The sequence below is a fragment of the Petromyzon marinus genome, chromosome 42 (assembly GCF_048934315.1).
Source record: "Petromyzon marinus isolate PM22_M1 ecotype Great Lakes invasive population chromosome 42, UKy_Petmar_22M1.pri1.0, whole genome shotgun sequence".
NCBI classification, from domain to species: domain Eukaryota; kingdom Metazoa; phylum Chordata; class Hyperoartia; order Petromyzontiformes; family Petromyzontidae; genus Petromyzon; species Petromyzon marinus.
The window spans coordinates 3734580-3846744 of NC_133708.1; the positions used below are offsets into that span (position 1 = coordinate 3734580).

At 47.5% G+C, this 112165-nt stretch overlaps 2 protein-coding genes across 4 annotated transcripts; both read right to left on the reverse strand.

The window, feature by feature from the left end:
* Positions 1-6292: 6292 nt before the first annotated feature.
* On the reverse strand, positions 6293-69206 carry LOC116951142 (protein-arginine deiminase type-2-like). Of its 3 annotated transcripts, none has more exons than XM_076073433.1 (17): positions 69050-69206; positions 60527-60651; positions 48540-48711; positions 47315-47387; positions 43870-43931; positions 41094-41211; positions 39234-39353; positions 37796-37977; positions 26450-26553; positions 25854-25956; positions 25302-25406; positions 23232-23386; positions 21281-21428; positions 19003-19108; positions 18013-18095; positions 9395-9520; positions 6293-8682 (listed from the first exon to the last, which is right to left on the reverse strand). In XM_076073433.1, exons 2-17 carry the CDS (start codon positions 60616-60618, stop codon positions 8443-8445), a joined length of 1989 nt encoding a protein of 662 aa, XP_075929548.1. In that variant the 5' UTR covers positions 60619-60651; positions 69050-69206; the 3' UTR covers positions 6293-8442. The 3 variants fall into 3 exon arrangements, with proteins under 3 accessions (XP_075929548.1, XP_075929547.1, XP_032825490.1); XM_076073432.1 differs by lacking the exon at positions 69050-69206 and adding an exon at positions 60842-60919; XM_032969599.2 differs by lacking the exon at positions 69050-69206 and having other exon boundaries at positions 60527-60831.
* Positions 69207-80077: 10871 nt separating this feature from the next.
* LOC116951143 (tRNA (adenine(58)-N(1))-methyltransferase, mitochondrial) lies at positions 80078-96511 on the reverse strand. Its single transcript, XM_032969600.2, has 9 exons — positions 95687-96511; positions 92329-92839; positions 89754-89923; positions 87287-87389; positions 84904-85097; positions 84253-84344; positions 83135-83310; positions 82646-82720; positions 80078-80233 (listed from the first exon to the last, which is right to left on the reverse strand). The coding sequence occupies exons 1-9, from the start codon at positions 95996-95998 to the stop codon at positions 80196-80198; spliced, it is 1671 nt and encodes a 556-aa protein (XP_032825491.1). The 5' UTR covers positions 95999-96511; the 3' UTR covers positions 80078-80195.
* Positions 96512-112165: the final 15654 nt, after the last annotated feature.

Below are 112165 nucleotides of genomic sequence, written 5' to 3' on the forward strand. Positions count from 1 at the left end.
TCCAGATAAATCAGACACTGTTTCCACTGCAAGCCCCGCATCACCAACTCCATCAACCACTGGAACGTCACAGGTGCGTTAGTGAGTCCGAACGGAAGCACGCGGAACTCGAACAGTCCCATCGAGGTGGTAAATGCAGTCTTCGACCGATCCTCCTCCGCCATATCCACCTGCCTGTACCCGGATGCCAGATCTAGGGTGGAGAAATAGCGTGCCCCCACGAGGCTGTCAAAGGTGTCATCGATGCAGGGGATGGGGAAGGCGTCACTGAGGGTAACCGTTCAGCTTCCGATAATCAACACAAAACCGTGTCGACCCACCTTTTTTTGTCACCAGCACAACCGGGGTAGACCAGGGGCTCGATGAGGGCTGGATTATGTTATTGCGGAGCATATCCGCGACCACCTCCTTGATCTGGGTCGTTCGAGTGTGCCCACTCAGTAGGCAGGGAGTTTAATGGGTCGGGCTGCACCTGTGCCAATTTGGTGCTCGACGAGGTCCGCCCGACCAACATCCAAATCGTGCTCACTAAACACGTCGGCATACTCCCGTAGTAATCCCCGCAGCTGATCGGCCTCCACCTCGGTTCAATCTGCCCAGGGTACCCGTAGCGCGTCAAGCAGGGGGACGACCTCAGCTCAGGGGTTGGGCCAACCCGCCACGCCATATCCTGGTTGTCCTCGGGGCGGTGGGGATCCTCAGCCCAGAGGGCAAACACCGAGCTGCTAGAGTGGTGTGCGTGCAGGGCCTGCACTGTGGCCACTGGGGTGTGCCGTCGCAGCTTTGCTGGGGTACTGTGGGGGTTAAAAACGCGCAGAAACAGCCGGCCCCCGTCCGCGTTTACCAACGCAGCCGACCCTACAACCCTGTACCTTGCCGCCAACTCCAGGTGAGAGGACAACATTACCTCACCCGATGGTCAGTGAGAGGGGTCGGCAACCGGCAATAGCATCTCTGCGAGGGGGCCAATGGTGACGGCCCACGCCAGGATAGCGGCCACAGGCTCAGAGCGGGGGCGATCCGGCTCCTGTCCCAAGAACAGAATCTGCTCCCTGCTGCCCTCCAAGGTGGCACATCGCTGGCGGGTCTGCACTTTGAGCCACAACTTTTCCAGAAGGTACCTGCAATACACTCGTGGCATAACACGCTCGATACATAGAACTCCTGGTTGCACACCTGGTGTCCGAGGCAGACCTTAAGGGTGACCCTCCCCCAGCAAGCCCATCCCAACTCCACTCGCAGTGTGCAGCAACCGGTCCGGGGCCTGTAGGCAGCCCACGTCAACCCCGACCAAGCTGCAGTGTGTTGCGCTCACGAGTGAGGCTACCGGCCCCGTGTCCAGCAGATTCCGGGTACGCCGACCGTTCACCTGCTCTTCCACCAGTGATGTGGCCCCCGTGATTCCTGCCACTAGGTCCCGCAGCCAGTCGCCTGCATTCGCCGTGTTCTTGGGTGTTATCGGCATCTGCTTGGGGGTCACTTGCTCACCATTATCATTATAGTCTATTTGTGTTGGTACCTCGTCGATTGCACCCCTAATTGGTCCACTCTCTAGGGGGCGTTGGCGTTTAACCCTGGCGCTTGTCCAGTGCGGGTGATCTATGGACAGTCTCTCACGAGATGCCCCCATTGGTCACATAGATAGCACGCACGGGGAAGGGTGGTGGTTCTGTAGGAGGCCACTTGCCCACATCCCCTTCCCCTCCCGATGCGCATTTGTTTGAGCTCTACCTCTAATTGAGACTCTCGCCCGTTAAGCCCCCCTACCGTGGAGCGTAGCCTCTCACCTCGGACTGGACTACAAACCACTGTGGACTGCAGCTTGTTCACATTCCCTGCAATATCTCCTATACTGGTCTGTATCCCTGCCACCCATCCTGGGGTTGCCTGACTGGGTCGCAGAGGCTCCCTCGTCCTCCTCCTCATCATCCTGGTGAGCTCCTCCTCCTCATCTGGAAGGAGGCTTGCGATGGTGCGCTCTCGTCCCAGCCCTCAGACCTGCACACGCTCATGAGCAAATCTCTCACACATGCGCGCGCACCCCACAAGGGTGTTAAATGGGGGATGCAGGCAATTCGCATCTGGCTGCCACCATGCCGTGCTAGTCAGATACCGCTGGACTTTTCGGCGGCGAGGTCATCAATGATCTCGGCATCGTACCCCGGGCATGCGCTCTGCGTTAGCGAGTGCACATCCTTGGCATAGCTGTGGAGGTCCTCGCCGGGCTGGCGGCGTCATGCATTTAATGCTGCTTTTGCCTCCTCCCGGTCGCATGCGCAGAAGCGTTGGCCGAGTCGGTGCATTAGCTCTCCCCATTGCGCTTGCGCGCTTATGGGGAGTGCTTCCACAAAATCGGATGCCCGCCCATCCAAATGCATGTTTAGCTGCTGTAGCGCTTGCGCGTCTGTCCAGCCATTAATGTCTCTCGCATACGTGAGGTGCTGGGCAAACGATTTCCATGACGGTATCCCTTGCCCAGTGAACACGTACCTTACTGTTGCTTGTGGTGGGGCGCCTCTCTCCCTTGGAGGCATGGGGAGTTGTACCAAGTCTGACACCAATCTATGGGGCCCCACTTCCACTAGGCAGGTGGGGTGCGACGTCCCGCCCTACTGCTGCCAAAGTCCCCAGATACTCAAACGCCCTACCACGTACCTCGTAGCTGTACTCACGGCGTCGCACGGATGCTGTGAGAGTCGGAGGGAGGAGGACGAAAAAAACTTTGCCTATCACTGCCTTGTGGCGACACTCGCTGGCATGACACAGATACTGCGAGTGGCTCAAGAAGGCAGGACGGCAGGGAGTGGGTCTTGGTAGCCAAGAGGTTGAAGAAATATCTATTTTGAACGGCCCCAGGCTCCCCCGGGGTCACGTTGTACCGCGTGGTCAATCATGCGCCTACCTGTGATTACCGCCCGTTTTTTTGTTCTTACATGGAGCATTGCCGCTGGTGGTTTTGCGACCCATTGTCTGTTCGTCCGTACTCATTAATTTATGACTCACCCTTGTTAATCCGGAATGACGCCCGACTGGTGGATGCACACCCTGAAAGTGTGTATTCGGTATGGGGGTCGGGGGAGGTCGGCCGCTGCGATCCCCTGATCTCATTGTCTACCCTTCTCGCTTAATATTTCACCCCAGCCCCCCCCCCCATGTCGTGAATGACTCATTGCGGCTGGCCCAGTGAACCTTTTTGCGCCCATACAATATTAAGCCAACTCAGGGGCACCGCAATGTGACCTGTCCTGCGAGGGTTAGCCAATCTCCTGAACCCGTGGGACTTTCCTCCTACGGACCCTTCGGATTAAAACCCGGTGTGCCAGGCAATCCCCCCCATGACACGACGTGTGTGCGCTGCGTGTGTGTACTCAGTGTGGGGGCCAGGGGGGGGGGTTGCGGCGCTTGCAGAGTTGCTTCGAGGTCGTGGCACTAGAAATGCACATTACCCCGTCCTATGGATTTATCAAATCACCAATAAAACATTGTAATTGTAACACCTGAATTTATTCATTATAATGTGCAATATAACCATTTTAATTTTGACTTAAAGCTTTCGTGACTGCAGGAATTCATATTCTTGGGTCTTTCGGTAAAGTCACGTACATAGGTTCAAAGAAAATATCAAAAAATAACAAAAAACTACGACGTTTCGATCGCAACACAAGCGGTCGTCTTCAGGAAAAGGGGGGTTAGCTTCCAAGGCAAACTGTTTGTAAGGGTTTGAAATGGGCGTAGCCCAAATGTCAGCAGCCAATGATAATGTAAGTGGTGGGCAGCCAACCCGACGATGGTTGGTGGAAAACCATGCGAGGGAGTTAACATTTCGTCACTGTGGCACAGATCAAGAGGGAGGTGTCAGGTTGTATTTCCCCTGCAGAAACCGAGCCATGTCACTGTCACCACACGCAATAATTAATGCGAGGCGTACGTAGATGACACGGTGACACTGTGTCCTCACAGTGTGTCTGACTGACGTCAGGCCCACTGTGAGGACCGTGGCGTACGATGCACCGTCATTGCGTACACCCCATAGGCGGGTGTAGTACCAGCCCTAGCGGGGCTTGGTGAGAGCTGGGATAGCATGGGCACCACGCATAGTGTGTAGTGCGAGCTCCCACCAGGGGGAGTGGGAGAGTGTCAGCCCAGGGGCAGGGTTGCCCCAGGCCATGGCACTCTGGTTGACCTAGTAGACACGTGATCTGGAGTGTCCACAGAGAAGGCCCCAGGTGGGGGGGGGGGGGCTAGGGGGTGATCACGTATCCAGGGAGAGCTCTCGAGGGGGATCAAGAGGAAGCTAGAATGCTCGAGAAGGCGGGTGGGGCCAAGGGTGGAGCGGCCCTGACCCGGGAGAATATAAGGTGGGTTCCTGAGAGCGACCGGGGTCGCTGCATTCGACAAGCTGAAGATCTACATCCTGGTGGGGGACCCGAGTGAGGGTCGGACCCTTCGTAGCTGTAACTCCTACGTATAGAGTAGTTAACTAGGTGGTCACCACCCTAGGCTGTCTCTGGTGAAGGGGCAGTTACCCCTTTGTGTTAGCGGGTTGATGTTACAATAAATGTGTTGCCTCTAAAAAACGTCTGCGACTCAGTTGGACTCACTACAAATGCATCATTAGCCCTACCCATGGCCCTGCTTGGCCCCCCGAGCCAAATCCAGATGTTTTATGAAGCTGGTGTATTGCGGTTTGGTTCTGGTTCAGAATGGTAAATAGGTAATGGAAAACCACCCTTACTGTGAAGGACTCATGCTGGCTTAGCTTGGACATGCCAGTGGAGGTATCAGTGCGTTTAACACGTAGTAGAGCTTCCACGACCAATATCCATGAGAGGTTTTTTTGTTGGGTTAGATTGCGTAAATATACATGTCGTTAAACCCGCCACCACCCGACACAGCCAATTAGTAAGGTTTGTCACGCAAACAAAACATGCCAATTGGTTACTAGTTCAGCACACCGATGTGTTGGAGAGTAAACTCACATTTATAATCTTCTTTGGTTCTTTCGGTAAAGTCACGTAGAATGAGAATAAAATAATACATTAATAAAATAAAATAACACAATAAAATTCTCACGACGTTTCGGCCACAACACAAGCGGCCTTCATCAAGTGAAGGTACGAGACTGTCTGGAGGACAGCGCTGGAGCGAACACAGCCAAGCTCAGACCGCGACCTTTAAGCTGTGTGAGAAGAAACAGAGCGTCTTGACAAAGGAATTAGCATAAAAATTAGCATTTAATTGGCGGACTTAGCATGATGCAGTCACGAAAGCTTTAAATCGAAATTTCACATTTATCATTCGAGTACTAAAACTTACATCCTATGGTTGTGGCTTAAGCCAGGAAAAAATACATACATTTGTGATATTGCTATTGATTTAATGATCAACTTATATTTAACATATGCAATTGAAGATATCAGTGTGACAAAAAATAACCTAATGATAACATATCTAATGAATGTAAAACACTAAAATCCCTCTTGCACCCTCAAATGCGGAATGCGCACCGTTATAACGCGGAATGCTCCCGTTATAAAGCGGAAAACTCCCATTATCACGCGGAATGAGCGGCGTTATAACGCTGAATGCTCCCATTATAACACGGCATGAGCGCCGTTATAACGTGGAATGAGCGCCGTTATAACATGGAATGAGTGCCGTTATAACGCGGTTTTCTGAGCAGTCGACGTCGAACTACTTTGAGCTGCATGGCTGAATGGTGTGATACAGTACGCGGAATGATACAGTAACACGGTGGTGTAGCCTCATTTATCCCGCCACGTTACTCCCCGTGTGCACATCATATCTCGCCAAACTATGTTGTTTACATTTTGTGGGGAAATAGTTTTTCGCTTAAAACGAGTTTTTAGTTTGAAGCAGCACTTTTCAGGAACGCATCTACCGCCTTAAACGAGGACTTACTGTGATGATATATTTTATGATTTTTATTAAACAAGAGCCCAGTATACGGCACGAGCGACAGAAATTATATTTTTGTTAAACGGACAGTGCGATTATCGTGGATATGACATCGTACTTTATATCGTAGCATCCCCATAAGGGGTGACCCGAATGAGCTGTGTGTGCCCATCTGGTGGAGAGGCGATGATGATGATGATGGCGAAGCCACTGCCAGCGCATTTCAGTTTCAAATTAGCGAACTATTCTAAACTAAACAAAAAAAATATGTTACCAGGTAAAGGCCCACTGAGCAATGGTATATAGCTCTTTTTTAGAAGCGACCTGGCCGCAGATGATAGCTCAACCAACACAGAAAGTCAAGAACAAAGAGCACGTTTAAACAATTTATTGAAAACAGTGCAACATCAATCAAACACCAATATTTTAACCACATCAATTTGCAGTGGCGATTAATAAAATATAAAAGAGAAGTGCACCTGGAAATGAGGCACTTCTCATAAATGTACTACTGATTTTGGTCCATGGAAGGTACATTAAAAAGCAAAGCGAATCACATGACTTGGTGGCCTGTGGTCGAACCTGGCGCCGACGTCTTTTCGATGCCGAGACACGTAGAAGAGAAGCATTTTGAAGCAATGTCTCCTGTAAACTGGAGTACATTCGCAGTCAGATATTGTCAAGAAATTCTGCGCATTTAATTTAAGCTAAATTCCCAATTCTGAAAGTTTGAGGCTCATGCAATGAACATTAAGTCTCATGTGCCAGAGCGGGTGAGAAAATTCCTCCCTCTGACACGTGGAGCCAGAGGTCACTTCCACCTGTCTCAGAGGTAGCGCTGCTATATCCTCTTCAGTGAGCCATACCATAACACAAGGGGGGGTTGGTTGCACTGCTGAATGAGACATCCCAATGGATACTTCGTCTCAGACATGATGCAAACAGGGAAATTATGATAAAATTGTGTAAAGTTTAAAAGCCATAAAAAACTATTCTTCACATTAATCTAAATCATTGTTGCCACGGCCAATTCGAGTGACGCACACTCGTTACATGTTTTTCTAATTTAAACTTTTCTTAACCAATGAAAAACTGGATGCCAGAGTTAAGTTGATCCTTGGGGCTCTAGTTATCCTTCGATCTCAAAGGATTCGCAAGTAAATTGGGGGATGAATAGGCCTGAATAGGCACGAACATCATACCAGCCACAGTTTTCTTAAATGCCTTTCCCTACACAATGTTTGCAATGATTAGGCAAAAGTCTGCTGGAAGAGTTACTTGGCTTAGATAACGCCCTTCGACAAGCCTACTATTTATTTTAATTCCTTAAGAGCTGGCACGAGTTACTTGCCTGAAATAATCAAATCACCATACATGATTACAGCCTGGATTAATACTCACAAGGCAGTTGTCTGAATTGAGCCCAGAATCTCATGCTTCTTTCCACTGCAACCAGCTGAGCAAGCTTTGCCAGGGCTGTGCCGAGCCAACCCTGGTGTGACTCGAGAGGCGCTAGGTTGTTTTTCCACTGCAACCAGCCGAGCCATGCCAGGGTTGTACCGAGCCAGCCCTGGCGTGACTCGGGAGGTGCTGGGTTGTTTTTCCACTGCACCATCCAAGACATGCCACCGAGCCAGCCCTGGCGTGACTCGGGAGGTACTGGGTTGTTTTTCCAGTGCACCAGCCAAGTCATGCCAGGGCTGTACCGAGCCAGCCCTGGTGGCACACGGGAGGTTGCTGGGTTGCTTTTCCACTGCAACCAGCCGAGCCATGCCACCGGCATCAAACATAAAGACAATGTGGTGACGCCGTGTCCTCACCACGGTGAGCCGACTAGCGTCGCAAGCGATGAATGAATCATTAGCCCTGTTTAACACGTAGTAGTAGGCTAGACTACGTGTTAAATATAAATGTGTCATTCACCCTGCCACCACCCGACACAACCAATTGGCGAGGTTTGTCACGTCAACAAAACATGCCAATTAGTTGCTGCTTCAGCACATTGATGTGGCGAAGAGTAAAAATAGTAAATTTTGTGGGTTTACTCTCCCAACACACAACCGGTGTGCTGTAGTAGTAACAAATTGACACGTTTTGTTTACGTTACCATCTGGATGGAACTCATTTCTTTAGAACTGCTTTTTGTGTTTCGTTTATTGTCCTTCCCTGACACCTCCGATAAGCACGGTTGGCTACATATGGTGCGAAAGAAGTTCAACATAAAATCTTTGCAAATTGGCTGCTTTGGATGATGGCGGGTTAATCAACGCATTTATATTTGTGCAACCTAACCCAAGCAAAACCCTTTGTGAATCATTGACCCTGGCCCTGCTTGGCCCCGAGCTAGATTCAGATACTTTGTTAGCCCAGGAAATTATGCTTTGGTTGTGGCTCAGCACAGCGGGAAACCCAACCACCTGTACCGTGCGGGCCTCGCACTGGCTTGGCTCGGACGATCCAGCGGAGGACGGGCCATCGGCATGACGTGGGTTGTCGTCTTCACGCCCAGGGGCTTGACGGGTCTCACAGGGGGCCCACGTCCCACCAGCGGACGCCGGCGAAGGGTGAGCGGCGAGTGTTGGAGCCGCAGTGCACCTCGCCCTGATTGAGGTGGTAGGTCTTCAGGTCGTCGATGAAGTGGCAAGCGAGGCCCAGGGGCTCGAGCAGGGAGCGCACGCGTCTCTCCAGTGGGCACTGCCCGTCCACGTGCGGCCAGAATGGCTTTGGGATGCCCAGTTGCTTGTTGAGCACCACCATGTTCACCTGGGCCACGGAATGGCACGGGAGAAATTAATAAGCCTGCATTTTAACGATGATATAAGGAATAATATACTATTTTGCAGAGGTACTCAGCAGTCAGTTGTAGAGCATTCCAAGCTGATCATTGAGAAGGAGTGGGGCAGTTTAGGGTACAGTATACAAAGTATGCATGTACGGCGAACTTCTTTCGCACCGTATGTAGCCAACAGTGCTAATGGGAGGTGCGGAGTAAAGACAACAAAGTAAACACAACAACAAGCAGTTCTAAGGAAATGAGTTTCCAGTGGCTGAAGTCACGATACAGCGCAAGCACAACGTGATGGCAGTGGTGGATGCTGCATATTTACAACTGAGACTGCAACTAGTGTGACCACTTGGCAGCATCCTGAAACAAACAGATCTAAGAGAAGGGCACGGCAAGATGCCGGATGGCTATCGTAAACAAAATTCGGATATTGCCATTTCTAACAGATGCCGGTTTAATGGAGCATTCCGGATGGTAAAGTGCCGAATTGCAGAGCTTTTCCTGTATATACTATTAAAAATAATTGAAAAATTAAGCTTCTAATTTCAATGGTCCTCAAACTATTTGTGATGGACAGGTCACTTCTGAAAAAGAGCTATATAGATCAGGGTGGCCTTACCTGTTAAGATAAAAAAAAAATAGTTAAACAGTTAAAGAGTGGAGCTTTGGTAACAGAGCATCCACACGCACCACGTCGGGGAAGTAGGCCTCGGCCTTGCTCTTGTTGAGGAAGAAGAGCACGGGGAGGTCGATAATGTCCGTCTCCTCCAGGCCCAGCTCCCTCTTGAGCACGTCACGATTCCAGTCAACGCAGCGCTGCCACCACAGTCATTGCCATTAATACGCACGTGTGCGTGTGTGTGCGCGCGCGTGTGTGTGCATTTCTTCACAGGTGCTCGCTAACAGCACTTGCCCCAAAAGGCTGTTAAGGCTATATGGGGGATCTTTGTCTTTGTGCCTTACAAAATTGGCGCATGATTTTTGGCGATTTAAGTGTCGATTTTTTTTCTCTCACTAACTTTTACGACAATTATTTTTTATATGTATGTAGTATTAATAATAACGAACAATAAAAAAGTAGCATTCAAAGCCATCAATTGGGGCTGCCTTTGGCCTTAAGGAAACAATGGGCTTTTGTATTCTTTGGTTCTTTTGGTAAAGTCACGTAGGTAATAATAAAATAAAATAAAACAAAAATAAAAACAACTAAATTAAATCACAACGTTTCGGGCGCAACACAAGCGCCCATCATCAGGTGGAACACAACAGTTAGAAACAACTGCTGAACTGGGCAAGAAATCTGCAGTGAAACAAGACGCTATATAAATAAGAGAGGGGTGGGAGGAGCCAAGGAGGAGATACAGAGTGGGGGGGGTGGGGGGTGCGTGGGGCGGGGGGTAGGGCGTAGGAAGATCAAAGCGAGGAAAGGGAAGACACTAACATGCTGATCATGCTGCAATGGACAACATGACACTAAACATGCTGAGCCCTCAAAGGCTTAGGACACATCCAGACGTTGCTGGAGCTGAAATTGCTATCCTCAAAAATTCTAAGAAACCCATTAGAAACATTAGCAAAAACGACCGCTCTGAACTCGCAAATTTGAAAAGAGGGATGCCAGTCATCCTCTCGGCCGACAAGGGCAATGCCACTGTCATCATGGATAAAACCACATACAACAACAAAATCCAGGGCCTACTCAATGATGGCAGATACTTCAAAATCAATAGAGATCCGACTAACAGCCGAACTACTAAAACCAAGAAGAAACTCTCGCTACGAGAGTTTCTTCTCGCTACGAGAGTTTCTTCTCGCTACGAGAGTTTCTTCTGCGAGGGAACACTCTCGCACACAAGCGGAACGCGCCATGCAACAACGCTGGCAGCTCCCCATTATAACGCGGACCACGTCCCGTTATAACGTGGACCACGCCCCGTTATAACGTGATTCCTGAGCGGTCGACGACGAACTACTTTCTTGAGTCGCGTGACTAAGCGGTATGATACAGTGACGTGGAACAATACAGTAACGTGACGGCGTGCCCTCATATCAGTTGTATGTCCTACCATCGGATTAGTTAATTATGCAAACGTGATTCAGTCGGTTAATTCCTCGCTTAATGCATTTACACTGAACGCAGCACTTTTCAGGAACGCATCTACCGTGTAAACGAGAAATTCCTGAACACGAATGAATCCCACCCCCTGCACGAGGCAGGTGTTTGGAGGACACCCTAAAATCGTGTGTGTGCGGTTATCTCTGGGTATCAGTGTGTGTGTGTGGTTATCTCTGGGTACCAGTGTGTGTGTGTGGTTATCTCTGGGTATCAGTGTGTGTGTGTGTGGTTATCTCTGGGGATCAGTGTGTGTGTGTGGTTATCTCTGGGTATCAGTGTGTGTGCTTATCTCTGGGTATCAGTGTGTGTGTGTGTGCTTATCTCTGGGTAAAACAACCCCCTACCTCCTCGCGGTGCCGGACGGGCAACTCTGTCGTGGACAGCGCTGTGGGGGGAGATCCAATTTTGATTGGCTCCTCCCCTCATGGCATATGTGTCCACCACAGGGGCTAAACGGGGGCTCTGGACGGGTGCGAGGGGCTGGTAACCCCTCCACCTTCAATTAATTACCACGAAACCACGAATTAAACTGAAATATGTAACAACTAAGCTTGTGCCGGAGGCCCCGGGGGGCCAGGCGTCTATGACGTCTCCTGGCCAAACCCCAATTGGCGGAGCCAGGAGATTGAATACCTACCCTCGAGGCTACTCCAGAAATAACGAAAAGCCACTACGGGTGGCCACGTGGAATGTTCGAACGCTCACTGCAGAGGAGAGGCTGCCACTCCTCTGTCGGGAGCTGGACCGGTACCGCCTGGATCTATGCGGCATTCAGGAGGTCCGGTGGACCGGCTCTGGCTCCTGCCACCATGAGGGGTGGACAGTCCTCTACTCGGGGCAGCAGACTGCCAAACAACAGGGTGTGGGTCTTCTTTTGAACAAAAGAATGAAGGGGGTGTGGGAGCGTGGCGGTGAGGTGTGGGAAGCTGTAAGCCCCAGGCTACTTTGGGCTCGCCTTCCCATCAACCGGAGGCGAGGAATGGTGGTCGTGGTTACTTATGCCCCCACCGAAGATGAACATCTGTGGAGGGATGCAGGCAAAGCCGATGAGTCAGATGCCTTCTATGACCTCCTGTCACAGGTGCTGGCTAAAGTGGCCCCTCGGGATAGAGTCATCATGTTGGGTGACTTCAATGCCCGAGTTGGTCATGATACTGGCACCAGGTCTGGAGTGATTGGAGGGCATGGGCCAGATCAGCTCAATAACAACGGTAGGAGGCTGCTAGATTTTTGTGCAGCCCATGGGCTTGTAATTACCAACACGCTGTTCCGGCATCGGCGCATCCACACAACATCATGGATGCATGCCGGGTCCAAGCAAGAACATCTGCTGGACTACATAGTGACGGACCAGCGAATGCGAGGCCATGTCCTTGACACCAGGACCTACCGTGGAGCTGATCTGCCCTCTGACCATCGACTAGTCATCTGTAAGATGCGCCTGCCATTCTTCCACTCTGGTGGTGGGTGTACACCCAGGACCCCATTCCAACATAAAGTGGCCTGGTCTCAGTTATCTGATGAAAGTTGCAAGCGAGAATTTCATCATCGCTTGCGGCTGGGATTGGCATCGTCCCCGACTCCTCCTGATGTCGAGGGTAAATGGGCGAGGTTTAGGACTGTGACTCATGCAGCTGCAATGGCTGCTTTGGGTACGCGGTCCAGACCTCCCCAGACACCCTGGATGACAGAGGAGTTGTTCAGGATGGTTGAGAAAAAGCGACAGGCCCACTGTCATCGGCTACAGAATTCCACGTCAGAGAATGAGGAGGCTTACCGCAGCCTTCGCTCGGAGGTTCGGAGAGCCGTGAGGCGCTGCAAGGATGGGTGGTGGTCGCGGGTTGCTGAGGAGATGGAGTCTGCCTCAGTGGCCCGTGATCACAAATCTCTATTTAACTCCATCAAAAAAGTAACCTGCAGCGCCACACCTATTACCATCATTAGGGGAAAAACGGTGATCCAATTTCCGACCCCCAGGAACAGGTTCACAGATTTGCTGAGCATTTCTGTGAGGTCCTGGGGGAGGGAAAATCCCTCAGCCAGGAAAACATCGTGGCACAAAGTGAGGATGACCCTGCTGAGGCTGCGGTGCCTCAAATATTGGATGAAGTCACCCCCTGTGAGTGGCTGGCTGAGGTGCCATCTGCTGAGGAAGTATTGAAGGCGATCCGGAGTCTGAGACCAGGAAAGGCAGTGGGCAGAGATGATCTCCCAAGCGAAATGCTGAGGGAGGGTGGCGTTTGTGCACAGACTGCCCTATATGACATCATAACAACAGTCTGGACCACTGGACGGGTTCCGCAGGATTGGAAGGATGCCCTGGTGGTCCCCCTTTTTAAGAAGGGGGACCGCACAGACTGTAACAACTACAGGGGCATCTCACTCCTCAGTGTGCCGGGAAAGGTCCTGGCAAGGATTATTCAGCATCGCCTTGCCAGGCACGCTGCGGAGAGGCTTGCGGAGCCCCAATGTGGTTTCAGGAAAGGGCGGTCCTGCACAGATGCTATATTTTCTGTCCGTCTGCTACAGCAGAGGTGTAGGGAATTCCAACAAGACCTACATCTCTGCTTTATTGACCTGGTCAAGGCCTATGATACCATCAGTAGGCCTGGGCTCTGGGTCGTTCTTCGTGCTTTTGGAGTACCTGACCCTCTGCTCACGATCATTAAGGACCTTCATGATGGTGAGCGGGCCCGGGTAAAACTACGTGGCCGGGAGTCAGAGCCATTCCCTGTACACCTTGGGGTGCGACAGGGATGTCCTCTGGCTCCCACATTATTTAACATCTATTTTGACCACGTAGTTCGTGAAGCCTTCAATAGCTGTACCGGGGGAATCTCCATATGGTACAGATATAATGGGAGGCTAATCGATGCCCGGGTGCGGTCAAGGGATGGCTCCCTATTGCTCAACCACGTTATGTATGCTGATCATTTGGTAATAGCTGCTCAGTCAGAGGAGGAGTTGGAGACGCTGCTGCTGAGACTGGAGCGTGCCACTAAGAGGTGGGGCCTTACCATCAGCCCCACCAAAACTAAGCACCTGCCTGGGTATTTTGTACCATCGGACACTCCACCCCCACAACTCCCAATCGGTGATGGGGCAGTTGTGGAGAGAGTGGAGAGTTTCCCATACCTGGGCAGTGTGCTTATGACTGGCTCCAGTTTAACAGCAGAGGTCTCACTCCGAATCAGTCGAGCGGCAATATCTTTTCATCGGTTGCGTAACGTTGTGTGGAAGCTACCTGGTCTGTCGCTCCGCACTAAGCTTCAGGTCTTCTCGGCCACGGTCATTCCCTCCCTTCTCTACGCTTGCGAAACGTGGACACCCCTAATGGAACATCTTCGCCGGTTAGAAACATTTAGGCTGGCCTGCCTACGATCCATCCTGGGTTTAACCAGACTGGATTGTGTGAGGAGCTCACAAATCCTTGAAAGATCTGGGCAGGGTCCCATCGGTGAGCTCCTCCGGCAGGCAAGGCTGCGATGGCTGGGTCATGTAGCCCGCATGCCCAGCCACCGCATGCCGAAACAGCTTTTGTTTGGCCAGATTGAGGGGGCTAAGCGGGCGCGGCACGGGCTAGAGAAGAGATGGAGTGATGTGGTACAGGAGGACGTGGAGCTGAGTGGACTTGCCGATGACTGGTACCAGCGGTGTCAAGATCGGCCTCTGTGGAGGAGGCTCGTGAAGGATGCTACTGGGCAGTTGGAGGCAGTCGCCCTCCAACAACAACGGAGGGCGGAGGAGCGACGCTCACAACAGCGAGCGGAGCGCCGGGTGTCTAAAGCACAGCAGGTTGGCACAGTAGGGGGCACAGGTGGTGCATCAGCCAGTCATCTCAGTCAGTCGACCCGTGGCACCTGGGTCTGCCCCGTGACCTCCTGCCAGCGGGCGTTCGACACTTCACGTGGCCTCAGGGTGCACATAGCCTGGCACAAGCGTCGTGGTGACGTCACCGCCACTTAGTGGCGAATGGCGGTTGTTGTTGTTATCTCTGGGTATCAGTGTGTGTGTGTGGTTATCTCTGGGTATCAGTGTGTGTGTGTGTGGTTATCTCTGGGTATCAGTGTGTGTGTGTGTGGTTATCTCTGGGTATCAGTGTGTGTGTGGTTATCTCTGGGTACCAGTGTGTGTGTGGTTATCTCTGGGTACCAGTGTGTGTGTGGTTATCTCTGGGTACCGGTGTGTGTGTGTGTGGTTATCTCTGGGTATCAGTGTGTGTGTGGTTATCTCTGGCTATCGGTGTGTGTATGTGGTTATCTATGGGTATCAGTGTGTGTGTGGTTATCTCTGGGTACCAGTGTGTGTGTGTGGTTATCTCTGGGTCTCAGTGTGTGTGTGTGGTTATCTCTGGGTACCAGTGTGTGTGTGTGGTCATCTCTGGGTATCAGTGTGTGTGTGTGTGGTTATCTCTGGGTACCAGTGTGTGTGTGTGTGGTTATCTCTGGGTGTCAGTATGTGTGTGTGGTTATTTATGGGTATCAGTGTGTGGTTATCTCTGGGTATCAGTGTGTGTGTGGTTATCTCTGGATATCAGTGTGTGTGTGTGTGGTTATCTCTGGCTATCAGTGTGTGTGTGGTTATCTCTGGGTATCAGTGTGTGTGTGTGGTTATCTCTGGGTATCAGTGTGTGTGTGTGTGGTTATCTCTGGGTATCAGTGAGTGTGTGTGTGGTTATCTCTGGGTATCAGTGTGTGTGTGTGGTTATCTCTGGGTATCAGTGTGTGTGTGTGGTTATCTCTGAGTATAAGTGTGTGTGTGTGGTTATCTCTGGCTATCAGTGTGTGTGTTTGGTTATCTCTAGCTATCAGTGTGTGTGTGTGGTTATGTCTGGGTATCAGTGTGTGTGTGGTTATCTCTGGCTATCAGTGTGTGTGTGGTTATCTCTGGGTATCAGTGTGTGTGGTTATCTCTGGGTATCAGTGTGTGTGTGTGGTTATCTCTGGGTATCAGTGTGTGTGTGTGGTTCTCTGGGTACCAGTGTGTGTGTGTGGTTATCTCTGGGTACCAGTGTGTGTGTGGTTATCTCTGGATATCAGTGTGTGTGTGTGGTTATCTCTGGGTATCAGTATGTGTGTGTGGTTATTTATGGGTATCAGTGTGTGGTTGTCTCTGGCTATCAGTGTGTGTGTGGTTATCTCTGGCTATCAGTGTGTGTGTGTGGTTATCTCTGGCTATCAGTGTGTGTGTGGTTATCTCTGGGTATCAGTATGTGTGTCTGGTTATTTATGGGTATCAGTGTGTGGTTATCTCTGGGTATCAGTGTGTGTGTGGTTATCTCTGGGTACCAGTGTGTGTGTGTGGTTATCTCTGGGTACCGTGTGTGTGTGTGGTTATCTCTGGGTATCAGTGTGTGTGTGGTTATCTCTGGGTATCAGTGTGTGTGTGTGGTTATTTCTGGCTATCAGTGTGTGTGTGGTTATCTCTGGCTATCAGTGTGTGTGGTTATCTCTGGGTATCAGTGTGTGTGTGTGTGGTTATCTCTGGGTATCAGTGTGTGTGTGTGGTTATCTCTGGGTATCAGTGTGTGTGTGGTTATCTCTGGGTATCAGTGTGTGTGTGTGGTTATCTCTGGGTATCAGTGTGTGTGTGTGGTTATCTCTGAGTATAAGTGTGTGTTTGTGGTTATCTCTGGCTATCAGTTTGTGTGTGTGGTTATCTCTGGGTATCAGTGTGTGTGTGGTTATCTCTGGCTATCAGTGTGTGTGTGGTTATCTCTGGCTATCAGTGTGTGTGTGGTTATCTCTGGATATCAGTGTGTGTGTGTGGTTATCTCTGGGTATCAGTGTGTGTGTGTGGTTATCTCTGGGTATCAGTGTGTGTGTGTGGTTATCTCTGGGTATCAGTGTGTGTGTGTGGTTATCTCTGGGTATCAGTGTGTGTGTGTGTGGTTATCTCTGGGTATCAGTGTGTGTGTGTGGCTATCTCTCGGTATCAGTGTGTGTGTGTGGTTATCTCTGGGTACCAGTGTGTGTGTGTGGTTATCTCTGGGTACCAGTGTATGTGTGTGGTTATCTCTGGGTATCAGTGTGTGTGTGTGTGTGGTTATCTCTGGGTACCGGTGTGTGTGTGGTTATCTCTGGGTATCAGTATGTGTGTGTGGTTATTTATGGGTATCAGTGTGTGGTTATCTCTGGCTATCAGTGTGTGTGTGGTTATCTCTGGCTATCAGTGTGTGTGTGGTTATCTCTGGATATCAGTGTGTGTGTGTGTGGTTATCTCTGGGTATCAGTGTATGTGTGTGGTTATCTCTGGGTATCAGTGTGTGTGTGTGGTTATCTCTGGGTACCAGTGTGTGTGTGGTTATCTCTGGGTATCAGTATGTGTGTGTGGTTATTTATGGGTATCGGTGTGTGGTTATCTCTGGCTATCAGTGTGTGTGTGGTTATCTCTGGCTATCAGTGTGTGTGTGGTTATCTCTGGCTATCAGTGTGTGTGTGGTTATCTCTGGGTATCAGTGTGTGTTTGTGGTTATCTCTGGGTATCAGTGTGTGTGTGTGTGTGGTTATCTCTGGGTATCAGTGTGTGTGTGTGGTTATCTCTGGGTATCAGTGTGTGTGTGTGGTTATCTCTGGGTATCAGTGTGTGTGTGTGTGGTTATCTCTGGGTATCAGTGTATGTGTGTGGTTATCTCTGGGTATCAGTGTGTGTGTGTGGTTATCTCTGGGTACCAGTGTGTGTGTGGTTATCTCTGGGTATCAGTATGTGTGTGTGGTTATTTATGGGTATCGGTGTGTGGTTATCTCTGGCTATCAGTGTGTGTGTGGTTATCTCTGGCTATCAGTGTGTGTGGGGTTATCTCTGGGTATAAGTGTGTGTGTGGTTATCTCTGGCTATCAGTGTGTGTGTTTGGTTATCTCTAGCTATCAGTGTGTGTGTGTGTGGTTATCTCTGGGTATCAGTGTGTGTGTGTGGTTATCTCTGGGTATCAGTGTGTGTGTGTGGTTATCTCTGGGTATCAGTGTGTGTGTGTGTGTGGTTATCTCTGGGTATCAGTATGTGTGTCTGGTTATTTATGGGTATCAGTGTGTGGTTATCTCTGGCTATCACTGTGTGTGTGGTTATCTCTGGGTATCAGTGTGTGTGTGTGTGGTTATCTCTGGGTATCAGTGTGTGGTTATCTCTGGGTATCAGTGTGTGGTTATCTCTGGGTATCGGTGAGAACAGATCCATCTCTGGGTGAGTACTGTACCTGCACATATGAGTTTTCAGTCGTGATGTTCATGTCATCGAGGATGTCCTGAATCTTCATCTTGCGCTTCAAGGATGAGACAACTGTGGGGGGATCATAGATGGGAAGAGGGCGATCGCGATAGAGGAGATAGGGGAGGTCAGAGGTTCGGTTTTATTGCTTACAGCATTGACTGCAACTAGCATTACTGCCTGTTGTAATTGCAACTAGCAGTAACTACAACTAGCAGTAGTTACTCTCCGCCTGATGATGCTAGTTGTAATTACTGGTGAAACGTCGTACTCAGATTGTAAATGTTGTGGTTTTACTCTCCAACACACCAGTGTGCTGTGCTAGTAACAAATTGACATGTTCTGTTTACGTGACAAACCTCAATAATTGGCTACGTCGGGTGGTGGCGGTTTTAACGATATATTTATATTTACGCGATCGAACCCAAAAAATCCGTATCATGGATTCTGTTCAATGCAAAACCGGTACCAGTTCTCGGTGCAAATCAATCGCTGCCACCCAAAGAGAGATGCCAATTTCCTGATTGTCCAACTGAAACCCAAGACATGTGGCAGCCCTGACTTTATAATGCCATCCAATGTTTGGTGCTTTACAGTTATATTTTTTGGAAAGGCAAGGATATTTTCCCAAAACTTCTTTTTCCTTTCTTTGCAACTCATCAGATGGAAGTCTTTACAAAAGGGTCGGTGCCTCATTTTTCTCTTCTAGTCAATCATGACCCAGAACTTTTATCAGTATTAGAATACAGCCTAGGAAAGGCCTATGGCCCAATCCACCACGTTTCCATTTTGCCTATTTTCAGATGCCCTCAACCAGCAGAAGACGAATATGTACCTGCACATTAAAGCTGAACACATACGTAGTCGTCCAGTGTGCGGGACACCGCTTCGTTTAATACCTAGGATCTTGCGCTGCCAACTGCAGCTTCAGTGTCGATGTTTATAAATCTGCAACCTGTACATTTAGTGACGAGCTCACCGTCTGGGCAGCTCTCAAAGAGGCGCCTCTGGCCGTGGCCCTGCTGGTGCAGCTCCTTGAGGAGACGGAGACACGCGTTGGGGCTCGCGAGCAGCAGCCGGAACCCCTGTGTGTCGCACGACACCACAAGCACATCGCACACAACAACAACAACACAAACACGTAGAACACAACGACAACAACAACACAACACACAACAACACAAACAGACAAAGATCGTTAGCAGCCCCGCCGTTGGGCAGGGGCCTCCCACCCGCGTCTTCCACTCTTCACGATCTCTTTGCCACCTCCATCTCGGGCATTCCTCCAAACTGCATCTCATCCCACAATCTCATTTTCCATCTTTATTTTTCCTTCCAATCTTCAGCCTTAGTTCCTTTGGTAATGTTTCCCCATCTCTCATCCGATGTGCGAGCAACATCAGCACCCCACTGGAAGCCCTGCGGCCACCTTGCACCACTGATGACGCCGTCACTCGTTGTCACCGAGGTCGTCACTCTGGACATCTTTGTGAAAAAGAGCTTCATAGCTTATCGGATTCTTCCAATACAAATAATTGAGATTCTGATTCTGAGTGTCGCGCGTCTTGAAGGCCGGATGCCTGACAGCTGCCATTGGAAAATGCATGCCGCTAAAATGATTATTTAAAAAAAAAATCTATCTTCTAATTGATTATTCTAAATCTCACACAAACCCTCCTATTATCTCCTTTTTAAAGATCTTATTCTCTTGTTCAAGTAACAAAAAAGATCAATGGTCATCTATTTGCATATTCTCCAGATTATCGGAGACAGTTTTTTCTCCCCGGTACTTTAAAACAACATTTCGAGGTGCATCTTATTATTCAGTTTGCGTGTGTGTGACCAATATAAGTTTATTGACACTGGGTACATGTTTAGAGTGCATCGGACCTTGCGAGTCTTTTATAATGATGAGACTATGGTACACCTTCAATAGTGCTGTTTGTTTGCTCACCCCTTGGCATTTTGGGCCTGTGCTTAGCAACCACAATAATAACAACAAAATAAACAACGCATGTATATAGACACTGTGCATGCACGTGCGCTCGCATATACTGGGTGCTTAAAAAATGTTTAACACTTCTGAGAATTTGCAACAATACCACAAGAAATGTGCCTCCAGGCTCTGGAGACCACCTGGAGATGATTCCAGGCATGTGTTGACAATGATTGTGAACAAGTGGAGACTCTTTCACATTTTTAAGCTATTAACATTACATTTTGGTATCATGTAACAGAACCTTATCCGTTATTTTTCCATTAAAAACGATAGTCCCATGTAACTTTTTTTTTTAAGCGCCCCGTACTCGAGGCCAGCAGTACTCCACGCCAGCGGTTCCCAACCCTCTTTCTCAACCTCCAAATATTTAGCGGAACACCACACGCTGCAACCACTAGTTATTTGAAATTGTGCATTTCCTCGGTGAGGATGTTATTATTTATCTTTTTTTCCACGGGACCCCCACCCCACCATAGTAGCCTCGCGGACCACAGGTTGGGAACCACTGCTCGAGTTTAAAAATCCATGCATGGTCCTGCCCCACCCTCGTCTTGCTTCTCTCGTCTCTTACTCCTCTGTTACATCCTATCCTCTATGCTCCCAGCCTCTGCGGTCCCTCTCCGTGCCGCCCTCGCCATCCTGCGCCCAGTCTCGCTCTCTTCTTCCTTGTCCCTTCTCGCTCCCCTTCACTGGGAACAAACTCCCACTGCACGCAGAACAATCATCGTTGCCAGAACAACCAGCTGCCGCTCCTCCCTTAAATCCCATCTCTTCTCCCGAGTCCAATCTACTACTGCTGCTGCTACTAAACTAACCTGACATTAAATTAAACCATTATTTTACCAGGTGAGGCCCACAGAGCGATGTAGCGCTTTTTCATAAGTGGCTAATCACATGGGCATTTATTGCAGCCAAATGCTTTAAAAGCATATTGATTCTAAACGTGAAGGACCCGGAGACAAATCCTCACGACCACAAGAAGAACATGCAAACTCCAAATATACAGCAGGCGTCAGGGTCAATATCAAATCCACGACCTCCTGTACACCAGGTAAGGTAGTTAAAATCTTGCCACCGTGGCGCCTCCCTGCCCCCCACCCCCCAGCTACTACCAGACCTACCCCAACCCCCCTCCCCCCCTTTAACCTTTCCCACCTGTCCTCTTAACCGTCACCTAAACTACACTACCACTTTCTAAATCGCAACAACCACCATCATCTCCCGTGTAATCGGAGGACAGTTCGCCGTCACGCCAAACCTTGCGGTCGGGCGCCGGCACGAAGCTCATGAACTCGTCGACGTGGCCCACGCTGAGCCAGTCGCTGTAGAGCTCAACGGGCGCCTGCACCTGCTGCGCAAACAGGAACTCGCGCACGGCGCGGGCCATGTTGCGCCCCGCGCGCTCTCTGCAAGGACGGGACCACATACGAGGCAAGCGGGGCGGGGCAGGTCAGGGCGGGTCGGGATGTCACACCTGGGCGACAACGGCGGGCGACGGGGTCGGGCGGATAAGGGGACAGGAGGTGGAGAGGGAGTGCGATGAATGGGACGATCCTGTGAACGAGGGACCCATTTGAGCTCGAGGTGGGGCGGGGCACGTGCCTGCAGTCCCACCACTCTTTGAGCGATTGGTGCAGCGGCGGCGTGGTTGGCTTGGGCCCTGGTGCAAATAATTAATTGGGCCCCCCCATCCCTCCATCTTCAATTTCCCCCCACTTTGTTTCGTAAATCGTTACATCTCAATTATCAAGAAGTTTCATGACCGTTCCCCTCTCGTCTGTGTCTGTGTGTGTGTGTGCGAGTTGCTTAATGAGCTCATTCTTAACGTTTTCTGGCTTTCTGCCGAGTTCGGTAATGATTCTGAATTATACTATACAGTGTCTTTATGTTAAGGTTTGGTATTGAGCGGTATGCCACGTTCATTTAAAACATATCGCACGATATGCTGCTAGGTGTGTACAAGTTATTCGTATGCTGGTGGTCACATGGCTATATATTTTTTTGCTATCAGGAAGCCACTAGAGCTATGCCCTTTTAAATCGAAATTGAAAACTCATTCTTTAAAACTGATTTTTGTACTTAGTTGATGCTGCAATCTGAAATGTAAATGATCCATAAACCTGAAATGTTTACATCTGAACTTCAATCTTTGATTAGTTTGTTGTCCTTCCCCCACACCTCCGATTAGCATGGCTGGCTAACGTACGGTGCGAAAGAAATTCAACGTACACACATACATACAACACCTGGACTCCTCTGGCTTATCGGCAGTGCCTTCCCTGTGACGGCACCAGAGAAGGTGTCGGTCCAGCGATGTTGGTAAATTGTCACGATTCAGCATCGTGACCAAACTCGCCCGTTTTTTGTGTAGATGATACCTCGTTTGTATTCTTTCTCGTTTATTTCTCTGTCTTATTTGATGCAGTTTTTTCTTGACGATGGGTGTTCGAGGAATCGCCGATTCCAATACAATTGTTGCATTCAACGGCGAGCGCACGTCCAAATGTGCTTTCATGTGAATTCCAGTCTTGCGCAAGAGCAATTTTCGACGTCCGCTCGCCACGACGAGAGTGCTTCGGGAGGAGGCAGCTTTGCCATTGTCTCCCATTGAAGAGGGCGAGGGCTACAGTGGTCCACTATATACTTGAACTGATTAAGGCTAGTGCAAAGGAGAAAGCTATTTTTACAAGTGGGCTAACGGGGCGGGGGGGGGGGGTGAAGATAACTGTACAAATGAGACAGAATAAACGTGAAAAAAACTTAAGCTCAAAAGAAGTGGAAGGGGAGGGGGGTGGAGCTGGGGTGAGGAGGTGCATTGCGCGATGAACCAGCCGACCCGAGTTCGAATCCCGGCCAAGTTCAACATCGGTAAGAGAGCGTTAACCTGAACCGGGCCTGGCCCATTCCCACTCACCAAACGTGAAGGATGGTGGAAACAACCCCCTGTGATTGACATTGGTGTGGAGTGGCCTTAATGCAGAAGATTTTTTTTTTTAATGCAGCAAGGCAGTCGATTTCTTCCTTACTTTCTGAAAACATGACGAAAAGTAATGACTGCAGAAGAATCGGCTATTGAATCAAATCGCGACCGCCAACTGTGAATATTCATCGAGTTATTGAAGAGGTTCGGGGGGAGAGGGGGGGAGGTAAATCGTTCCACGCGGCGACCCCCAGAATGAGAGAGAGAGTGAGAGACCCAGCAGACTCACCCGGGGAAGGCGCTGCCGATGATGATGCGCCCGAGCGGATATTTCTTGCCCCTCACGATGACGGGGGGCGACACCTCAAGGTTTCCGAACGAGTCCAGGCTGTTCACCTCCTCGCCTCTCCGTGGCGTCCGCGTCACATAGCCAAAGTCCTTGCCCTGAGACGCCGGCCAGGGCGGAGAAACACCATGGTGGTGAGATATTAACTACCTCGCCTGGTATGCTGGAGGTCGTGGGATCGATCCCGATCCTGATGCTTGTTGTATATTTGGAATTTGCATTTACTCTGTCTCCATGGTCTTGTGGATTTTTCTCCGGGTCCTCCGGTTTTCCCCTGCACATTAGGAAACGTGCAAATTTTGATTTAAAGCTTTCGTGACTGCAGGGATTCATATTCTTGGTTCTTTCGGTAAAGTCACATAGAAGGGAAACAATAAAAAAATAAAACAATATAATTTTATTGTTTCATATTTTTATTATTTTATCGTTTCCCTTCTACGTGACTTTACCGAAAGAACCAAGAATAGGAAACATGCAGTTCAGAGTATTTGGCTGCTACAAATCTCCACGTGATAAGCCACTTCGTTGAGCTATAATTTGTGGCTAGGTCGCTTCCGAAAAAGAGTTATATAGCTCAGTGGGCCTTACCTGGTAAAATAAAATTAAAATGTTGGTTTTAGTTTTAAACATAAAAGGCTCAAATACTGAAGGGCTATACTCTGTTGGAATTTTACACGTAGAAACAGACTATGGTTCATTTACATTATTACCCACAACTAGTGACATAGGTGCATAATAAATTGAGTACAGTCTCAGAAAAGTTCACGATTTGAAAAAGAGCTATAATTGCTCAGTGAGTCTCACAATAAAAAAGGTTAAGTTTTTAGGAACGCAGTGAACATGACTCTTGCCATGTTCCAAATGCCTCCACGGACTCATCCCTGCATGCCCTGTCTCACTCCATCCTCTCTCATCATCCCCTCGGTTCCCCTCCATGCCCCCTCCTGCTGCTCCCCTCTCATCTCACTCTACTCTCCTCCGCACGACCTTCCCATTGCTCCCTTTCTTTCTGTCCTCACCATACTCCCCCCTGTGTATAGGAGGAGACGATGCATTTCGTGGGTAACAAGCAATTCCTGTGAATGGGTCACTGGATGATGTATACAGTAGTCCCTCGTTAACACTGACATCGTTTAATCATACTTATCAACCCGTTATCAGTGCCTACCTTATTTCAGACCAATTCAGACCTTATTGGTCACCCCGTGCCCTATAAAGAGCGAAACACAAACAAATAGAAACGAAATTTTGCCTGCATGGAAACGGCTGTACGCCATATGGACCTGAAAACTTAATTTCCCTGTACAAGAATACGGGTAAACCGTATGGGTTGACAGGTATGTTTAATGTTTTTTATTGGTTCACGTTTCACCTCCTATAGGACCCCTATGGTTCCGACTGACGTTAACATGTTGATTGATGGTAATGTTTACGTTCTGCACCCCGCGTGCAGAACGTAAATATTCACTGACTGGTACCGTCTTCTGGTTTCAGGAGAAACCAATTTTCTGATATACCATGATAAGTCCGCCTGTTCGCCCAACTTAACGCCATTCGATTTTTTTTTATCTCTGCGATTTTTGAAATAAAGTCTACAACCAGCAAACCAAGGGACGTTGAAGAGCTTAAACATGTTACTATTGTTGATGTTGCTGTGTCATCATCCATCCCCTACAGCTGTGTTGGAAAATGTTTTCTCAGGGTTTGAACACTAAATTACATTGATTATAGTGAATTATTGATCACAGTAAATGATGGACGACGTGGACGTTTATTAATAATCTGATAATATCTAATCAATACCATAACATTTTAAATAAACTAAAAACTCCTAAGCTATATTACATGAATTTCAGTACCTCGAATAACAATAAAACTACTCAACATTCTTTTTGGTCTATTATTTTTAGGACACCCTGTATGCTTTTTAATCGGCGATTCGCGAGGCAATGTGCATCGCTTTCTGCCATGGAAACGTAGCCAGCAAGGGCTGGGTGGGGTCGACGCGGTTACCGTTAGAAGGATCGGCACGGCCTTTAGTCCGCGGTCCCGCGGGGAGTCGAACACGACCGGTATGACCTTGGTGGGAGACTCGCAGTAGCCAAACTCCATCTCGTCCTGCGCGTGAACAAAGAGAAACGTCAATTACCCCACCCCCACGAAACCTCGCTGAGTGAATGGAGCAGCGTTGGTAGCGAGTGAATCCACCGGCGGATTAAGGCCTCCCAACGTCGCACTAAGACGTTTGGTTTGTTTGACCATACTTCACCGTACATGTGGAGTGCAGGCTGAAGGGTGGGCCCTATGGACCAGTTCGCATATCACTCGCCACTGATGTTAGCTGTCATCAGGAAATTGAACTTGGGTCGCCGGGTTCATAACCCAGTGCTCTCACCACTGCACCACTGCTCCATCCGAACTGCAGCATTATGAGATGCTAATCGTCTTCGACAGATGAGCTCACCCTGTGTGCTTACCACTATGAGTGGGAATTGAACTCAGGTCACTGGGTTAGTAGCGGCTCCCCACACACCTCAGTACTCCCTCTTACACACTGGCACTCACCTGCATCCACACGTCCATCGTGTTCTGTATTTCAAATGGCGTGCACCCGGCCAAGCGAGTGAGGGTGGTCATCTGCTTTATGAACACCGCATTCGTGTCGACCCTGGGGTGACAAAGATCCCCCATGTAGCCTTAACAGACTGTAGGGGCAAGTGATATTAGTGAGCACCGATGAAGGCCGGCACTGCACACGAGTGGGTAGGTGGCCAGCACTACACCAACACACACTCTTCCACATCTTTGTCTCCCTAGTGGTGACGTTTACACATCGCACCAGCTACTCCTTTGAGGCTAAGTCGACCTAGGGGAGGTCCAGGACCGGTAAAAATATTCGCTATCACTGGTGTTGGCTGTTAACGGGAATCGAACCTGGGTTGCCGGGTTTGTAGCACAGCGCACTAAACTGCTACACTTCCACTCCCTACTAACCCTGGGGTGAGCACACAACCACACAACCACGCAACCACAGAACCATGCAACTGCTCACCATGCAGAGAGGATACACCACGCATCACACGCCACCGCATCTAGGCCCGGTTTAATTTATTTTTGGGATTAACATAAAAATCGGGAACGTATCCCTACTCCCCAGATACCTTGACATGAAGATCTCCAGCGCCGGCTGGGTATTTGGAGTCATGATCCACGGAGCCACACGGAAAACCACGCTGTCGGTGAAAATCGGTGTGCTCTGTGTGCCCTGGCAAAAGCGAGAAAATAATAATACTATAGCGTCACAAAACAACCTAACCCATAATTTTCATAATGATGGTTTTGGGTTAGATAACGTAACAATAAATGTGTCGTAACCCTCCACCACCCGACACAGCCAATTGGTAAGGGATGTGTCATGTAAACAAACGCCAATTAGTTCCAACTTCAGGCCACCGGTGTGTTGGAGAGTAAATCCACAACATTTACAATTTGATTTCGATTTAAAGCTTTCGTGACTGCAATGATTCATCTTCTTTGGTTCTTTCGGTAAAGTCACGTAGAATGAGAATAAAATAATAAATTGATAAAATAAAATAACACAATAATATTCTCACGACGTTTCGGCCACAACACAAGCGGCCTTCATCAGGTGAAGGGACGAGACTGTCTGGTAGGACAGCGCTGGAGTGAAAGAGCCACGTTCAGATCACGGCCTTTAAGCTGTGTGAGAGGAACAAAGCGCCTTGACAAAGGAATTAGCATATAATTTAGCATTGAAATGGCTGAATGATTAGCTTGTGACTGGTCACAGAAATAGTTATGTTAAAAGCTAAAGCATACACATCCGCAGAAGCACCCCTTGACAATGGAATTAGCAATGCTAAATTATCCTGTTTGATTTGTACTTAGTGCCTCGGTAAATGTGTATGGTCTGACTTTAACGTAGCTATTTCTGTGAGCAGTTACAAGCTAATCACTCAGCTATTTCAAGATTATATGGCCTTCCAAAGATACACAAAGAAGATACACCCCTTCGTCCCATCGTCTCTACTATCAGCTCCCCCACCTACAAACTGGCACGTTTTCTTGCTAATATACTGCGACCTTTCACTGGAAAAACCACCTCTGCGGTACTAAATTCTACTCACCTGGTATCGACTATCAAAGGCATTTCCCTGTCCCCAAACGACCTGCTTGTCAGTTTTGATGTGGTGTCCTTGTTCACCAAAGTCCCGGTACCTGACACCATCGCTATCATTGAAGACCTGGTTCATCAAGGACTGCATACTGATGTACCCCCCCTGGTGAGACATTGCTTAACCAACACATACTTCACCTGGAATGGAACTTTCTACAAACAAACTGAGGGCACCCCAATGGGCTCCCCCCTATCTCCGGTTGTAGCCAACGTATTCATAGAAAAATTTGAAACTGACGCCATCCAGACTGCCACTCTACGCCCGGCCTTATGGAAGAGGTACGTTGATGACACCTTTGTCATCTGGCCACATGGCCAGCCTGCTCTAGACCAATTCCGCGACCACATCAATTCCGTACACCCAGCCATCAGATTTACCATGGAGGTCGAAAAAGATGGCAAACTACCCTTTTTGGATGTCTTAATTAAAAGGAGACATGATGGTTCAATGAGCCACTCTGTCTACAGGAAAGCTACCTATACAGATGCTTACTTGAAACCGGATTCCCACCACCATCCATCCCAGAAGAACTCCCTCATCAAGACTCTATACCATAGAGCCCAATGCATTTCCGACCAGGAACACATTACCAGTGAACTCAAGCACGTACACCAGGCTCTCAGGGCTAATGGCTACTCCGACTACACAATCCGCAAAGCCATCACTCCAGTCATGAAGAAGGATCCTCTTGTGGAGCCACTCAAAACCATCACCTTACCCTACATTGCAGGGGTCACTAAAAAGATCTCCAAAAATCCTGAATAAACACAAGATCCAGGTCCGATTCAACACAGTACATAAAATCCGTGATTTAGTTCCATCTGTAAAAGATGCTGTTCCAGACATACAGTACCCGGGCGTTTACAAACTAAAGTGCCTCTGTGGTAGTAGCTACATTGGAGAAACCAAAAGACATATCTCGGACCGCATCCGCGAACATAAAGCAGACTTGAAACACGGTAGGACGAACTCCTCTGCCGTGGCAGATCACTGTTATAATTCAGTGGGCTCACATGACATTGACTTCTCCAAGACGGAGGTTCTTTGCAAACCAACCGGCTACCATGAGAGATTCGTTCATGAGGCCATTCACATATACAAGCACAGAGACAATTTCAACCGAGAAGATGGATTCTGGCTTAGTAACCACTGGAAAGATTTTGATTTAAAGCTTTCGTGACTGCAGTAATTCATATTCTTAGTTTTTTCGGTAAAGTCACGTTGAAGAGAAACAACAGAATAACAAAATATATATAAAACAATAAAAAAATTCTCACGACGTTTCGACCATAACTCAAACGGTCATCATCAGGTGTGTCGGTTTGCATAAATTTATTTTAAAACGGCATATTTATTTATTTATAAAAAAAATAACGTTTGCGTCACGCGCAGCGATTGGCAGTTTGCCCAGGACTAGTCCATCTATTTTTTGAAAAGAGGAGGGGGGAGACGAAATTTGTTTTTATGTATGCTGTCTGAAAGCCACTGTAAGCGTGAACAATCAATCAAGAACTGAAATGATTTATCAAATCTTTCCAATGATTGCTAAGATAGAATCCATCTTCTCGGTTGAAATTGTCTCTGTGCTTGTATACGTGGATAGCCTCATGAACGAATCTCTCATGGAAGCCAGATGGCTTACAAAGAACCTCCGTCTTGGAAAAGTCAATGGCATGTGAGCCTACTGAATTAGAACAATGATCTGCTACGGCCGAGGTGTTGGTCCTACCGTGTTTAAGGTCTGCTTTATGTTCACGAATGCGGTCCGAGATATGGCGTTTGGTTTCTCCAATGTAACTACTACCACAGAGGCAACTTAGTTTGTAGACACCAGGGTATTGTATGTCCGGAATCACATCTTTTACAGACGGAACCAGATCACGGATTTTATGTAATGTGTTGAAACGGACCTGGATCTTGTGTTTATTCAAGATTTTGGAGATCTTTTTTGTGATCCCAGCAATGTAGGGTAAAGTGATGGTTTTGAAAGGCTCCTCAAGAGGGTTCTTCTTCATGGTTTGAGTGATAGCTTTGCGGATTGTATAGTCGGAGTAACCATTAGCCCTAAGAGCTTGGTGTACGTGCTTGAGTTCACTGCTTATGTGTTCCTGGTCGGATATGCATTGGGCTCTATGATACAGAGTCTTGATGAGAGAATTCTTCTGTGATGGATGGTGGTGGGAATCCGGTTTCAGATAAGCATCCGTATGGGTAGCTTTCCTGTAGACAGAGTGGCTCATTGAACCATCAGGTCTCTTTTTAATTAGGACATCCAAAAAAGGTATCTTGCCATCTATTTCGACTTCCATGGTAAATCTGATGGCTGGGTGTATGGAATTGATGTGGTCGAAGAATTGGTCTAGAGCAGGCCGGCCATGTGGCCAGATGACAAAAGTGTCATCCACGTACCTCTTCCATAAGGTTGGGCGCAGAGTGGCAGTCTGGATGGCGTCAGTCTCAAATTTCTCCATGAAAATGTTAGCTATAACTGGAGAAAGGGGGGAGCCCATTGGGGTGCCCTCAGTTTGTTTGTAGAAAGTTCCATTCCAAGTGAAGTATGTATTGGTTAAACAGTGTCTCACCAGGGGGGGTACCTCAGTGTTTAGTCCTTGATGAACCAAGTCTTCAATGATTGCAATGGTGTCAGGTACAGGAACCTTGGTGAATAAGGAAACTACATCAAAACTGACAAGCAGGTCGTCTGGGGACAGGGAAATACCCTTGATTGTTGATACCAGGTGAGTAGAATTTTGTACCGCAGAGGTGGTCTTTCCAGTGAAAGGACGCAGGATTTCAGACAAAAAACGAGCTAGTTTGTAGGTGGGGGAGCTGATAGTAGAGACTATGGGACGAAGAGGTGTATCAACTTTATGTATTTTTGGTAAGCCGTATAATCTTGGTGGCCTGGCAGCAGAAGGTTTCAACGAAAACTGTTTAGATTGATCAATTAATGCGGTTGAATCAGAAATTATTTTGTTGGTTTGTGTGACGAGGCTGTTGGTGGGATCTCTTTTTATTTTTGTATAACTACCATCGTCGAGTAATTCTTTAATTTTGTTGTTGTATTCTATTTTATCCATGATGACAGTAGCATTGCCTTTGTCAGCTGAGAGAACTACAATATCATTCCTCTTTTTTAATTTATATAATTCAAAACGCTCATCTTTGCTGAGGTTGCTAGCTGGTATCTTAGCGTTTTTGAGGGTTGCAGTGATTTCAGATCTTGCTACGTCTGCAGCGATGTGACCCAGGCCCCTGAGAGCAACGTCTACTTGGGCAATTATATCATTAACTGGTATGTGTTTAGGTGTGACTGCAAAGTTTAGACCTTTAGCTAAAACGGATTTCAGACCATCGGAAATAGAACTGTTACTGCGATTAATTACGACTTTATTAACGTCTACCTTTTTGGTGTGTGGGTCCGGTCTTTCGTTGAAGAGGAGGTTAAATTTGGAAATCAGGTTTTCCTTACATTTGGTCGACATAGTAGCAGCTGAAGAGGCAGTCATATTGTCTACATGTTCCCAATCCGATGTGGACATTATTGCCGTCAATGATAAGTGTGATTTGTAGAGTGTCTTGTCTAACTGATCTAGTTGTGTGCGTATAAGTCTGATTTTTTCTGAGATAAGAGCTAAGCTAGTTTTGAAAAGAATTCGTTTCGCATTAGAAGAAGTTACAGCAGCAGAGGTCAGTGCAAATGCGATTGGTATTACCCCAGAGTCGCGGCATCTCTTCAGGAAGGTGAGAGACTCGATCAGCTGAGCTTTCTTATCCCGGAGTTTGTTGAAGGATCTTAAAGTTATGTGAAAACCCTCCCCGTAGAGGCGATTAAATTTAGATTTAAAGCTTTCGTGACTGCAGTAATTCATATTCTTAGTTTTTTCGGTAAAGTCACGTTGAAGAGAAACAACAGAATAACAAAATATATATAAAACAATAAAAAAATTCTCACGACGTTTCGACCATAACTCAAACGGTCATCATCAGGTGTGTCGGTTTGCATAAATTTATTTTAAAACGGCATATTTATTTATTTATAAAAAAAAATAACGTTTGCGTCACGCGCAGCGATTGGCAGTTTGCCCAGGACTAGTCCATCTATTTTTTGAAAAGAGGAGGGGGGAGACGAAATTTGTTTTTATGTATGCTGTCTGAAAGCCACTGTAAGCGTGAACAATCAATCAAGAACTGAAATGATTTATCAAATCTTTCCAATGATTGCTAAGATAGAATCCATCTTCTCGGTTGAAATTGTCTCTGTGCTTGTATATGTGGATAGCCTCATGAACGAATCTCTCATGGAAGCCAGATGGCTTACAAAGAACCTCCGTCTTGGAAAAGTCAATGGCATGTGAGCCTACTGAATTAGAACAATGATCTGCTACGGCCGAGGTGTTGGTCCTACCGTGTTTAAGGTCTGCTTTATGTTCACGAATGCGGTCCGAGATATGGCGTTTGGTTTCTCCAATGTAACTACTACCACAGAGGCAACTTAGTTTGTAGACAACAAAATAATTTCTGATTCAACCGCATTAATTGATCAATCTAAACAGTTTTCGTTGAAACCTTCTGCTGCCAGGCCACCAAGATTATACGGCTTACCAAAAATACATAAAGTTGATACACCTCTTCGTCCCATAGTCTCTACTATCAGCTCCCCCACCTACAAACTAGCTCGTTTTTTGTCTGAAATCCTGCGTCCTTTCACTGGAAAGACCACCTCTGCGGTACAAAATTCTACTCACCTGGTATCAACAATCAAGAGTATTTCCCTGTCCCCAGACGACCTGCTTGTCAGTTTTGATGTAGTTTCCTTATTCACCAAGGTTCCTGTACCTGACACCATTGCAATCATTGAAGACTTGGTTCATCAAGGACTAAACACTGAGGTACCCCCCCTGGTGAGACACTGTTTAACCAATACATACTTCACTTGGAATGGAACTTTCTACAAACAAACTGAGGGCACCCCAATGGGCTCCCCCCTTTCTCCAGTTATAGCTAACATTTTCATGGAGAAATTTGAGACTGACGCCATCCAGACTGCCACTCTGCGCCCAACCTTATGGAAGAGGTACGTGGATGACACTTTTGTCATCTGGCCACATGGCCGGCCTGCTCTAGACCAATTCTTCGACCACATCAATTCCATACACCCAGCCATCAGATTTACCATGGAAGTCGAAATAGATGGCAAGATACCTTTTTTGGATGTCCTAATTAAAAAGAGACCTGATGGTTCAATGAGCCACTCTGTCTACAGGAAAGCTACCCATACGGATGCTTATCTGAAACCGGATTCCCACCACCATCCATCACAGAAGAATTCTCTCATCAAGACTCTGTATCATAGAGCCCAATGCATATCCGACCAGGAACACATAAGCAGTGAACTCAAGCACGTACACCAAGCTCTTAGGGCTAATGGTTACTCCGACTATACAATCCGCAAAGCTATCACTCAAACCATGAAGAAGAACCCTCTTGAGGAGCCTTTCAAAACCATCACTTTACCCTACATTGCTGGGATCACAAAAAAGATCTCCAAAATCTTGAATAAACACAAGATCCAGGTCCGTTTCAACACATTACATAAAATCCGTGATCTGGTTCCGTCTGTAAAAGATGTGATTCCGGACATACAATACCCTGGTGTCTACAAACTAAGTTGCCTCTGTGGTAGTAGTTACATTGGAGAAACCAAACGCCATATCTCGGACCGCATTCGTGAACATAAAGCAGACCTTAAACACGGTAGGACCAACACCTCGGCCGTAGCAGATCATTGTTCTAATTCAGTAGGCTCACATGCCATTGACTTTTCCAAGACGGAGGTTCTTTGTAAGCCATCTGGCTTCCATGAGAGATTCGTTCATGAGGCTATCCACATATACAAGCACAGAGACAATTTCAACCGAGAAGATGGATTCTATCTTAGCAATCATTGGAAAGATTTGATAAATCATTTCAGTTCTTGATTGATTGTTCACGCTTACAGTGGCTTTCAGACAGCATACATAAAAACAAATTTCATCTCCCCCCTCCTCTTTTCAAAAAATAGATGGACTAGTCCTGGGCAAACTGCCAATCGCTGCGCGTGACGCAAACGTTATTTTTTTTCATAAATAAATAAATATGCCGTTTTAAAATAAATTTATGCAAACCGACACACCTGATGATGACCGTTTGAGTTATGGTCGAAACGTCGTGAGAATTTTTTACTGTTTTATATATATTTTGTTATTCTGTTGTTTCTCTTCAACGTGACTTTACCGAAAAAACTAAGAATATGAATTACTGCAGTCACGAAAGCTTTAAATCAAAATTTAATCGCCTCTACGGAGAGGGTTTTCACATAACTTTAAGATCCTTCAACAAACTCCGGGATAAGAAAGCTCAGCTGATCGAGTCTCTCACCTTCCTGAAGAGATGCCGCGACTCTGGGGTAATACCAATCGCATTTGCACTGACCTCTGCTGCTGTAACTTCTTCTAATGCGAAACGAATTCTTTTCAAAACTAGCTTAGCTCTTATCTCAGAAAAAATCAGACTTATACGCACACAACTAGATCAGTTAAACAAGACACTCTACAAATCACACTTATCATTGACGGCAATAATGTCCACATCGGATTGGGAACATGTAGACAATATGACTGCCTCTTCAGCTGCTACTATGTCGACCAAATGTAAGGAAAACCTGATTTCCAAATTTAACCTCCTCTTCAACAAAAGACCGGACCCACACACCAAAAAGGTAGACGTTAATAAAGTCGTAATTAATCGCAGTAACAGTTCTATTTCCGATGGTCTGAAATCCGTTTTAGCTAAAGGTCTAAACTTTGCAGTCACACCTAAACACATACCAGTTAATGATATAATTGCCCAAGTAGACGTTGCTCTCAGGGGCCTGGGTCACATCGCTGCAGACGTAGCAAGATCTGAAATCGCTGCAACCCTCAAAAACGCTAAGATACCAGCTAGCAACCTCAGCAAAGATGAGCGTTTTGAATTATATAAATTAAAAAAGAGGAATGATATTGTAGTTCTCTCAGCTGACAAAGGCAATGCTACTGTCATCATGGATAAAATAGAATACAACAACAAAATTAAAGAATTACTCGACGATGGTAGTTATACAAAAATAAAAAGAGATCCCACCAACAGCCTCGTCACACAAACCAACAAAATAATTTCTGATTCAACCGCATTAATTGATCAATCTAAACAGTTTTCGTTGAAACCTTCTGCTGCCAGGCCACCAAGATTATACGGCTTACCAAAAATACATAAAGTTGATACACCTCTTCGTCCCATAGTCTCTACTATCAGCTCCCCCACCTACAAACTAGCTCGTTTTTTGTCTGAAATCCTGCGTCCTTTCACTGGAAAGACCACCTCTGCGGTACAAAATTCTACTCACCTGGTATCAACAATCAAGGGTATTTCCCTGTCCCCAGACGACCTGCTTGTCAGTTTTGATGTAGTTTCCTTATTCACCAAGGTTCCTGTACCTGACACCATTGCAATCATTGAAGACTTGGTTCATCAAGGACTAAACACTGAGGTACCCCCCCTGGTGAGACACTGTTTAACCAATACATACTTCACTTGGAATGGAACTTTCTACAAACAAACTGAGGGCACCCCAATGGGCTCCCCCCTTTCTCCAGTTATAGCTAACATTTTCATGGAGAAATTTGAGACTGATGCCATCCAGACTGCCACTCTGCGCCCAACCTTATGGAAGAGGTACGTGGATGACACTTTTGTCATCTGGCCACATGGCCGGCCTGCTCTAGACCAATTCTTCGACCACATCAATTCCATACACCCAGCCATCAGATTTACCATGGAAGTCGAAATAGATGGCAAGATACCTTTTTTGGATGTCCTAATTAAAAAGAGACCTGATGGTTCAATGAGCCACTCTGTCTACAGGAAAGCTACCCATACGGATGCTTATCTGAAACCGGATTCCCACCACCATCCATCACAGAAGAATTCTCTCATCAAGACTCTGTATCATAGAGCCCAATGCATATCCGACCAGGAACACATAAGCAGTGAACTCAAGCACGTACACCAAGCTCTTAGGGCTAATGGTTACTCCGACTATACAATCCGCAAAGCTATCACTCAAACCATGAAGAAGAACCCTCTTGAGGAGCCTTTCAAAACCATCACTTTACCCTACATTGCTGGGATCACAAAAAAGATCTCCAAAATCTTGAATAAACACAAGATCCAGGTCCGTTTCAACACATTACATAAAATCCGTGATCTGGTTCCGTCTGTAAAAGATGTGATTCCGGACATACAATACCCTGGTGTCTACAAACTAAGTTGCCTCTGTGGTAGTAGTTACATTGGAGAAACCAAACGCCATATCTCGGACCGCATTCGTGAACATAAAGCAGACGTTAAACACGGTAGGACCAACACTTCGGCCGTAGCAGATCATTGTTCTAATTCAGTAGGCTCACATGCCATTGACTTTTCCAAGACGGAGGTTCTTTGTAAGCCATCTGGCTTCCATGAGAGATTCGTTCATGAGGCTATCCACGTATACAAGCACAGAGACAATTTCAACCGAGAAGATGGATTCTATCTTAGCAATCATTGGAAAGATTTGATAAATCATTTCAGTTCTTGATTGATTGTTCACGCTTACAGTGGCTTTCAGACAGCATACATAAAAACAAATTTCGTCTCCCCCCTCCTCTTTTCAAAAAATAGATGGACTAGTCCTGGGCAAACTGCCAATCGCTGCGCGTGACGCAAACGTTATTTTTTTTATAAATAAATAAATATGACGTTTTAAAATAAATTTATGCAAACCGACACACCTGATGATGACCGTTTGAGTTATGGTCGAAACGTCGTGAGAATTTTTTATTGTTTTATATATATTTTGTTATTCTGTTGTTTCTCTTCAACGTGACTTTACCGAAAAAACTAAGAATATGAATCACTGGAAAGATGTTTTAAATCATTTCTGTTCTTAATTAATTGTAGTTTTACGATGACCTTCAGACCGCAGCTCTTTTGCCAGCATTGCCTCTTAATACCTCTCACACCACGGTTAATGGTATGGTTTTACAACATGGAGTATACTAGGGCCTCGCAGCTGTCTCTCTCCCCCTCCTCTGTTCCGACCATGGACGAACTCGTCCGTCTGAACGGGGCCCGTAGCTATCCGTGGTGCTAAAGTTGAGGGTAAGAATCCACCCATTTTTTTGCCATATAGCATTGATATATAACGACTTACTGTTGGTAGCTTAGCTGATTGGAGAATATAGAGTTTATTGATAACATTAAGGTAATTTATATTTTAGTTTTTATTGGTTCACTATATAGTACTGTGAATAGCTCAGATGTGTAGGCCTTGACTTCAACATAGTCATTTCTGTGACCAGTCACTAGCTAATCACTCAGTTATTTCAATGCTAAATTCGCCTAGTTATTTCAATGCTAAATTCTCCTGTTTGATTTGTACTAAGTGCCTCGGTGAATGTGTATGGTCTGAATTTAACGTAGCTATTTCTGTGAGCAGTTACAAGCTAATCACTCAGCTATTTCAATGCTAAATTCTATGCTAATTCCATTGTCAAGGAGTGCCTCTGTGGATGTGTATGCTTTAACTTAGCTATTTCAATGCTAAATTGTATGCTAATTCCATTGTCAAGGGGTGCCTCTGCGGATGTGTATGCTTTAACTTTTAACATAACTATTTCTGTGACCAGTCACAAGCTAATCATTCAGCCATTTCAATGCTAAATTATATGCTAATTCCTTTGTCAAGGCGCTTTGTTCCTCTCACACAGCTTAAAGGCCGTGATCTGAACGTGGCTCTTTCACTCCAGCGCTGTCCTGCCAGACAGTCTCGTCCCTTCACCTGATGAAGGCCGCTTGTGTTGTGGCCGAAACGTCGTGAGAATATTATTGTGTTATTTTATTTTATCAATTTATTATTTTATTCTCATTCTACGTGACTTTACCGAAAGAACCAAAGAAGATTTACAATTTGATTACGATGTTTCACTGGTAATTACATCCAGCATCATGCGCCATTTGCCAGAATAGCCTATCCCACTTCACTTCCCGTAGATGGATCACTGACATCAAGATGTGTCCAGACAGCTGGATAAAAAATAAATCGCAACGTTCGATGGCCAGCCAAAAAGCCGACTGCTGCGAGGATGACCGGAGTCTGCGCGATGGTTTATGCTCCTCGACAAGAAAGATGGATGCACGGGGATAGTTGCTGCCCGGTTGCTGCTGCTGGTTCTGATGCCCACTCACCGGTAGGATGCTCTGCAGGAGGCTGAGGTGGAAGTGAACGAATCCGTTGAAGTCGCCGTCCGGGAAGCTTAGCCCCTCCACGAAGAGGTTAACCTCTCCGCCACGACCCGGGTACTCGAACAAGTAGCTCGACTTGCCAGGCCCCAGCGAATGGCTCTCCGTGCCTATCACCTTGCTCAGATCTCAACACCACCGAGGCACCGACAACGCGTCAACCAGCGAGTGTCCTTCACTTGACATGTCCCCCGTCACGTTTACAAGCTTGTGATGGTCGTCCGATCTCAGAATCAAGAGCAGGATTCAGACTGGAGAGTACAGTAAAACCCTTTCTATCTGCGAGGATTACGTTCTTGAAAATGCTCGCGAATGCAGAAAAACCTTTGCTCCAGTGGGGGAAAAGTGGGGTGAAGTTCCTGGAACGAGTGAACATAGGGAGGAAATGGTAAGTGTTTAATAACTATGACTACAATAAATAAATAACATTCAGAAGTACGACGTGTTTGTTTTAAATTTCCTTTGATGATGATGATGATGATTTGACGACGATAGAGGTGGTGGTGATCTCCTCGAGAGATGCAGGCGTTTGATAACAACGCAGTACAGCTGTTATCAGTTCAGCACTGGGGAGCACGAGCCGCAACACTCTCCCTGATTGCATTCGCGTTCTTTTTAATGGACCGGACAGTCGACTCGTTTATACATTTGGTATAAGTACGTATATGAAGTAAAAAAATCCACAAGAGTGAGTTTAGAGCGGGATTACTGCAAGACGTGAGGACTACGTGGGCAGCCGAGGGGGCATGCCTGATCTTTGCAGACAGTTTCAAATGTAGTAACATTCTGTGCTCACCTCCCTAGTGCCGATGGTCTATAGGCACTACGCACACTCGCGAATACTGGAGTCCGGCGGGTCGCGAAGAGGGAAAAATGGATACATTTAGAAACTCGCGAATATGTGAAACTTGCAAATCCAGAACTCGCGCTTAGTGAGGATTTCTTGTATTTGGATTGATGACTGCCTCAGGATACCAGCTACCATAGGCTTGAGATGCCAGGTAACCAGGAGATAGCAACGCAGCTACACAGAATGTATGAAGTGAAGTCGTGAGTCGTAAGGAATGAACTGGCGGACCGTATCTCTCTTTAAACACACCTTGATGCTAAATGTGGAGGGAAGAAAAACAGAGGACCCGGAGAAAAATCCAGAGAGACACGCAAACTCCAAATATAGAGACGTCAGGGTTGGGATCGAACCCACGACCTCCTGTATACCCGGCGAGGTTGTTAACATCTCCTAGCCACCGTGTAAGGTGATTATAGACAGGCGTCAGGGTTGGGTCTGAGCCCACGTCCTCCTGTATCCTGTATACCAGGTGAAGTAGTTAACATCTCTTAGCCACTGTGGCGCAGTGCACCGTTGGGTCGATGAGCCTCTCACCGGGTATGTGGAAAACGCCAGCGTGCTGCGACTCGAGGCTGTGCAGCTGGAGGCTGTAGCCGGGCGGCAGCTTGGCGGGGCCTCGGGTACGAACCAGCATGGGCGACATGTCCTGCAGGTCTGTCGGGGGACGGTCACATGTGGCGGCATGGCGATCATCACCCATCAGCTCATTAGTGACACAGTGATCGTCACCCATCAGCTCATTAGTGACACGGTGATCATCACCCGTCAGCTCATTAGTGACACGGTGATCATAACCCATCAACTCAATAGTGACACAGTGATCATCACCCGTCAGCTCATTAGTAACACGGCGATCATAACCCGTCAGCTCATTAGCGACTATGAGGCTCAACATATTTATGCCAAGGTTCTCTTTCTGAAGCCAGCGTCGCAGCTTCACTCGATCTCAATCCCTCTTCTCGTTCCTCTCTTTCTCCACTGCGTCTACCCAACCTCGTTCCTGGTCTTCCCTCCTCCCAGTTTCCCTCCACTTTTGTGGGCACCGCAACATGGCTCCCGCGACGCTTCGTCGACACCCAAGGCCTCTCGCCCCTCTAGGGGGAGCCCTTCTAAAGCAGTGGTTCTCATACCGGGGGGTACTTGGAAGTACAAGCAGTGCCAGATTAAGTTAGTGCAGGCCCTGTAGCATATGCTATAAAGGGGCCCTAAATATGAAAACAACTTTTTTTTTACTTGCATAGTAAAGCAATTGTATTTTTTCGTTTGCTATACAGCCAGATAATACGACAAATCGCTAACCTTTAAACACCTAGTCGTTCACAATAGTTGAAGGCGGTATAGTACTATAATAATAGAGAATCACTGAACCGGAATTGCTAGCTTCAAAGCATTTAGCGCGGGGCCCTTGAAAGTGCGGGGCCCGTAGCTACTGCACGTGTAGCTACTGCACGTGTAGCTACTGCATGTGTAGCTACTGCACGTGTAGCTACTGCACGTGTAGCTACTACATGTGTAGCTACACATGCTCCTCGGATAATCCCGCACTGGGTACAGGTGGGAATGTCCCAGGGGGTACCTGAGGTGATTTATCAATTAGAGTCATTGAGTAAATAATCTAAGATGAATCTGCCAATATAAAATAAGTAAGATGAAATTGAATTCCATATGGTAACCCAAAACGATTTAAAAGACCTTCCTAAACTCACCGATCGTAAACAATGTGGGTTTCCAAGATAACCAGCGAGCGCGAACAAATTATGTCGCGCGTTGCACAGCGTCCGTTTAATTTTCTTCTTTTATACACTTGCAGTTACTACCTAGTTAGGATACCTCGCAAAATGGATAACTGGTTCAAATATTGATGTCCATTATTCGTACATTTATTTCTCAGAACCATGTTAAGTGGGGCAAGGGGCTTGTGCTCGTATGAAACAAAATTCAACAAGGGGGTCACAGAAGTAGCCAATCGAAGGTTGAGAACCACTGATCTAGAGGGCGTTTACGCATGTCACACGTCACACATTTTTTGTGCATTTGTATTATTAAAGAATAAAAACGCTCAGCAAGTCGTCAATGAGGAGCACGGAGAGAGCGAGGTGCGTGAGGTGGAGATTGGAGTTTGCATGTCTCTCTCTCTCTCCCCTTGGTCGCCTGTGGATTTTTTTCCAGGTTCTCTGGTTTTTCCCACAAACATTTCAAATCAACGTCATGCGTTTAGAGTATTTGGCTGCTGTAAATGTCCACGTGATGACAAGCCACCTTCGTCGAGCCGTCATTTGTGAATGCCAGGTCGCTTCTGAAAAAGAAGCTATATACAGCTCAGTGGGGCCTTGCTTGTTAAAATAAAAATTCGTTTAGTTTATCAATTTAGTTCATGGAGTGGCGGCCGCGCACCTGCTGCCCCCTGTAGGTAGCGGTCCTCGTTGTCGGGTGGCGAGGTGGAGTCCCTCTCCTTGTCGCAGTTCACCAGAAGAATGGCGCCATGCCCGTTGGGTCCCCACTTCCACGTCGCCTTCACGCGCCACAGAGAAAAAGACAAAGATCCCCCCCATGTAGCCTTAACAATACTGTCAAGGCAAGCGCTGTTGTTGCGTGCAGCACCTGTGAAGGGCCGGCACGACACATGAGGGGGTGGGTGGCCAGCATCATGCCCCAGCCGCATTTGTCTTGCCCAGTGGTGATGTTTACGCGCCGTACCGGGTACTTATTTGAGGCTGAGTCGACCTTGGGGAGGTCAAGGACCAGTTCAGATAATCGTCACTGGTGTTGGTGGCAGTCACAGTGGGAATTAAACGCCAATCGCCGGGTTCAAAGAACAGAATCCATTACACTACTATTCAGCACCACAGAGATAGAGATCCCCCATATAGCCTTAAACAGACTGTTGGGGCAAGTACTTTTCCCGAGTAGCACCTATGAAGACTGTAACGGCACACAAGGGGGTGGATGGCCAGCACCACACCCCGGCTGCCTTTGTTGCCCCCCAGTGGCAATGTTTACTACACGCCACACCAGGTACCCATTTGAGGCTGAGTCGACCTAGGGGAGGCCCAGGATCGGTTCAGATAATCGTCACCGGCATTGGTGGCCATGAGCAAGAATAAAATCCGTGTCGCCGGGTTCGTTGCGAGGCATAGCGCAAAACCGTTACTGCACCACCGCCCAGCGCCACGGGCACAGAACGACAACCATCGTAGCTTCTACAACGCCCCCCCACACCGCCACCCTCCGGTGAGCGAAGACCGCGGCCACGCTCTGGGGATGACGATGCGGGCCGAGCACTCGCGCGTTTGCCGCTTGTTGCAGATGCGCACGGTTCGAGCCCAGGGGCCACCCTGGATGACGCCGCGGGGTGTATCAACCAGAGACTCAATGGGCCGTCTGCTTCACAGTGGTGGACATTCGAGATCCCGTGACGTGATTCGAAACGGAGTGGGACACGTGTGCCGGCGTCACGGTCCAAACTTACCAATTAAAATTGCTCGTAAATGACCTATGAACTATAAAACTATACAAATAAGGTGTATTTATACTGGAGGAATCCGATGAGCTAACAAACAATAGGAAAACACGATAGGAGTGTAAAGTAAAAAATATACCAATAAGTCAAAAAAATGTTATCTTACCAGGTAAAACTTACCGAGGTATTTACTTATTTTTCAGATGCGACCTGGTCACAAATGATAGCACAACCCAGTGGCTTATCGTGTGGAAATTTATAGCAGCGAAATACTCCAAACACAAGTCGATTGTAAATGTGGAGGGAGAAAGCAGAGTACCCGGAGAAAAATCCAGACGACCACTGGGAGAGAGAGAAAGACGCACACTCCAAATATACAGCAGGCGTCAGGGTCGGGATCGAACCCACGACCTCCTGTATACCAGGCAAAGGAGTTAGCATCTTGCCACTGATGACGGGGGCAGAAGAGGATAATGAGCGGCCGTCCACCTAGCTGGGCTTTGACAGAAAACCACGAGCATGTGAGAGGGAGTGGACAGGGTGAGATGAAACGAGAAGGGAGTAGGCAGGAGTGAGCCGTTGCAGAGAAACAGAGGGTGACCTCTATTTTTTTTATATTGTTAACCCTGCCAAGCCCTTGCACCCCACCCCCCCCCCCAGTTGCCAGAGCATGCTCCCTGGACAGAAGCTCCCTTCTTCCTCACTCTGCTGTCCGGATCTGGAACTGCCTCCCTGATGAACACATTGTCGGCAAAGTCACCAATTCCGGTCTTCAGGCCTTCAAATGCCGAGCACAGACACATGGGAAATTTTCTAACGTTACCACACGCCTTGTAGGGACTGAATCTTTGAGCTGTAGTGAGCCAATGATAATGGCGATTAGATGTACTAATGTTTAACATGTAGGCTTTCACGACCAACATCATCCATAATACAGGTTATTTGGGTTAGTGGTGAAGGCGGGTTTAACGAAATTAATATCTTTATGCGATCTAACTGTAAAAAACCTGCATTATAGATGTACTAATGTCTGATATGGCGATCGTTCACAATTGCACCCAATGCAACAAAAAAACTAATTAACGCGAGCCCCATACAAAGCGCCGATCACCAAAACGCAGTCGTGGGGGGGGGGAGTGGAACAGAAATTCTACAAACAGCAGCCCCGAGTTTTCGGCGCAACAGGGGCCTAGCGAAGTGCGGAAAAAAACTGGGCACACTACCCCACACAGGTGGGGAACGCCAGCGGGGGGAGGGGGGGGGACATTAATGTTTATACAGGGAGAGGAAGAGGGTAATGGGGGAAAGATAGGGACGAGGGGGGGATAGGAGGGGAAGGGGGGTGGGGAGGGGGTGATCTCTTTAAGTTTATTCAGGACAGAGGGTGTGCCAGTGAAGGGATCGGAGTATGAAGGGTAACGTTGGTCTCTTTCCGTGTGCAGAGTCCTGGCGGCAGAGGCATTTCGGATCATCGTCATTCTCCCCATCTGGGGAAGGCGAAAGGTGGTTGAGGAGGCTACAGAGGACAATGGATGAGTGTGCTCTGCAGCAGCCGGGCAGAGGGAGCGGCGATGCAGGAGATGTGCAGACAAGAGGGAGGAGGTGTGACACAGGGTGGAGGTACGTGGGGAGAAGAAAAATACAGGGGGCTCAGGATCAACGACGATGACTCGGAGGTTACGCGCACACACTCCTTGCCAAGCGCTTTACCTTGTTAGGGTGGTTTTTCTCTACGATGCCATCTCGATCAGAGTCCACATCCAGGGAGAGGCCTGTAATCGAACAGCAACAACAACAGCATCGTCACCATCGCACGGCCAGATCTTAAATATCTCACTTTCGAGTCCAGGTCAATGAACTTCCTCTGTTCCTCTTTTCCTCTCTATTAAATATAAGTGAATAATTTTGTCCATGTCGTCCTGACAGTTCTGTTCCTTCACCTGAAGAAGGCTACTTGTGTTGTGGCCGAAATGTCGTGATAATTTTATTTTATTACGTTTTATTTTTATTATTTTATTTCCATTCTACGTGACTTTACCGAAAGAACCAAAATGATATATTGAATTGTTACGCCTTGACAACACCTTTCTGATGTAAACAATAAACTTCAGTCAAATGTCCTTAAAGTAATGATGTGTTTCATTTGATATTTTAAAAATATTATTGCAAACTAAATTATTAATATGCTAATTATACTACAGTGAGGGAAATATAGTATTTGATCCCCTGCTGATTTTGTACGTTTGCCCACTGACAAAGAAATTATCATTCTATAATTTTAATGGTAGGTTTATTTCAACAGTGAGAGACAGAATAACAACAACAAAATCCAGAAAAACGCATGTCAAAAATGTTATAAATTGATTTGCATTTTAATGAGGGAAATAAGTATTTGACCTCCTCTCAATCAGAAAGATTTCTGGCTCCCAGGTGTCTTTTATACAGGTAACGAGCTGAGATTAGCAGCACACTCTTAAAGGGAGTGCTCCTAATCTCAGCTTGTTGCTCCACATAAGCAATCAATCAATCAGATTCCAAACTCTCCACCATGGCCAAGACCAAAGAGCTCTCCACGGATGTCAGGGACAAGATTGTAGACCTACACAAGGCTGGAATGGGCTACAAGACCATTGCCAAGCAGCTTGGTGAGGTGACAACAGTTGGTGCGATTATTTGCAAATGGAAGAAACACAAAAGAACTGTCAATCTCCTTCGGCCTGGGGCTCCATGCAAGATCTCACCTCGTGGAGTTGCAATGATCATGAGAACGGTGAGGAATCAGCCCAGCACAACACGGGAGGATTTTGTCAATGATCTCAAGGCAGCTGGGACCATAGTCACCAAGAAAACAATTGGTAACACACTACACCGTGAAGGACTGAAATCCTGCAAGGTCCCCCTGCTCAAGAAAGCACATATACATGCCCGTTTGAAGTTTGCCAATGAACATCTGAATGATTCAGAGGACAACTGGGTGAAATGTTGTGGTCAAATGAGACCAAAATGGAGCTCTTTGGCATCAACACAACTCGCCGTGTTTGGAGGAGGAGGAATGCTGCCTATGACCTCAAGAACACCATCCCCACCGTCAAACATGGAGGTGGAAACATTATGCTTTGGGGGTGTTTTTCTGCTAAGGGGACAGGACAACTTCACCGCATCAAAGGGACAATGGACGGGGCCATGTACCATCAAATCTTGGGTGAGAACCTCCTTCCTTCAGCCAGGGCATTGAAAATGGGTCGTGGATGGGTATTCCAGCATGACAATGACCCAAAACACACGGCCAAGGCAACAAAGGAGTGGCTCAAGAAGAAGCACATTAAGGTCCTGGAGTGGCCTAGCCAGTCTCCAGACCTTAATCCCATAGAAAATCTGTGGAGGGAGCTGAAGGTTCGAGTTGCCAAACGTCAGCCTCGAAACCTTAATGACTTGGAGAAGATCTGCAAAGAGGAGTGGGACAAAATCCCTCCTGAGATGTGTGCAAACCTGGTGGCCAACTACAAGAAACGTCTGACCTCTGTGATTGCCAACAAGGGTTTGCCACCAAGTGCTAAGTCATGTTTTGCAGAGGGGTCAAACACTTATTTATCTCATTAAAATGCAAATCAATTCATAACATTTTTGACATGCGTTTTTCTGGATTTTTTTGTTGTTATTCTGTCTCTCACTGTTCAAGTAAACTTACCATTAAAATTATAGACTGATCATTTCTTTGTCAGTGGGCAAACGTACAAAATCAGCAGGGGATCAAATACATTTTTCCCTCAATGTATGACAGTCACATAGTGCATCTGAATTACAAAAGCACTACTTACTAAGCACTGTAACGTTGCAGGAACAATTATTAACTTTAAGTGGCACTAAAAGTTGAAACCTGTTTAGTTCTTACTGGCTTAACCAGCTCGCCTGGTATACAGGAAATCGTGGGTTCGACCCCGACCCTGATGCCTGCTGTATATTTTGAGTGTGCGTGTTCTCCCTGTGGTTCCATGGAATTTTCTCCGGGTCCTCCGGGTTTTCCCTCCACATTTAGAATCAACGTCACACGTCTAGAGTATTTGGCTGCTTTACATTTCCACTTGATGGTAAGCCACTTCGTTGAGCTACCATTTGTCGCCAGGTCATTTCTGAAAAAAGCAATATAGCACAATGGGCCTTTCCTGGTAAAATAACATAAAAAGTTTAGTTTCAGTTTAAAACACAAAAGGCTCTCAGACTGACAGAGCATATTGTATTGGTATTTTAAGCGTTGAAACAGACCATGGTTTATTTACTTTATATTCCACAACTAGCGACGTAGGTGCATTCAAAAATTGAGTACAATCTCTGAAGTTCACGATATGTTTAAACCACCTTCAACCATGATCAGATGCCCAATTAACTCCTGTGTACAGACACCGGAGTGCTTTGTGAACATTTCAGTTTGTGGCTGTGGGGGTTTCACCATGATGTCAATCACACCTCATCTAATTTTATATTTATAGAGAGCACCTTCACTCAAGGCGCTTGACAGAGCTTACAACTGAGAGACAGAATATCATGATTGAGATGGCAGTTGCTTGCAAGAGTTGAGGAATGAGTGGCCCCACCCATTACCTTCTGTTCAGTGTCAACGTGTGGAAAACAGAAGTGAGAAATATTATTTTAACATCAACTATTTTGGTCTTATCCAAATGGCAGAGAAATTGCTAGAATATTCGATTGTTTAGGTAATCGGATAACGCCGCTCTAGATACTACAGTCAATGCCCCTCCCCCCTCCATCGCCATTTCATCACGATGTGACATCACAGGAAGTGACGTCACAGTTCTGTCATTACCCGATATCGCCGAAAAGCTCTGGGTGACTATCAGAGTGAATCCGGGATTGAATGGGAAGAAACACCACTGTATGACTCTACTTTATTAGTTATTAAGATGAGGACTCATGTTAGCTGACTTGTGTGTCAAGAATAATGTTTTAGGCTTTGGGTTTAGAATTACACAAATTAGATAGGGGCTCATGTCATGGTTGGTGTTGGGTGTTATTGTTATTTAATCATATTTTCGTGTTCCATAGGTCCTGAATTTTGATGCAAAAAAAGTATCATGCTCGTCGTCACTCGCACAAGGACACAACGCAGGAGTGACGACACTCAGCGACCACATCTCACCAATAGCCGTCAGGTAAACTCGAGCTTTGGCCAGAGCAACGTCAGCCTTTTCTCCGTAAAAGGTCACGGACATCTGCAATCAAAACCGAAAGATGATGAGTACCACGTGCGGTGGGGGGGGGGGGTAATGGAGACCTGAATTAACGTGATACAAAACCCTCATCTCTGGTGTAGGCCACTCTGTTTCAAAGACAATGTATATATTATCAGAGCATGTTTGTTTGCAAGTATGTGTGGTTAATGCAGACTTGATTCCTTGAAATAGGTATCTATTTGGTGTTTGAACATCTTAACACCTGTTCTATTGCCATCACATATAATTATTCCATTGTATTTCTGATATGTTGACTAAATAGCATCCATCCCTCTTCTGAATACTCATTTTTGCCTGGGCATATCCCGTGAATGCAATCGTGATGATTGCGGCAGTGGCCGGTGGTAGGAGTGTTGGTGGTAATGGTCATGTGCACTTGGACGGACGAGAGTGGTGTGGCAGGGATATCAATGTCGGTCACGGTGGAGAGTAAATGGATTCAGTGGCAGATACGGTGGTGGTGTTGTTGCTCGTGGTCGTGATTAAGTGCCTTCACTGTAGTGGCAGATGAATCAGTTCTGGTGGAGGTGGTGGTAGTAATGGTTATAAAGGGTGGTGGTGGACGAATTGAGACAAAGATTCCCCATATAGCCTTTAACAGACTTATTGGGGCAAGTGCTATTGACGAGCACCTATGAAGGCCGGCAAGGCACAAGACGGGGTGGGTGGTAAAGTCACGCTTGGCCGCCTTTAACTCCCCAGTGGCAATGTTTTTAAACACTGCGCCAGGTAATCATTGAGGCTGAGTCGGCCTAGGGGAGGTTCAGGACCGGTTCAGATCATTAATCATCACTGGTGTTGGCCATGAGCGAGAATCGAACTCAGGTCGCCGGGTTTGTAGTGTGGTGCGTTAACTACTGCGCCACTGCCCCCCACGAATTGAGAATGCACACCCACACACAACAACCACCATTCACCACTAAGTGGTGGTGACGTCATCACGGCGCCTGTGCCAGGCCAGGTGCACTTTGAGGCCACGTGAAGCGTCGAAGGGTCGCTGGACAGACCCAGGTGCCATGAGTTGACCGACTGAGATGACTGGCAAATGCACCAGCCGTGCCCCCATAATGTGCACACACACGCACACAAACGCGCACACGCACGCATGCACACGCGGCGTAACGCTCTCACCTTCTTGTCACCAACCTCCTGGCTGGGCGTGAGCACCTGAGCGTGCACCTGGGTCCCCACGGCCACGCGGCCGCGCGCGTCGTTAGCCGCCGACCTGAACGGCGTGCTCACCCAGCACGTGACGTCCACGCTGGCGCTCACAGAGAAGCTCTTTGCCCCCGGCGGTGCCACACTAGGAATGGGCGGGGGGGGGGGGGGGCAATTTGAATGTACAGCATCCCAAACGCGTTACTCCTTGGCATTAGTTTGAACGGTAAAATCCTAAACAAAATCTGCTGCATTGCCAAAATATTATACTGAACTAAACGATTGTTTTATTTTATCATGTAAGGCCCCCCACTGAGCTATATATATAGCTCTCTTCCAGAAGCGACCTGGTCATAAATGATAGCTCAATGAAGTGGCTGATCGTCACGTGGATATTTATAGCAGCCAGATACCGGAGGGCCCTGAAAAAAACACACGACCAAGGGGAGAGAGACACCACAAACTCTAAATATGCAGCAGGCGTCAGGGTCGGGATTGAACCCACGACCTCCCGTATACTAGGCGAGGAAGTTAACATCTCGCCACTGCGGCGCCCGTATAAGCAAGAGTTCTCACACAAAAAAAAACCCATCCCCTGTACTGTTTTGAATACACGTAGTCTGTCAGAATTTTCATAAATTAAATGTCCTACACACTGGTTGTCGTTTACACTCAAAATAGCCCCTACTGGATCAGTTGCAACATGCCAAGTCACGTTTATTTTATCTCTCGGATTGCATTGTCAGACATTATCTATCCACTGCTGGATGATGGCCTCACCGTCCCATCGTGGCACTGCATTGCCACAGTCCCTCTTGCGCCAGCATGTGAGCGGATCTGCCACCACTGCCATCTCTACGGGAGTTGTGAAACTCATTTTTGGCAGTATGTACACTCTATTTAAGATGTCTAAGCACATTTAATGCAGCCGTTTTGGTGGCCACTTTATCTCCATTATAATTTATAATTATCAGTTCAGACACATGCAAAGCAGGTTTGTGTGACAGCCACCAACCATTGTTAAGTCAACATAACTCTGAGCTGCATTTAAAAACATGCGTTTAGAGTATTTGACTATGATACATTTCCACGTGAATGATACTTTGTTGATCTATCATTTGTAGTCAGGTCGCTTCTGAAAAAGAGCTATGCAGCTCAGTGGGCCTGATCTGGTAAAATAAAATACAAATTAATAGTTAACTCTAGTGCGCCATGATGGTCTTCATGAGGTGCTTATCAACAGAACTTGCCCCCCCAACAATCTGGTAAAGGCTACAGAGGGCATATTTGTCTTTGTATATATGTGTATGCATGCGTAGGTTGTGTGCACCTAAGGTTAGTACTTGTGGTTGACTGCCTAGTTGGTTATGGTTTAAGGCTATGGCTCGCATTTGATCGGTTAATTTGTTCTGCTTGCAAACTGCTTGCCCCCCATCTCCCCATTGCAACGTGTGACCTTTTTTTTGTTTTTGGCAACGCTTCTGTGACAGCAGCGTGAATCAGACACCAAAGTACCCCCCACCCCAAGTCCCAGTCCATATTAATCAATGCTGCGTGTGCAGTGGGTCGTCCTTCCCCCGCACCTCGGATTAGCACGGTAGACTACGTACGCCGCTAAAGAAGTTCAACATACAGTACATAAACATAGAACATAGCAATGAATGGGCCTCGGGAAACAGCACCACTCTGCGTAGCTGTGGGGAAAAGCATTCACATCTGGAGAGGGAGCCCTGGGCACCGAACCATAGGCACGGGTAAACTTGCACAGTTATTGAGTTGTGTCTCTCATGTGGTGACCACTGCGTTCTGAACCTTTAGCCAAGGGCACTTCGTCGCCGACCCCTTCCTCACTGTTGCACATGCGCATGAGAGAGACAAGATGATGAAACGAGCCACAAATCGTTCGGTTGTAAACTCCGCCGGCTGTTGGTGGTCACTTCTGAACCAGAATGTTCTCTGTGAGTCGCTACATCTACAGCGTGTACAATTCGTTGGGGATATGCGAATGATTGGAATAAGAGCAGATGGCCAAACGCCATGGGTTATACGAAATGCATTTATGCAAAGTTGGTGCTGCCCTGCATTTTTCTTTCCTCGCGCAAGCATGTACTTTCTCCTGAACATCTGTGAAAAAAGAGGTTTATAGCTCAACGGATTCCTCCAGCATAATAAAGATTCCAAGTCTGACCGCTGCTGGCGACAAAGAAAATTCCGGTTCAGAAGTGCCCACCGACAACCCAAACAAATCTGTGGTGCGGCCATTGATGGGCACTTCTGAACCAGAATGTTCTCTGCGAGTTGCTACATCTACAGCGTATACAAATCACTGGGGATGTGCGGACGATTGGAATCATTGCAGATGGCCAAGCGCCATGGGTTATACCAGGGGGGGTTGGCAACCTGTGGCTCCGGAGTCGCATGTGGTGGCTCTTTGGCTTCCCCCTTGCGGGCGGCCGTAAAATAGACAGTAGGCCTTAAACGTAATTGAACGTAAAGATAATTGATTAAGTATGGCAGGGAATGGGTCACTTTGGAATATCTAGGCGATGGTGAAATGTACAAACGTCAAACTGTATTGTTAAAGTGTCATTAAGGGGGACAAAAACTAAATAAACGCAGTTTATTCCATCACCTATTTTGGTTAAGTCACAATGTGGTTGTCATCTGCCTGTATACCTGCTGCTGTGTTTGTGTGTAACAAGGAGCTCAGAGTGCGAACGGCTCTCGAACTATATTGGTCAAAGACAAAACAAAAATGTCTCTTCTTTTTTGAAAAGTTGCCGAGCCCTGGGTATATACGAATTGCGTTCGTGCAAAGTTGATGCTGCCCTGCATTCGCTTTACTCACATTGTATTTGCTTTCTCCTGGATATCTGTGAAAAAAGAATGTTTTTTAGCTCATCGGATTCCTCCAGGATAATAAAGTTTCTGATTCTGACCGCTGCTGACGACAGGACCTCTCCACTCGAGGGCACGTGGGCTTCTCTTCCACGATGGGCAGACATCTTGGAAGAGCACGGGAGTACCCACACTTTAGGGGCCGTCCATAATTTTGGATGATTTTTAACCCCCCCCCCTCGTCACACGGCGTCACAAAAAGTCAGACCCCCTCCCTCAAATATGACGTCACAAAGCTCTGCCCCCCCCCCAAAACCATATTTCCATTTCGAAAATGAAACATGCTTCAAATCGCTTTAAACTATTGACATTGTAGTGCGTATTTAATGTGGCGCTGCACTCTGATGTTGTAGAAGTGTTGTTATAACAAGTAGTGTTGTTATAACAATTCTATATTTATTTAAAGTTGCGCATTTTGATGTGACGTCACATTTCTCAACCCCCCCCCCACTCGTCACACATCGTCACAAATGTCTGACCCCCCCCCCTAAGTGCGTGACGTAATTTATGGACGGCCCCTTACCCCACCACACGTGACCTGCTGACAGACGGTTATTGCACCCATTTATGCTGTTGAGTGGACAGAGGTGGGGGGGTTGGTAGGTGGGGGGGGAGATTTAAGCGACTTGCAGCGTTGTTTCAACTGCTGTGACCTTAGCTCACTAGTCCAGTGTGTTGACAATAATCACAAGGCAGCATCCGTGGGCGTGCAAGAGTATGTAGAATGGTTACCCACATTGGTGTATTTGTTATCATGGTTACGGGGTGGTGGTGGGGGAGATTTATTATGGGAGAGCTTTGGTGGTTCTCAGAGTGTGGTCTCCGGTACCACCGGTGGTCCACAACGATCCTCCAGGTGGTCTGTGGTAGTTGTTGATGCACATGCACAGGTAGATCCGGACAATAATGACGATGTATTATACCTTTTCTTTCGTACATTAATTAATATTTTACTTTAGATAGTTCATTTTAAAAAAGTGACGTTAAATTTTGATTTAAAGCTTTCGTGACTGCAGTAATTCATATTCTTAGCTCTTTCGGTAAAGTCACGTTGAAGGGAAACAATAAAATTATAAAATATATATAAAACAATAAAAATTCTCACGACGTTTCGACCATAACACAAACGTGATGACGACCGTTTGTGTTATGGTCGAAACGTCGTGAGAATTTTTATTGTTTTATATATTTTATTATTTTATTGTTTCCCTTCAACGTAACTTTACCGAAAGAGCTAAGAATATAAAGTGAACTTTGGTAAACTACCCGGATTAAATTGCCACCCTTAGCTGCGTCAAAGAAAAAAGTGTTTTTTTCCCGGTATTATGAATAATTTTGTATTCGTGGTATTTAGAGAGAGGAGTGAATGCGTTTTGTCACCAGCGGTGGAAGGCTGTGTGGTTCACGGAAATGTTTGCATCGGCTAAGTGGTCCGTGGGCAAAAGACGATTGAGAAACACTATAAAGATTCAGTGTTTTGGGCGCCTTGTATATTCACCGGTAAATGATTAACATGTTCAGCAGGGAAACCCCTGCCAGGGCCATAGAGGGGAACTGGGGAGTGGTGGTGATTATGGCGGTGGCACAGTGATTAGCGCGCTGCACTACGAACCTGCGAGATCCGAGTTCGATTCCCGCTCACGGCCAACAACCAGTGATGATTATCCGAAACGGGTCCTGGGTCTCCCCTAGGTCGACTCAACCTCAAGTGAGTATGAGGTGCAGTGTGTAAAAATCAGCACTCATCTGGCATTTTCCTCTGGCCATCCAAGAACGCAATCGGTGACCCTACTCAAAATCGGTTACTCCGGATAAACAGTATAACAAAATTCTACTTGGATTAACAAAGCATATCAATGTGACCATTGCTCAAGGTGTTGTACAAGTATGGGGACGACATGCACGTCTACAGAGCTTTTTGGGGGGGGGGGGGGGGTGGGGGAGATTAAAAAAAATGTTGGCAGGCAGAGGGGTTAAATTCCACAGGTCACAAATGATCTTATGGTAGATGGTCAAATGAACACACTTTTTTGGGAGAGAGAGATATTCGTTTCGGCAAATGAGGAAGGCCTCTAGCCCTGACAAATCCGGGCAACGGTGATGGCAGTTTGGATGGGAAAAATAAAAGAATTCCAAATCATGGGGCTCGTGTTGTTGCTCTGGAGACCTGGAGATCGATGATCATCGATATTCGGTCGCCTTGTTGATGGCACTCGTCGTGATTTCTCACTCAACAGGGTGGGCCACGTGAAGGCTGCCACGGGGAGGCGGGGGGCAGCAGCAGAGTAAACGAGTGCCCTCCCATTCGATGAAGGTTTATTTAGGGATTCGGACAGAAGGCCCTCGTTTCTGGAGCAGAGAGCACTCCAGGGGGAGTAAAGTGGGCTGAGACAGGGGCGAGGTAGGAAAGTCCACGGAGTATCTTAGAGGTGTCGAGTGCAATGCCAGGAATCGATCCGAATTGGGGGTGATGTGGCATTGTTTACAGGGTGTTGTGAATGTAAACGCGATACCTCACCGAATGTTACCCGTGTCTTCCATGAATCATTTTTACGATCACATTCACATTCTTTGGTTATCAGTCACTGATTTGGCTGTGAATTTAAACATCCTAACAGCTGCAAAATACCTCTGAGCCCACAATTATGTGCAAATCCCATAGTATAAGCCTTTACTGGCTACATAAGCAAACAATAGTTATCTTAAGATAATAGTACAGTACTCCCTTGGCTTACTTTTTCATTCGTTCCATGAAAACTACTGGCAATCGAAATAACTGTGCAGTTGAAAAATAAGTCTGCAAGAGAGACGTTTCCACTGCCAAAACAGAAAACGTCATGTAAACAAAGCCAGTCGAGGTCTAAAAGCTCATAAATGGGCGTCGCTGATTGGCTGAGGTACGCTCTGCCAACTTACGAGCGCTCGGATTAGCCGAAATTGGCGGCCCACGTGCATAACGTAAACGTTACCGTTAATCAAAATGTCAACATCAGTTGAAACCACGGGGGTCCTATGGGAGACGAAATGTCAACCGATAAAAAAAACGTTAACCGATGTCACCGTTAACCGAGGGACTACTGTATTATATCAGGGACGCCAAAACAAAGCCCCTGACAGAAACCTAGACGCCCCCCCCCGCCACCGCCCTATCACAGACTGTCTGGAAGAGCCAAGGCCCACGTATAGATTATCAAAGTCTTACCGTTTGCTGGGCAAGGAAGGTGCTGGGACCAGATCAGCAATTCGGAAACTATGGAACAGAAGCAACCTTCTCTCCCCAGACATCATACTGCTGAAATTGTCCCAAATCTGGAAAGCCCCGAGAATCCGGCCCAAGATCAATACCGCTCAAAACTCTTACAGTTAAAATGCATGCATGGCACATACATGACAACAGGGCAAAATTCACGGCAAACCCCTCCCGACTGTCCAGCATGTACCCCAGGCACAATACAAAACCACTTACGCGCGGTTTTGGTCATGCCCGGGCATCCCAAATTTATACCAGAAGGTGACATTTGACAAATGTGGCAACAACCTCTCTCCATTGATTGAAACTGCCCTGTGGGGGGGGGGGGGGCTTGAAACCGAGTAACCCTTTCAAAACACCAGCACGCCCGACTCCAAGCATTCACCATCCTAGCCCAGGAAAACCATCCTTGGAAAACTGGAAAGACCATGACCCCCCGCCAGCCACCGCCTCCCATGGGGGCAAATGGCGTTACACCCTGCTGGCTCACGCGGGCAATGAACACCTTGTCCCACAAGGCAATGAAAGGGTATTTAAGGTCAGGGTATCCCCCCTCCGACCTCCGAAGTTTAAAATTAGAGTAAAGTGTCCCCCTGCCCCCCTCGTTGACCGGGACGCGTTGGGCATATGGGGCCTGGCGAATATTCGCGTAGCGGTTGTTTTTTTTTGTCGCCCCCAAAGTTCTGCAGCGGGCCTTTGTTTTCGTGTACAGCAAGAATCTCGTCAAACTTATTTTTAAATGAGAGGAAAGGTGGAGAGGTCCTGGGAGGGTGGGAGACGGGAGCGGCCAAGGGAGATGGGGAACCCCCCCACCGCCACCAGTTGAGATAAGAAGGTCCCAGAATAGAGGAGAGGTTGTCATCCCAAAACGCAAAGCCACGTGGATGTTAGTATGGTTTATAGGGCGCGTTCCTTTCTCACCCACCTTCCACTATACACCTGATCTCCCCCCGAGAATTCTGATTACTTCCTCCCCGCCCCCTCTTGCCCCCACCCCCATCCATATATACACTCTCCCACTCTCCCCCGTCGGAAGACCCCCTCAGGGTGGTCACCGAACATTCCCTTCACACACCTCTACATGTTCAAGCGCCAAAAGACTCCACACCCACCCAAACCCACCCATCCACTCACCCAAACCCACCAAAATCCACGCATCCAAACCCACCCACCCACTAACTCCCCCCACCCACCCACCAACTCCCCCCCACCCACGTTTTCTATTGTGTTGTGCACATCTATCACCTCTGCTTTCCCGCGAGAGAGACTTCTGCTACAACTCGTTAAATTAAGCCACTACAAAATAAGGGCCCGCCCCAGGCCCTGTCAGTCATGGTGATTGTTTGACCACATCTCGCCACGCTTGTGAGTGCAGGTTAATTAAAAAAAAAGGCGGGAACCAGGACCGGTAGAGTTATGATTACTCACCACTGACGTTAGCTGTCGCTGGGCATCAAACTCAGATAAGCGGTTTCATTTATGCGGTGAAACAAACCACTGCGTCACCAGTCCCCACAATGAGCTCCTACCCAAGTAAAGAGTGCTGTGAAGGTGAACTCCACTGCCATAGTTCTCAACAATACATCTCCAGATTAGCACTCAGGAGGAAGGATGTATCCAACGCACATCCAATTAACGCGGCTGGCTACGTACGGTGCGAAAGAAGTCCATCGCACGTATGTCCAGGGCACCTACCCATAACCACACACTCGCGACTTGCGTCTCTTGAGCTCTCGATCGGACTTTGAGTCTGATTCGTGAAATATGTGCTGTGTTTTAAAGTGTTTATTTTAGTGATTATTTAGTGGTGTAGGTATGGCAGCTGGTGAACGGAATGTCTGATCTTAACGTATCTAAATTCAAATAGCGCCGCTTTTTATAGCAATTATTTAACACGTAATAGGCTTTCGCGACCAATCATCCATAATAAATGTTGTGTCGTTAAAACCCGCGACCACCCGACACAGCCAACTAGTAAGGGTTGTCACGTAAACAGAACGTGGCCAATTCGTCACTAGTACAGCACACCGGCGTGTTGGAGAGCCAAGCCATGAGATTTACAATCTGAGTACGACGTTTCGCCAGTAATTACAATTAGCTTCATCAGGCGACAGCCAGAAACTAGCTACTACTGGCGAAGACTAATTACGAACGTCCGACTTACGAACACCCCGTCCTTACAAACCAGCTTCCATGAAATATATTTTTCAAAATAGCTTTGACTTAAAACGTGAACTCGCAATTGCAAACTGAACCACGGAACCATGCTGTTCAGAGTTGCGATCGTTCGCGAGGTGATGAGTTGGCCCCACGCTGGCAGTCAGCGTTTGCGTGTGTGTGAAAGTGAGTGTATGTGGACGTGTGTGTGAAAGTGAGTGTGGAGTGGTCGCGTAGTGGTTAGCGCTACGCTGCGCTACGAACCCGATGACCCGAGTTCGATTCCCGCTCACGGCCAACACCAGTGACGATGATCTGAACTGGTCCTGGGCCTCCCCTAGGTCGACTCAGCCTCAAATGAGTACCCGGTGCGATGTGTAACCATCGCCACTGGGGAGACAAAGGCGGTTGGGCGTGGTGCTGGCCACCCACCCCCTCGTGTACCGTTCTGGCCTTCATAGGTGCTCGCTAACAGCACTTGCCCCTACAGTCTGTTACAGGCTATACGGGGGAACTTTGTTTGTTTGGAGTGGTAGTGTAGCGGTTAGTGCTCCGCTGCGCTGGGGGCCATCCATTTAGTACGTACACATGGAGGGGGTGGTTAACCCAAATGCGTACACTTACGTATGGGGGGTCTACTGACAATGTTACGTACGCATAGGAAACGGGGGGTTAGGGAACCTCGATAATAATTTGTCGAAATTGGCCTTCAAATGAGCCACAGTTCAGTTACTTCAGCTGTCAGACAACAAGCACTACCGGGAGAAGTGGGAGTGTGGGAGAGGTGTCACTTGTGTAGTGGGTGGGGTGGGGTTTGCAAGCGGTGTGCGGGTGACAGACACTGAGAGGTCGCATCGGGGCGGCCAGGTGCGGTGGTGAGAGGGAGCAAACGGAAAGGAGGCGGCTCTTTAAGATGCATGGCGGGGAAAAGACGCCGGGCAGACCGGGAGATTGAGACGATAACGAGAGAAGCCACGGGCGTTAGGCGACTGTAGGTCGCCTGCTTAATTCACGAGGAGTTAATGAAGAGGGATTTATATACACGGGAGTTTGGGAGAAAGAGTTGAGTTGGTCGGAGAAGAGGAAAGACAAGAGAAGCTAGCAGAGAGTCTAGCTAGCAGTAGAGAAGCTAGCAGAGCGTACAGTTAGCGGTGGATAAGCTAGCAGAGTATATAGTGGAAGGTTAGCAGTAGAGAAGCTAGCAGAATATATAGTGAGATACTAGCAGTGGAGAAGCTATCCGAGTGTATAGTAATAGGCTAGCAGTGGAGAGACTAGCGGAGTGTATGGTGGGAAGCTATCAGAGTGTGTAGTGGTAGGCCAGCAGCAGAGAGAGCAAAGCGAGCGGAGCGTGACAGGCAGGCTAGCAGTGGAGAGACTAGAAGAGAGATGTTCACACACCACACCAGTTACTCGTTTGAGGCTGAGTCGACCTAGGGGAGGCCCAAGACCGGTTAAAATAATCGTCACCGTTGGTGGCTGTGAGCGGGAATCGAACTCGGGTCGCAGGGTTCGTAGCGCGGCTCGCTAACCACTACACTACAATGCATTACGCTTCCAGGTGCGCGGGTCACGTGACAGATTGACGTCACAGCTCAATTGCCGTGCGAAAAATATATGCATTATTGAGCTCCCCCCCAAAAATGTTTTTTTTTAAATAATATTTGCATGGTGTACAGTCTGGAAAGTACCCACATGGCAAATTTCCAGTTTGTTGTATGTCGGGAAGTACGCTAAACATTTTGAACAGACACACAAATTCACAACTTTGCCTTTTATATATATGGAGATTTACTACACAGTATTATTTTACAGTGTTACGTGCAAATGTACAATGTTTCTTAATTGAGTTTAACGATGCTTCCCGTTTTGCTAAACCGTAACACACTTCATAACACCGACCATATAATAATCCGTTATTGTGTTCCTACTTACGAACCGGTCACAGGAACGAATTAGGTTCGTAAGCCGAGGACTGCCCGTATAGCTATTATAATATATAGTTGTACATTATATATTTGTACATACGGTGATAGTGGTTGAGATAAAGATTACTGCGATGGGGGACGCTGTCCAACTGCAAACCACTCTTCATAGCTGGCACCTGAGTGCCTCCGGCCCGTGGGCCCCCGGGTGCAGTGGCAATGCCTGCACACTCGATAGCTACACCGCCGTTGTTACAACTACCATCCCACTACGGTCCTTGGCGCGTATTATTGCTCGCCCTGTAGGTGGGCAAACAATGAAGACAATGTAGGGCGTTGGTATATGTAGTGTAAACATATGGAGAAAAATGACACATTTTTTTTACATTTATTTAACCAGGTAAGGCCCACTGAGATATGGAACTCGTTTTCAGTAACGACCTGGCCACAATTGATATCTAAACGAAGTGGCTTATCAACGTGTACATTTATAGCAGCCAAATACTCTAAAACGCATGTTTCTAAATGTGGAGGGAAAAACCGGAGGACCCGGAGAAAAATCCACACGACCACGGAAACAGAGAACATGCCAACTCCAAATTTACAGCAGGCGTCAGGGTCGGGATTGAACCCACGAACTCCTGTATACCAGGCGAGGAAGTTAACATCTCTATTGAGAGAGACACGCAAACTCGCAATATACAGCAGGCGTCAGAGTCGGGATTGAACCCACGACCTCCTGTATACCAGGCGAGGTAGTTAACATCTCTATAGAGAGGCACGCGAACTCCAAATATACGGCAGGCGTCAGAGTCGTGATTGAACCCACGACTTCCAGCATAATTCTCAGGATCGGTGGCCACTAGGGGAGGCAGTCATGATGAAAATACCTGATCAGCTACACTCCCCTTGAAGGCCGGGTGTGGTGGCGTGCCCACTCATGTCTTTATGACAACAATCAGAGGTCAAAATGTAAATGTAAAAGTTCCGGCATGAGACCACTTTGTCACACAACAGCCCTCCCACCGTTAACTGTCAGTTTCCCCTCTGCGGAAACATCGTTGCATCGGAGTGGGAACAGTTATATGTATGTTGAACTTTCGTTCGCACCGTACGTAGCCAACCGCGCTAATCGGAGGTGCGCGGTAACGACAACAAAACAGTGTTACAGGTGTATACCGGCTCTGTTCGACCACTTTAAGACTGCTCAACACACAGCTCAAATATATCACTTACAGGTGTAACACACACAGCTCCATGCGTCACTCACTGGTGACACACACACAGCTCCATACATCACTCACTGGTACACACACACAGCTCCATACATCACTCACTGGTACACACACACAGCTCTATGTGTCACTCACTGGTACACACACACAGCTCCATGTATCACTCACTGGTACACACACACAGAGCTCCATGTATTACTCACTGGTAACACACACACAGCTCCATGCGTCACTCACTGGTACACACACAGCTCCATGTGTCACTCACTGTTACACACACAGCTCCATGCGTCACTCACTGGTACACACACAAAGCTCCATGCATCACTCACTGGTAACACACACAGCTCCATGTGTCACTCACTGGTAGACACACAGCTCCATGCGTCACTCACTGGTACACACACAGAGCTCCATGCATCACTCACTGGTACACACACACAGCCTCATGCATCACTCACTTGTAACACACACACAGCTCCATGCGTCACTCACTGGTAAATGTCCATGACCAGCTCAGTGCCCAGGACGAAGACCTCCTCCAGGACCTTGTCCAGCTGCAGGTGGATTGTCCGAGTCGTGGCCATGTTGTCCTCCGCACGCCTTCCTTCCTACTGCACCTGCAAAACACGACGGGGCAACTCAAGCTAAGAAGAGCAGCCGCTCGGGATCACGTTATCAGCTGCTTGTTAAGGCTCTTTAAATAGCCAGGCGTCTTATATGGGGGGTCGTGAGTCACGACTGTTTGTCGGCGCGAAAGATAAGGAATGGCGCCCTAGTGCTTATTGGTTCATGGCGATGTAATTGTACCTGGGAGGGCTGGGAGGGGTGGTGGGCGGAAGAGTGGGGGAGGGGGCAGGGATGGAGGAGAGGGGGTAGAGATGGAGGGGGGGGGGAAGTGGGTAGAGATGGAGGGGAGGAAGGGGACAGGGATGGAGGGGGTAGGGATGGAGGGGGTAGGGATGGAGGGGAGGGGGTAGGTATTGAGGGGAGAGGGGAGGGGGTAGAGATGCAGGGGAGGGGGTAGGTAGGGAGGGGGCAAGGATGGAGGGGAGGCGGTAGGGATGGTGGGGAGGGAAAACCCGGAGGACCCGGAGAAAAATCGACGCGACCAGAGAGAGAGAGACACGCATACCAGGCGAGGGAGATAACATCTCACCACCGTGGCACCCCAAACGAACCCGGGGCCTAAGCAAAACCACTGCCTTGCACCTGTTTGCATGGATAAACATTTGCCTTTCCAAAACGTCAGTGCAAGGCACTGATCTCATGCCTTTCTTAACACACCGAGCCCTAATGTTATCGCCACACACACCGCACTGTTAATGCCACTGATGCCGTGCGTCTTACTTTGTAGCCTAAATCTCCAGAACCAATAGTCAAAGGAGCAAACCAAAAGTCTAAAAAAACACGCTTTCCACAAAACTGTTTTTTTTATTTTAGATGACGTGATCTGGAGAGCAGTTCTAAAAACGTTTCATGGGGTCATTGTTTTTGTATGTCCTGTATGTATGTATATGCACCTCCGATTCGCACGTTTGGCAACGTACGGTGGGAAAGAAATTCAACATACATATGTATTTTTGTTATCATTGCTCGTCAGAGACACCTATTGACGGTGATTGAATTAAAATATACATTTTATTACTCACCAAACTTCTCTTGTGCATTGATGTGAATCAGTTTGCATAATCTTCACTATCCAAAATAGATCTGGCTGGCAATTCAGCAGTATTGATTCTAGCAAGTCTGACACTGCCGATGAGACACACTGTCGAAACCGGTCCAGAGTTTGCTTTACTGTATTTTGGGTCAATGCTTGCTGAAGTTAGGCAACCCCAGAAGACCGTGAGGTCGTTGCATGTTTTTAAAATATACTTTTATATGTTTTATGTCGAGAGACAGACATCTGGGGGAGACATTGTCTGCTGATCTCTTATATTCTCCACAACGGTGCTAATGAGTAGTTTGTGTTTTGCGCCATCCAGACCATTGAATGATGTTTTTCCATCATTCCGCTTGTAACCAGAGAGCCAACAGAAGTATCACCATACACAAAACACAGCCTTAAACGACCACACAAAGGTATTCCCTACACAAAGGCAAATATCCCCCATATAGCCTATAACACTGTTGGGGCAAGTGCTGTTAGCGAACACCTCTGAAGACCGGTACGGCACACGAGGGGGTGGGTGGCCAACACCACACCCGGTCGCCTTTGTCTCCCTAGTGGTGATGTTTTACACCCGGCACCGGGTGCTCATTTGAGGCTGAGTCGACCTAGGGGAGGTCCAGGACCCGTTCATATAATCGTCACTGTGGCCGTGAACGGGAATCAAACTCGCGTCGCCGGGTTCGGAGCGCAGCGTGCTAACCGCTACACTACCGCTCCCCGACACACAAAAAGACAAGGACAAAGATCCCCCGTCTAGCCTTAACAGACTATTGAGGCAAGTGCTGTTAGCAAGCACCTATAAAGGCCAGAACGGCACACGAGGGGGTGGGTGGCCAGAACCACCCACGGCCGCCTTTGTCTCCCCAGTGACGATGTTTATTACACACCGCACCAGGTACTCATTTGAGGCTGAGTCGACCTAGGGGAAGCCCAGGATCGGTTCAGATAATCGTCACCGATGTTGGCCATGAGCGGGAATCGAACTCCGGTCGAAGCGCAGCGCACTAACCGCTACACTACCGCTCCCCGACACACACACACAACCACACTCATGCACACATCACAAACATAATCAGCCACGATCTATCCACTGCTGCATCAAGGCCTGCCCAAGCTGTTGCAACCTCTCACGGTCTTGCGATGCAGCAGTCCGCCTCGCGTGCCGCACACAAAGTTCCGTTATCTGTGGTGGGCAACTTTGTAGGTGCCAGAGCAACGAAGCCACTCCGTCAGTGCCGCGCCTGCGGCAATGGTGCTGCAGCAGCGGGGCCGCCCGGCCGGCGCCGTGGTAGCAGCGCCACCCCCTGTGGTGCCACGGCAGCGAGGCCGCTCCATCGGAGCCGTGCCTGCGGCGGGGGTGCTGCAGCAGCGGGGCCGCCCGGCTTCCGTCGCGGCGCTTCCCCCACCACCCCCCACATGAACACATCCCACACACCCCACATAGAGCTCCCACATGAACACACACACCCCCCACATGAACACACACACACACCCCCCACACACACACCCACATAGAGCCCCCACATGAACACACACACACCCCACATAGAGCCCTCACATGAACACACACACACATAGAGCCCCCACATGAACACACACACACCCCCACATAGAGCCCCCACATGAACACACACACACACCCCCCACACACACCCCCACATAGAGCCCCCACATGAACACACACACACACACCCCCACATAGAGCCCCCACATGAACACACACACATAGAGCCCCCACATGAACACACACACACCCCCACATAGAGCCCCCACATGAACACACACACACACCCCCCACACACACACCCACATAGAGCCCCCACATGAACACACACACCCCACATCGAGCCCCGAGGGGAGGTCACCTGGCCGACAGGTTTTCACACGGAAGCCCTCTCATGGGACCAATCTTCACAGTTTCCTGCGACCAGGAAATTGGGCGACCTCCCCCGAGGCTGACTCGCACCACGGCGCCGTGACCTGGATGCTAGTTGCATGGTCACAACGGGGCTGCTCAGCCGCCGCGGATAGAGGGGCACACTCGACACGGGTCAGCAGGCAGGTAGGGGGTGGGGCGGAGTAACGAGCGGCAGGAAGAACAGGGCGGCCCTCTGATTGGCAGGACGAATGCGCTTGCTTAAAGAGTTAAAAGCGGACGTCGGAGAGAGCACCGATCTGATTAGACAGGAGCGGGAAATCCGAGGCTCCTGATTGGACGAGAGGCCAGCGGATTAGCGGCAAGTTATCTTTGATGTAAGGACAATAAAAAGGGCAGGGAAGGTAGGGGCAGTCAGTCGTGTTCTTCTGGGGTCAAGGATCGGAGGAGTCATCGTGCCTGCCACTAGATCGTCCATGAGACGAGTCGCAGCGCAGCCAGGCCCCGTTCCCAGCGAGGACTACGTGCAGCCTCGCCTTTCCACGACTTCCTACACCTCGGAGTCGAACCGTGAGTACGCAGGAGGTGAGATTACGGGGAATATCCTTAGGGAGAGTGATTAGGGAGAGACAGGACAGATTGAGTCCTAGACCACCGGGAGATAGGTTAGACCTGCCCTGCTGGCCCACACTGACACGGGTAGTTTAGCTTCGTTATTCGCGGAGAATAAATCGCCAGTAGTCAATAAACCTTGTCGTGTCGTCCCTGCGAGTGCGGAGAGGAGTGAATGATGCTGTGAGCCTTCTCGTTGTGGTATCCTGTGTTTGCGCACGAGCGTGTATTTTACCCGCGTGTGTGCGCTCGCCGCTGCGTGTAGCTCGTAGTTAACATGTACGCGAGGTAGACGGGCATCGTGCACGCGAGATCACCTGTGCCGCCTCTGCTTAACGTGTGCGCGAGGTAGACGGGCGGCGTGCACGCGAAATTAGCTGTGTAGCTCGTGGTTAGCGTCGGCGAGAGGTGCACGGGCGGTGTACCCGCGAGGCTGTTCATACAGCCCTTTAAACCAGCTCCGGGGCACCTCCTCCAATCGGTTGCACGCGTACGAGTGACGCCCCTGCCCTCTGACCCCCGACCCCGGGTCCCGCGCGTGCGATTGGTGCACGGCGCCGGGCAGGTAGCCGCGTCGAATTTTGGTGGCTGCGGGCGCATGAGTGTGCGCGACTGCGTACGGCGTGCATAACGTTTAGAGGATCACGCGAGGGGGAGTGTGTGCGAATTGATCCCAGGTGGCTACACGCCAGCCGCGGATTATGCCAAGAGGGACTGCGATGAGGGGGGGGGGGTCGGAGGGCAGTAACCCTCCCCCGAGCACGCGAGAGGAGAGCCACGGCTTTCCAGGGAGCGAGGAGTCGGAGGTCAGCCTCCCCGACAACTTCTCTGGGCGTTGTCTCCTTCCGCTGCCGCTTCGTTGCTAGTCTCGACATCTCAAATCCGTGCATGTTCTCTAATCCGCGTGTTACTCCTTCGGTTTTAGTTTTATCCCGCACATACACCCCTCCCAGGTTTATTTGCACACTTTTGATCCTGTTCCGTTTTTTTATCAAGATCATGTATATGATCTACTATCTCGATATAAAATATGTACCCCATTTAGCCTATGGACCCTGCAGCATTATGTGCAGTTCGTGAGCACTGATGAAGGCCTGGCACCGCTCACACAGCACCAGGTACTCGTTTCAGGCTGAGTATACCAGGGCAGACTGGCATACACATTTTCATGAATGTGCATAGGTAGGAATCGAACCCAGGTCAAGTTTATATTGCATCATTATCCTTAATGTGACTATCATTAATGTGCCTATCAATACACACACCGGCACACCTACTTCAAAACACATTCCATAAAACAGACTAAAACTAAAAACTGTTTTTATTTTACCAGATAAGGCCCACTGAGCTATACAGCTCCTTTTCAGAAGTGACCTGTCCACAAATGATTGCTTAACAAAGTGCCTTATCGTGTGGAAATGTAAAGCAGCCAAATACTCTAAACGCATGTTTCTAAATGTGGAGGGAAAAACCGGAGGACCCAGAGAAAAATCCATGCGACTACGGGGAGAACATGCAAACTCCACATATACAGCAGGCGTCAGGGTCAGGATGAAACTCACCACCTCCTGTATACGAGGCGAGGTAGTTAACATCTCGCCACCGTGGCACCCATACATCTGCACATCCTCAAGATATCTCTCTCACACACACACGCACACACCTTTACGCACGGTGCAATATTTAGACACAAACAACAGAATCGCCATTCGACACTGAACAAATAAATGGTGCAGGTGTACATCTCACATGGAGTCGAGAAGACTCATCGGGTTACGGGGCTGGCAGGCCTCGTCAAATTCAATGAGCGTACAAGTCAGGGCTTACAATTATCACGCGATATTTTCAAGAACGCTGCTGATATATGTTGGCTTGGAGTAGGGATCACGTCTATCCTTCGTTATGGGTACCCTATATTCCCATAATCCTATGAGCAGATCTATCAAACATGGAACGCATGGACTGATCGTTGTTTGTCACGTAGGCTTTAACACGTAGGTTTTCGCGACCAATATACGTAATAGAGGTTTTTTTTTCGGGTTAGATCGCGTAATATAAATGCGTGATTAACCCGCCACCACCCGACACAGCCAATGAGTGAGGTTTGTCACGTAAAGAAAATACCAATCCGTTACTAGTACATCACACCAGTGTGCTGGAGAGTAAAACCCACAACATTTACAATTCGAGTAAGAAGTTTCGCCAGACAAATTATTCCCGGAACAGCTTTTCTGCCCAAACACAGCGTCAACAATGTTCGGTTATTTATTAGAACACAGAAGACAAGTGGGATTTTGAGCCTGCGTGCATAGTACTTGAATGGGTGACAACTCAATGCACAAGAAAGGTTGACATCGGCTTCTAAGTTTCAGTTTCGTTTATTAGGTACTAGCTGTACTACCCGGCTTCGCCCGGAACTTGGATCCACCACGCGCGGCCGCCTTTGTCTCCCCAGTGGCGATGTTCACACACCAAAGCAGTTACTCGTTTGAGGTTGAGTCGATCTTGGGGAGGCCCAGGAGCGGTTGAAATAATCGTCACCGGTGGTGGCCGTGAGCGGGAATCGAACTCGGGTCGCCGGGTTCGTAGCGCAGCGCGCTAACCGCTACACTACAATGCGTTACGCTTCCACATGCGAAGGTCACGTGACTGATTTTACGTCACAGCTCACTTGGCGTGTAAAAAATAAATGCATTATTGAGCCCCCCCCTCCCCTAAAAAATTCACAAAAGTATATTTTTATCATTTTTGCATAGTGTACAGTCTGGAAAGTACCCACATGGCAAATTTAAAGTTTGTTGCATGTCGGGAAGTACGCTAAACATTTTGAACAGACACACATATTCACTTTGCCTTATATATATGGAGATAACCCTGTGAGCCATGCGGCTATTGACTCGGGAGCAGCCGCAACAAAACAAAAACATGAACAAGAAACATCTTAAAGTGACTACACGCAACAGAAAAATCCAGGAAAAAACAGCAAAGTCTTCCAGAAAAAACACCGCATTTCAACGCTTTGTGCAAAAATCCCAGTGGGATGCAAGTCAAACAATAACAACCATAAGACAATTTAGATTCAAGTTATCAGGCTAACTCTGTACTACAACAAACAAACATGGCCAAACCAAAACATTTTCGAAATCACCAAAATCAAGCTATAAAAGCAATGTAACAGTGATCATAGGAACTGTGGTGTGCAACAGCAGAGGGCAATGCAGTGAAATCCATTGTGAACCCCACACGTGTGTGTGTATGTGCGTTCCGCCTTCACCAACCTCGCATTGACACACCATTGTGGTGAAAGTATGGTCAACTACTCCCCCACGTCCTACACGGCGTTAGGAGGTCCGCATCCAGTAGTGGAATGACTAAGGGTCTGGGACGGTACGTGTTTACTTTTAAAATTCCAGAATGATCAGTGCGATTGTGTAGCGTTCAAATGCAATCGTGGATGCATAAGGTGATGTGTCTGGGATCAAATTTGCTGGCCAACACAAAGATCCACCGTTTAGCCTTACCAGACTGTTGGGGCAAGTGCTGTTGGCGAGCACCTATGAAGGCCGGAACGGCACGCGAGGGGGTGGGTCGCCAGCACCACGCCCGGCCGCCTTTGTCTGCCTAGTGACGATGTTTATACACCGCAACAGGTACTTATTTGAGGCCGAGTCGACCTAGGGGAGGTCCCGGACCAGTTCAAATAATCGTCACTGGTGTTGGCTGGGAGCGGGAATCGAACTCAGGTCCCCGGGTTCGAAGCATAACGCGCAAACCGCTACAACACACTCAAAGACATCTCTGTGTGATCAATCAACTACACACACCCATCAACCAGCACAATACTGTAATTATTTAAACACGACTACGGCATTACCACAAACACGGTGCGCTCATCGCTACCCCACCGCTCCCCACTCACACACACACACGCACTCCCTCCTCCAACACGACCCCCAATGTGCAGGAGAGGACTTTGAAGGCCCATGGATGGGATGAGTGCAGAGTGAAAAGGGGTCCCATTTCTCGTTTTGAAAGGACAAAAGGCCGAGCAAAGGCACTGAATTATTCAGTTACCTGCTCTGACTTCCTCACCTGTTGTGGGAATTAACTGTGTGAAACGCGGAGCTGTGAACAAAGTGCTGAAAGGGAAAAAAAAATCACCAGGTGTACGGTGTCTTGGTGAAGCGTTGGTAATAAAACAACACATTATTTATTCATAATACAGTAGTAAAAACCGGTTAGGTGGCTCAGCGGAAGAGCGAGCGACTCCAAATGGAGAGGGAGACGGTTCAAATCCTATTTGGGGGTTGACTCATCATACCTGTCAACCCCTTATCAGTGCCCTGTCGGGGCGGCTGCCCCCCGTCTCCCCCCCCCCTCGCTACTGCTCCTCGTGGCATGATTTAAATAGCTGTACTAACCGCCTCCCAAATACACCGCGGTGCCCTTCTCGTACCCGCCAACCACGAGCTGTGCAGTGGCGAGAGTACCCACGCGGGCAGAATTCACAGGACAACACAACGCACGGGCTCACAAGTTAACGTGCACGGCGAACGCGCATGCGCGGGAAAAATATACACTCGTGCGCACACACAAGACACCACACAACGCACAGGCTCACCACACCATGCACCCCCCCTCCCTCCGTACTCACAGAGACAACACGACACGGCTTAATGTCTACTGGTGATTTATTCTCTGTTTAATTAGAGTTAATCTACTCGTGTTAGTGTGGGTCAACAGGGCAGGTCTATCCTATCTCCCGGCGGCTTAGGGGTCAATTTGCCTGATCTCTCCCTGTTCACTCCCCCTACGGGATTTTCTCCTCGGACTTACCTCTCCTTTCCGTACTTACGCTCCGATCTCGAGGTGTAGGAAGTCGCTGAAAGGCGAGGCTGCACGTGGCTTTTGCTGGGGCTGGACCTGTCTGCTCTGCGACCCGTCTCACGGACGTTCAAGTAGCAGGGGACGAACACTCCTCTGTCCCTCACTCCACTAGACCCCGGGAAAAAGAGTGCTTGCTCCCAGATTTTCATCCCCCTTTATCCCTCTACATCAAAGCCCACGCGCCGCCGATCCGCTGGTCTCTCATCCAATCAGGAGCCTCGGATTTCCCACTCTCTGCCAATCAGATCCGTCCCCTCTCCGACGCCCGCCCTCTATTGTTTAACCAAGTGCACGGCATAGAGGTCCTCCTCCTTGGTTACCGCCCCAACACACGTTGTGCCACGGCGAGGTCCCTGCACGCGTGGTGCGGAGACGAGGGCCCCCCACCCCTTGCCTTCCTGTCGCTTGCTACTCTGCCCCACCCCCCACCCGCCTGCTGATCCACGTGTGCTTTGGGTGTTTCCTCATTGCGGTTGTCAGTGAGTTCGCCGTGGCCATACAATTTTAAGTTAATCCATGGCGCCGCAGTGTCATTCGGCCTGGGGGGGGCCTGCCAATTCCCTGGGCCTGAGAAACTGTGGAGCACCCCCCACGAGGGGGGCTCTCGGGTAAAAACTCAGGGGTAGGTGACCCCCCTGCCCCCCCCCCCCCCCCCACGAGGCCCATGTGTGTGTTCATGTGGAGGGTGGTGGGGGAAGCGCTGTGATGACAGCCGGGTGGCTTCCCTGCTGGAGCACCCCCGCTGCAGGCACGGCTCCCACAGAGCGGCTTCGCTGTCGTGGCACCACAGCCCTACCTTATTACAGACTGATTCAGACCTTATCGGTCAGCCCGCGCCCTTATAAATCTCACCGTTCATCCTACAAGTCCCATCACAAGGGAGAAACACAAACAAATAGACGGGGGGTTTTTTGCGTGTGCACTTGAAAACTGACAGTACAAAAACTAAACCATATGGGTTGACAGGTATGTTGACTCAGCCCATCATCAATCCCTCCAAGGTCAAAAGTGGTTGCCCTATGGGTACACCCCCCGCCCCCCCACCATAGAAATGTGGAATTTTCACCACTGACTCAGGGCAGTAAACGGGAGATGAGTACTGCATATTGCATCGGAGCAGGAGAAAACTTCAGATTTATAAAATATATTAAAATAATATAATCACTGTAGTCATTTTCATCAAACAAAAATAACAAGTCAGTCTCATTAGCTAATGGACATTTTTAACCAATGTGTTTCAAGTAACAATTTATTTAAGCAGGTAACACGCCAGGCTGGTTTTAGCTACCCTAAGTATCATCTCAGTCTATTGGATAATTGGCTGATGAACTTAATGTTATTCTTTTTACAACAGCCAATCTCTCGGGAAATAGTGTATGTTGTTTATTTTATATTTTTGCCAGTATCCAAAACGATGTAGAATAAGAATAGGCTTTAACTTTTCTGGCAATATTCTTATTTCTATTCTGGCTATTTCTTATTTCTATTCTTTGGGTCTTTCGGTAAAGTCACGTAGATAGAAAAAATAATAACAATAAAATAAAAAAAATCTAAAATTAAATAAAGTCAATAAGGACTGAATGCTAATGTACCGGCCCTGGTTAGACACTGCCTCACCAACACTTACTTCACCTGGAATGGAACATTCTACAAACAAGTTGAAGGTACCCCAATGGGTTCTCCCTTATCTCCAGTTGTAGCCAATGTTTTCACGGAAAATTTTGAGACAGATTTCCATCCAGGCATCCACTCTACGTCCTTTCTTGTGGAAGAGGTACCTAGATGACATGTTCGTCATCTGGCCACATGGCCTACCAGCTCTGAACCAATTTCCTCAACCACATCAATTCCATACACCCAGCCATCAAATTCACCATGGAGGTGGAAAAGGATGGCAAGTTACCATTCTTGGATGTTTTAATAGAAAAGAGACCAGATGGCTCAATGGGACACTGTCTAGAGGAAAGCCACTCATACAGATGCCTACCTAAAACCTGACTCCCACCACCATCCATCCCAGAAGAATTTCCTCATCACAACTCTACACCGTAGAGCTCGATGTATTTCCGACTATGACCACCTAGCCAGTGAACTAGAACACGTACACCAAGCCCTCAAGACGAATGTATATTCAGACTACACAATCCGTAAAGCTATCACCCCAACCATTGGGAAAGAACCATCTGAGGACCCAATCAAAACCATCACCTTGCCATACATAGCAGGGGTTACCAAAACTATTTCCAAAATCATGAGCAAACACAAGATCCAGGTTCGATTTAACACAGTACATAAATGCGTGATCTGATCCCATCTGTGAAGGATGTGATCCCTGACATGCAATACCCCGGCGTCTACAAACTAAGCGGTGTCTGCGGCAGTAATTACATTGGGGAACCTAAGCAACATGTCTCGGACCGTGTTTGTGAACATAAGGCAGATCTGAAACAAGGTAGGACCAACGAAGGTACTCTGCAAAGCCACTGGCTATCAACAAAGATTCGTTCATGAAGCCATCCAGATATATAGACACAGACACAATTTTAACCGAGAAGATGGGTACAAACTGAGCAATCATCGAAAGGACGTTATTAACCAGTTTAAGTCATAACTGGCTGTGATGTTTTCATCCTACCTTCCGATGTTAGCAGTTCTTTTCGACTCTCTGATTTCACATTAACAGGTAAAATGTATCACACTAACACAGCCACCGTCGCTCGTGTTCTCAAGGTGGCGGTGGCTCTGCGATCTTACGTTGACATGCTAATCTCTGATTTTACATGAACAGGTTAAATGTCTCACACTAACACAGCCACCGTTGCTCATGTTCTCAAGGTGGCGGTGGCTCTGCGATCTTACGTTGACATGCTAATCTCTCACAATACAATGGCCATCTCCGCGCCCTCGTCGTGGAGGTAGCTCTCCGATCTTACATTGGCATGCAAATTTCTCACTTTAACATCACTAGCCCCACCCACTTCGTTTTTGACCTTTGGGCTAAACCCATTTCAAACCTTAAAAACAGCAGCTTTCCCCCTCCTTTTTCTCCTAATGACGATTGCTTGTGTTGCGATTGAAACATGGTGATATTTTTTATAACTTATTATTCACTTTATTTTCATTTTCTTTTTATTATTTTATTGTTATTATTTTTCCTATCTACGTGACTTTACCGAAAGACCCAAAGAATATGAATTCCTGCAGTCATGAAAGCTTGAAGTCAAGATCTATTCTTATTTTTCATCGTTTAGTGTATGTTATTGATGATGTGTTACGTTGAATATTAATTTCACACATCCGTCCTATTTGATCATTTTCGTTAGATATATGTATTATATCATCACCTTTACGAATGTTTTTTTTTAATTCGTTTTGTAGGCCTTAACTTTCACTGTGTTTTTTTTTTTAACCAAACGTCTCTTCCTCTTGATAAGTACACGACAGTGGTTCGTGACACGGTACGTTGGCATACGCGTTTTTGAGTGTGGCACAAGTGCCAGGTGGAAAGTCTAAAAGAAAACATAAAAATTCTACCAGGTACCAAACGTCGCTGCATCGTAAAAGATAATGCAATGAAATGTTTAAAAAGAAAATACCGTTTACATTTTAAAAATAATATTTAGTCGCGTTCTGGAGAATATAAATAACAAAGTAAGTAAGCAATGTCTCCTTCATATAGCCGTCTCTCCGCATAAAAAAATTGCGTGTTCCTTACACAACCCACGAGCTACACACGCGCCTGTTGGGAGTGCTCAATGTTTGCATAGTTTTGCTCGTCTTGAATCAATGCGGCTGAAATAAAGCACTCCCAGAAGGTCGTGTGTTGTGGATGATGGGTTGTGATAGAAATATTTTTTTTTTTATGTGCGGGTCTGTTAAGGAGATGTCTTATCCACTTATTTATTGTGTATACTTTTTTTGGGTGTAAAATACCGAAAAACAGCAGGGGAAATGTAAAGAGCAAAGGTTTTGCTAGCGATCGGCAGGTTGACGAATCAAATCTTATTTGGGCATAAACTTCGATCCTAACACTATCAAACTACAACAATACATTGGAATTTACCATCTAGGGCAGCTGGGCCGAATGTTTTGGAGGCATTTGGGGTGGTCCAACATGGACAGGAAGATGGTTGATCCATACGCCCAGTGCCGGATTATCCTAGGAGCAAAAGTAGCTACACATGTAGCTACGGGCCCCCGCACTTTCAAGGGCCCCGCGCTAAATGCTTTCAAGCTATCAATTCCGGTTCAGTGATTCTGCACTTGCTTTATTACTATAGTACTATACTGCCTTCAACTTTTATGAACGACTGGGTGTTTAAGGTTAGCGATTTGTCTTATTATCTGGCTGTATCGCAAATGAAAAAATGCAATTACTTTACTATGCAAGTTAAACATTTGTGTTTTAATGTTTTTTTTATTTAGGGCCCCTTCAAAGCATATGTGACAGGCCCCGCACTAGCTTAATCCGTCACTACATACGCCGCATGTGGCCTTGGAATGGTGGCTTGTTATTGGCCAGGGATGGAATTATTGACTCCATATCTGTGCACCAGTGTCACTAGCATTGTGGGTGTGGGTTTATCGGAAAACGAGATGCCAACATGCACGGCATCTCGTCAATTGAAAATGCAAGAAAAAATGTTCGTGACTTAAAATTTACACTTGCTTTAACTTAACAAACAAAAAGTTTGAATGTAGAATATTAAACTTTTAAGACAAAATAAAGCAAACTTAGGCGAGGTGCTGGTCTCGATGTTAATGCTGATAGACATAAACATCAAGACTGTAAATGGTATACCATACTGTAGTTGTAAACGCAATGTCGTTGCTCGTAACTGACTTCACCACCCCGAGGAATTACAGAGGCCCAATATAAGTGCACTTTATTCCCTCGGATTATATTGCTCTTCCAAGGGTTGCCCCACGGAAAATGTATCTTAGAGGAGTTGTTTTATGATCCGGCACTGATACCCTGGTGGGTAAGCGTAACCATGGCTGTAACAGTACAATGGGGAAAGGACGTTTGCGCAACACCCAAGTGTAAATAGAATTGATGCCTACGTGTAGCACTGTACATATTTCACGACGTGAGTCTCCTCGGCCATATTTTTCCTCCTCCTCAAAATCGTTGTGTGCGCATTAAAGCACTCCTGGAATCGGCACCAATGTGTCAAACGCTTATTTTTTCCCCCTCCAGAATATCTCGCATACCTGTCAACCCATACGGTTTACCCCGTATTAGTGTACAGGGAAATTGAGTTTTCAGATCCATATGGCGTACAGCCGTTTAAGTCCGAGCAAAACATTTATGTCTATTTGTTTGTGTTTCTCCCTTTGTGATGGGACATTGTAGGATGAACGTTGAGATTTATAAGGGCACGGGGTGACCAATAAGAATCAGAATTGGTCTGTAATAAGGTATGGCACTGATAAGGGGTTTACAGGTATGTAGTGGTGAGTGTACGAGTGGTTAGTGTACTAGTGATGAGTGTCTATTTGTTTGTGTTTCTCCCTTGTGGTGTTTGTGAACGTTGAGATTTATAAGGGCACGGAGATGACCAATAAGGTCTGAATTGGTCTGTAATAAGGTAGGGCACTGATACGGAGTTGACAGGTATGGTCTCGACTTTGAAGGAGGTATTTTTTTGAGCGCGACCTTTGCCAATTACTTTGGCCGAATGCTAACGGTGGCGACCCTAACTCACAATTGGTAAAATAAATACAAAGATAGCAAAAACAACACATTTACGAACGGCCAATTCAACATCCACAGCGACGCGCGCAGGCCAGAAACCTAATGAGAAAATTACCGGTGAGTGGATTATCCCGAGTTGTGTACAGAATGAGGGCCATCAGCCAACAAGGCTATTTTAGTTTAACACGTAGGCTTTCGCGACCAATATATAGAGGCGTAGATGTGGTAACCGCACTATTGAAGTTGGTACGGCTATTTCAATACACAATAGACAGGAAGGACATGATAAAATAAAGGGCTCGCATAATATACGTTGCGTCAGTAATCCCCCCCCCCCCCCACTTTGCACAAGAGCGCAGAAGTGTGGTTACCACATCTATGCCTCTATGTAAGGAACGACAAAGTTAGATATTCTTGGTTCTTTCGGTAAAGTCAAGTAGAAGGGAAATAATAAAATAATACAAATATAAAACAATAAATTTCCCTTCTACGTGACTTTACCGAAAGAACCAAGAATATGAATCCCTGCAGTCACGAAAGCTTTAAATCAAGACAAAGTTAGACTTCAGCTAGTTGTAATTAATGGCGAAACGTCGTACTCAGATTGTAAATGTTGTGGCTTGGCTCTCCAACATACCGGTGTGCTGTACTAGTGACGAATTGGCATGTTCTGTTTACGTGACAACCCTTACTAGTTAGCTGTGTCGGGTGGTGGCGGGTTTTAACGACACATTTATATATTTACTCGATCTAACCCCAAAACAACTCTATTATTGAAGGCTATTTTACTCATTCTAGATTTGAAGTTTTCTTTGCAAGGATCCATACGCTGGTTCTTTCGGTAAAGTCACGTAGGTAAATAAAATAAAATATAAGATAAAAATAAATCAATTCAATTAAATCACGACGTTTCTATTGCAACACAAGCAATCATCATCAGGTGTGAAAATCACAGCTACATTTATTTTTTAGCTTTTATTTTATTTACCTACGTGACTTTACCGAAAGAACCAGAGTATGGCTATTTTACTATTTTATTTTACCAGGTAAAGCCCACTGAGCTATGTAACTCTTTTTCAGAAGCGACCTGGCTATCACAAATCATAGCTCAACGAAGTGGCTTATCACGTAAACATTTATAGCAAACAAATACTCGAAACGCACGTTGATTCTAAATGTGGGGAGGGGGGGGGCGGAGGATCAGGAGGAAACTCCACACAATCACGGGGAGAGAGACACCACAAACTTCAAATACACAGCAGGCGTCAAGGTCGGGGTCGAACACCTGCTCACTAAACAATAAAAGCCTCATTTTAAATTAATCCATTACTGACAATAACCTGGATTTTCTCTGTATCACTGAAACTTGGCATAAACCTATGGACTATTTCGCACTCAACCAGACTACACCTACAGGATATACATACATGGACAAATCCCGATCTGAGGGGCGGGGAGGTGGTGTCACTGCAGTGTACAGAAAGGACATTAAAACATCTCCATCTCCATCCCTGCTGTTCAGTCCTTTGAACACATCACTTTCAAACTCTCTGGTCCCACTCCTCTGGTTACTGCCATAATATACCGACCCCCCAAACCAAATCCTTCCTTTCTCTCTGACTTTTCGGACTTTTTAACTCAGTTATCTGTCACCTCACCTTCTGTTCTGCTCCTGGGAGATTTCAACATCCACATTGACACTGTAAATTTGCTACTGAATTCCTGGAACTGCTACACTGCTTCAATTTCACCCAACATGTCAACTTTCCAACTCACAGCCGTGGTCACATTTTGAATCTGGTCTGCTCTACTGGTCTCACCATACCGCTCCTCGAGCCCCACAACCTCAACATCTCGGACCACCTGGCAATCACCTTGAACATTGATCTCCCCATTTCTATAACCAAGGACAAAAGGACAATTTCTTTAAGAAATCTTAAATCCATCTCTAGTCCTGCCCTTTCAGCCTCTCTTACCAGCAAAATATCCTCCTCCCCCCCACCCGTGACTGACAACCCTTCCGACCTCACCAACTACTACAATGAAACACTTTCCACCAGTATCGATCATCTGGCTCCCATCAAAACTAAAACTGTCTCATTCACTCACTCTGCTCCCTGGTACACTCCTATTCTGCACAAAATGAAATCCCGTAAGCGTCAGCTTGAAAGGCTCCATAAGAAAACTGGTTTAACTGTTCATCTCCAAGCTTACACAGATTACCTTCAGCAGTATAAGGAAGCTCTTAACACTACCCGGTCCACCTACTACTCACACCTCATACATTCTGGTTCTACCAACCCAAAGTCTCTTTTCTTCACAGTAAATAAACTTCTCAAACCCAGTGACAATATCGTCAACTAATTCACAACTGATAAATGCAACACCTTTCTATCATTCTTTCAGACCAAAATTGACACCATTTACACCAACCTGTCCTCTTCTTCTGCTACCATTGTCTGCTCTGTCATTCCATCATTTGTTCCCCCCCACCACACCTCTCAGCCACTGTCTCAGTTCTCCCCAGTGTCGCCGGGGGAGCTGTCTAAAATCTTGACAGGGATGAAAACATCAACATGTGTCCTGGACCCCATCCCATCCCACCTCATCAAAGACTGTTTACCAGCTATCTCCACACTCATCACAAAAATCATTAACTCCTCTCTCAGCTCTGGCTCAATCCCACGTTCACTCAAATTGGCTGCTGTCACCCCCATTCTCAAAAAACCTGGACTTGACCCCAACATTATGTCAAACTTTCGGCCCATTTCCAATCTCCCCTTTCTGTCTAAGATACTGGAACGCACTGTTGCCTAACAACTCAAAACCTACCTCTCCTCAAATGACCTGTTCGAACCATTTCAATCCGGCTTCCGTTCACAACACAGCACTGAAACAGCCCTCCTCAGAGTTACCAACGACATCCTCCTCTCCGCAGACTCTGGTCACCTCAGCATCCTCATCCTTCTGGACCTCACTTCAGCTTTTGACACTATCAACCACACCATTCTTCTCTCTTGCCTCAAATCTACCCTCAACATCACTGGCACCGCCCTCTCCTGGCTACAATCTTATCTCACCGACAGACAACAGTTCATCCACATCAACAACTGCACCTCCTCCACCGCTCCGTTGTCCCAAGGTGTCCCCCAGGGCTCGGTGCTTGGTCCTTTGCTCTTCATACTATACCTGCTTCCCCTTGGCAATGTAATTCGCCACCATGGTCTTAACTTTCACTGCTATGCCGATGATGTCCAGCTCTACATCTCCACAAAATCCATCACCTCCGCCACCCACTCCACTCTCTCTAACTGCCTCGCTGACATTAAATCGTGGATGCACACCAATTTCCTTAAACTTAACTGCGACAAAACAGATATGATCATCGGTCCCAAATCTACACTAAATCCATTCGCAGTTTCTCCGTCACTGTCGACACCTACACCCTGTCTCCATCCCTTCAAAGTCGCAACCTTGGAGTAATTTTCGACAATTACCTCTCCTTTGAACACCACATAAAACAAATCACCAGAACTGCCTTTTTCACCTCAAAAACATCTCCAGACTTCGCCCATCACTCTCTTTCTCCGCTGCAGAAACCCTCATCCACGCCTTCATCACCTCCAGAATCGATTACTGCAACAGAATCCTTTACAGCACCTCAACCAAAACATTAATTAAACTCCAGTACATCCAGAACTCTGCTGCTCGTCTGCTCACTCACACCCACACCGGTGACCACATTACCCCTGTCCTCCAGAACCTCCATTGGCTCCCGGTCCCACAACGAATTCAATTCAAAATCCTCCTCCTCACACATAAAGCCCTTCATAACCAGGCCCCTTCCTACCTCACTGACCTGCTCCACCGCCACAACCCATCCCGTAGCCTTCGCTCATCTGACGCCAACCTCCTGACTCCACCTCTCAGGACCAAGCATCGAACCTGGGGCGACAGAGCCTTCTCTATAGCTGCCCCCTCACTTTGGAACTCTCTCCCAAAACAAATCCGTGACTGCACAGACCTTCCAGCGTTCAAATCATTGACTAAAACTCAACATTTTAAAATTGCTTTTAATTTTTAGCTAAGTTTGATGTTTTTTTCCAGACACCCCGCCATCAAATTCACCATGGAAGTGGAGAAAGATGGCAAGCTGCCTTTCTTGGATGTTCTGTTTGAGAGGAGACCTGATGACTCATTGGGACATTGTCTACAGGAAACCCACCCACACAGATTCCTACTTGAAACCTGATTCCCACCACCACCCGACACAAAATAATTCTCTCATCAAAACGTTATACCACAGGGCTCATTGCATTTCGGACGAACACCACCTGACCAGTGAATTAAAACATGTACATCTGGGCCTCAAAAGGAACGGATACTCTGACCGTACCATCCGCCAAGTTGTTTCTCCCTCCATACAGAAACAACCACTTGATACTCCGATCAAAACCATCACACTACCATATATAGCAGCCGTTACTAAAAAGATCTCCAAAATTCTAAACAAACACAAGATCCTGGTCCGGTTCAATACAGTACTTAAAATTCGTGACCTGATCCCATCCGTGAAGGATGTCATTCCTGACTTACAGTACCCTGGGGTTTACAAATTGATCTGCACCTGTGGTGACTGCTATATCGGGGAGACGAAACGACATGTCCCTGACCGAATTCACGAGCACAAATCAGATTTGAAACACGACAGAACGAATTATTTTGCCGTAGCTGATCACTGTTACAACGCTGTGGGTGATCACGATATAGTTTTCTCCGATACCAAGGTTCTCTGCAAACCCACGGGTTTTTATCAGAGATTTGTTCACGAGGCAATTCAGATTTACAAACACAGACACAATTTCAACCGAGAGGATGGTTTCAAATTAAGCAATCATTGGAAAGATGTTCTAAATCGAACCAAACAATAAACTAATTTTCAATGGTACAGTATATTTATTCAAGTAGTGGCATCCCAAACTCTCACAGTAGTACAGCATTTTATGCTAATTCCAAGCTCTCACAGTGGCACATTTTATGCTAATTCCTTTGTCAAGGCGTTTTCTGTTTACCCCCTCATAGCTTAAAGGAGGCGACCTGGGCTTGGCTTTCTTCACTCCAACGCTGTCCTCTGGACAGTATGGTCCCTTTACCTGATGAAGGCCACTTGTGTTGTGGCCAAAACGTCGTGATTTTTTGTTGTTTTATTTTTTGCCTACATGACTGTACCGAATAGAACCAAAGAGTAATGCTGAATCAGCTCAGAGCGTCACACACAAACCACACATTTTACAAACGTCGTAATACAAAATATTTATTAACATCGTTCAGGCAAAGGAATTAGCATCATACATTCGGTAAGAATAATTCGCAACCCTGTGTCAATCCACCGCTGGTTGAAGGCATCCTCGCGTGGTTATTCTGGCAGTATCTTTCGCAGCTTGATGAGGAAAGCTGTGAAAAAATACAATCCACGCATTATAATTTCATTTCGCCTTAACAAAATATACGATACAGAAATTAAAATGACATGAACCTGCAAATAGAGATCACCACCATATCTACTCCACACAAACCTCTCTTGCATAAGAGCAGACTCCTCTCAATGGGCTCTTGTAAAAAAAAAACTTTCCACGCCTTGTCGTTCATGGGGTTGTACATGTATAGTGACATCACGGATTTCACTGTGTGATGCCGGCTCGAGAGAGGCACGGAGTGCGACGTATTGACATCGCAGGCACCACGTATATGAGGGTGCAGTACCGGTCCTAGAGGGGCTCGGTGAGCGCTGACTGGCAGTGCTGGATGGCACCACGCTCTGCGTGCAGTGCCAACCCCTACAGGGTAGGGTGTGAGAGTGCCGGCCATGGGAATGGGGTTACAAAGGGCCATGGCACTCTGGTTGACCCCGAAGGACACGTGGCCGGTAAAGTCTACACAGGGCCCCCAGGTGGGGGCTAGGGGTGGTCACGTGTTGGGTCGGGAACCGGCGAGAGGATTTGAGAAGGTGGTCGTGGCCAAGGGCGGAGCCAGCCACGACCAGTGAGGATATAAGCCGGGTCCCCAGAGGGACCGGGGTTGAGCGTTGCTGTTGTCATCCTGAAGAATCTACGTTCGACGTCTGAGAAGAGTCACCAACACGTAGTGCCTGGACCCAAGGCGGGGTTCTGTCCGTTATAGCTACTCGCAGTGTAATTAGTGTAGTTAGCCTGGTGGTTACGTAGCTAGTTACGGTGTAATTAGTGTAGTTAGCCTGGTGGTCATGTAGCTAGTTACGGTGTAATTAGTGTAGTTAGCCTGGTGGTCATGTAGCTAGTTACGGTGTAATTAGTGTAGTTAGCCTGGTGGTCATGTAGCTAGTTACGGTGTAATTAGTGTAGTTAGCCTGGTGGTCATGTAGCTAGTTACGGTGTAATTAGTGTAGTTAGCCTGGTGGTCATGTAGCTAGTTACGGTGTAATTAGTATAGTTAGCCTGGTGGTCATGTAGCTAGTTACGGTGTAGTTAGTGTAGTTAGCCTGGTGGTCATGTAGCTAGTTAAGGTGTAGTTAGTGTAGTTAGCCTGGTGGTCATGTAGCTAGTAACGGTGTAATTAGTGTGGTTAGCCTGGTGGTCATGTAGTTAGTTACGGTGTAGTTAGTGTAGTTAGCCTGGTGGTCACGTAGCTAGTTACGGTGTAATTAGTGTAGTTAGCCTGGTGGTCATGTAGCTAGTTACGGTTAAGTTAGTGTAGTTAGCCTGGTGGTCCACCACCGGAGGTTGTTATCTGGTGAAGGGGCAGTTACCCCTTTGTTTTGGTATTAATGTGTTTCCTCCAAGGAGTACATCTGTGACTCAGTTGAACTCACTACACATGTAAACACAGCAATACTTTTACACATGCACAACCCTTAAAATTATCAAACAGAGATAAATACACGTGCATATGATATACACTCACACACAATATATAGTCACATAGCACACGTTATTTGCAGTAGTAATTCGCTAGACTGTACTGCTATCGATTACCTCATCGCCTTGGAAGGTGGGAGTCTGACACCTCATCATCATCGACCATGATCTAACCATTGCAGTATTAAGATCTCTCCATGCCGTTTTCACCCCTCAAGGCCCTATGATGCAACAACTCCCCAAGCTCCAGCACACAAACTGATTCCATTTCTCCGTCTCCGTGGTGGATGTCCTCTCCTGGCCGCGTTTCCCTTTTTTTGGCAACCACTCCTCCTTTAGTCTCGACCGTCGGTTATCGTCCATGCCAATGACGATGCGTCCTGCTGCCCGAGCACACTTACGTTTCTTAACAGTCAATATTATGTTGACTGTTAACCCTCTCCCATTCCGGTGATGTATGTGTACGTCATCGGAACGAAATCATAAGAAAAAAATCAAAAGAAAATAATTTTTATTAGGTACGTCTTCAGGTCGGAAGACGTACCCGAGGCTCCCACAAGGTCATGTGGGAGGGCGTGTGGCACAGTTTGGCGCCAGCTATCGTAGAGTTCGGTCGTGTCGCTACGGTTCTCTGCGGTGAGTGCAATGTCTTTAAAAACAATAGCGCTACGCCTCTCTAAATGAAACTAACGGCGAACCGCTTGCACGTTCTGACATTCTGCGGCGAACGGGACACCGCACCCAGCAACTTGCAGACCGCCTCGGGATGGGTAAAATGGTTAAGAACTCACGTGCAATGAAGTTTGCCGATGCCAACTCACGTGAGCCTCCGCACCAGACGTGATCGTCTACCCTTTATACACACCGCCCAACGCGGCACGGCGGCGTCCACCACCCACCCACGAAAACATCGCCGAGCCAACAAGCACCGCGCAACGCCACCACAGTACACGCACCCCCCCATACCCCCCACCTGTGTGCCCATACTGCTCCGAGTTTGGCCGACAGACGAATGGCCGGGGGTTCTGCAGCGATGGCTTCTCAAACCCTGTTTAAAAAATATGTGGGAGGGGAGGGGAGAAGGGTTATTGTCGCCCAAAACCCTCGCGACCTCCTGGGCACAACACACGCCCTCGCATCCCACCAACGTGGACACAGCCACTCTCAATTCCTCTTCTTAAATCCAGACGATTGGTCATCATCTCTCCACACCGTGAGCAGTGTGGTGAAGGCATAATAAGAGATCATGACACGGAGCCAGCTACTGTGGGTGGTGTGAAGGTTCACCGACAAGCCATGGGATGACAGTTTCCGTGGGTAGCATGGTGAAAGCTGGCTGAGGTCATTAGCAAAGCCCGGGTGCCATGAGCAGTGTGGTAACGGCTCAGTCAAGGTTGTGGCACAGACCCAGCTACTGTGGGCTGGGCGGTGTTGAGGCCTCGCCGCGCCGCACCACACTCACCTCCGTCCCCCTTGTCCGGCTCGCCGACCCGCGTGGGTCTCGTGTAGGGACTGCCGTCTCTGTGCAGCGCGGGAATAATGACCCAGCTTCGGTGGGACACCTCCAGCACGAGCTCGACGCTCACCGGCAGCCGCTCCGACCGAACGGTGGCCGCCACATCCACGGCCTGCGTGATGCTGCACAAACGCACGTGCACACGTGGGGCAGGTGGTCCTGAGTGCGCCCGCATCGCCGCTGCGCAGCCACCCGTCTGCCACTGAAGTGGCGCACGTTGTGGCCGACGCAAGTGTAGCCCAGAAGAGTATGGGGCTCTGTGTGTGTACGTGTGTATGTTGAACTTCTTTTGCGCCGTACGTCGCCAACCGCGCAAATCGGAGGTGCGGGGGAAAGGACCAGAAACTAAATGCACAAAGATCAATTCTAAAGAAATTAGATTTCAATCTTTAATAAATTAACATTTTAATCTAAGAAATGAGGTTTCAATTTGATACGGCTCGCGACCACGTGAGACCCATCACTTCGACATGGCCCACAAGCAATATCCGTCACTGTGAGCATCTTAGCCGCACTAATCAGGTATTAGAGGGAAATATTTTTGACCTGGCTATAGAACGGTGTTTCTAATTTTAGTCCGCTTCTGTTACAGCTGAAGGCCCTAGCAGTGACAGAACAATTTCTGATTTGAAACCCCACCTAATTTACTCCCGGTATAAGCACAACCGTTTATGATAAACCTTGCTGACATGTGCGCCCACCTCCGTTGCGTTTACGGCCAGCTGCCACAATGCAGAGCACGTTGTAACGAGGGCCCCCCTCTCTCACCATGTCAGTCGTGGGGGAGGGTGGGTGTTAAACCATACATGGTGCTGGTCAGTGCGGGCGTTGTGAAGGGAGTCGGATGCCCAGGACCAGTTCATGTTGTAAGGTAGCTGCATTTAACGGGCACGGAATTTGTTCCAAAGTGTGGCGTCAAATGCCTTCGATTTTAATGACGCTTCAAATTCACGCGAGACAGCATGTAACACGGAGCAGATTTTTCAAGCGTCCTCTCTGATAAATGCCACGTCAGCTGTGTGCGGAGCGGTGTGGCAATGCTTTCTGTGGAGTGCGTCTCTCACTTGGCCACGTAGATCATGATCACTCCCCCAGGCTTCAGCGCAGGCAGCACACATGACACAGCCAAGTGAACGTTGAGCATATCCAAAACCACCTGCAGCATCACCACACCCACATCACCTGTTTACATCACCGCAATCACTACATCACCACCATCGTCACCATCAAATAAAAAAAAACCTGTTTACATCACCGTAATTACTACATCACATTCACAATATTATAAACAAAGATAAAGATCCCACCCGTATAGCCTTGACAAGTCTGTCGGGGCAAGTGCTGTTAGCAAGCACCTATGAAGTCCGGCACGGCACACAAGTGGGTGGCCAGCACCACGCTGGGACGCCTTTGTCTCCCTAGTGGTGATGTTTACACATCACACCAGGGGAGGCGAAAGACAAGTTCAGATAATCGCATCACAGGTGTTGGCCATGAGCGGGAATCGAACTTGGGACGCCGGGTTCGTAGCGCAGCACGCTAACCGTAGCACTATCATCGACACCAACATCACCACACGTCACACATGTACTGCCGGGTTAAGTGCGTACAGCATCGTACATGTACTGCCGGGTTAAGTGCGTACAGAGTCGTATGTGTACTGCCGGGTTAAGTGCGTACAGAGTCGTACGTGTACTGCCGGGTTAAGTGCGTACCGCGTCGTACGTGTACTGGTGGGTGAGGTGCGTGTCACGCAGCACGTCCGCCTTCAGGAAGGAGATGTTTCGCGGCCACGAGTCGACGCCCCGCGCCTGTTCCCACGCAGAGCGCCACGACGCCACATTCCTCTGAGCCACGTGCAGGTGATCCTCGCGTACATCACATGACACCACGTGGCCAGGCTCCCACACTGTGGTGGGGAAAAGGGGGTGAGCGAAAGTGGTAGGAGGATAAGGGGCCGATGGTGGTGGGCGATGGGGGGCGGGGTGACAGTGACGGGCTGCGATGTTCGCGTGTGCTGCTCGTAGTGCGTTTTTTTTTGGTGGTGGAGCTACAGCGTGATGGTCTACGCTATGCCCTACAAACCCCGGTGACGTGAGTTCGATTCCCAGTCACGTCCAACATCAGTGGTGAGCGATAACTGAACTGGTCCTAGGGCATTCCATTCCCTTCGCCAACCCCCGCACTGACCAACAACCCCCTCTGCCCCCATGACTGACATGGTGAGAGAGGGGGGCCCTCGTTACAACGCGCTGTGCATTGTGGCAGATGGCCATAAACGCAACGGAGGTGGGCGCACTTGTCAGCAAGGTTTATAATAAACGGTTGTCCTCATACCAGGAGTAAATTAGGTGGGGTTTAAAGTCAGAAATTGTTCTGTCACTGCTAGGACTTTCAGCTGTGACAGAATCAGACTAAAATTAGAAACACCGTGCTATAGCCAGGTCAAAAATATTCCCCTCTAGTACCTGATTAGTGCAGCCAAGATGCCCAGTGACGGATATTGCTTGTGGGCCATGTCGAAGTGATGCGCATCATGCGGTTGCGAGTCGAATCTAATTGAAAACCAATTTCTTAGATTGAAATATAATTTATTAAAGATGGAAAACTAATTTCTTTATAACTGCTTTTTGTGTTTAGTTTCTGGTCCCACCCTCACTGCACCTCCGATGAGCACAGATGATTACATATGGTGCGAAAGAAGTTCAACATTCATATATACAACCAGTGGCTTGACTACGAGTTGTAAAAGTGTCAGAAAGGGTAAAACCTCTTCGTATTTTTTCATATTTTGATACTGGCAAAAAAGGTCCCATTTTGCAGATGCTCACCCCGAGCTTTAAATGCTCCGATAGTGGCATTATCTTTGTGCTGTTCCTCTTTTTTCGTTTTGCTCTGGCCTAACACTGGTTGAGACTAGGCCCTAAAGAAGGCTGTCTCTGGTGTAGGCCAATCAGTTTCAAAGACAATGCATATATTATCAGAGCATGTTTGTTTGCATGTTCACCACAATAATGCAGACATGATTCCTTGAAAAAGGTTTCTATTTGGTGTTTGAACATCTTAATACCTGTTTTATTGCCAGAAAGTGTTTAACCTATTATTATTTTTTAATAGTTGTAAAAGTGTGTTTATATACTGCCCTACAAAGCCAGCGACCTGGCATCAATTCCCGACAATCGCTAACGCCGCCACTGCAGCTTTGCAGTTTAAATCTAGATTGAAAACTCATTTCTTTAGAACTGCTTTTTGTGTTTAGTTTGTTGTATCTTCCCCCGCACCTCCGATTATCCCGGTTGGCTAAGTACGGTGCGAAAGAAGTTCAACATACAATCCATGGATATCCAAAACGTGATATGGGCCTCCTCTAGGGCGAGTCAGCCTCATACGAGTACCTGATACAATGTACAAAACATCGGCACTGGGGAAGGGCAACAATACCAAACCTGGCGCTAGCCACACCACCACATTGTACGCTGTGCAGGAATTAATAGGCGCTTGCCAACAGAACTTACCCCAACGGTTTGTTAAAGGCTACATGAGGAAAAGTCGTTTTATTCATGCAGCATTGTAAAGTGTGGCATGGTCAGGGGTCAGCAAGACCTGTGGCTCCGGAGACTGCGTTGTGGCTCCTGAAAGAGTTGTTTTTTTTACTGAATTCCAAAAAAATGGCTCTTCTTGTTATTTTGTTTGCCGACCCCTGTCCGTGGAAGTCCAGTTGACCATTGAAGTCCAGTTTGCCATGGAAGCCCAGTTTACCATGGAAGTCCAGTTTGCCATGGAAGCCCAGTTTACCATGGAAGTCCAGTTTGCCATGGAAGCTCAGTTTGCCATGGGCAGGGGTCACCAACCTGTGGCTCATTAAGGACTGTTTTCGTGACATTATTTATTAAGGACCACCGTCTCGTATTCACATCCATTGCGGCTCTTTTGAAATATTGAGGTTTTATTTTACCTAATTGGAAAAAAAATGTCTCTTCTTGTTATTCTGGTTGCCGACCCCCGGGGCACGGTGAAGTGTCCCACGGTGAAGCGCGGCATGGTGAAATGTGGCGTGGTAAACGTGGGTGAATCAAACGGTGCAGCGGGAGGGGTCACCTGCACCGGACAGCATCAGCGTCATGGCTCCACTCCCCGACCCGGCCTCCAGCACCACGTCTCCCGGTCTCAGGTCAAGGTGCATGAGCATGGCACTCACATCCTGCCATGATAACCATCATCATGACCATCATAACCATCATCATAACCATCATCATGACCTTCATCATAACCTTCATCATAACCATCATCATGACCGCCATAACCATCATCATAACCATCATTATGACCATCATAACCATCATCATGACCATCATAACCATCATCATAACCATCATCATAACCGTCATCATGACCTTCATCATGACCTTCATCATAACCATCATCATGCTTACTATCTTGGTCCTCATTATCACCAATCTTGACTTAAAGCTTTCGTGACTGCAGGAATTCATAAAATAATAAAGCATTATTTTATTATTTTTCTATCTACGTGACTTTACCAAAGAATATCCCCAATCTTCTTCTTTCGTACGGCTGATGTTGACGTAGAGACAACAACTACAATTTCACAATCAGGTGGTCAAGCCAGACAACCGCGTCAGGAGTAGCGGAGTGTATCGCTGTCTTGTCTCCTTCGTATTTGTGGATCAGGCATTACGTCGTTATATTTTGTACGGTCTGTTATATCACCAATGACAACTAAATAATAGACACCACCAATTAACATCGTCTCCCATCAATATTAGTATCGTTGCTACACCCATCGTTTTCACTGGTTTATATCGCTGCCATCATAACCATCACCACCACCATTTCCTTCGCTCGGGTCATTACCATCATTGTCGTCATCAGCGTGATCACCACTGCCATCATCATTACTATGTCAGAAGATATGTACATGGACAGTCATTTACAATAGCGTAGTAACGACATTATCAGCTCAGGGGGTGCGGTAATCAGTCAGGTGGGGCCCCCAATATTTGATTTGTCTCGCACGATCGCCAAACGTTACTGCTCTTAACTCAAATACAATAAATCGTGGAATGTAATCGAAAGCATTTTCATGAAAATACATGTAAACCGCGTTTTAAATACTTTTTGTTCTTGTACATCATTGTAGAAAACATCTCATGGTGGTTGTCAAGGGGGGCCCAACTCGTAGGTTTGGCCATCAAGTGGGGGGGGGACAAGACATCCCCTGCCCCCCACGCTCATTACGCTGAGCTCTTTGTCAATCCGCTGCTGTATGAGGGCCTCCCGAAGCCGTGCGAGTTGTGGGTGTTTACACGGTCGTACTTCACCGCGCTGGTCAGCGCGAGTTGGCAAAGGTGGGGCACATAGACGTTGGAACATAGTACGGTACAACAATGTATTTTTCTTGCACTGTTGGCAAAGCACACCCACAGCAGCCTATAATGTCCGTTTTATACATGGTGGTCACACTTCCAAGCACTATCCATGTTTGCAGGCTGCTTAACTTATGAGATCTGATGAGACCATGTGCACACAGAGTGATTTGGTCATGACTTTACTGCCATCAAATGTTTTACAGCTTCTTAAGCGTATGTGCTAGAATGCAAAGGTTTTGATCGCAATGTGCAGCAGCACTGTTTCTGATGAAGTGGCAAGTGGCTCTCTGTCTCTTGCCATGTCCCTCTCTGTCTGTCATGTTCCTCTGTCCATCTGCCATGATCCTCTCTATCTGACTCCGTGTCCGTCTCTCTCTCTGTTTCGCTCGGTGTTTTTCCTAGTCTGTGACTGTGTCTCTTTCACTGTCTATTGGCTGTCCGTGTCTGCTATAGATTGTAAAAGTAGCAACGGTGAGAATACTTGTTGCAATCTAATTGTAGACATTATGTAATATTTATTTGTACATGAAATACAGAAAAGTGATCAAGTACAACACAAGAGCGAAATACAATTACCAAGGTATGGGAAACTGATATCGTGATAATTATCACTTCATCAACATATCGCATTGTGACAACTTTACTTTTCATTCCTTTTATTAATTTGTATTTTCTACTCACCTTTCTTATACTATTCATTACGCACGGTTGCAATCTACTTTGCTCAGTCGGTGTTAGCCGCTGAAGGTGCGATGGGTTTCTTTTTTTCATTCATATGTATGTTGAACTTCGTTCGCACCATACGTAGCTAACCGCATTGATCGGAGGTGCGGCGGAAGGACAACAAACTATAAATACGAAAAGCATTTCTCAAGAAATGAGTTTTCAATCGAGATGCATAACTCCAGTGGCTTCCGAATATTAGAAGGAAGAGCGTTCCAGACAGTCGCAGATGAACATCTGAAAAATTCCTATTGCTGTATGCCTCCTGTACCATTCCCATTCTGTTGTAATGCACAGCAATGCCTACTTTATTGAAGGCGATATTGGCACGTAAAATGAAGATTGATTGAACTTATATCACGGCAACCATGCTCATCGTTAAGCAGATGTGAAACATGGCAAAACGGAATGAATGGGCGAGCGTGAACAGGCGAGCGTGCGCAAAATCCCACCTTGGGGTAGGCGATGGTGGCCGTTCGCGACATGAACAGCGTGAACTCGTAGAGAGACGGGCGCCGCACCACGAACAGTGCGCCTTCAGACGCCTTCACGGCCACGCCGGGCATGCGGCCCACGAGGTCGCTGTGCTGTAGAGAACCCCACATCGTATGCAGGCGCTTGCCTGCCAGCAGAGCACACACCTCCGATTGGCACGGTTGGCTACGTACGGTGCGAAATAAGTTCAACGTACGTACATGCGTAGCCGCTGCTAGAACTCCCATTCATTTGAATGGAAATGTGGGAATTTACATTGAGATTAATGGCGCTTCTCGGAATCGTCCACAGATGCCGTTCCCCATTCATGTCTATGACGATTCCTGCATCTCCATTCGAGGGGATGGGTTTCTCCTGGTGATTCCGAGCACGGATATTTTAACATTGGAATCGTCCACAGAAGAAGTCAAATTCCTGATACTGTCTATGCTTGTCAATGGCCAGTGTTTGGAAGAGGAAAATTACATGCACACAATACTCACAACTTGCACAGCATTGACATCATCTTATCAGCAGCAGCTATGACCTATCTACTTCTGGATGAAGTCCTCCCCAAGCTGTCACCATCTCTCATTGTCCTGCGATGTAACGATCCACCGAGCATCTGCACAAGAGATGATTTCATCACTCCATCTCAGCAGTAAACAAAACCCACTGGGTGTTTTTCCTCCTTTGGCTGCCACTCCCAAGTTAGTCTCGGCCACCGGCAAACGATATCAACGCTCATAATCCGACATCACAACCAACACTTACAACACACGAATCAGTCCATTCACGGCACGTTCACTCGTCGCTCACAAGAGAGATTCACTCAACCTGCGGTTTAACGTAATATAATGATTTGGGGGGGGTCTCGAATCCATTCAAGAATCGATTCTTTTTAGTCTCATTTGTATTGTTCGTCTTGTACGTTGTGTTTTATTAGTTCTATATTATTTAATTCGTTGGCCTAAAGGCAAAAATTTCATTAAATGTGCATAGATTTTGGATAAATTATAAACTGATTATTACGTGTATTTAACAAGTAGGTTCTAGATTTGAAGCTTTCGTGACTGCAAGGATCCATACTCTTTGGTTCTATTCGGTAAAGTCACGTAAAAGTATAAAACAACAACAAAAATTCACAACGTTTCGGCCACAACACAAGTGGCCTTCATCAGATGAAGGGACCAGACTGTCTCGAGGACAGCGCTGGAGTGAACACAGCCAAGCTCAGACCGTGACCTCGCTGGTCTGCACATGTTCACCCCCTCTACACCGTTCATCATGCTAAGTCCGCCAATTAAATGCTATTTTTTATGCTAATTCCTTTGTCAAGGCACCTTAATTCCTCTCACACAAGCTTAAAGGTCGCGGTCTGAGCTTGGCTGTGTTCACTCCAGTGCTGTCCTCGAGACAGTCTGGTCCCTTCACCTGATGAAGGCCACTTGTGTTGTGGCCGAAATGTAGTGATTTTTTTATTTTTGTATTTTTATTTTTTGTTGTTTTATACTTTTACGTGACTTTAACAAGTAAGCTTTCGCGACCAATATTATTCATAAAGTGTTGTGATTTAGATCGCGATCAATTCGAAAATACTTTATAATGAATGATTGTTATGTGCACGAGCATATGCATTTATTGATGAGCTTAAAAATAAAAGCTAAATCAACTGATGAATCATTACATAAGACACACTTTGGATTTGAATAATGTCTAAATACAACATGATCTCAAGATGCTGTACAGAAACAATGGGCATGTTTAACAGAGGCAGTCAGCCATAGGCAGAAGGAAAAAAGGAAGATGTATGTATGTTTAACTTCTTTCGCACCGTACGTAGCCAACCGTGCTAATTGGGGGCATGGGGGAAGGACAACAAACTAAACACAAAAAAGCCGTTGTCAAATATCTTGGGTCTACGTGCCCACTCAACGCTCACAGCACACAATCACTCAGCGCCTGCAAAAAAAAACATTCAACACAAGCCAGGTTTCCACAAAATTATCACAGAGAGAAATATCCCCATGCACATTAAATAAACTACTCTACCCCGTTCATTGTTCTTGCAGTGATTTTATGCTTGACATAAAAGTCCACCTCCATCCATACACTGCACAGCAGCATTTGTTTAGCAGGCCTTACTGCTGATACAGATGTCACTCAACAAAACAAAAATCCCCCATATAGCCTGAACAGACCGTAGGGGCAAGTGCTGTTGGCAAGCACCTATGAAGGCCGGAACGGTACTACACGAGGGGGTGGGTGGCCAGCACCGCGCCACAACCGCCTTTATCTGCCTAGTGGTGATGTTTTAGACGCCTCACCAGGTTCTTATTTGAGGCTGAGTCAACCTAGAGGAGGCCCAGGGCCAGTTCAGATAATCGTCACTGGTGTTGGCCGTGAGCGGGAATCTAACTCGGATTGCCGGATTCGTAGCGCAGCGCGCTAACCGCTACACTATCACTTCCCACTTACATCACTCGGCACGCACGCACATACGCGTCTTCCCAACACACGCGACATCGCACTCGGCTACACGCTGGAACTCACCCTCCTTCAACTTCAGCATCTTCTGCATCTTGACGACGTTCCCCTTGCGGTTCTCCACCAGCACCAGGTCCCCGACCCCAAGGCACCGCTCCGCAGAGCCGAGCGGCCTATCGTCACGCACCGCGCACGCCCCTTCACGACCCTCACCGCCCATCTTTGGCTCTTTGGGATGGGGTTTGACACAGGGGCCATTTCGCAAAGCGACCATTTCTTCGGCCGCGTGCGCGCTGCTGGGCTCCATCTCTTTGCCCGCGTGTGCGACGTTGGGTCGCGACTCGTCGTCCGTATGTCGGGCACCGTGTTGCGTGTCCTCGTCCACGCCTTTGATGCTGGTGTCAGGTTGCGTTTCATTCGACGGATAGCTGCCTTGGCCCTGTGCCTCCTGTCCCGCAGACTCCGCATCAGGGCTGAGGCTCTGGGGACCCAGGAGGGTGGCGAGGCGTGCGGCTGGGGACAGGGAACGGCGCCACGTGCCGCGCCGGACAAGGGGTGAGGAGGCAGCATCCGCGACCTGGGAACAAGGGGCAGTGGAAACGCCATCATCTACACCTGCAACAACAGGGCTCTTAAGAGGCAAAATCCGACCCACGAACTCGTGTCCCTTCATTGTACCATTAAACTATAAACTATATTTTATTTTACCACGTAAGGCCCACTGAGCTATAAAGCTCTTTTTCAGAAGCAACCTGGCTATCACAAATGAGAGCTCATACAGTGGCTTATCACCTGGACATTTATAGCAGCCCAATACTCTTAAACGCATGTTTTTTTTAACGTGGAGAGAAAAACTTCAGGACATATATAAAAAAGTACCACCGTGGCTCTGAAATTAAATGACAGTGCTAAAGTTAATTCGTTTGTGCGAGTGCGTGATATAATTTAGTGAATGGTCTTGGACACCATATTGCAATGTGTTGTGGAGGACAGAGGTGGTGGCGATTCTGAAAATACTTATGGAATTAAAGTTTGGACACACCTGGCCTATAACAAATGCACGAAGTTTATGCAGCAACACCTCAATGAATCACCAAGACACACATTTAGGAGGGTCCTGCATTGTGATGTTCGGTGCTTGTGGGATAAATTGGTCATACCACTCAATAGATCTGCTGCTAGTTATAGGTATGTTGAACTTCTTTTGCACCGTACGTAGCCAACCATGCTAATCGGAGGTGAGATTGTTGGGTTCATGATACCCACTTTATTGGGAGTTATTAAGGGACATCTTGAAGAGATGATAGCTGATGGTCAAGCATGCTGGTGGAGTGGCAACCAAAGGATGGAACATTGTCTGTTAATGCGTGAGAAGCTGGCTTTTATATTTAGTGCAGTTTTAGGCAACCATTTGATCAATCTGGCCGTGTTTCCTGAAGGGCAAGTCACTACAAATCACAGCAATATGTCTTCGTATTGGATCGATAAAGAGTTATCGAGACTTACCGCTACAGACGGACAGAGATAGACGAATAGAGGGAATACATTAATGGCAATGTTCTTCATTAATTTTCAGAAGGGGGGGCCCACTGTCGCCGATAAGACATCATCGGGAGTGTGGTGAGGGCCACCACACATTTGAAACCATTGTTGGGTTTTACAGCAGCACGATGATGATGACAATGGGGGGTGTTTTCACTCTTTGTGTATCGTCGGTGGGGGCCGCAGGTCAGGTGCTGGACTAAAGGCCCCTGGGGCCCGCCAGGGCACCCGCGGTGGCCTTGCGGTGAACGACACCGCATTAACGCTTTCAACCTCAGTTGGAATTAATGGGGTTTTTTTAAAATCAACTGCCAGGCCCAGTAAATAAACATCACCACCAGCGGAGTGTGAAATCCCCCTGCCTTGGTGCAGAGCTTCAACGGCTTCACACAGCCAGCCCCCAGCATGCACCGAGTACTGTGACGTGGCCCCGTGTGCCGGCTCCCGTCATGCACCGCGTGTTGTAACACGAGGCTACATTATTAGTCGGAATAACCGTGACTTTAAATGTTTTTTTTTTCCTTTTAAATCTACAAACCTGTCAACCCATACAGTTCTCTCCGTATTCTTGTACAGGGAAATTGAGTTTTCAGGTCCGTACGGCATACAGACGTTTAAATACGGGCAACAAAATATCTATTTGTTTGTGTTTCTCCCTTATGATGGGACTTTGTAGGATGAACGTTAAGATTTATAAGGATACTGGGTAATCAATAATGTCTGAATTGGTCTGTAATAAGGTAGGGCACTGATAAGGGGTTGACAGGTATGAATCTCTAACATTAAACTCGCTATTGACACATTTTTATTGGATCTTCGTGCAGCGTCTCGCCGCCCTGTGTCTACCATGCCAAAAAGAGGACAGTGCAGCAGGATTCATCATTGTACTGCACTTCTATGCTCCGCGCCTTAATCGACCCACACAGAGCAGCCGTGGTGAAATATGGTGAAGAACCCCCGCGAGAGACACTGCATGGGGGGAGCAGCCCTCATAACGGAGTGAATCGCCAAAGGGCTGTAGATTAACATTTATAATTGTAAGCTTATCAAACGTTGGGGCTGTCACCAATGATCTGTACTCAGGATGCAATTCTGAATTTCGGATTTATCCGTAATTCCGAATCGTTTTTATTTTCACAGCCAACAGCCCATGACATCGTCTCCATTATTCTATGGTTCTTTCGGTAAGCCAAGTAGATAGAAAAAATAAAAAGAAAGTGATTAGAAAGTGATTTTACCGATTAAAAAGTAATTTTACCGAAAAAAGTTACTTTAACGAAAGAACCATAGAATATGAATTCCTGCAGTCACTAAAGTTTAAGTCAAAATCGTTCCCTTACCACAATTATTATAATGCTGCAAATATGTAAATGACCCAAAAGCTTTTTCGTAAACTGTCACTGGAAAATTGTAAATGTTCATCCGCAACGTGACCTTAGGGGCCGTCCATAAATGACGTCACGCACCTAGGGGGGGGTCAGACATTTGTGCCGATGTGTGACGAGGGGGGTGGGGTTGAGAAATGTGACGTCACATCAAAATGCGCAACTTAAATATAGACACGTTCTACTTAATCAGAGTGCAGTGCCACATTAAATATGCACTACAATAACAATAGTTTAAAGCGATTTTAAGCATGTTTTACTTTAAAAATGAAAATATGGTTTTGGGAGGGGGGGAGGCAGAGCTTTGTGACGTCATATTTGAGGGGGGGTCTGACTTTTTGTGACGCCGTGAGACGAGGGGGGAGGTCAAAAATCGTCCAAAATCGCGTGACGTCATTTATGGACAGCCCCTTAGACCGAACAGCTTTAAGAGGTTAAAAACCTCTACATCTGGCATGTTCGTTGGGGGGGGGGCACAACGTGAGGTCACGTCTTACCTGTGACTCTGTGACGTCACTCGCGCCGCGCCCTTCGCTTTCGATGTCGTCAGGGTGCGAGCCCGCACGGCTGGCGAGCCCACGTGACGTGCCGGGGGCGCGCGCCAACAACCCACGTGACGTGACGGGAACGCGCGACCCCCCGAACTCACCACGTGACGTGACGGGGGCGCGCGCCAACAACCCACGTGAGGAGGCGGCGACGGCGCGCGACCCCGCGAGCCCCCCACGTGAGCCCACGGCGAGCGCGCCGAGCTGCGGGCGAAGCGGAGCGGAGGCGAGGGCCGCGCGGGCTGCGCCCCCCCAGCTCATCCCCAACCCCCCTTCGCCCTCCTCCAAGGGCGAGCGGGCGAGTTAACGAAGGGCGAGTGCGGCTGAATTCGTTCGCGCTGTTCCGCTAAAAGGTTGTCACTGTATCGTAAAGAACGCGCGGCACCCGCTCGAGAGAGAGAGGCAACGGGCGCGCGCACGCAACTTGCGCAGTGTCTGAGCCGGGCGCGCGGCACGCAAAAGCGGCGGTGCCTGAACCCAGACGCGCGGTTTGACGCGGACCCTCGTCCTCCCCTCACGTCTCGGAAGTTTGAGGTCCTCGGTGACGTCATTTGGCGTTTCGAGTGATCGTCGCACGTTGCGTGACGTCACCACTCGACGGCGTCGACTGTCGATTCCGAGGCGATCGGTGTGAGCGATTCGCCGTCGCGATTCTTGAATCGATGGCGTTTCGTTTCCCGTGGGCTGTTCCTGCGGCCGTGATGGCCACGGCCCCTTTTGTGCCAGGCTAGGTGCACCTTGAGGCCGTCAAACGTGGACTCCACCTGCTCCGTCTGTGTGAAATAGAGGGCGTCGCGGTGGCTAAGAGATGTTAACTACCTCGCCTGGTATACGGGAGGTCGTTGGTTCGATCCCGACCCTGACCCCTGCTGTATATTTGGAGTTTGCAGTGTCTCTCTCCCCGTGGTCGCATGGATTTTTCTCCGTGCCCTCCGGTTTTTCCTTCCACATTTAAAATCAACATCACGCGTTTAGAGTCGATCATCGATTCATTATGCAGGAGGGAGGGAACGCCATATTTTCAAAAACTCCGGATAATTAATCACTAAATAATTATTTAAAATAGATTATTTTTTGCACATTCTTGTATTACATGTTTTTAGGTGTTATATGTTTTTTTATTTGTTTACTGTCTGAAATTGTCAGACATTAACATACAATGGACAAAAATAAACATCCAACTTTAAAAAGTTACTCTATTTACTGTATCGTACTTACCACTCCAATCTCGAAGACTACATGGGTTTATGTATATGAGCGCAGTATTATTGTATGTTGTGTATGTGTATATATTTGACACTGAAATCAAGCATAGCTACTTTGCGTGTCATGTTTTTGTGATTTCGAAAAGTTTTTTGGTTTGGCCATGTTTTTGTTTATTGTAGTACAGAGTTAGACTGATGGCCTTAATCTAAGTTGTCTTGTGGTTGTTGTTGTTTGACTTGCATCCCACTGGGATTTTTGCGCACAGTTTTGGTGTACGGTGCTATTTCAGGAATATTTAGATGTTTTTTACTGGATTTTCTGTTTGCACAGTCGCATAGTCACTTTAAGATGTTTTATTGTTTATTTTTTTGTTTGTTGCGGTTGCACCCGATTCAAGAGCCGAATGGCTCACAGGGCTATACCAAATAAATGGAACTATCAATGGAACTATGTGTAGTGTCTTCAAAAAGTACTCACGCCGACACGTAACAAGTCACCTACTTACACTTTATTCACCTATTCTTGCACCAGTTGTAGGCACTCCTATAACTATCTATATCAGTGGTTCTTAAGCTGGGTTCGATCGAACCCCAGGGGTTCGTTGAGTCACTCTCCGGGGTTTGGCAGGGGTCAAGACACACACAGTATAATCAGAATCAGAATCAGAAAGGGTTTTATTCGCCATGTAAGTTCACACCGACACGGAATTTACTTTGGCAGGATGGTGCATACATTCAACATATAGGAATCTAAAATCTTAAATAAGTTTTAAACAAGTCTTACTATAATAAGGGTTAAAAGTCTAACACCAAGGGGCTGAAGTATATAAAATTAAATACATATCGAATATAAAATAGCTTTAAGATATAATTTAAAAATAAAAAATACAAATAGGGTAACATAGTTAATATCGGCAAGGTGTCGTTATGTAGATCAAATGTTAAAAACAGTGTTAGCCCTTGGCCTTGTTTAACAGGCCAGCAGCAGATGGGAAGAAACTGTTTTTATGGCGTGAGGTTTTGGTCCTGATGGACCGAAGCCTTCTGCCGGAGGGGAGTAGCTGAAACAGAGAGTGTCCAGGGTGGGAGAAATCGGCCATAATCTTCCTCGCTCGCCTCATGGACCTTGTCGTGTGCAGGTCCTCGAGGGTTGGTAGATTGCAGGCAATCACCTTCTCAGCAGTGTGGATGATACGCTGCAGTCTGCTCTTGTCCTTGGCAGTGGCAGCAGCGTACCAGACGGTTATGGAGGAGGTGAGGATGGATTCAATGATCGCTGTATAGAATTGCACCATCATTGTCTTTGGCAGGTTGAATTTCTTCAGCTGCCGTAGAAAGTACATCCTCTGTTGAGCTTTCTTGGTGAGGGAGCTGATGTTCAATTCCCACTTGAGGTCCCGGGAGAGAATAGTGCCCAGGAAGCGGAAGGACTCTACAATTTTTACTGGGGAGTCTAACAGGGTGATGGGGGTGAGTGGTGCTGTATTCTTCCTGAAGTCCACAACCATCTCAACTGTCTTTAGAGCATTTAGCTCTAAGTTGTTCTGGCTACACCAGGTCACCAGATTGTCAGCTTCCCACCTATAGTCAGACTCATCCCCACCAGAGATCAGCCCAATGAGGGTGGTGTCATCCGCAAACTTCAATAGTTTGACGGACAGATGATTGGAGGTGCAGCTGTTGGTATACAGGGAGAAGAGCAGAGGGGAAAGGACGCAGCCCTGAGGAGTTCCGGTGCTGATGGACCTGGAGTCAGAGACTTGTGTTCCCAGCTTAACGCACTGCTTCCTGTCAGACAGGAAGTCTGTGATCCATTTACAGGTGGTGTATGGCACGTTCAGCTGGAAGAGCTTGTCCTGAAGCAGGGCAGGGATGATGGTGTTGAAGGCAGAGCTGAAGTCCACAAACAGGATCCTGGCGTAGGATGCTGGGGCGTCCAGATGCTGTAGGGTGAAGTGGAGGGCCATGTTAACTGCATCGTCCACAGACCTGTTGGCTCTGTAGGCAAACTGAAGGGGGTCCAGGAGAGGGTCTGTGATGGCTTTGAGGTGTGCCAGGACCAGGCGCTCAAAAGACTTCATTACCACAGATGTAAGGGCGACCGGTCTGTAATCATTTAGTCCTGTTGGCCTTAGCTTTTTGGGCACAGGGATGATGGTGGAGGACTTGAGACAGGCTGGTACATGGCATGTCTCCAGGGAGGTGTTAAAGATGTTGGTGAACACCGGAGACAGCTGGTCAGCACAGTGCCTGAGGGTGGCTGGAGAGACAGAGTCCGGCCCGGCTGCTTTGCGTGGATTCTGCCTCTTGAAAAGTCTATTAACTTCTCCCTCCTGAAAGGAGATAGTCGTCTCTGTAGTATTGGTGGGGGATGGGGCCTCTTGGGTTGGAAGGGGTGGTTCAGGACAGTCCAATTGTCTTTCAAATCTACAGTAGAACTCGTTCAGGTCGTTGGCTAGGCGGGAGTCGTTAGTGGTGTGGTGGGCTCTGGGTTTGTAGTTGGTGATCTGCCTGAGCCCTCTCCAGACAGAAGCAGCGTCGTTTGTAGAGAACTGGTGTTTTAGTCTCTCTGAGTACAGTCGTTTAGCCTCTCTCACCGCTTTGCTAAACCTGTTCTTCGACTCCTTGAATCTGTCTCTATCTCCACTCCTAAACGCTTCCTCCTTCTCCAACCTCAACCTTCTGAGCTTTGCTGAGAACCAGGGCTTATTGTTGTTAAAGTTCACCCTGGTACGTGTTGGGATACAGCAGTCCTCACAGAAGCTGATGTAGGACGTCACAGCCTCTGTGAGTTCATCCAGACTATTGGTAGCAGTCGTGAACATATCCCAGTCAGTACAGTCTAAGCACGCCCGCAAATCTTCCACAGCCTCACTGGTCCACTGTTTAGATGTCCTCACAGCAGGTTTACAGAGTTTTAGTTTCTGCCTGTATGCAGGAATCAGGTGGACCATGGCATGGTCAGAGTGTCCTAGTGCTGCTCGGGGGACGGCGTGGTAGGCTCTACTGACTGTAGTGTAACAGTGATCCAGAGTGTTCCCTTCTCTGGTTGGGCATTTAATGAATTGTATGTATTTGGGGAGTTCGTGGCTGAGATTACCTTTGTTAAAGTCGCCAAGTACGATAACCAACGAATCTGGATTTGCTCGCTCCACACTCAGAATCTGATCGGCGAGCATGCGTTGGGCCTCTTTAACCTGAGGACAAGGCGGCAAATAAACTCCGACCAAAATGAGCGACGCGAACTCGCGAGGCGAGTAAAACGGTTTACAGGTTATAAAAATTGATTCAAGGAGTGGAGAACAATGTTGCAGAATCACTGTGACATCTACACACCAGCCACTGTTAATGTAAAAACAAATACCACCGCCTTTCGTCTTGCCGGAGAGTGCTATGTCACGATCCGATCTTACAAGATGGAATCCTGCTAGTTGTAGCGAAGTGTCCGGAATCAAATCACACAGCCATGTTTCCGTGAAGCACAATGCAGAAGCTGAAAGAAAGTCTTTGTTTTTTACCATCAGTAGCTGAAGTTCATCCATTTTGTTGCACAGTGAACGTACGTTGGAGAGGAAAAAGCTCGGAAGCACTGTTCGGATCCCGCGTCTGCGTAGCCGTACTAGAGCCCCCGACCGTTTACCCCTTGGGCGGCGTTTCGTCGCTTGAGCAAAGCCTAGCGCGGCATTGACTAGAATGCCTACTAATTCTGCCGCTGGAAGCAGAAAAGTAGGAATTAAATCCACAGGAGTTGTTTCCCTGATATTTAAAAGTTCGTCTCTTGTTAGAGAACTCCGAAAATCTTGGCAAAACACTGAATTGACAGACAAAACAAGACAAAACAGGGCGCACCGACCGGCTGAGGCTACCATCATCAGCGCCATCTTCGCACCAGCACGGGTGTGCTGAACAGCAGGCCTCTCTCACCAGCACTGGTGTGATGAACAGCAGGACTCTCTCACCAGCACTGGTGTGTTGAACAGTAGGCCCCTCTCACCAGCATGGGAGTGGTGAACAGCAGGCCCCTCTCACCAACACAGGTGTGATGAACAGTAGGCCTCTCTCACCAGCATGGGAGTGAACAGCAGGCCCCTCTCACCAACACGGGGGTGATGAACAGCACGCCCCTCACACCAGCACGGGTGTGATGAATAGTAGGCCTCTCTCACCAGCATGGGTGTGATGAACAGCAGGCCCCTCTCACCAGCACGGGTGTGTTGAACAGCAGGCCCCTCTCACCAGCACGGGTGTGTTGAACAGCAGGCCCCTCTCACCAGCACGGGTGTGTTGAACAGCAGGCCCCTCTCACCAGCACGGGTGTGCTGAACAGTAGGCCCCTCAACACGGGTGTGCTGAACAGCAGGCCCCTCTCACCAGCACGGGTCTGTTGAACAGCAGGCCCCTCTCACCAGCACGGGTGTGCTGAACAGTAGGCCCCTCAACACGGGTGTGTTGAACAGCAGGCCCCTCTCACCAGCACGGGTCTGTTGAACAGCAGGCCCCTCTCACCAGCACGGGTGTGCTGAACAGTAGGCCCCTCAACACGGGTGTGCTGAACAGCAGGCCTCTCTCACCAACACGGGTGTGCTGAACAGTAGGCCCCTCAACAGCAGGCCCCTCTCACCAGCACGGGTGTGCTGAACAGCAGGCCCCTCAACACGGGTGTGCTGAACAGCAGGCCTCTCTCACCAGCACCGGTGTGCTGAACAGCAGGCCCCTCTCACCAACACGGATGTGATGAACAGCAGGCCCCTCTCACCAGCACGGGTGTGCTGAACAGCAGGCCCCTCAACACGTGTGAGCTGAACAGCAGGCCTCTCTCACCAGCACGGGTGTGCTGAACAGCAGGCCCCTCTCACCAGCACGGGTGTGCTGAAAAGCAGGCCCCTCTCACCAGCACGGGTGTGTTGAACAGCAGGCCTCTCTCACCAGCACGGGTGTGCTGAAAAGCAGGCCCCTCTCACCAGCACGGGTGTGTTGAACAGCAGGCCTCTCTCACCAGCAAGGGTGTGCTGAAAAGCAGGCCCCTCTCACCAGCACGGGTGTGTTGAACAGCAGGCCCCTCAACACGGGTGTACTGAACAGCAGGCCTCTCTCACCAGCACGGGTGTGATGAACAGCAGGCCCCAAAACAGCAGGCCTCTCTCACCAGCACGGGTGTGATGAAAAGCAGGCCTCTCTCACCAGCACGAGTGTGTTGAACAGCAAGCCCCTCTCAAGACAAAACAAGACAAAACTGGACAAAACAGGGCGCACCAACCGGCCGAGGCTGCCATCATCGGCGCCATCTTGATTGCAGCCCGGTTCGCACTAGCAATGTCGGGCCATTTTTGCCAGCCGTCAAAAAATTGGCAACACAATTTTTCTTCGCTGTGTTAGATTACAAATATTTAGTTGCTTAGTAAAAATGTGTTACGCAAAATAAATTCAGCCCACTTGTATTATTGGTGACGTCACGCTCCGCTTGGCCATCATTGGCTGCAGCTGATCACGCCACATTGCGTGATCAGGAACTTGGTGCGCTCAGTAGTTGACTTGTGCCTGTTGTGATTGTACGTCATTTGTGATTTTCTTTTAATCTTTCAATCCCTTCATACTATGTCAAGCAAAAAAAAGAATGTGGTTGGACAAATACGTACAATATGGATTCACGTGTATAAAGGAACGTGATGGGAGTCAACGTCCTCAATGCATGATTTGCAATGCCAAGTTGAGCATTTCTAGTCTAGCACCGGCAAAACTAAAGGAACACAATACAAGAACACAACGCTCGCTGAATTCAAGGTGAATAGAGCCAGATTCGATGAAAAGGCTACTCTGCCTGTTCTCGGCTTTGTACCCATCGACAAACCGATCCTCACAGCATCGTACGAAGTTGCGTACCTGATCGCAAAGCAGGGCAAACCACACACCATTGGTGAAACACTCGTAAAACCAGCTGCGTTGAAGATGGCAAATATCATGCTGGGAAAAGCTGCTGAAGATAAGTTATCCCAAATTCCTCTTTCAAATTACACTATCAGCAGCAGAATAGACGACATGAGCGATGAGATCTTGGCTCAAGTAGTTGCAGATCTAATTTCAAGCCCAATAAAATTCAGCCTCCAACTCGACGAGACCACTGACGTTTCCAATCTAAGCCAGCTTGTTGTATTCGTGCACTATATGAAAGACGTGATAAAGGAATATTTTTTTTTATTTTGTAAGCCTCTTACAACAACCAAGACAGTCGATGTGAAGAAACTCGTGGATGACTTCTTCAGAGACAACGATCTTTCATGGAATATGGTTTCTGCAGTTTGTTCGGACGGAGCTCCAGCCATGCTGGGACGACACTCTGATTTTGGAGCACTGGTGAAATCCGATGCACCACACATCATTGTTACGCACTGTGTTCTGCACAGGCATGCGTTGGCAACAAAAACCTTGCCTCCAAAACTGGCAGAAGTATTAAAAATTGTAGTTGAATGTGTGAACTACGTGTGAAATAGTGCTATGAAGCACCGCATCTTCAAAGAGCTGTGTAAGGAAATGGGCTCTGAATTTGAGATACTTCTGTACCATTCTAACGTTCGGTGGTTATCCCGGGGAAAGGTGCTAAATCGTGTTTTTGCCATGCGTGTGGAATTAGTCCTGTTTTTGCGAGAGTACCAACATTGTCACGCAGATTGCTTCGAAGATTCTGAGTTCGTTCTCATTTTGGCGTACATGGCCGATATTTTCGATGCTCTCAATCATCTCAATCGACACATGCAGGGTGGTGGAGTCAACATCATTGAAGGGGAAGAAAACCTGAAGGCGTTTAAAAAAAAGCTCCCTTGATGGAAACGACGAAAAGAGAATGATAACTTCGCAAACTTCTCCCTGCTGGACGACTGTGTAAGTAAGATCGAAGACGTGTCTGGAATTGGAGACATTTCTGTACCTGGGGAGCTGAAGCAAGCAATTGACATGCACTTAGATGAGCTCGCAAAGTCTCTCGTCGGATACTTCCCCACCAGAGAGTCATATCCAGCATGGGTGAGACAGCCGTTCATGTTTAGTGTTGCGACAGCAGATGTCAACGATGAATACCTCGAGGAAATCATTGAACTTCAGCAGAGCCAGCTTCAACAGCAACTCTTCAGAACAACAACGCTCTCAACGTTTTGGTGTCACCAAATCGTACCATACCCTCTAATTGCTAAGAAAGCCCTTGAGATACTCACACTGTTTGTTACAACGTATCTTTGCGAGCAATCTTTTTCGAGGATGGTAGACATAAAAACTAAGAAAAGGAACAGACTTTGTTGCGAAAATGATATGAGAGTGGCACTTGCCAAGGTGAAGCCGCGCATTTCTGAACTTGTATCAGAAAGGCAACAGCAAAAGTCACATTGATTTGCAGTAAATATTCATTGAATTATGTTTTTTGTGTGAAATTCATGTTTTGTTGGTTTTGTTCTTTGAACACAGTGATTTTGTGTGCAACTGATGCATGGTTAATTTTGTGCACTAATAAAATATATACCTATGTTTTGAAGAAATCATATTTTATTTTTCCAATTACGAAGGTTTCGGTGAATGCACTGATGAAGCTTGCAGGGTTCAGTACCTCCAATAAGGTTGAGAACCACTAATCTATATGATCACTTATGGTTAACTTCTCCCCACTCTTATCTACCTTTCGCCTCCCTTATCCTGCGCTCAGCAGCTCTGCTCTCAGCAACTTCGCACACAGCGTCTCCACACACAGCAACTCTACACCTCCACCGCTGCCCTCACCTACGCTCCCTCAGACCCGCTCACCCATCTGTCCCAGGTGAGGAAATCACTATCACCCGCCTGGCGACGGCGTAAGGGTTGAGGTTCCTTTGATGGCTGGAGCGGCTGCGGCGAGATGTCTTCACACTTGGTCCCCGATAACAACTCCCCCGCTCCGCTCACGCACTTATTTTAATTCCTCTGCTAATTATCCAAGACCTCTCGTGCGTCTCTTGAAGCTGTCGCCAGGCTAGCGCCTGTCAGCCCATCAATCAACCATTATCTCCCGTCTCCCTGGCAACACATCCGGTCTCAGCGTGCACAACCGGTCGACTCCGTTTGCACCTGGTTGCCCCTTAACAACTGGCGGTTTGCCCGTGCAAACCTCATGCGCACCTGTTTGCCCTCAGTTGCCCTTGGTTAACTGTGCGCACCGCGTATATCACTACTCTACACATGCACACGGTGGCGATACCTGGACTGGGTCACAGCCTTTGGAACGGTTTTGTCGGATTGGCCCGGGACAGCTGGATAATGTTGGAAGCAGCTGGATAATCGATAATCAACTATTTATCTGCTTTACATTTTCACGTGACAAAGCCACTTCGTTGAGCTATCATTTGTGGTAGCCAGGTCGCTTCTGACAGCTCAGTGGGCCTTAAGTGGTAAAATAAATAAATCAACTTTAGTTTTTGGTTTAGTGCATATATGGGTTTTCTCCAGGAGCTCGTTTCCTCCTACTTAAACACTAATCTAGTTACAACTCCACAATATAGTGAGGATCCCAGAGCTTGGGCATTTGCTGGCGCCGGCTCACTGCTTGGCTGCTGCTGCTGCATTCCCACTCGTCTGTGGTTCCTGCTCGCTCCTCTCGAGTAGCTCTCGCTTCAAGAGCGAGTGAATAAATGTGCAGCGCGTTACGAGTTGAAGTTATTTTCTGCTGCAGTTGGAATTAGTGGTCAGTCGGCTTTGTTAGCGTGGCACCCAAGCTATGGAATGCCTTGCCACTTCAAATCAGGAGTCGGTAGACATTTAAGTCTGGAATTGAAAACCCATCTCTTTTTAAAGTGGCCTACCCTCTATAGTTTGGTCAGTTGGCCTGTCTTTGTTTTTGTTTCCTGCTTTTCATGCATTGCGCATTTGGAACCTAGGATGGGATGCGCATTATACATTTGAATTATATTATTCCCATTATTGCGCCTCTTCCCCTAAATGATATCCTGATTCTTCTACTATTGATGTTGCATCACGAGACATCAGTATCCATTCTGTACTTTAACACAGCATCGCAACCTCCCTGTATTTAAGAATGCAAGTCTCAAGTTTATTTTGTTTACCCAATTGAAGATCGAAGATGCTAGGATAGAGCCTCATTTGCAAGAGTGACCCGGGCATCAGCCCACGTAAGTCGAAATCACAGTCATTCATGTAACTTTAAATTCTTATGGGCACCAGCAGTAGTCACAGCAAGGCCCCTCAGTAACATTTGTGTAGCTATGGAATTGACAGCAAGGGCATTGCGGTGGCGAGATGTTAACTACCTCGCCTGGTATACAGGGGTCGTGGGTTCGATCCCGACCCTGATGCCTGCTGTATTTTTGGAGTTTGCGTGTCTATCTCCCCATGGATTTTTTTCCCTGGGTCCTCTGGCTGCTATAAATTTCCACGTGATAAGCCACTTCGTTGAGCTGTCATTTGTAATAGCCAGGTCACGTCTGAAAAAGAGCTATACAGCTCAGTGGGCCTTACCTGGTAAAAAAAAACATTTTTTAGTAAGTTTGTACAAGAGTGCTTCAAGAAAAGCCAACATACACACGGAGTGGGAGCTCATCTTCAGCCATTCGTCCCTGTGTGTGTGAAGAAGCAGGTGATTTCCCAATGCACTCCATTGGGTCCGATTCAGGTGTTGACAGTGGCAGTTTGTAGTGATATTTGGTCAGAAAAAATTTCGAATTATTCCTCAGTTATCAAGAGCAACTACCTTTCTACCAAAATGTAATTCAGGCCCGGCCAGGTCACCTTTGACGAACTGAGCTCATAGCTCAGTGGGCTGTACCTGACAAATAAAGCAGTATATCCATGAATGAGAGCATATTATTCCTCTGCACTAATCACACCTCCGATTAGCACCATTGGCTAAATACGGTGCGAAATAAGTTAATCGCACATACAGAAATTTGCAAACCAGTTATCGACTTGAATGGGTTTTGGGCATTGTTAGAAAGTACACTTTCTTGCGAAGAAAATGTCATTAACAATTCACTTTGCAATTTACACAAGACCTGAAATATCTTCAATTACAGTACATTGACATCCCTTAGCCAAGAGCGATGCTGAAGCGTGGGAAGGTAACTAGGAAACAGAAACCATCGTGAAGCATGCACAGTAAAGCCACCGTCTCCGCTATAACCGCACACGTGGCCGCATGAGATTCTCGCCGAATCTTATAAGCCACAGGCCCTGAGGGGGCATGCATATGCATGGATTAGCGCACACGGTACGGACACGGTAAACTGCGCACAGTGACATGCTGATGGACAATCGACTTCGGTGGTACTGTACACCTAAGTTTTTTTTTACACAGGGCACAACCTCTTGATGAGACTCGAGGAAACGATAACGAAACCAATGTTTTTTTTATTTTACCAGGTAAGGCCCCACTCAGCTGTGGTAGCTCTTTTAAGAAGCGACCTGGCCACAAATGATAGCTCAACGAAGTGGCTGATCGTCACGTGGGAATTGATAGCAGCCAAATACTCCTTAAGCGCATGTTGATTCTAAATGTGGAGGGAAAAACCCTAGGACCCGGAGAAAAATGCATGTACCCACGGGGAGAGAGAGGCATAGAGGCGAACAAAGCCTCACCAGGGTTTTCTATGACGCATTGCTATTAAGAGCCCAATAATTGGTATATTGAAATGTGATTTTATTGCAGAGGGTAAACAAGCTCCCTTTTTGTGACTTTATGTAAATATATATTGGTTTGAATAAAAGTGTTTGAGGGATTTTGCGTTTCTCTTTGCAAACCATTGAACTTACACATGTGTAGGTATGTACAACTTAATAACACTGTAATCAACTAAAAACTGACACTGTGTGTATTGTTAGGGTGTTTATGAATTGTCTGAGGTTGCTTAATCTGTGGAACTGCCAGTGTTTCTGAGTTAGATGAGGCATAAATATTGTTTGCCTTAAGAGACCACTTTCTGTGCGTTATTTACACTACGTTTTTATGGATGCTGTGTGTTTTTTATTCCTTAATATAATGCCATCGTATTTTAGGCTCAGTCTACATTACAATTAATATGACAGATTAAAAATCGTGTTTTTAGAGATACATAAAAAATTGTAAAGATAATTTGTATATTGTGATTATTATTTGCTATCTATTTACTTCGCTTATGTGTTATTGTTTATTATTGATTTATTTTTACCATCACTTGTTGCATATGTCGGAGGAAGTGGTGGTGTTGTTTTTTGTTGATGAAACACGATTTGAGAGCTTCTTGACTCACAGGGTAATGCAAAATAAACTGAAACTTAATGGACAGCTGAGGAAAGACAGTTTGAGTTCGGAAATATATATTTTTGCACGGACATCATTTGCCGTAGCAAATGTGTAAAGCGTTGCAACCACCCCCCCCCCCCCCCCAAATCTACACTCAATTCGTCTGGTCCAATTCACCGTACGTCACGTGACTTTTTGATGAATGCAACTCAACACAGTTATCACTTAAAAAATGTACAATTTTTTCCTATGCTTTCAAGGTGTATTATAGGTAAAAAATAATAGGTCTGCATCACCACATTAGAATTACATCTTGGTTGCTCTGCCAATATGTTGTTTAATACTGGAGTTCGTTACCTCAAAATCCACTAAGGCAACATACAGCGATTGCTTTTGCACCATGTCGCTGGGTGATGGTGAAGGGACCCACCCCACAGTGTTCATGGAGACCTCTTGCCTATATGAGGCAATCCATACACATTGTAATGAGCAGGCTAAATGGAGCACAGGAGGGCAAGTGAAAGATGAGCTTCATTTTATTCACCCGGAACCATGTTGACGCTCACCCACTTAAACACGTGCTTCTGGCAAATATTGTTCCAAACAGCACAGTAAGCTGCTCATTAGTGAAACAAACATATGTCCGTTTATTTTGTAGATTTAAAAATGCATGTTCATCAGGATTTCACTGTACACGTACGGTAGCTGGGGACCTTTTAAGCGACTGCTTGGACCTGTCCAAAAATTGGCAAATCTCCCTCTTTCCAATGTGTTTTCGGGTCATACCATGTTCTTGTACCATGTTTGTTGTCCTTCCCCTGTACCACCGATTAGCACGGTCGGCTAACACACGTACACGTTCGGCTTCTTCGGGAGCTCTCGTGAAACTGAAGAAGTTCCCAGAAAACGTCGGAGACATCGTGCCCAACAATGCGCAGTGCAACCATAAAAAAAACCACAGACATAGAGAGAGGGCTATGAAGCACAATAAAAACGCGAAAACGTACGCAGCAGAACTCTCCGTCAGTACGGCGGGGGCCCTCGCGGGCACCGTCCCTACCCCGTGGGCACGTGGTGGCCGGGGCCTCACGGGGCCCACATCCCACCAATGCGTGGCGGCGAAGTGCGCCCGGCGCGTGTTGGAGCCGCAGTGGACCTCGCCCTTCTTCACGTGGTGCGACAGGAGGTCGTCCACGAAGGAGCAGCGCAGGCCGAGGGGCTCGAGCAGCGAGCACACGCTGGTTTCGAGGGCGCACTGCTCGTCGATGATCGGACCAAACGGCTTGGGGATGGCCAGCTCCTTGTTCAGCACCACCATGTTCACCTGCGAGTCGTAACACGTGCAAGAGGTGAATTTTCTTTCACGTGTGTATGTTTAACTTTGTTAGCAGCGTATGTCGCCAACCGCACTAATCGGCTGAGTGTCTCGCAGTTTATAACGGTTTGTTAGAAACGTCTTTCCCGTGTTCACCTTTCCACAATACAGAATACGACGTTTCGCCAATTCTGGCCGTCCCCTTATGATGCTAATTGTAATTATTGGTGAAACATCGTACTCATTGTAAATGTTGTGGGTTTACCTCTCCAAAACACCGGTGTGCTGAACTCCTAACGAATTGGCATGTTTTGTTTACGTACTGAACCTTACTAATTAAGCAAGCACCCTCTCTAGTTTCCACTCCTCCCTCAAGACCCACCTCTTCTCCCAGGCCCATCCTTCCCTCCATCCCTTAGCACCCCCATAATTCCGGTACTCACAAACCGCCCTCCCCATACCCCAAACCCTATCCGCCATATCACTTTTCGTTACCCGAATTGTACCACTCATAATCCTTGTAAAGCGCTGTGGATAACAGCGCTATGTAAATATAAGATATATTGGCTGTGTCGGGTGGTGGCGGGTTTGACGACATTTATATTTATGCGATCTAACCCAAAAAACCTCATTGTGGACAATATTGGTCGTGAAAGCTCTGCTGCTACTACTACGTGTTAACTTGCACCTGTGGTGGCGAGGCTGTTATTGCTCGCCAAGCGCACGGCTTCCGTCGCGTTTTGCATTCTCGACCGGTCGCAGGGGACGTGAACCCGAGGTTTGCCACGCAACATTGCAGCAGCAACAACGACAATGAGGGCAGCCACACGCACCATGTTGGAGAAGTAGGCCTCGGCCTTGCACTAGTTGAGGAAGAACACGGGGAGCTCAATAATGTCCGCCTCCTCCAGGCCCAGCTCCCTCTTGAGCACGTCATGGTTCCAGTCGATGCAGCGCTGCCACCACACACAGGACAGATAAATGGGGAGCCGGGGATCGCGTCGCTTCAAGGCTGTGTGGCAGGTGCCTCCCCAACCCCAGCAAGCTGTTAATGGCGCTGTCTCCACCGCTGCGTACGTTCAGTGGTCCCTCGGTCTATGATTCCATCGATTAACAATTCGCCTCCCATAGAGTCCCATTTCTATTAACGATACATTTTCAATTAACGATACGGTTTTACGATATCACGCGGCCGCCCATTTCGGCCAATCGGAGCGGTCCCAAGTGGACTCAGCCAACCTCAGCTCCATCAACCCCTTAAGCCGCTATCCATGTTCTTAGCCAAAGGTATGACATTTTATTGTATGCTCTATTCATTATTTATCCATTTTTCTATTCATATTAATGCTCTAATATGTTCCTATAACGTGTATTTATTAAAATTGCGTGTTTAAATATTATAACCTATATTTTTAGGGTCAAAAAGATCAACTTCTGGTCGTCTTTTAACAAATTAAGCCTTCAACGTGTATTTCCTATATTCGATTCATGATGTCAAGTAACGATGGTTTTCGTGGACCCAGTTAACATCGTTAATCGAGGGATCATCGTATATCTGTACAGCGGCTGGGAGGGCAATCACTCGTGATGATAGTGTAGAGGTGTTAACTACTCACTGTTCGGCATTGCCACTAGGTATCAAAGGGGCAGTGCAGCGTTACCTCTGTGTACATAACGGTTAGGGTCAGACGAGGTGAAGTGGATCGTAGCCACAGGTATCAGTGTGTTTAACACGTAGTAGAGCTTCCACGACCAATATCCATGAGGTTTTTTGTTGGGTTAGATTGCGTAAATATACATGTCGTTAAACCCGCCACCACCCGACACAGCCAATTAGTAAGGTTTGTCACGCAAACAAAATATGCCAATTGGTTACTAGTTCAGCACGCCGATGTGTTGGAGAGTAAACTCACATTTATAATTCGAGTACTAAAACTTACATTCTATGGTTGTGGCTTTAGCCAGGAAAAAATACATTTTAGTGATATTGCTATTGATTTAATGATCAACTTATATTTAACATATGTAATTAAAGATATCGGTGTTACAAAAAATAACCTAATGATAACATGTCTAATGAATGTAAAACACTAAAATCCCTCTTGCACCCTCAAATGCGGAATGCGCACCGTTATAACGCGGAACACTCCCGTTATAACGCGGAACGCTCCCATTATAAAGCGGAATGCTCCCATTATCACGCAGAATGAGCGGCGTTATAATGCTGAATGCTCCCATTATAACACGGCATGAGCGCCGTTATAACATGGAATGAGCGCCGTTATAACGCGGTTTTCTGAGCAGTCGACGTCGAACTACTTTCTTGAGCTGCATGGCTGAATGGTGTGATACAGTACGCGGAATGATACAGTAACACGGTGGTGTAGCCTCATTTATCCCGCCACGTTACTCCCCGTGTGCACATCATATCTCGCCAAACTATGTTGTTTACATTTTTAGTGGGGAAAGTTTTTCGCTTAAAACGAGTTTTTAGTTTGAAGCAGCACTTATCAGGAACGCATCTACCGCCCTAAACGAGGACTTACTGTGATAATATATTTTATCATTTTTATTAAACAAGAGCCCAGTATACGGCACGAGCGACGGAAATTATATTTTTGTTAAACGGACAGTGTGATTATCGTGGACATGACATCGTA

What these genes read in the sequence shown, in the direction of transcription:
- LOC116951142 (XM_076073433.1), bottom strand. Translation starts at nt 60,618, where the DNA reads ATGGCCACGACTCGGACAATCCACCTGCAGCTGGACAAGGTCCTGGAG. An exon ending in CGATGGACGTGTGGATGCAG is followed by an intron (nt 25,407 to 25,853) that starts GTGAGTGCCAGT and finishes GTTCACGCGCAG; the next exon opens with GACGAGATGGAGTTTGGCTA. An exon ending in ATCGGCAGCGCCTTCCCCGG is followed by an intron (nt 21,429 to 23,231) that starts GTGAGTCTGCTG and finishes CCGTCCTTGCAG; the next exon opens with AGAGCGCGCGGGGCGCAACA.
- LOC116951143 (XM_032969600.2), bottom strand. Translation starts at nt 95,998, where the DNA reads ATGAGCTGGGGGGGCGCAGCCCGCGCGGCCCTCGCCTCCGCTCCGCTT. An exon ending in CCACCATCGCCTACCCCAAG is followed by an intron (nt 87,390 to 89,753) that starts GTGGGATTTTGC and finishes TTATCATGGCAG; the next exon opens with GATGTGAGTGCCATGCTCAT. An exon ending in ATCATGATCTACGTGGCCAA is followed by an intron (nt 83,311 to 84,252) that starts GTGAGAGACGCA and finishes GCGTTTGTGCAG; the next exon opens with CATCACGCAGGCCGTGGATG.